This window comes from Apodemus sylvaticus, chromosome 6 (genome assembly GCF_947179515.1).
Source record: "Apodemus sylvaticus chromosome 6, mApoSyl1.1, whole genome shotgun sequence".
NCBI classification, from domain to species: domain Eukaryota; kingdom Metazoa; phylum Chordata; class Mammalia; order Rodentia; family Muridae; genus Apodemus; species Apodemus sylvaticus.
The window spans coordinates 87,442,202-87,565,863 of NC_067477.1; the positions used below are offsets into that span (position 1 = coordinate 87,442,202).

The 123,662-nt window shown below is 40.4% G+C and overlaps 2 protein-coding genes across 2 annotated transcripts; one reads left to right on the plus strand and one right to left on the minus strand.

The window, feature by feature from the left end:
• Positions 1 to 6,808: 6,808 nt before the first annotated feature.
• On the minus strand, positions 6,809 to 10,262 carry Sostdc1 (sclerostin domain containing 1). The gene is made up of 2 exons (XM_052184732.1): positions 10,002 to 10,262; positions 6,809 to 7,504 (listed from the first exon to the last, which is right to left on the minus strand). The coding sequence occupies exons 1-2, from the start codon at positions 10,207 to 10,209 to the stop codon at positions 7,089 to 7,091; spliced, it is 624 nt and encodes a 207-aa protein (XP_052040692.1). The 5' UTR covers positions 10,210 to 10,262; the 3' UTR covers positions 6,809 to 7,088.
• Positions 10,263 to 68,018: 57,756 nt separating this feature from the next.
• On the plus strand, positions 68,019 to 121,629 carry Lrrc72 (leucine rich repeat containing 72). The gene is made up of 9 exons (XM_052185930.1): positions 68,019 to 68,108; positions 73,876 to 73,949; positions 77,832 to 77,901; positions 106,861 to 106,942; positions 108,057 to 108,167; positions 115,285 to 115,374; positions 117,245 to 117,397; positions 120,421 to 120,448; positions 121,398 to 121,629. Exons 1-9 carry the CDS (start codon positions 68,019 to 68,021, stop codon positions 121,558 to 121,560), a joined length of 861 nt encoding a protein of 286 aa, XP_052041890.1. The 3' UTR covers positions 121,561 to 121,629.
• The last annotated feature ends 2,033 nt before the right edge of the window (positions 121,630 to 123,662 follow it).

A 123,662-nucleotide genomic window follows, 5' to 3' on the forward strand; every position in this document is an offset into this window, starting at 1 on the left:
TTCTTCAACTGATATCACCTTTTCCCCAAATGACTCCAGCTTGTGTCAAGTTGACCGAACACAAAATAACACGGTTTAATGTGGGCTTACCGTTCCAGGGAGTACAGTCCTTCAAGGCAGAGAATGTATGAGTGACAGCAGGAGGAAGCTGGCTACAAGAAGCCCATAGTCAGGAAGCAGAGAGATGAAAGCCAGGTCTAAGGTGGGTCTTCCCATCCCAGTTAAGACAGTCTCGATAATTTCTCACAGAAGTGCCAGAGATTTGTGTCTATGGTCATTCTAAACCTTCAAATTAACAATCAAGACCAATAATTGCACCTTCACCACCCTCTCCTGTCCCTTCCTCATGTATGAAAGAACATGTAAAGTATATGTCCGAGTCTTACTTATTTTATTTCATTGGTCCAGTTCAAACCAATGCCCTAAAAGTGCAGAAGACAATTTGCAGGGTTAGTTTCTTCCACATTCTGGGTTTTAGAGATTTGACTGAAGCTGTCAGACTTGGTGATAAGCACCCTTTCCTGTACTTAGTCATCTCACAGGAATAAATATTCAGATTTTCTGATTTGTTCAAGTATCTGTTGGTGGCCACCTATGTGAGTTTCATTTCTTACTAAGACTGTCTCATGAGGAAAGCTCACAAGTGCTGAGCTTAGGGTATGGGATGAATTATTATTGTTATTGGGTTTCTTTTTTGTTTTGTTTTTAGAAACAGGGTTTCTCTGTGCAGCCCTGGCTGTCCTGGGACTCACTCTGTAGACCAGGTATCTGTCTGCCTCTGTCTCCTAAGTACTGGGCTTAAAGTCATGTGCTACCATCAACTGGCATAAATTTTTACTTTAAGAATAACAAGCACTGTTTAGATTTAAATATAATCCAGATGGTGCTCTAATTCCAAATAAAATAAGGAGGATTTTAAGACCTAGAGATTCCTAATAATAGTAAAAACAAAATCAAATATAAAAAAGGAAGCTACCAAACACTTTGAAATTTTGACATCAGGTAATTTTTATTGTTCTGATGCTAGATATTATTTTCTTCACTTACAAGTTCTTGTAAACATTAGTGTCCAATAAAAACATTGTTTGTGTCATTTGATATTACATAATAAAAATATTGTTGTAATTTACACATTTAAAAAAGAGCAGGAATGGACTAAATTTTATTTTGGTTGTTTGGTTGAGGTTTTTTGTTTGTTTGGTTTTTGTTTTTATTAGGAGATACGGTCTCCCAGATTAACATTCAACTCACTAAGTAGCCAATGATGACCTTGAATTTACCATCTTCTTGCCTTTATCATTTAAACACTGAGATTACAGGCATGCATCTCCATGTCCACTGTTTCTGTAGTGTTGGCAACTGTCAGGGTTTCTATCCCTGCACAAAATATCATGACCAAGAAGCAAGTTGGGGAGAAAAGGCTTTATTCAGCTTATACTTCCACACAGCTGTTCATCACCAAAGAAACTCAGGACTGTAACTCAAGCAGGTCAGGAAGCAGGAGCTGATGCAGAGGCCATGGGGGGATGTTACTACTGGCTTGCTTCCCCAGGCTTGCTCAGCTTGCTTTCTTATAGAACCCAAGACTACCAGCCCAGGGATGGCACCACCAACAAGGGGCCCTCCCTCCTTGATCACTAATTGAAAAAATGCCCCACAGCTGGATCTCATGGAGGCATTTCCTCAACTGAAGCTCCTTTCTCTGTGATAACTCCAGCCTGTGTCAAGTTGACACACAAAACCAGACAGTATAGCAACTGAACCCAGGGCTCTGTGTACAATAGACTAGCACTTCACTAACTGAGCTACATCTCCATCAGAGATACTTCTGTTTAAATAAAATATGCTTATACATTAAACTTGATGGATTTTTTTTAATGCAGTAAAATAAAAAAGATTAGGAAAGTGTTCCAATTATTATCTTTTATTGTTCATTGTTGTTTTGAGTGAGTTGGGCAATGATCTTCCCATGTAATCTTGAACTGCTGATACTCTTCCATTTTCAGTGCAAACTGGTTAAGTTACAATTAGTATAGTTAATGAATAATTGTGACTAGCAACTAAAATATTACTTACAAGTAGATTTAAATTTACTTATTTATTATTTAATGGGGGGGGTGGCTATGCAGACAAGCCTCTGTAGAAGTCACAGGACTAGTGTGGGAATGAGTTCTCCCTCCTACCTACCCTGTAGGCCCTGGGGATTGACACTTGTCAGTCTTGGTAATGGGCACCATTGTCACTGGCCCTGCAAACAGACAAGGGTTCATATCCATGCTTGGTTTAAGTGCAGCACACTATATATGTTATCCATTTGCATGTGTAGTAGTGATTATTCTTCCCTATCCTAGTTGGTATACATGTATGTATAGCTGTTCAATATAGTTATAAGTATCAATAGATCCACCTACATATCTACCAAATTACTTAAAATGTCATTTTACCCACAGTAACCAAAATAAATTTACTGAGTCAATGTTTTTGTGGGTAGACATTTTGAGAGTAAACCAGAGGACATTTTGTGTTAAAATTACTATAGTCTATCCTTTTGAAATGATAGTTACTAAGGTGATAGTAAAGTTGTGTACAGCTTATCAAATTGGAACCTGAGTTAACTGTTTAAAAAAGTGCCCAAAGTATAAACAGCAATTCAGACACAGCACTTTTTTTTTTGGGGGGGGGGGGGGGGGTCGAGACAGGGTTTCTCTGTGTAGCCCTGGCTGTCCTGGAACTCACTCTGTAGACCAGGCTGGTCTCGAACTAAGAAATCCACCTGCCTCTACCTTCCAAGTGCTGGGATTAAGGGCGTGCACCACCACACCCGGCTCAGCACTTTTTTTTTTTTAAATAAAAGATAATAACTAAAATCTGCTTTTTCTGTTGATTTTTAGTTTTTACTTCTCTGAAAGAGATTGTACTCCAGGCCCTTCCAACTGACTGCTGACCTTTCCTTTTCATTTAGTGTTACACACTGCACAGTGAGTGAGCGCATTGCCAGTGTAACACGGATGGGTATGGACTGGCAAATTGAATGTGAGTGTCTTAGTCAGGGTTTCAATTCCTGCACAAACATCATGACCAAGAAGCAAGTTGGGGAGGAAAGGGTTTATTGAGCTTACATTTCCATGTTGCAGTTCACCACTAAAGGAAGTCAGGACTGGAACTCAAGCAGGTTAGGAAGCAGGAGCTGATGGAGAGGCCATGGAGAGATGTTTCTTACTGGCTTGCTTCCCCTGGCTTGCTCAGCCTGCTCTCTTATAGAACCCAAGAGCACCAGCCCAAAGGTGGTACCATTCACAAGGGGCCCTCCCCACTTGATCACTAATTGAGAAAATGCCCCACAGATGGATCTCATGGAGGCACTTCCCCAACTGAAGCTCCTTTCTCTGTAATAACTCTAGCCTGTGTCAAGTTGACACTCAAACCAGCCAGTACAATTGACCACTTGTCAACTTGACACACAAACACATCACTATTAAGCCTCAACCCTTACTTTCTTATTCATCCCCAAGATCTAAATTACTTTAAAAGTCCCACAGTCTTTGCATATTAAAAGTTCAATCACTTTAAAATGTCCAATAGCTTTAAAATTCAAAGTCTTTTAAAAATTCAAAGTTCCTAACTGTGGGCTCCACTAAAATACTTTCTTCTTTCAAGAGGGAAACATATCAGGGCACAGTCACAACCAAAAGCAAAACCCAAAACTCCAATGATTCAATGTCTGGGATCCAACTCACCATCTTCCGGGCTCCTCCAAGGGCTTGAGTCACTTCTCCAGCTCTGCCCTTTGTAGCACACAGCTTGTCTTCTAAGCTCCAGCTGCCTGTACTCCACTGCTGCTGCTGTTCTTGGTGGTCATCCCATGGTACTGGCATCTCCAAAACGCTGCTATCTTCACTGTAATCAGGCTTCACCAATAGCCTCTCATAGGCTCTCTTCATGGTGACAAGCCTCTGCTCCTATGCATGACCCCTTCAAGTCCTGGGCCATCAATTGCAACTGAGGCTGCACCTTCACCAATGGCCTTCGGTGGCCACTCACTGTGCCAAGAGCCTCAGCTGCTCTTCATGACCCCTTCATGCCTTCAAAACCAGTACCATCTGGGTGACTCTTACACAGTACCAAGTCCAGACACAGCACAAAATACAACTGTGGCTATCTCTGCAACACATTCTGTGCTCTCAGAAAACACTTCCAAGAAGATTTCATCTTAGTGTTGCTGGTCTCTTCTTAATCACCACTAATTTCTTAGCTCCAGCTAACCAGCATCAATAGTCCCAGTAACACAAAGGTTTGCTTTAGTGGTATCTTGTTACTCACAGCTGATTCTTCAGCCCCAGCTAACCAAAACCACAGAATCTTCACAATCAAAACATGGCCACTGTAAGAGTCTTTTAATCTTCCCTCTGAAATTTCACAAGCCAGGCCTCCCTCCATCTTTTGCACTGTTCTTAACATCGTCTTCCAAGCTCCTACAGAACTTTCCACCGAGCTCTTAATATTCTAATGGCTTTTCTAGCTCAAAGTTCCAAAGTCCTTCCACAGTCCTCCCCAAAACATGGTCAGGTTGTCATAGGAATACCCCACTCCTGGTACCAATTTGTCTTAGTCAGGGTTTCTATTCCTGCACAAACATCATGACCAAGAAGCAAGTTGGGGAGGAAAGGGTTTATTGAGCTTACATTTCCATGTTGCAGTTCATCACTAAAGGGAGTCAGGACTGGAACGCAAGCAGGTTAGGAAGCAGGAGCTGATGCAGAGGCCATGGAGAGATGTTCTTTACTGGCTTGCTCAGCCTGCTCTCTTATAGAACCCAAGAGCACCAGCCCAAAGGTGGTACCATTCACAAGGGGCCCTCCCCACTTGATCACTAATTGAGAGAATGCCCCACAGATGGATCTCATGGAGGCACTTCCCCAACTGAAGCTCCTTTCTCTGTGATAACTCCAGCCTGTGTCAAGTTGACACTCAAACCAGCCAGTACAGTGAGCATGAAAATTAGGGGCACTCATTGGTTCAGGGGAGACTGTTGGAAGTCTTGCTTGTGGGCTCACTTTATTCCACACCCTGTGCCCTACTTAATCAGAATTTGCTCTTGTTTTTTCTTCACTGAGATGTTTATTCAGCTTTTGGTTAGCAAAGGACAGAGTCTTCTTGGGTTTGAAACCATTGTCAGGACAAGTTTCTGTGACCAAGCAAATAAAACCTGGGTATGAAATCACACATTTTGGTTTAGTGACATAATTGTGAATGTCCCATGCATTGATATGATAGAATGTAAAACAGTTTAAGAATGGAGGATAAATCAATAGTAAAATAGCATTTGCTTATCGCTAATACAACAGTTGGCATGGTTTTGTAGCCTGGAGCTCTTTCCTTGCTCCTGTATTCCTTCTCTGACAGTATTCTGTACATACATGTGATGCCCAGACTTCATGTGTTCCTGCGACACAGGAATGACTGAGCTCGTAGGAGGACTCCTTAGCCCTCCTTGTCCAACAGCTAAGGGGAAAAGCAGCCTCTCTGACTGTTCTCTTGTAGAGAACTCAATCACCGGCTTGATTAGTCATCTAACAAGCTGGCCCTGCTCTCAGCTACCTTAGTCTAACAGCATGCCAACCTGAGAAAACTATAATATAAGCTGGGAACTTTCCTTTTTGTGACCTGGGGGGCTTGTAAGAGTGTTGAAAGTTCCCTAAGGTCAGATCCTCTCCCCATTGCTGTTCCTTTCCTCTCCTAGCTAGGATTACATTAAAAACTGAGTTCCAGCCCCAGAACTTCTGATGGAAGCCCCTCCCACCCAGAGGTTACAGACAGATGTACTCTTTACACCTTATCTTTAGACCACCCATCCTTCCAGTCTACCTCAATTTCTGAAGATGTGGCACCCCATGCCTTCCCCCTACCCAAGACAATTGTCTTAGCAAAGTTGAATGTGACTTGTGGTGGTGGGAGGGGGGGGGACATTTTCTGGGGCTGGGGCTTAGCTCAGGGGTGGAATCCAAACTTAGCACTTCCTGGGACCTATGCTTGATCCCCAGCAACAATAGAAAGCAGCAATTACACTTATAATTTTATTTTACAATGTCTGCAAGCATGTACCTTTTTATACATGTTAGAGGCAAGGACAACAGCATTTCAAAGTGTTAATGTTTATTAAAAGAAACCAATGGTATTGAAGGCCAAGCTGCCTTCTGAGTTCATGGACTAAATAATAAAGTATTACATATTTCAGCTTTACAGAGAACCATGCTAAAAACAAAGTGTATGATGAACAATGTAATATATAAGGAGACTACAATATTTATTTTACATATCTACAACATGTATTTTCATATTTCTAGATCAACCACAAATCATATTGGGAAATATTTAGGTACATGAAAAAGCTTCAAAACATAAAAAAAATTAACATTTTTGAAAAAAATCACATGCGAGAGCTCATTAAATAACAACATTGACAAATAAATAACCGGCTTTACTTATTAGCTGCTGCCGCGCATTGTTGGCATTCCACTCCAAGAGAGGTCAACATGCTGGGATAATTTCACACTGAGACTGGAAAATGCCACCGGGCTTAGTTTTGAAGTGAAATGTCACAAGGTTTGCCTCTCTTTCAAAGGAAGCTAACCCTCTGGCTGTCAAACTATTCCCATAAAAACCACTGGAAAAGCCCCTTACAGAAATGTTCTGTGAAGATACATTTTTTCCACGAACTTCTCCGGTTCGGAGGGATTTGGTTTGGGAAGGGTTAAGGGTGGGCTAGGGAGTGGAAGGAGCATTTTTTTTTAAAAAAAACTGTAACAGGATGCAGCATCAGGTGCTTTTTAAAGAAATGACCGGGGGAGGGGGGAGGGGAATGGAAACTACAGGATGCCTGGCTTTCACTGCAAACTACTCATTACATCTTGAGACACTTGCAAAGGAAAAGCTAGTCCCAGAGAAGGTCCCCGAGAAGGACAGCCTGCTGGACCTGATCAAAGCGGAAAGCATATACTTTCAAGTGCGAAAAGAGCAATGGCAGACTGGAGGGAGAGTCTTCCAAGCAATCAAATCTGGGTAGCAGATGCTTTCTAGTCTGTCCAGCTCTAGCTCAGACTGTGCTTGCTGGATTTGCTGGCTCTCTTCCGCTCTCTGTGGTGCTGGGCGGGCTTCGCTGGCGACACGCTTTCAAAGTTGTGGCTGGACTCGTTGTGCTGCCGGGTGTACCTCTTGCACTTGCACGCCGTGACCACGGTGATTTTGTAGGTGCGTGTGCTGCCGTCCTGACACTGCAGCTGGATTCTCTGGGTGCGCGTCTTGTCATTGACACACCGCCACTCCTGGGAGCTCCTCCGGCTCCAGTACTTTGTTCCATAGCCTCCTCCGATCCAGTTGGGAAGCACTGGCAGGGGCAAGCACTCGCCTGCGCACACCAGCTCCTTCAGAGGGCTGATGCTGGTGCACTGGCCATCTGAAATGTATTTGGTAGAGCGCAGTTCCCTGCAGCCCACTTGAACTCGACCTGCAGGAAACAGGACAGAACTGCATCAGAGACAGAAAGCAACGAAGGTGTTTGGGTTTTGTTCTTGTTTTAAGTAATTTGCAGTGACTATGTATACAGTTCTAATTTATTTTCACAATGCAAGTCTGCGGGAGGGTTGGAAGACACTTTCATCATAATGACCAGGCTGCATAAAGGCTGTAATTTTGGGGTAGGAGGGTGAGAGAGATAGAAAGAGAGACAGCAAGGGAGAGACTCATTTCTTTTTCATGGTTTTCAATATCGGATTGTTTATTAAAGTATTAAAAAGTCACATTCTCTTAGTCTCGTTCCTAGTAATGGTTCCCCTTCTGTAAATATTCACTCTTCAAAGAGCACATTTTTAATGTGCCCGTTCTAGAGGATCATATTGGTTAATGTCTGCAACTGCTCTTAATTAAGTTTTTTTTAAAAATCTCTTGAGAAAATGTGGAAAGTATTTAAATATTGTGTACACTGCATATGCATGTTGTAATATTTTGTTTCAATTATAGATTTAGCTGCATGATCACACAGGCATATGGATACAGCCAATGACATTTTGCATATCAAACTTAATAACTATATTCTAAACATAAATTCACAAGCTGTGTTTTAAAAATATAGGCAGCAAAATGTTTGAAATGCAAAATGCTACCACAATTCAATATTTAAAGAATACAAAAGCCCCTAAATTAGGAACGTATGGTTGCCATAACAACCTGGCTGCATTTCCGTGAATTTTATAGCAGAAAAATACCTAACATGTCTGATTTACAAGTGCACAAGGAACCACGGTGCTCATTTCCTGAATATCAGGCATGGAAAACTTTTCGTTTTAGTTATTTGGATTTGATAAGAATGTTCTCTAATTGGCTGTTTCTGGTCACGTGCCTCATGCAATTAAAACAAAATTAATCTTAAAATACTTCAAGCTTTCTTTCTCGTTACTTTGATATCCAAGTCCTTTGTTATCTAAACCAGAATTGTTTATGACCAACTTGAAAAGAAATCAAGGCTTATTAACCAGGAAAGACGGGGAAAGGCTTGACAACATAGTCAGATGAAGTGTCCAAGCCAAAACTAATAAAACCTGTTGAAATTGTTCTTCTGACTCCTGAGAACTATCTCAAAGTAGACAGTGAGTCAGAAGTTTCATTCCAACTCTGTACCCTGAACATCTGCTTTAAGGCTCCTAGCCTAAGGGAAATGTGTGGCATACACATGCATACCTCTGTACACACAGAACTCAAGCTAGAGACTGAAATGAAAGGGTTAACGGTTTGGCTGCACAGTGTGCTGGATTTGCCTGCTTTCCATTCCCGTTCACCCTCCTGCAGCTGCCTTAGGAATGCACCTGGAAACAGCCAGCAATGATTTTGACTCTCCTGGCTTCTTGTTCCAGCGTGTATAAGATTGGGCATTTCTGTGGTGACGTTTCTTTCACTGACAATGAATACCCACCACACCGTTCAGTAACCCAGTACTGACCAGACACTTCCTATGCTGGAAGTGAAATCACCTACATGCAAGTAAAACACTTGGGTTTTCTTAATGAGATATTACCAGTCATATGGTATAACTTTTCAAAGGTCAAAAACTCTTTTTCGTAGTTGGATGGAGTTTAAGGTGGAGGGGAGGAGATTTGTGTAAGGTTTCCTGTACACTGTTTCTCTGTCTTTCTTCATGTTGGTTGCTAACAGGAAATCTTTTAAAGGAAGAGAATAAAGCAAAAGTTAGAGGAAGAAATTTGAACCCCTCTACTTAGTAGTCACCTGGTACATATGTCAATTAAGCAAACTAAAAAAGGTAAAACTTTCTGTGACAAACATTAGCATACTATTATTTAAAATCTCCTGTTACAAATATATGCTCAGTCTTATATAGAAACATACAATTACCTCCATTTGACCTGTTGAATAAAGAACAATTTAGAAAGCCATGATGCTCCAACACTTTGTAGCATAGACCTGTTTAACAGAGAACATCAAGTCTGTACACCTCTCCAAATTAGACATATTTTAGACATCTGTGTGAGCAATTCCATATTTCCTGAAAGGTTCCTTTCATCCTTTGTCATTCCCTGTACACCGTTCTGGCTAGTTACCTTTAGACCCTTCACCAAATTTGTGAATGATCTGAAATTAACCAAGTGTAAGACGACATGAACTTCAACTGCACAGAACGACACTTTAAAGAAATCTCCTTTTGCAGAGTTTTTAAAAAGCAGCCGCTCAATACCTAGAAACATTTTTCTGTGCGCATTGGATAAACCATGTCTGTGCTTGTATTATCAAGTCACTGGTTTAATTATACTAACTCTAAGATCACTGCCCAGGAAAGAGTGTCAGCCTATACATCCGTGCACCAGATTGCTCCCAGATTGTTTTTGTGGAAACATAGATGGTTCATGTTAGTGTGCAGCCAAAGCATTCTACAGGAGTGGGAGCTGATGCTCCCCAAAAGGACAAAAAGATCTATAGAAGGAAAAGCCACTTACTGTTTCGATCCAGCCCAGTGCTACTGAAGTGCCTGCCTCCGTTCCTGGCTTGATTCAAGGTGCTGCTGTTGCTGCTGGGGTGTGCTGGAACAGGTTTAACCACATGTGAATAAAGGATTTCTGTGGCATCATTTTTAAAAGCCAAACAGTTTTTCATCAGGATGCAGAGAAGGGGAATGAGAGAGAGATGAATGGTAGGAGGACGCATGATGAGTGGAGGATTTGCTTGGCTGAGGAGCCGCTTAATTCTTTCCCACTGCTCCTGCCCTATTGACTGTGGAATCCCTCCCCAAGGTTCCCTTTATATAGCCAAGAGGCTTGGCGTTCATTCAGGTGTAAAGTTGTGTAGGGCTCCGGGAGTGAAAACACAGAGAAGGGGTGGGATCCCTACTTGACCCTGCAAAAGAATTTTACCAATGGAGAAGACCGGCTGCAAAAGAGGAGGGGCTTGCTACACAAACTGCCTGCGATTTCAGAGTTGGGCTTTACCAGTCTGCAGGCAGAAGCAGGCAAGGCACAGACTGCTACCCTCCTCAGCCAGGTCCTCCCGGGAGCCTAGGCTCCTGGTCAAGTTTAATGGAAGGAAAAGTAGGTTGCTGTTCCCATAAAGAGACTCAGATTATTTTATTTTTTTGTACTTTTGTTCTCTATTCCCCTCAGATTAAAGAAAATTTGGGGCCTGAAGGGGCTCCTTCCCCAATAGTTAGAAGAAGCCAGATGAGTTTTCAGTCCTGTCAGACTTGAGTAAAGGATCTATTTAGTTAAATAGGTTTTTGTCTCTCAAGGAGAAACCCTTTTCCCTCCCTGTTCCCATAAAGAGAAGACACAGAGCTAAAACCTGCCCTCTGGACACACTTAAATAATGCTGCTTTGATCTGCGTGAACAACTGTCCTGCTAGGTAAATTACTGCCAGCGGTCCTGGGGTGGGGTCAGGGGTTTAATGAGCAGAACTCTGTCTGAATTAAATCAACTCATATCAGTTTTCATCTTAAAATATGCCAATAAGGTTTAGCATTCGGCATGTCTCTTACCCAAAAGAAAACCGGTTTCTACATCGTATCCTTTACCGATTCAGAATACTTTAAGATTGTTCATATACTGCAGATCCTGGGCTATATTTGTACTTGTCAAACATTGGTTTTTGTAACGTCCTTTGAGTCTGCTGCCTAAGCAATAAGTAGGTGCTGTAGCCCGTCTGGACTGCTTTTTTTTCCATCTGACACAACTATTCCATGATTAGGTTGCTGATCTTTAACTCTGAAAACATAAGGGTCTAACAGTATGACTCAGCACGGAAGGGCACCTTCAGCCAAACTCGACAATCCTGAATTCAGTCTCGGAACCCACAGAGCAGAAGGGAGTGGCCTCTGGGCATTTGTCCTCTAGCCTTCACGTGTGTGCTCTGACGCTAGTATAGAAGCATAAGATAAAGAAATGATTTAAAAAGAAAAGCAAGTTTCATAGGATCTATTAAACATTTTGATTGGGTTACCTTTCAAATGGCCAGTTTAATTATAAATCCATTTTTAATGGTTAGTGTGCCTGTTAGAAAAATGTCTTGGTATTTTGTACCTCTCTTATTTATAAGTTCTTGTCTATTATAACTACTATTTACCACCACCTTCTTTCTTCCTTAACTGTACATATGAACAGTGGCACCTACTGACAATTTGAAACGAGCAATTATTTATTATATGGGCACTGCCGTCCATCTTTGCTACGATCCTTGGCTTCTACCCAGTAGCCGTCTGTTGTAAGGAAAAGGAATTCTGCTACTGCCAAATTTCTCCTGGCATGTCAAAACTTCCCCTGATTAAGAACTAATAATGTTCTATCCACTTATCATTATAAAAAGAAAGTAAACTTAATAATAGAAGACTAAGCATTCAATAACAAGGGAATGGTGTTCTCTTCCCCCTCCCCCCAGGGGAATCCTGTACTTTGATTTTATTTTTGAAATAAATAAAATCTTTATCCTTTGAAGATATAAAATATCCATGGGTTAAAACAAGGTGGAGTCTGGAATAGGTGTCAAGATAATACAGTGGAGAGTAGTTAGGATTGTGATGTTGGTTAACTCATATATGGGTTGAGGGTTGGGGAACTGTGATCTATCCTGATTATTCTTACATATCTTAAAAATTCTACAAAATAAAAAATTGAAAATCAGAGCCAATCAACATACTGTGTGACCAGTAGTTGGATTTCTTATTGTTATGTATGATAATTTATTATTTTAAAATCCTTTCTGGGACATGATAAATTATTTTGTAGGTTATATGCCAAGCATCCTTCTGAAATGGCATGAAGAATTCTTGTTCTGCATTAAGGGACTTCATGTTAATTATACAGTGTTCATAATGACAGTTAATCCAATGCCTACAGGAAGCAGGAGTCAAAATAATCAACTCCTTCTCCAGCGCATTCTTTCTGTGCATGAGAAGCAGGAAATATTTTAGTTTGAATTTAATTATTAATTTGGGCTACATATTGAACAAATTAATATAGATCACTAAATCTGTGTAGCCTTTTGAGTTCTGTGTTCCAATTAGGAAGCAGGCAAACGAGAAGGGGAAGGAGTGTGGCTGCATATACCTACAAAGAAGGGTTCATCTAGGAAACTACTCTAGTGAAATAGAAACAATCACAAACCAACATTTAATGGGTATTTAATGATCAGAGTAATACACATTAGTAAGAATCACTACAGTCTACTGTTACATTGGCGGGATTACAGACATAGGCTTTAAACATCACCCTTGGCTCTTCCTCCTGCTCAGGTCTTCCCACCATCCATCTGTTCTCCTCTTCTGTGGCATACTTACTCCCTCTTATTCTTTGATCAACATCTATTTCCCTTCAAGTCCACATTGGATAGTTCTAGGACTCACTCCCTTGCCCTCTGCCCTTCATATCTGGGTCCAGCCCTCTCACATCTGTCGCTCCATAGCAACAGGTTGGCAAGCCTTATGAGTGAGAAATCATTGTGCTTATTTTATGAACATTATATTGTAAGAAATTAAAGATTTCAACTATAGGAAAACCCTCGAACATGTGAAAAGATTGGTCAATGTTGGTAGTAGCCAATCTGGAACAGGATACATTTTCTCCATGGTATTCACACCTTTGTATCAGCCTTCTTTTCCTGACTGTGGGATGAACCTAACGGCTACTTTTCAATGAAGGTGATATGGATGCTGACATAATGGGATAAAACTGCGAAGCTTGGGCTTTCACAGACGGTGACTTCTGGCTTACTTTGGCTTTCTCGCCAAAAGTTAGTAGAAGCCAGCTATTATGTGAGATGCTAGACTGCAGCTCAGGGACTGAGACTCTCAGACAAATAGTCCAGAATTCTCAGTCACCATATGGGTGCATCTGGAAACAACTCTTCACAGTCATTCCTTTAGATGAAATTGCAGCCCTGGATCATTCCCCAAATGCAGCCTAGTAAATGATTCTGAACCAACAAGTTCCTCAGAGCTAAGACATACTTGTTATTTTAACTAATTGGGGGTGGGGAAATCTGTATAATATTTAGTATAGAAATAATGGTGTGGTCAATAAGTCACGTTCATACCAGGGCCATGCCACTGTCACATATTGAACCATGACACTTGGTGAGCACAATCAGTAGGTAGGTTTTGAGGCCTGCCTTCTACCTCAAAGCTCAGTCATCAATATTGCTCAGCTGGTCATAATGAAATGATGGCATTAGAATTTCTGCTATTGATCTAACAGGCAAAAGGTGTCGAAGTAATTTTCATGTTCTAATGTAAGTGTCCACCATGTGACTCCTGGAGCTGCAATCAGAGAATTTGAATGTGAATGTGTCTTTTGGAGATCACAGGTACAGTCATGTTCAATTATAGAGTTAGGTAATACTTCATTCCATAAGGTAGACTATTTTCCTGCACCCGAGTCTTAGTTCTTCCATTTGCAGTGTTCATGAACTTAGACATGCTATCTTTCCTAAAAGTCTCTGTCAATGTCGCCATCTACTTAACCCAGAAAGAAACGGATTAGATCCCCAATATAAAATGCAACACAAAATCAATTAAACACAGGAAAAAAATATGGGAAAACTATCCCATGACTATGATTTTAAGAGCAATATTTCTATTACAGCCTTCAAATTATAAACATGACTTAAAAACTGGAGAAGCCCTGAGTAAGGCCAGGTTTACCCAATGTAAGGTACAAACAGAAGGCTATGAAGGTGGAGGTAATAGGTACCTGAAAATAGGTAAATGGAGTTTGACCAGTTGTTTTTCTCAACTTTGACAAGGCAAGAATTGAGATAAATACATACAGAAATATTCACTGTAGTCAAGTATACATCTGTGATTTCACGGTCTTAATTGTTTTCATATGGTTCCAGTGAATACAAAGAACTTGTTCATCAAAAAAGCGAATAACCATTATAAGTTTAGGGGGGAAAGTGGACAAATACAGCATTTACATTCATTTAAGAAGAGAAGAGACTTTCTGCTGGCCCTGTCTTGAACAATCAGATAAGAGTCCTGTCCCTGCTCCCTTACCCACCCCACCCCATCCCAAGAGCGTGCATGATGGCTTTTACTCGTTGTTTCATCAGCATGCTTTGTTGTCGGTTTGGTTTGGTCTTGCAGTCCGAACTGTGGACATCCTTCTTCAACTTTCACAGCTACTACACCCAGATCTGGCACTCTGTGTCAAAAACAGTGCCGGCATGGCACGCCTGGCTCGGTATCAACTGACCAATTTCACTAAAATGCCTTTAACGTAATCTTCATGTGCAGTTATCTCTCTGCCTGCCATTAAAGGGAACTCCTTGATGGGAAATTCAGCAGCACACAGAGATAAAAGGAAACACTCATGAGTTCTACCAAAAACCTCTCTTCTGCTAAGCTCCCTTAGCAGTGACGTCACCTCACCACCTCTATTGGTTGCCTATTTTTGTTTTAATTTCTTTAGATTTGGGGGAGTTTGTTTTGGAGAATGGATTTTTTTTTCTACTTTTAATGTCTCCAATGGGATTGTCTATACATAATAAATGACCTGTGTAACCCCATGGAAAACCCCAAGTGCAATTTGCAAATCCAACATACATATTGCCAGCCAGAGCTTTGCGAATTCTGCATCATTGGCATTGGGGCTGATGAGCTCTTTCCTAGTATACATGAGGAGCTGTCTGTGTATCATAGAACATCTAATAGTCTCCCCTAGTTCTACCATCTAGATATTGATGTCAACTACCTACCAGAAGCCTCATATCTAGGCTATAGAATGGAGATTAGGTAAGTAGCGGTAGGGCTTTCATTTAACTGCACAGAATTTTTGCTGCTGTTTACTACCTTATAGAATAGAAATTAGTGTCCTCCAAAAACCAAAACAAAACAAGAAAGAGAAAGAGATTCCTAGTGTTCTCATCTAGGGCACCCAGACTATACCATTTAAAATGACATTTTACCACAGCTGACAGAGTATTAAATATCCTAACCTAAGTGATTACTGAAAAAGGAGGAATAGTTTTGTTTCTAACAGCAATCCTAAAACAGTATGTCACCTGAAAGCTTGTTAGAAATGCAGAACCTAGAGCTGACCAGAATACCATAAATAAGATACCAGGAACCTGGGTTTTAATGAGCTTCCCAAAAATCCTAGAAAAAAATAGGTTCCCTAGTGATTGATTAATGTTCCACTCCACAGAAGTGGGTATTCAGAACTCTGACAATTGCTACCCACAGTGTTATAATTCCTCACTAGTAATTTTGGCATCAACATCAGATTTGCTAAGAAATCAAAGTTTACCCAGGTACAGACCAAACACTTTGATCGTTAGGTTCTGGTTATTGTCCACAAGCCCTAAGGACATCCAAACTGGGCTCCCAACCCTGGCATGACCCAGCATTGTCCCATGAGTACCAGCAAGTTTCCCAGCAAAGCTAAGTTAAATTACATCGCCAGTACAGACTTATCCTTAGAGCCAACACAATTCTAAGTTCTCTAAAATACAAGAAAACTGAAAAACAGAATTTTGTAGAGGATTTGATACAATAATACCACTTTCTTTTCAGAAAACAATTTTATGTAAGAAATTTAAAATTTTTAATCTGATATTTTTCAACGAAATTCTTTCTCCTGAGAGAGAGTGAGAGAGAGAGAAAGAGAGAGAGAAAGAGAGAGAGAGAGAGAGAGAGAGAGAGAGAGAGAGAGAGAGAGAGCCCATGATGTAGGGTATCCCACACCTAGAAAGCAGTTCTGCAAAGGGGATCTAATAGGGAAGACAGCATTTGACTAGCCTGACTGGAATGGTAGACTGGGTCAGAGCTTGACTAATCTAGTCTTGTAGGTTTGAACATTTGGAAAATACCTGCTCAGTTCCAGGAGTCACTGACAGAAACCTTAAGTATTCATTTTTATAATTAGAAAATCAAGTAACTTCTACCCAAGACAAATACTAGAAATGTTCCAGTATTTCAAATTCCTGATGCCCTTCCCAGCAACTGCTTACTTTCTTGTTACTAACAGGAGCCACACCAGAATTCTGACAGCAGTTGTTAGTTTTGTTTTTTGTTTTTTGTTTTTTGTTTTTAAGCTAAGAAGAAGAAGAAGAAGAAGAAGAAGAAGAAGAAGAAGAAGAAGAAGAAGAAGAAGAAGAAGAAGAAGAAGAAGAAGAAGAAGAAGAAGAAGAAGAAGAAGAAGAAGAATTAATTTGACTTTTCCATTGTTGTGCAGTATGGCATTACATAACCTTACTTGAAGTGTTTTGTTTTGTTTTGTCCTGACTACCACAATTGGCTGAACAAAGCATGCTATTTTGAAGAACATTTTAAAATACCCTTGCCTCTTAAAGCATATGGAAATACAGTTTGTAATTTATCTATCTGGCTGTGAAATGGTTGAGATATAGGAGGTTCAGTTTTAGTACATAATACCAGAGTTTTCCACGGGGCCTTTAGAAGCTGAAATTTCTGTCAGTCTTCATAGATCTGAAACAGGGACATGGTCAACATGATGCTTTGGGACACCAAATGTAGTCACACTGTGTGAGATGTTTTAGGTGTGTGCACACTAGAACAAAAGGAGGAGAGATGTTATGGAAAACCCTGGGAGAAAAAGAACCCAACCCCACAGTTAAAGGAGGAAGAAGGCTAGGGCCTAGGCACAGATCCCATGGGCTTAGTTTGGCATTAGATTAGAGAAGATGACAGAGGTGAAAGTAGATTTTAGCCCCAGCGCCTGAGAGAATGACACAGGGAGAGAAACCGACAGCATAGGAAAGGAGAAAGAATAGTGTAGGTTCAGTCAGGAAGAGGCTAAAGAGCAGGTGGGCATCCAAGACAAGTCAAGGGGGAAACTGGAAAAAGCTGGAGAAGTCTTTCTAGACATGAGCAATAGCTTCACTGGGGAGATATCCTATACATTGCGATAGATCTTGGTTTAAAAACCAATTGTCAAATGGTAACAATATAAGACTTCCATTGATATTTTAAAGGTACCTAATCATGTCCATAGAGTGCTTGGACTCCCTGCTGTCAGCCACTCCAGGAAGGTGACCAATCACCCTGATAAGCTTGTTCAGGCTTATGTTTGTGTTTTCTGTGAAGCCATAAACAGCATGATGCTCTCAGGTCTTTATATATATATATATATATATATATATATATATATATATATATATATATATATATATATATCACAGATGGAGCTATTGGTTTCGCTCATTTTTTAATGATAACTCACTGAACCTTTGTCATAATCTCCTAACTCACCTCTTGACTCCCTCTCCAATCATGCTAAACTGCTCTCTCCAAAATGAACATTTAAAATGCACACCTGAACATCTTTCCAAGAAATCAATTGCTCCTTTTACTTGCATTAAAAATAAACGTCCCTTTAGCTAGTGACCCCCCCCCACTCGACTCTTGTCAGTCTCTTACTGTGTCTTATCCTCAATGGGAATTCTTAAGCTTACACTCTATTCAATGCTTCTTTCCATGTCTTTGCAGACATTGTTTCTCATGTCCAGAACACCTTTCCTGCCTGGGAATCATCATTTTAGAATAATATATATATAAAATAAGTCTGTCTCCTGATCCTTCATGGTATATATAGATGTCATCAAACAATGAGAAAGGTAAGGATAATGGGAGCAAAGGCAAGCTTTTCAAAACATGGGATATTGGGGATTCTTAAGTATTTTCTCCTATAACAATATAAAGATACTTTAATGTTAATAAAGTTGAGTGATTTGCATATCCACTCTTATGCATAATAAACCACATTTATGATAAATAAAATAATTAAACCATTATAAATTAAGCATTAAAGTAAAACAAATGAATTCAGATAGCAAGACTAATGACTTAATTTATGAGTCTTAAAAATGTCAAAATATTCAAATTTCTTAAACAGGTGTCATTCTTACTACCTCCTCAACAATAACAGGAAAATCAGCATGATCACTTAATATTGAAGTTTACTTAAAAATTATTGAAGAAACACAAAGAATGGAAAAGACCCACATAGATCCTTCTTTTCAAACTCTCAAGTTATGAGTCTAGAAGGATAATGCCGGGGTTGGGGGCACTTGTTGCTCTCGCAGAGGACCTGGGTTCAGTTCTCAGAACCTACATAGCTGCTCACCACCAACTGTACCTTGGGTTGGTTCCAGGGAACCAGAAATCCTCTTCTGACTTCCTTAGGCATCAGGCATGCACGTGATACATGCTTGTAGGCCAAGCATTCATGCATATTGAATAGAATAATAAACCTTTATATTAAAAAATCTGGTTACAAAATTTATTTTAAAAAGTACATGTATATTCAAAAAATGTAAAATGGTTCACTAACTGGAAGGATAAAAGGTACCTTTGCACCTCCTCCAATCCATTCTTCAAAGATAAACACAGTTATGAGTTCATTATGCTGATTGCCAACAATTTCTGCATTTAGCAGCATGTAAATTTAATTTTTTTCTTTTCATACAGATCATATCATGTTTTTTGTTTCTCAAATTACACCTTGCATTTAAGAAACTACACTGAACCTTCTCTCGTATCAGAACATTTACATTTGCCTCATCTTATAACCATTTATGACAAGGATGTGACCCAATTTATTGATCTAGTTCTTACTTGTTTGATATTTAGAGCATTTCCAAGTTTTCTCATTCATAAATCTAAAAGAATGTTTACCTTAACCCACTGTTTTGATTCCTTTGGTTTTTATATTTTCACGTTCTCATAACTCGGTAGAGGAAGGGAATATAAAGGAAGGGTAAGGAGAACAGGGGTCAACCCCTGGCCCTGACATTGCTGCGGACAGGAGGTACAGTGAATTGAATTTGGAAAGTCCCACACAGGCTCACATTTTGAACATTAGGCAGTGAGCTTTTAGGAAGTGATGTCTCTCTGTCAGAAGTAGGTCAGTAGGGCAAGCCTTTGAATGTTGTTCCTGCCACTGATTGCAGTTTGTGCTCTGCTTCCTGATCTGCAAGATGGAAGGCTGTGGCCCGCGCTGCTCCTCCAGCCAGGAATTCTGTCAGGCCTCACTGGCAATAATGGAACCACAAGCCAAAATTGTTTGTTCTGGGCTTTTTGGTTTTGGTTTGGTTTTTTGTCACAGCATCACAATGTGACTAATACAGGAGGAGAGGCCTCCCGGGGAATGGATGGCACACTCACCAAACATTCCAAGACCGTGGGAGGCTCCAGTGCCTGTGGCCCTTGTGAGCATGTGGAAAATGCACAAGTGGCCTGGGGACAACTGGTACCAGGACAGATTCCAGGAGTAAACTTGGCAAATTCTTTGATGAGGAACCAGAGAAGAAGGAAAAAGAAAATAAAAGTAGGCTCAAGGCCCCCAGCTGAGCTCTTTGCGCAGGTTTCTTGAGAGCAAAACATCTCATGGCTTAGCTTGATTCCTGCCTTCTGGCCAGTGTGGTAGAGACTTCCCAGGTGCCTGACCTATGGCTATAATTGTTTTTTCCTGTTTCCTTCCCTGGCCTCTAGTATATATATTGCTGGTCCTTCAGTAAAGCTTTGGCATTCTCCTTACAGACTGACCCGCGTCTGTGTTTTCTGTCAATCCCCTATGCCCAATACTCAGTACTGTGGTGGCTCAGGTGTCATCACTAAATTAAATTGGCTTTAAAATATAACATAAAGCAATTTTATCTTTTTTTTGAACAGTTATGCTTTTAGACTGGAATTCATACAAGCTTCACGAGTATTTGAATTCTTAAGAATAAATTCTTTTCTAATTTTTTAAATATTTATTCACTTATTTTGCATGTGTGAAAGCCAGAAGATAGCTTTCTGGAGTCAGATCTTCACGGCCATTATACATGCACAGAGCACAGGTCATCAGGTTGACTGAGCCGTTTGCCAACTCCCAACTTAGAGTCACACTTTCAGTGGACCCTTTAGATTCATAAGAGCATAAAATTTAGTTTACCTTGATTAAAGAGGAAATGTGTGTTTTCAATAATGCTCCTTGACCTTGACTGTTATTTACTGATGTCCATCCTTTCATTTTGTAATTTTGCAAAATCCTATAGAAATAAAGTATGGCTTTGCTAAGTCTCGAGGCATGACAACCTCTTGTAACACTTTGATATTGAACTGACTACGTATGCTCTGAAGTGCACATGAACAGATCCGGTTCAATAGTTTATTAGGAAGAAAAGATGTTCTAGGGAAGCAACGTCTGCATTGTGAACCCATTCTTTTTTAAAATTTTTATTTGTTTATTTTATTTGTTTATTTGGTCATGGCCTTTATCTTCAGTACTTTTGTAAGGTTTTTTAAGGCCTTACCCTCGTGTAAGGTTGGTGAAGATTAAATTAAATGAAAATCTCATAGACTCACTTTAGCAATTGCTCTCTGATTAAGAGGCATTGATTAAATGGATTTAAACAAGAAGAGACAAAGAATATCCTTAAAATGTCTTAACACTTGGGCTTTTTTATGTCTAGAAACAATCGATACTGTTTTGGGGGCATAGTTCTTTGTGTTTACAACGTAGCTGGGGTTGTCTCCTGCCTGTATTTGAGGAGGTCAGGCTTCCTGACAAACAGACTGCAGAGTCCACTCCTGCCAGGACATCACAAGCTGTTTAATGGCCAGCAAAATGTCCGGCTGGTTTTGCAGCCATACTAGATAGTCCCAGGAATCTGGCTAGCTTCAGAAGTCGAGCGAAACCAAATGCAACTGTGCAGAGCCACACCCTAGGGTGACTGTCTCCAAATACCTTACAAGTCCGAGGCTGAAGCACTTGAAAGGCTTGGATCCCTGCAGATCAAATCTTTGTAAGACTGAGCATTTAAAGACAAGCCCGAAGCACATCAACATTGTCATGTTCCCTTCCTGTGCTGTTTCGCCTCCCACTTATAAAGGTGGCCAGTGAACATGATAATTATGGTTCCTTCAAATGGATTCACTCTTGAGCAGATCAGCTCAGAAATGTTGGCACAGTTTCAGGGTTCTCAAACAACTGCTTGCCAAACCACTCTTTGATCCAGTCAAATCATCCTATGATTCAAAATAAGGCCTAGAGCCTTTCAAGAATTCACATCTTAAATCCTCATCTGCGTCGTCTAACCTCCCCACGTTCAACCTAAAAACCAATTTTCCTTATCAGTGAAAAGGGAATATGGTCCCCGCCCCCACCCCACCCCTGTAGGATCGATAAAATGTTTTTCTTTGCTTCCCTTCATTAATTCATCGCTTGAACAAACATAAATGAGGTACTTAAAAAGTATTAACACTGGGACTTGCCCTGCAGTTATTCGCAAGACAAAGCTACCTCCACCAATTCACAGAGCGAAGTGGAGACAGTCTGTTAAACAGATAATTACGATAGAAGGTTTTAAATTAGGGTGAGGTCATCACAGACAGAAGCAGGGCTCCAAGCCACCAGCAGGGGCCAAGAAGATTCCAGTGGAAGCGAACACTGAGTAGAGCATTAGGGACAAACAAGAGCAGGCAGATGATAAAAACAAGTGCGCGCGCCTTATATTGATGATGGTAGGAAGTGCGCATGCCCAGGCCTGGCACTGCGAGAACATGCTGACCGCGCGTCCCACGGTGAAATGCCTTCCGTGGAGTAGTTACAGAAGACTTGGGAGATTTCAATCACCATTGTTTGTCCTCTGCAAAGTTTGAGCTTTATTCTAAAGTCAGTGGGAGGGACCCTTGGAAGGATATTGAGCAAAGCAGGGATGTGACCAGTATGGAACCATAGATAACAGCTAAGGACTCCAGAAGAAAGGCCAGATCAAAATACTCACAGGCACTTGTAGCTGAGAGTCCTCACATCTCAGGTCAAACTCTGGAACACTGAGGAGAATCCCTGGACTAGAAACCCAGACAAGGAAAGAAACTAGGCACCTGAGCCCTCAGTGGTACAGATCAGAATTATGGCAGAGAGGCCTGAACTGGAGATGGGAGGTTACAGAACTGACTGGAAGCAACACACACTGCTTAACGCATAGGTCTCTACCTGGAGACAGGAATGGGGCATAGGATCTTCTTGTCAATATCCCATTTCCCCAAGAGTCACAATCTACATCCTAACACTGTTAGATCAGCTACCTTCTTTAAAGCAGTCCAAGCATACTTTGAGGATTTTTTTTCCCCAAAGCTCCCAGTCTTATGAGCTGAATTCCATACAGGATTGATTTAGTACAAAACACTCTTTGACAAATTTCTTTGTGGCACATGTTGCTGTTACTGATCTTATTGTTCTTTTCGAAGTACTGGGAATTGAACCCAGGACCTCATTTATGCTAAGTGAGCACTTTCCCACTCACTTAGCACAAAGTATTATTATTACTGCATGTATTGGATGTGTGATATACTGTGTGTGAATATAGGTGGAGTCACAACAGAGCGCACTGGTGGATGTCAGAGGACAACTTTTAGTGGCAATCAAGCACAGGTTGCATGACAAGCTCTTCTACCCAGCAGCCTTCTTCCCAGATGTCATTATTATATTTTTATACTTACAGATCATTCCCTCTTGAATCTGCTCATCCCAAGTGTCCTCCCGTCTTGCTAGTTTTCATCCTTTACCCTTCTTCTAACATCATGTCAGCCTCCTGCTCTCCAGTCTCGCTGTTATTACTCAGTCTCCCACTCTCCTCCCCGCTCTAGTTAGCACCTTTGCATTAGTCAGTCCCCACTTTGCTTTCATATCACATATATTACCCTGTTTCTTCCCACCCTTAATATTCCTTCCTCCTTCTAAGCATCCCTTTCTACTTTAGTGACCTTTCTACATACTCACACACACACACACACACACACACACACACACACACACACACACACACACACGTACACACACATTTATATGTACATATATATATAAATTTTAATATAAGTTCCACAAATGAGAGAAAACATGTCTGTCTGAGTCTGCCTTAGTTTACTTAGCTTAATTATATCTAATCGCATGTGTTTTTCTGCAAATGTTCTGTAACATGTAATATTAAAACACAATCCACGCTAGGCACCGGCTTGCAATCTTGGTCTGTTCCCAGTCTGGCACATGGAGTGAGACCGCATGTTTTCCCTTTTGCCAAAGCCTGTCCCACCAAAGTTGGCCTTGCCTCTTCAGAGCCCTGAAATAGCTCTCTCCTCCCCGAGGCTGGTGGCTGCCAAATCTGCTAGCACTCCCAAGTTTCCACAGCTAGCTGGGACGCACTCTGGAAAACTCATGCTCTGCTACAGATATCTTTCCTTGGAGCTCAGCTGAGTCACAGTGGAATGGAAAACACCAGACAATCTTAGTTGAGAATCAACAGATAACAACACAATCACTGGGTGCAGAACCTAGAACCCCAATTTCACCAACTATTCTAAGTTAGAAATCATCAGGTGGCAGATCCACCAGGATCCACCACCTGAACTAACAATCTCTGGCCTACATAGTGTTTCTTTACTCCTGCCTTCCCTCTTTCTCTCTCTTACCCAGAATTCTCACCATGGCTTCTTGTATCTATTACTTTAATCAATCAGGGGGAAATTCTGGTACAAATGTCATGAATGCTTTTCTTTTAAAATATGTATTCATTTATGTACTTTATGTGAATGTTCCATTTGTATGTAAGCTTGATTAACAGAAGAGGGCATCAGATCCCATTGTAGATGGTTGTAGGCCACCATGTAGTGACTGGGAATGGAACTCAGAATCTCTGGAAGAGTAGCCAATGCTCTTAACCACTGAGCTATCTTTCCAGCCCCAGGAGATGTTTTTTTTTTTTTATAGCTAAATAAAATATCATTGTGCATATGCATCACATTTTCTTTAACCATTCTGGAGTGGAAAGTTTTAGGCATTTTTTTGAGACTTAGTTGTGTCATGTGATGTTTTTCTAAAAAAAGAAAACCATCTTATGAGAGGATATGTTTTGTTGAAGCATACATATGGGAGAATGGTTTGCTGAGAACAGACATGTGATGTTTTTCTGGAAGCTGCCTGAAAAAAGGAAGGGCATGCAATGTTTTGCTAGAGTAGGCACTGGAGAGAACATGTGATGTTTGGAAATGGTATAAATATAATCCAACAGACAGTGGATGACGCTGTGTAGCATTGGTTCACCTTGCTACTCTTTGTAGGTCTTCATTGGGCTGTGCTGGTACTGGTCTTCACTAATGATCCTGTGTGGTATTCACCTTACCTGTTGGTATTCTGTCTGGACTCCACCCCCACAGTTACCTGGCAACAGCCAGGTAGGCCTGACCCATTATAAGTGGGACTGCTTGCCCCTCCTCTCTCTCTTGCTCTCTTGTTCTCTCTTCCCTTCCCCCTTCCCTTCCCCTCTCTCTCCACTTGGTCATGATCAGCCTCTACTTCTCTACTCTTTCCTTCTCTCTGCCTTTATCTGCCTCTACTACACTCTTAACTCCCCTCCCCATGCCCCAAATAAACTCTATTCTATGCTATACCAGTGTGTGGCTGGTCCCTCAGGGGGAAGGGATGCCTCAGCATGGACCCACCAAGACACCCCCTTCCCCACACCTCACCACACCCCCACAGAACATATTCTAATACCTATTTCTCTTTTTATGATCATAACATTACCACTCTTTGCTGATCATCATTTCTTGTGACGTTGTAAATAGAAACACGGGGGGAAAAACTTTCTGGGGTGGTCTGGTGGCTTCTTGCCTCTTCAGCAGGTGGGCCAATTGGCAGAGCCCCGAGGTTTCTTCTGAATCAAGCTGCAATTTCTGATTTGTGAATGATGTTTGCCTTAAGCTACCACTGCTGGTTCATGTGAACTGAACCACTGATATCCTGACAATACAGATTGGATTCACCCCAAAGAACTATTCCTGAATAGGTCCACAACCCCTGTTGTCCTATTATAGCACTTAAATATACATATTAAAATATTCCTTAAAAAATATAAGCCTACATTGTTCACCCACTGATGTACAACTAAGCCTTCTTCATCTCTTAGCTACTGTGAGCAATTTAGCAGTAAATGTCAATCAAAAAATATCTTTATGATTTGTTGGCTCAGAATCTTTTGAGTATATACCTAAGGGTGGTATAGCTGGGTCATATGATTTTTTTTTAGGTGAACCTCTATTCTGATTTTCACCGTGACTGCAGCAGTTTATATAAGCATCACCAGTCCTCTTTTTATATACCCATAGGATCCTCAGATATTTACTAGCATTGGTTTGCTTGGTAGCCATTCTGACTCAGGTGAAACAGGATAATAGCAAATTTTAATTTGCATTTCTGTAGTAGCCAAGAGTATGGAATACTTTTTCAGGCATTTATTAACACTGTGATTTTTCTTTGAGTTGTATCTATGCAATTTAGTATCCCTTGATTTGATTGATTTTCTAGTGTTTTACAGTTCTTTTGGAGACAGACAGACAGATAGATTAGAGACAGACATAGAGATAGGCGTAGGCATAAGTGTAGACATAGACAGATATAGACATAGACATTGGTATAGACATAGACATAGACATAGGCACAGGCATAGGCACAGGCACAGGCATAGGCATAGACATAGGTATAGACATAGACATAGGCACAGGCACAGGCACAGGCATAGGTATAGGCATAGACATAGATGGTATATATCTCCAAAAGACATATAGGAAATATAGTTTTTGAGATAGGGTCTCACTGCCCTATGTAAACCAGGATGACCTTGAACCCACAGGGATCCTACTTCCTTTGATTCCTGAGAGCTGGAACTTAAGGCATGCACCACTGTGCCCAGCTAAGTCCTTCATGTTTAGGTATTAATCTCCTACCTCAATTGGAAACAATGTTTTTCCTACATTATAGGCTGTCTCTTCACTCTGGTATTAGATCCCTTTGCTCTACAAACACTTCAAAATTTCATGCAATCTCATCTGCCAATTTTGGTGATCATTTCTTGCAATAGTATAGTTATTTTTGGAAAGACATTGTCAATGGCTACTTCATCAGCTATTTACCTATATAAATTTACCTATGTAAATTTTAATTACTTTTCTCTTCTGATTTCTTCCTTGGCAAACTCATTATTGTTATCTAGAACAGCTGTCAGATTTTAACCCCGTTTGCACTGCTAAAAATGCTTGGCAGTCCTAGAAGTTTTCTGGTAGATTCTCTAAGTATGGGATCTTTTAAGCATGGAATCATGTCATCTACAAATAGGGCTCCCTTGATTTAGTTTTTTTTTTTCCTGTATGTTTTCCTTTACTCATTTCCCTTATGTTTCTTGACAAAACTTGAAGAATTTTATATTGAAAGACTAGTAAGAGTGAGCATCTTTGTCTTGTTCCTAACTTTAAAGGAAACGTGTTCAGATTTTGCTCATTTAGTCTAGTGTTGGCTATAGCTTTGTCACATACAACCTTTGTTATGTTAAGAAATATTTCTTTGGTCATAGTTTCTTAGGACTTTTATCATGAAAAGAGTCAGTTGAAGTCTGTCATAGCCCTTTTCTGAATCTATTGAGATGACCATGAGATTTATGTCCTTAAGTGTATTTATGTTTTATATAATATTTATTCCCTTGTATAATTTTGGACCAATCTTGCATTACTGGGTTGAAACTAATTGGGACTTTAATTCAATTTGATAGTGTTTTATTGAGAATTTTTATGTCTGTGTTCCTCAAATTATTATATTTTATCTTATTCTGTGTCTTTTTCCAGTTTCTGTGTCAGAGTAATAGTGGCTTCATGGAGTGAGTTTGAGTGTTTCTTCCCTTGTTTATACATGAAACAGTCTGAGGAGTATTGGTGCTACCTCTTCCTTAAAGATTCATGAGAACTTAAGAGAAGATTTATGTGATTTTGGGATGCTCTTTGTTAGGAAATTTCCATAACTTTCATTATTAACATTTATTCTAGATGGCATGTTTTAAGATGAGAGAGGATTCTTAAGTCATGCAATACTGGTGTATCAGGACCTATGTGAACTTTAATGCCTATCAATGTGTGGCTACCTCTACATTTGATAGGTCACTTGTATTTCCTATGCAAATTAACTATTTCTTTATTATCCAGGCCATTTGTTGTGATTATGACATCTTTCATTTTTATCAATATGTCAATATTAGCTTTTTATTACTTTTTTGAGATTATAATATCACAGCATTTCCCTCTTCCATCTGCCTCCTTTGCTCTCTTTCAATTTCAGGGCTTCTTTTTTCATTAATTTCATATGGGTATACATTTATATACATATATTCTGAAATATAACCTGCTCAGTTCATTTAATGTTACTTTGCATATGTTTTCATGGCTGACCACTTAGCATCAGATAGCCAATTGGTGTGCTCCTGCTAAGAGAAGAATATTTCTCTTACCCCAGCACTCTTCGGTTATCTGTTGCTCTCTGTGTAGGGCTGAGACCTGACAGACTTTCCCCATTCACTTTGGCATGCCCATTGGTGTCATCCTGGTACAACCCAGTTGGGTAGTCTTGTGTGTGAGACTTTATGGGTGTAGCTTCTGCTGTTACTAGGAGACACAATGTCACAGCACACTCTCTGATCTTCTGACTCCTATAATCTTTCTGTCCTCTCTTCTAATGTTCCTGGGCTTTAGATGCAGGAATATTTTGTATACAATGGAACTAGGCTCCATAACTCCGTATTTTGATTGGTTGTCATTTTCTGTGGTGTTCTCCAACTATTATACAAAGAAGTTTCCTTGACTTCGGGTGAAGATTACACTTTTGTGTGGATATCAGGACAAAATCTCAGATTATTAAGGATTATGCTGATAAAGTGCAGTTTAAATATTTTTTAAGTCCATAGAAGAGAGCACCTCTGTGAATGTGGCAAATGCTATCTTTTTACAGCATTTGCAAATAATGCCAAGTTGCTCCTCATAAAAATACCGTAGTGAATAATCTTTAGACGTATGAGAAAGCAGCCATTTTCTGCCCACACCACAACTGAGAATAATAATTTTAATCGAATTGTCAGTTTAATAGCTAATTGAATTATTATCTGTAAAACTGTGAATTAATGAGGTCATTTTTCATGTTTATCATGGGTTTTTCTTCCTTTATTTGCCTATTCATCTTAAAATTGCATTCACTTTGTTCTTTCTGTGTATTTTAAAGTGGTCTTCCCCTTTTGTGCTATAACTGCTTTATTATAAACAGAAAATATTTTTATTTTGCCATTTAATCATGCTTTGTTTTGTTTGCCATAACTCTCACGACAGTCTTGCCATCCTCCCGCCTCCTGTCTGCTCGGCGACTCTTACAGTGTCCAGTCCTGGGAAACTTTCCCCTGCTTTGCAGCAATGCCACCTGAATGCTTTTGCATGCATTCGCTTCTGTTCTACTCTTTGTGCTTTCTTGCTCCTGGGTGCCAGTGAGCCCTCTGTGTGAGTTCCCAGGATTTCACGTGTGTTCCAGGGCAGGGCACACTGAAAATCTATAGAAATCATCACCTCTTAGCTGTTGCCACTTGTAGTTATTGTGATCTTACAGCGGACATTCCAAGTCTTCCCAGAACATTCTTAGGAACAGCAAAACCTGACACACAATGGGTAGCCATCTAGATAATGTATCTTGTTATTAACTTTCTCTGCTAGGATATTTTCTCCTTACTCCTACTGGCTGGCATTATATTCATAAATAAACTTACCCACACAAAAATCTTTGTCTTGACTGTGCTTCGAGGCTAAATTGTGTAGGTATTTCACATATGAAATATATTTTTAAACTTTCCCATTTCTACAACAGAATAGTTAATAAGAAGCAACAAATGGAAGAAAGACTCCTTTTGGTTTACAGTTTGACATGACAGTATCACTATGGGGGAGGCATGTTGGCAGGAGTATGTGACAGATGGTCATTTTGTGTCCATTGTCACAAAGTAGAGAGAAGAGTGCCTTGATTGACAGAGTAACCCCTGCTCAGGGCTCTCCTGTCTAACTATTTTTTCTCCTGATTTTCCCAGATTCATGTAAAAAATCATCTTGTTTAAATCTGCTCAAAATGTGATGAGACCTGGAGTTATACATATCATGAGGTACCTCTTGATATGTAACCCTGGTGAGTTGTACATTCCAAATGTAGGCTGAGTTGTTTTCCAAGTCATGGTAATCCTCCTGCCTCAGCCTCTCTACCTCTGGGATTATAGGAATGCACAGGACATCAGCTGTCTATCAACTCAATACTCAGCTATTTCATTTAGGAACATGAAGTCACCATAAATTTATTGAAGTGTTCTTACATGTTTTATAGTAAAGTTGTATTCCTATTGGACTTATGGATTAAGTTTTGTATACAGTCTTACATTAGCTCTTACTGACTTCTATGCTATGGATAGAACTCTTTCAGTAGATCTTGATTATGATCCAAATAATTATGTAATAAAAATGTTTTAATAGTAACTTTAGTGAATTCCCTTACAAGTACACTAAAATACTGTTTACATTTTCCTATCAAGCTTCCTTTCCCCCTCCATCTAACATTTATCATTGTATATCAGAAAGATTTTATTTCTGCTTTCTACTCTTTGAGAACAACCTCGGAGTAATAGCCAGCTGCTGAGTGTATCTTCTGTACCATGGAATAGTACAGTCACACTCTCGTATCTGGTAATATTATCTAAAACCTTTGGAAACACCCTACAAAGTAACAGCATATCCTATATTTTTCAATGCATGTGTGTAACTTACATGTATCAACAGCTGGCGATGTATTCAGTCAGGGGGGAACCTAGGAATAGTTGACTCCAAAGTTAAAAGAACACAAATAGCTAAAGGTCATTCTCACAGACAAGATAACCAGACTGAGCCTTCCTGAATACTTCATATTCATACACTTATCATATAGCTGCACATAGACACACAGACACACATGAAGGTAGGGAGAGAGACCACACAGAGAGAAAGACACATATAGAGAGAAGAGAGAGAGAGAGAGAGAGAGAGAGAGAGAGAGAGAGAGAGAGAGAGAGGAGGGAGGGAGGGAGGGAGAGAGAGAGAAAGAATTCTAAATGTGTTTTCTTTGTCTATGTGGATAAAACTGTAAATTCTGACTTTCAACAAAGTCCCAAATACTTTTTTTCATTAGAGATAAATATGATGAATACTTTTTATGGACAAGCTAAAGAAAATCAACTTCATTCTTTTTAAAGCTCTATCTTGGTCCATGCTGTATTTTTAAATGCATTTATACTAGAATTTACTTTATCAGTATTCTTATGAGTATTTGGATTGCAGTAGCTTTCATAATAATGAAATGTAACTTTTCTTTGTTGATCATTTTAATTATGAGTAAATACTGACATGTGGTCCTAAACTCCAGAGCTGAGCTAGTCAAAGGCAAAATATTTCATAACATAGATCTCTAAATAGTATAATTAATACATATGAACACACATGGATGAGTATGTGTATCTATACATATGTATTTGTATGTGCATGAATAAAAATCTAATATTCACATCATTGATTAATTTATTAGTGGGCTCTTGCAACATTTCTGTTTGCAAAGTCATGCTGTCTTGGGTGTTGCATTATCTAGAATGAGGATTTGTCTGTATGTAGCCTAAGCCAGATTCATAGAGAGTTAGGTAAATGACTTTCTTTCTTCTTATGAGCAATCCGAGCAATGCTCAAACTATCTCCTGTGTTTATTCACATCTCACCAGTCTGGGAAATGTAGTCTTTAGTCTTCGATGAATCCAGTTAAGTAGTCTCCTGCTGAGGATTATGGGAAAAATTAGTCAACCATGTCCAGGCTGTACTCAAGTTAGACAAGGTCCCTGTAACTACTTGGGGAAACATGGTTTCTGTTTTGCTGTTATTACTGTTGTTTTTCTTTAAACACTGATCAAATCTTGTTTTTTTTTTCATTTTATAAAACTTTTAGAAAATTATTAAAGATGTTAGTAATCCCAAATAGAAAATTGGAGTTCAGGAAACTTCTTTTTCTAAGGTTGTTAGCTCTTCTGAACTAGGCTACATTTTCAGTGAATTGCCATAATAATCTATTCAAAAGCATTTTCAAACCAGCATTCACTAAACAATGTCAGCAACAGCAGTTCTGACAAATACGCAAGAAGAAAAGTATCTAACAGGGAAGAGAGGCTTCATCTACAACACATAATTTCAACTCCTGACTTCGTAAACATTTGAGACATAGAAGTTAGTTTACTGACATTATTTTTAACATTTTAAAAAATGTGTATCTCTAGCTCTAATTCATTGTTCTGGGATTCAAGATGAAAGACTTTCATAACAATGAAATGAAATAGCAAAGCCAATTAACATAAAAATAATTTATAGCTTATATAAATTTTTTCACAGAAGTTAAATAATGTGTATGGTAGAATGAAATATGCTACATACCAAAGTTAATCTGACTTTGAAGTTACAAAGCAAATTTTGTTTGAAAGATTAAGGTATGGCTAAAATAATATGGAAAAATGAATGTCAAAAATGCAGTCTTGTGTCCACTAGAAAGAATTTACACATTCAGCCTTAATTATTTGAGGGGAAGTATTTGATTGACATTTCTTTGACTCATCTATGTATGTTGAAGGAGTGTTTTGATAGTAGTTTGTAAATACATGAGCACAGGACCTGAGTGACAAGGTGTGGCTCTTTCTAGTTGATGTGATAGTGTAACAGGCGAGAACATTGCCAAGAGGCAGTTTTCAGCTCAGGATCATCATTTTTGCAATATGCCATATCAGGTGACTTTTGTTCTTGGGCTCTTTATGCCTAACAGGACAATGATGGATTTGTCCATGCTTCTCCTTCTTAGTCTTAGGCAGCCTGTATGCGTGTTTCTTTAAATGAAATAAATAGACACATTTCGTAGCATCCCTATTTTCCTGCTTGGAAAAGCTTAGTTAGAGCCAGTGAAATATCCTTCTGGGTGAGCTTGAATCTTCCTAGGTGCACTTCCTAGGTCAGATTATTGGAAGTGTGATGCCTTGCACAATATGCATGTGTTCCTTACTGTTTACTTCAGATACCACCCACACTCCCAGCATTTCCACAGACAGAAGGCGTGATACGAGTCCAGCAAGGCTCAAAGCTAGTGCAAGACCGTCTTGTTCATATCCAAACCTGAGCAAGTTCAAAGAGTCACTGGCCATCTTCGAGGACATAGGTTCTGTTTGAAACAGAGCTCGATTCTGACCCAGAAAAGCACCCTGCCCTTCTGAGAAATTCTAAGACTCACTTTTCTTCCTCTTATGTCTTCTCTGCCTGCAATGCCTGGCTGCTCACCCACAAAATGAAGGCAGAGGAACAAAGAAAAATGAGGGAGCCATAGTGACTTCGTTTCCTGTCCTCGTTCTTCATGGGTGTGTCAGAGTGGGGACTGTTAGAACACACACACACACACACACACACAGCCAAGCTACAGTTTACACACTGTGAGACTTTCCAATTCTTACACGTGATTGAATGCTCATCCATTTGCATTCAAAACTGACATTAAAAAAAGGACAGAAAATCCATACTCAAGTTTCTAGTTTTATATCGTTTTCAGTTTTCATTTTCTTTATTTAGAACATATATATAGCACATTTGAAAAACCCCTAATAAGTTGTGAAAGAAACTGAAGAAAGGGGGTAAGCGGGTTGTGTCCTGGTACTCTGAGTAGAAGGCTTCCTACTGTTGGAACAAGTGCCCACTGGCACATGCTCACACCGCACTAGGCAGGCTTCCTGTAGGCAGCGCTTGTGTGAGCTTCACAGTCTTCTGCGGCTACCTTTAGGGTGTGATGTGGTATTGTCCCTTTCCCATCCCTGCTCTGCCAGGTTCTGATGAGCTGTTCCCCTTGCCCCACAATCCCTCCCCTTTACAAAAGATCCCCTTTCTGTTAATCTGACTGCGGAGTGCTCTGCTCTTCCAAGCTGAGCAACAAGGTGTGATAACAAAATAAAAACACTAGCTAAAGGTGCAGATTCTTTACTTTGAGCTCACGCAGTATCTCCTAACAGTGAAGGAGAAATGCCGGGAGAAATGTGTAGGGTTAAAAATCAAAATTGTCTGCGTTCATTAGCTAATGCCAGAGCCAAGATTCCAACTCGAGGAATCTGATTCCAACCCTGTGTGGCTGTGTGGAGCCACTGAGCACTGCCAATCCCTATGGCAAGAATTTTTACTAAGTTCTGAACGGGCAGAGTGCCATGCAAACAAACAGGCATTGTTAGAACAGTACGAGGTCATCAATGCTGGAAACAAGGTTGTTGCTGAAATCCTAAGTCTTAGTGAGGAAAGACCCAATAAACTGTCTTAGTGAGAACCACACTGTCGATGAGATGATCGGGGATGGCCACGGCCTGTCTCTGAGTTTGTTGTCTCTGAGTTTTATTTCACAGGCGTTTCTGGGTATTCTGGGATTTTTTTAACAGTATAGAATCACTGTGAATTAGAGAGGCAGACTCAAAGTCTGGATGAAAGATGGTTTCAGATGGAAATATTTACCTTTTCCCTGTTCGTTAGAAGGTCTAAATTAATTTTTCTGGATGCTTTTGGTGAGTTCTATGAGGGGTGAAATGGGAGATGGGAAATGGTGGGAAATGTAGTGAGAGATACTCTTATTTAAGCTCTTACAGGTAACCTCACACTTTCAAAAATCTGCAATTATAATAGGCTCTTCAGAGATTTCCACAAATAAAGAAGCAATAGCAGAGGGGAACAGAATTTTGGAGCTCACCTGTGTAGTTCGTACCGGTGCTATACCATGTACAGTGAGGCCCATCATAGCGTGAAACTCTGTGTGTGAAATCATACCATTGTCACTTAGGGTCATGTTCCACTTGTTTCTAAATTATGCTGCTAAAAGGTCATGGACAGATAGCACTTTTTAAAACTATGCCACTTATGTCTTGGGAAGAAATACACATACACACACAAACAAGTGTGTGTGTGTGTGTGTGTGTGTGTGTGTGTGTGTGTGTGTGTGTGTGTCTAAGCTACACAAGTCAAAACATTATAAAGCCATAAAGGTGAGGACAAATCTTTCTTTGCCAGTGACTGAGTGGGATGATGCCTTCATGATTTATTTTAAAATAACAAAACAATCTGGAACAATGGGGCGCTTCTCCTGCCTCATGAATATCTATGACTCCAGTTCATGACAGAACAAGTCATTAGCTGTCTCTGCCAAAGCGCCCAGAGGAGATGCCTGATGCATGCAGAGCCCGGCAGTCTCCAGGTACTGGAAGCCCAAGCTCATGAAACACAAAACACAAAGAGGACTCTGCATCTAAAATAGTGGCACAGTATTTATCCTGGTGACCAGAAGCCCTTGAGGAGTAGCAATCACAAGCGACCTAAGGAAACATCCTAACTATGAACAGTGGACATAGACTCATCAGTGAGCTGTGGTTACTCAGTCCGTGCATGCTGACAGGGTAACAGCTAGATAACAGATAGATGTAGGTAGATAGATAGCTGAATCCAGATAGATTTCCCTTTGGCTATAGAAAAATATCAGTAAGGTGCTTGTTTTTTATTTTTAATTGCCAAACAAGAAAGATACCATTTTTCCAAAATTAAATTTTAAAAACTCCACTTATTACCCAAAATTTTACAGTCATGCAATCGGCTAGGTATTTGTTTCTTAATTGTTAAACTTATTCCTACAAACTTACATTTCAAATCTCTGAATACTTAAAACTATTTGGAAGGAGAGGGGGTAATTTTGACATCTTTTTTGATATTTGCCTCCATGCACAAATATGTTCTCATTTTGTTCTGGGTTGCTCAAATGTAGATCCCAAGATGTGGAAGAAAGCTTATTTGAAGGGACTTCATAGGGAATAGGCATGAGCAGGCAAGGAGACTGTGAAGGGAGAAGGCAGAGCCAGCACTGGCATGCATAACTGACATGGTGGATGTGCCAACAGGCCAGTGCTGCCAGGGCCTCGGAGCAACAGTGTGCCCACACTCTCTGTCAAAGGACAGGTGGGGCTTGTCTATTCCCTAGCCGCTCTCCGCCATTCACAGAGGGTTGTCTCGGGACAACTCCTTTGACCTGCTATGCCCTGGATGTCTGGCCTAAGGAAGTGCTTATGGCTTCAGAGGAAGCTCCAGTACCAAAAGTGAGACCCTCCTGGCCTGGCCTGCCACATAAACACAAGTTATCCAGTGGGGGAAAGATTTCAGAGGAAAAAAAAAGAGCCAGACATTTAAAATGATAAGAACAGGATGGAAGAGATGGTTCAGTGCTTCCTGGTCTTAAAAATGCTAGCTGATCTACCAAATGACCCAAGTGATTTCTGGCACACACACTGGGATGCTCGCAACCACCTGTAGTTTCAACGCCAAGAGGTACAATCTCCCCTTCTGACCTACATAAGCATCTGCACTCGTGTGCACAGAGCATATCCCTACCTCACCTCACCTCTATCTATCTATCTATCTATCTATCTATCTATCTATCTATCTATCTATCTATCCATCTATCTATCTATCTTTCTATCTCTATCACACACACATAATTAAAATAAAATAAATCCTTAGATTATAGATATATATGTCACACCATAATTAATTCATTATTTATCCAAAATTCTAATGTAACTGGGAATCTGCCCTTTTTAATTTTTCTTTCTTTTTTTCTTTCTTCTATACATCTGGAAACTATCTCCCTGATATACTTGAAGTGGGATCCTGTTGGCATGAGACTTGGACTGGTCAGCACTGCTGTAGTTAAAACAAGATCAGTTAAAAAGAGAAGAAAGACAAATGTTTTGCATCATTGGGTAATCCTTTTGTTATTATTTGTGTGTCAATGTATTTTTACTAAAGGAAGGCTGTGAAATATCACCATGGAGTGTGCACCTTGCTAGGAATGTCCATCTAGTCTTCTGGGTAGGTTCTGGGAAGTTTTTCTTTCAGCTGCCAGCAGCACCCTCTCCACACACCAGAACACTGGCTCTTTCTGGAATATTCACTTCACCTTGAAGGCTCTTGTGCCTCTGAAACCTTTGTTCATTCCTGGAGTGACTGTTCTTATTCTACTTTTTCTTCTTCTTCTTCTTCTTCTTCTTCTTCTTCTTCTTCTTCTTCTTCTTCTTCTTCTTCTTCTTCTTCTTCTTCTTCTTCTCCTTTTTCTCCTTCTTTTTCTCCTTCTCCTTCTCCCTCTCTTTTCTCCTTCCTTCTCCTTCTCCTTCTCCTCCTTCTCCTTCTCCTTCTCCTTCTCCTTCTCCTTCTCCTTCTCCTTCTCCTTCTCCTTCTCCTCCTTCTCCTTCTCCTTCTCCTTCTCCTTCTCCTTCTCCTTCTCCTTCTTCTTCTTTTCTTCTTCTTCTTCTTCTTCTTCTTCTTCTTCTTCTTCTTCTTCTTCTTCTTCTTCTTCTTCTTCTTCTTCTTCTTCTTTTTCTTCTTCTTCTTTTTCTTTTTCTTCTTTCTTTTTCTTCTTCTTCTTCTTCTTCTCCTCTTCCTCCTCCTCCTCCTCCTTCTTCTCCTTGCACCACCAACCTGTTTTCAAAATCACTACCAAATACCTCCACCCTGGGAAAAGACTTTTTTGTGGTCTAGAGAGGGACAAGTGGGTCTTCCCTCTCTGTCTGTGTTTTCTTTGATTTTTATTCTACTTCCAGCCCTTGAGCTGTTTTATTCATTTCTTTCTCTTTTTGTTAGCTTTTTCATAGATTTAAGAGATTCATTCATTTCTTCTTTCCATATCTCTATCATATTAATAAAGATTGTTTTAAGAGATGTTCATGAACATACAAGATGCCTACAGAACGCCAAACAGACTGGACCAGAACAGAAATTCCTACAGTCACATAATAATTAAAATACCAAATGCACTAAACAAAGAAAGAATATTAAAAGCAGTAAGGGAAAAAAAAAGTCAAGTAACATATAAAGGAAGACCTATCAGAATTACACCAGACTTCTCACCAGAAACTATGAAGGCTAGAAGATCCTGGGCAGATGTCATACAAAACATAAAGGAATACAAATGTCAGCCCAGACTACTATGACCAGCAAAACTCTCAATTACCATAGATGGAAAAAACAAGACATTCCATGACAAAAGCAAATTTGCACAATATCTTTCCACAAATCCAGTTCTGCAAAGGATAATGGGTGGAAAATACCAACAAAAGGCAGGAAAACACACCCTAGAAAAAGCAGTAAAGTCTTTCAACAAACCCAAAAGAAGATAGACACACAAACAGAACTTCACCTTTAACAAAGAAGATAATAATAAGCAACAATCACTTCTCCTTAATATCTCTTAATATCAATGGTCTCAATTCCCCCAATGAAAAGACATAGACTAACAGACTGGATATGTAAACAGGACCCAACATTTTGTTACATACAAGAAATCTACCTCAGTAACAAAGGCAGCCATTACTTCAGAGTCAAAGGTTGGAAAACAATTTTCCAAGCAAATGGTCCCAAGAAACAAGCTGGAGTGGCCATTCTTGTAACAAATAAAATTGATTTTCAACCAAAAGTTGTCAAAAAAGATAAGGAGGGACACTTCATACTGGTAAAAGGAAAAGTCTACCAAGATGAACTCTCAGTTCTGAACATCTATGCTCTGAATGCAAGGGCACCCACATTCATAAAAGAAACTCAATTCTTACATTGCACCCCACACAATAATATTGGGAGACTCTCAGCAATAGACAGATCATGAAAACAGAAACTAAACAGAGACACAGTGAAACTAACTGAAGTTATGGATCTAACAGATATTTATACAACATTCCACCCTAAAGCAAAAGAATAAACCTTCTTCTCAGCACCTCATGGTACCTTCTTCAAAATTGACCATATAATTGGTCACAAAACAGTCCTCAACAGATACAGAAATATTGAAATTATTCCATGCACCTTATCAGATCACCACGGCCTAAGGCTGGTCTTAAGTTCAAACAAAAACAGTGGAAACACACATACCCATGGACTTTGAACAATGCTCTTCTCAATGACATCTGGGTTCTTTCCAGCTTCTGGCTACTACAAATAGGGCTGCTATGAACATAGTGGAGCATGTGTCCTTATTGCATGCGGAAGAATCCTCTGGATATATGCCCAGGAGTGGTATAACAGGGTCCTCAGAAAGTGTCATGCCCAGTTTTCTGAGGAACCTCCAGACTGCTTTCCAAAGTGGTTGCACCATCTTGTAATCCCACCAGCAGTGGAGGAATGTTCCTCTTTCTCCACATCCTCACCAACACCTGCTGTCTCCTGAGTTTTTGACCATTCTGACTCGTGTGAGGTAAAATCTCAGGGTTGTTTTGATGTGCATTTCCCTAATGATTAATGATGTTGAACATTTCTTAAGGTGTTTCTCAGCCCTCCAAAGTTCTTCATGTGAAAATTCTTTGTTTAGCTCCAGACCCCACTTTTTAATGGGGTTATTTGGTTCTCTCGGTTCTACCTTCTTGAGTTCTTTGTATATATTAGATATTAGCCCTCTCTCGGATTTAGGGTTGGTGAAGATCCGTTCCCAATCTGTTGGTTGACGTTTTGTCCTTTTGACAGTGTCCTTTGCCTTACAAAAACTTTGTAGTTTTATGAGGTCCCATTTGTCAATTCTTGATCTTAGAGCGTAAGCTATTAGTGTTCTATTCAGGAACTTTTCCCCTGTGCCCATGTCATCAAGGGTCTTCCCCAGTTTCTTTTCTATTAGTGTCAGTGTGTCAGGTTTTATGTGGAGGTCCTTGATCCATTTGGAGTTGATCTTAGTGCAAGGAGATAAGAATGGATCAATTTGAATTCTTCTGCATGCTGACCTCCAATTGAACCAGCAGCATTTGTTGAAAAGACTATCTTTTTTCCACTGGATGCTTTCAGCTCCTTTGTCGAAGATCAAGTGACCATAGGTGTGTGTGTTCATTTCTGGGTCTTCAATCCTATTCCATTGATCCGCATACCTGATATTGTACCAATACCATGCAGTTTTTATCACTATTGCTCTGTAGTAAAGTTTAAAGTCTGGGATACTGAATCCCCCTGAAGTTCTTTTACTGTTGAGAATAGTTTTAGCTATCCTGGGTTTTTTTGTTATTCCAGATGAATTTAAGAATTGCTCCTTCTAGCTCTATGAAGAACTGGGTTGGGATTTTTATGGGGATAGCATTGAATCTGTAGATTGCCTTTGGCAAGATGGCCATTTTAACTATATTAATTCTGCCAATCCACAAGCATGGAAGATTTTTCCATTTTCTGAGATCTTCTTTGATTTCCTTCTTCAGAGATCTGAAGTTCTTTTCATATAGTTCTTTCACTTGTTTGGTTAGAGTCATCCGAAGATACTTTATGCTGTTTGTAGCTATTGTGAAGGGAGTCATTTCCCTAATTTCTTTCTCAGTCTGTTTATCCTTTGAATATATAAAGGCTACTGATTTGCTTGCATTGATTTTGTAGCCAGCCACTTTGCTGAAGTTCTTCTCTAGTAGAGTTTTTAGGGTCACTTAAGTATACTATCATATCATCTGCAAATAGTGATAGTTTGACTTCTTCCTTTCCAATTTGTATCCCATTGACTTCCTTATGTTGTCTAATTGCTCTAGTTAGGACATTAAGAACTATATTGAAAAGGTATGGAGAGAGGGGGCAGTCCCTGATTTTAGTGGGATTGCTTCAAGTTTCTCTCCATTTAGTTTGATGTTGGCTACTGGTTTGCTGTATACTGCTTTTACTATGTTTAGATATGGGCCTTGAATTCCTGTCCTTTCCAAGACTTTTAGCATGAAAGGATGCTGAATTTTGTCAAATGCTTTTTCAGCATCTAATGAAATGATCATGTGTTTTTTTTCTTTGAATTTGTTTGTGTAATGGATAGCATTGATGGATTTCCTTATATTGAACCATCCCTGCATCCCTGGGATGAAGCCTACTTGATCATGGTGGAAGATTGTTTTGATGTGTTCTTGGATTTGGTGGGCAAGAATTTTATTTAGTATTTTTGCATCGATATTCATAAGGGAAATTGGCCTGAAATTCTCTTTCTTAGTTGGATCTTTGTGTGGTTTTGGTATCAGCGTAATAGTGGCTTCGAAGAAGGAGTTGCGTAGTGTTCCTTCTATTTCTATTTGGTGGAAAGGTTTGAAGAGTATTGGTGTTAAGTCTTCTTTGAAGGTCTGTTAGAATTCTCCACTGAAACCATCTGGTCCTGTGCTTTTTTTGGTTGGAAGCCTATCTATGACCCCTTCTATTTCTTTAGGGGTTATGGGTCTGTTTAGATGGTCTATTTGATCCTGGTTTAATTTTGGTAATTGGTATCTGTCTAAGAAAATGTCCATTTTCTCCAGATTCTCCAGTTGTGTTGAGTACAGGCTATCGTAGTAGGATCTGATGATTTTTTGAATTTCCTTGGTTTCTGTTGTAATATCTCCGTTTTCATTTCTAATTTTGTTAATTTGGATACTTTCTCTGTGCCCTTTGGTTAGTCTGGCTAAGGGTTTATCTATCTTGTTGATTTTTTCAAAGAATCAGCTTTTGGTTTTGTTGATTCTTTGTATGGTTCTCTTGGTTTCTACTTGATTGATTTCAGCCCTGAGTTTGATCATTTCCTGTCTTCTTCTCCTCCTGGGTGAATTAGCTTCTTCTTGTTCTGGGGCTTTCAGTTGTTCCATTAATCTTTTGGAGGCACTCAAAGCTATGAGTTTTCCTCTTAGCACTGCTTTCATTGTGTCCCATAGATTTGTGTATGTTGTGCCTTCATTTTCATTAAATTCTAAGAAATCTTTGATTTCTTTCTTTATTTCTTCCTTGACCCAGGTATCATTGAGTAGAGTATTGTTCGGTTTCCATGTGTATGTGGACTTTCTGTTGTTTTTACTGTTATTAAAGACCACTTTTACTCCATAATGATCTGATAGGGGGCATGGGATTATTCCAATCTTCTTATATTTGTTGAGGTCTGTCTTGTGACCAACTATATGATCTGTTTTGGAGAAGGTACCATGAGGTGCTGAGAAAAAGGTATTTTCTTTTGCGTTGGGATGAAAAGTTCTATATATATATCTGTTAACTCCAATTGGTTCAAAGCTTCAATTAGTTTCATTGTCTCCCTGTTTAGTTTCTGTTTTCCTGATCGGTCCATTGGTGAAAGTGGAGTGTTGAAGTCACCCACAATTATTGTGTTAGGTGCAATGTGTACTTTGAGCTTTAGTAAAGTTTCTTTTATGAAAGAGGGCGCCCTTGTATTTGGGGCATAGATGTTCAGGATTGAGAGTTCTTCTTGTTGGATTTTTCCTTTGACCAGCAAGTAGTGACCTTCCATGTCTCTTTGATGACATTAGGTTGAAAGTCAATTTTATTTGAAATTAGAATGGCAACTCCAGCTTGTTTCCTGGAACCATTTGCTTGTAGAATTGTCTTCCAGCCTTTTACTCTAAGGTAGTTTTTGTCTTTGACACTGAGGTGTGTTTCCTGTATGCAGCAAAATGTAGGGTCCTGTTTATGTAACCAGTCTGTTAATCTATGTCTTTTTATTAGGGAATTGAGTCCATTGATGTTAAGAGATATTAAGCAGTAGTGGTTATTGATTCCTATCATTTTTGATTTTAATTTTATATGTGTGTGGTTATCTTCTTTGGGTTTGATGAAAGAAGCTTAATATCCTGCTTTTTCCAGGGTATAGTTTCCCTCATTGTAATGGTGTTTTCCCCCTATTATCCTTTGTAGGGCTGGGTTTGTAGAAAGATATTGTGTAAATTTGGTTTTGTCACGGAATATCTTGGTTTCTCCATCTATAGTAATTGAGAGTTTTGCTAGGTGTAGTAGTCTTGGCTGGCATTTGTATTCTCTTAGAGTCTCCATGAGCTCTGCCCAGGATCTTCTAGCTTTCATGGTCTCTGGTGAGAAATCTGGTGTAATTCTGATAGGTCTTCCTTTATATTTTACTTGCCCTTTTTCTCTTACTGCCCTAAGTATTCTTTCTTTGTTTAGTACATTTGGGGTTTTGATTATTATGTGACAGGAGGTATTTCTGTTCTGGTCCAGTCTGTTTGTAGTTCTGTAAACTTCTTGTATATTCATGGGCATCTCTCTCTTTAGGTTAGGGAAGTTTCCTTCCATAATTTTGTTGAAGATATTTGCTGGCCCTTTAAGTTGTAAATCTTCACTCTCATGAATGCCTATAATCCTTAGATTTGGCATTCTCATTGTGTCCTGGATTTCCTGGATGTTTGGGGTTACAAGCTTTTTGCATTTTGCATTTTCTTTAACTGTTGAGTCCATGGTTTCTATGGTATCTTCGGCATCTGAGATTCTTTCTTCTATCTCTTGTATTCTGTTGCTGATATTTGCGTCTATAGTCCCCGCTTTCTTCCCACGGTTTTCTATCTCCAAAGTTGTCTCCCTTTGTGCCTTCTTAGTTGTTTCTTCTTCTGTTTTTAGATCCTGGAAGTTTTTGCTCAGTTCCGTCATTTGCTTGTTTGTGTTTTCCTCTAATTCTTTAAGAGATTTTTGTGTTTCCTCCTTCATGACTTCTGCCTGTTGATCAAAGTTCTCCTGTGTTTCTTTAAGTGATTTTTGCATTTCCTCCTTATTGGCTTTTGTATTTTCCTGAATTTCTTTCAGTGTTTTTTGTGTTTCCCTTGTAAGGGCTTCTAATTTTTTATCTATTTTCTCCTGAATTTCTTTAAGTATGTCCTTCATGTGTTCCTGTACCAGCATCACGACCAGTGATTTTAAATCCAAATCTTGTTTTTCTGGTGTGTTGGGGTATCCAAGACTTGCTATTGTTGGAGAATTGTTTTCAGATGCTGCCATAATACTTTGGTTTCTGTTAGTAACGTTCCTACGTTTGCCTTTAGCCATCTAGTTCTCCCAGGTGTTAGATGGTCTTATTGTCTCTGGGTGGTGCTTCAACCTACTGTGGATCTTTAAGGTTATGTCTACAACACTGGATGACTGGGTTTCCTCTGGCATATATTACTGATATGCTGCTTTCCTCTTTTGTGCCTTTGGAGCCTTGCTCAGTCTTGCCTCAAACAATGTTATACTTAGGTTGTCAAGGTCTACCAGATGTTCTCCGTCTGCTCTATTATGGAGCAAAGATGGTGTGGTGGGGGTCACTCCCTCTGTTGATTCTCACCTAGGACACAGGTCCTGCGATTGACTGGCTTGCAGATGAAGCACCTATGTGCTCAGTTCCTGAGTGCAGGCAGACCCCTGGCGGTTTGCACCACCAGAAATCTAAGGCTCAGGGTGTTACAGTACCTAGTGACCCTTTTCTGTCCTGGCAGGCAGGAGTATGGCTGTGGGGATTCTCTCCTTCCACAGCTCTCTGGGCAGGACACAGGCCCTGCACCCGGCAGGCTGGCAGACAAACCGTCTATGTGCTCAGTTCCTGAGTGCAGGCAGACCCCTGGCGGTTTGCACCACCAGAGATCTAAAGCTCAGGGTGATATAGTACCTAGCGATCCTTTTCTGTCCCAGCAGGCAGCAAATATGGCCCACAGAATGCATTTTCAACAAAACCATAGACGAAATTATCTCTAACCTAAAGGAGATGATTATCAAGCCACAAGAAGCATTCAGAAGACCAGATAGACTGGACGAGAAAAGAAAGTCACTGCCGTGCATAATAATCAAGACACTAAATATTCAGAACAAAGAAAGAATATTAAAAACTATAAGGAAAATGACTTAATAAATTTAAAAAGACAAACCCGTTATAATAGCACCAGACTTCTCTATGGAGACTTTAAAGGTAAGAAGGACCTAGACAGAGGGCATACAGACTCTAAGAGACCACAGATGCCAGTCAGATGACTATATTCAATAAAACTTTCAAGCAGATAAATGGAGGAAATGAGAAAAAAAAAGAATCATCCTGATTGAGATAACCAAAACACAGAAAGACAAAAATGGTATGTGTTTTCTTCTATGTTCATATTAGTTGTTAAGTCAGTTGATAATCAAATTACAATTCAAAGAACAGCAGAGGTTAGGTCTAGAGTAAAGGAATAGGGAGCACAAATAGATCTCCTTAGGAAAGAAATAGACGTGTTTATGGATGGATGGGGAAGAAGGGCTGAAATGGGAGGATCCGGTCAGGAGAGAGATGAAAGCGGCATGTGGGAGGAAATTCGGGGAGAGTCCCTTAAAATAAGGGCTATTTGAGGGATGGTATAGAAACCTAATATAGTATAATCTTCCTAAAATATATACATTTATGAAGGAGATCTAAATGAATCACTAAATAATGTAGGAGACAGAGCCTTATCTGGGAGTTTCTTGTCACCAAATAAAGGTTCTACTATTGGGAATGGGTTACATGCAATTGAATTGTTGGCTGTCCAATCCAGAGGAAATTCCAGTTCTCCAGACTCCAGAGGCAGAGATCCTAGGGACAAAACCATCAACCACATAGTACACATGGTGTTACCCATGGCTCCAGATGCATAGGCAGCAGAAGATGGCCTTGCTGGACATCAAAGGGAGAAGAGACCCTTGGTCCTGGGACGGCTTGATGCCGCAATGTAGGGGAATACCAGGACGGGGAAGTGGGAGAAGGATGATTGGGACACAGGGGGAGGGGAGGTGGTTTATGGGACTTTCAGGGAGGGGGGAACCAAGAAATCATTTGAAATATAAATGAAGAATATATCTAATAAAAAAACCAGAAAAGAACTCGACCTGGACTGTAGGAGGATTTCTGGCAGTTAGATAAAAGCTATCATTCCTCGGGAACTTGTGAAACTGGTTCTCATCAACCAAAAGACGTCATTTCCCTTATCTCTGGCAGAGGGGACGGATGACTGCCTGTGGCCCCTAACAGCATGTGAAGGCTCACGCTGGCCTCCCTGCTCCCTCAGTATCACAAGTGCCTGTTGCACATTTAGAAGTCCATGATGCCCTTCTCACCTCTTCCCCTCTCTAAGCTCCGCCCTGCTCACAGGCTTCCTCCCTTGCTGGTCTACCCTTCTCTCCGCTCTGCTGCTGCTTCTCTATTCTCCGCTCTCGTGCAGACAGTGCATTTTGCTGGGCATATTCAGTTTACTCCTTTCTCTTGTTGCTCTGGACTCTTCTAGAAGCAAAGCGATCCTAGAAACCTGAATGGATGACAGAAAGCAAGCTCAATAGCATCTCCGGAGGTTCTTTGTCTGATAATGTCATTTTGGGGCTTTACTTTTTAATTTTTATTTTCTTTTTATTTTATTTGTGTATTTCTTTATTTTTCTCATCTATTTTTTAATGCTCCAGGTCCTTTGCAAAGACATTGAAATTTTTGGTTTGTGTTATCGTAAGATTTCTGAGTTATGTGAAGAAGTGGGTATCTATGTCTATGTTGGTTTCTTGTGCCTTTCTTGGGCTCTTTTCCTTCTGTTTGTTTTTTACTATTCCAATTGTTACTTTTTGTTTGTTGTATACTATATTATGCTATTATATTATGTTATTATAATCCCTTGGATGCATGTTTGCTTCCTAATGAGAAGCAGAAAGGGTGGAACAGATAGGAGAAGAGGTGGGAAGAACTGGAAGGAGAAGAGGGAGGGGAAACTGTAATCAGGATATATTATATGAGAAAAACCTATTTTCAATAAAATGAAAAAAGTATTTTCCTCTTCCTTCCGCTTCCTAGAATGTCTGCCTGGTCAATGGAATGTGCTAGAAGGCCTTGGAAGCCTCTTGCTCTCCATGCGCTCCTTCCTCATGTTATTAGTGTTTTAAATGAAGACAAATTCAACTTCTCTGTCAGTCAGATCACCAGACTCACAACCAGGCAGCACTGTTTTGTAGTTAGTATTCCTGTTACTGTTGATAGCAGTGTCCCATTGCCTCATAGTCCTTTTCCTTTGACTCTGTACAGCACGACTCTACTTTATCAAGTTATATAACAGTCTATTTACATCTTCTGAGGCTTCTCCAACAGCTTGCCTACATCTTCTAAGGCCCCTCGGGCTCCCTAGCCTTCGCTTTTCTGTTTCTGTGTCGCAATACCTTTCTGGTTGTTTCCCACATGTTGGTTCAGACACTGAGAAGCAGAAGCCAAATCACAGCTGGCCTGTGTGTGAGACCTATCAGGAGCAACGACATTTGTAACAAACATTGAGGGAGGAACAGGGAAAGAGCCTAAAAAGACCACTGATGGGCGAGGCAAGCAAAAAAGATGGCAGTAAGGTGACCATTTGTGGATTTGTCTTAAAATAGCAAATGTGCGGTTCAAGGTGCACAATCTAAAGATTTGGCCTATGTGTATACTGTATAATTAATACCAGAGCCAGTTAATTACTTTGTCTATTATCACCTACATAGAGATTATGAGGATGATGAATCTTAGATTAGCTCTCATCTAATTCCACTTTGAGGCTTCAAAAGCCCAAACCAGGCCCAATGTCTCCTCTTCTCGCTGCTGTGGATAAGGATGTAAAGCTCTCAGCTACTGCTCCAGTGCTATGCCTGTCTACTTCCCACCATGATAAATGATTAAGCTTCTGAAAGTGTAAGCAAGCTTCCAATGAAGTGCTTTCTTTTATACAAGTTGACTTGGTCATGATGTCTCTTCATAGCAATACAGCATTGACTAAGACTGACATTGATTTTGAAAATGCTTGAGGCTGTGATTCATGAAATTAAAGTAAATGTGAGAACTCTTCATGAAATTTAAGTAAATGTGAGAATATTCATGAAATTTAAGTATATGTGAGAACTCAAGTTTGATGAGACATTTTAGACAGAAATTTTGCACCTCTCCCTCCTCCCCCCCCCCCACACACACAAATCACTGTGTAAACTCAAGTTCCAGTGGTAGGGGCTGCAGTTCTGCAATTGAGTTAAAAATTCCACAAGTCTAACTGGATGACATTACAACTTCCTAACTGTGGAGAATTGTAATATTGCTGTTCCAGAGCCAAATTAACTTGGACTATCATTACCTCCCTTAATAGCCACTTATTGCTCTTGTCTATGCTCTTATAAATGTGTGAGACACTTTAAGATGAATTGACAGGCTACAACCTAAAAGCCAGGAATGTAATGAAATAACATCTAAAACCCATAGAAGAAATTTCCTAGCTTTGCCTGGCTGATGCTCCCACTGATGTATTTGAAAAGTGATTTTATTTATTTATTTATTTATTTATTTATTTATTTATGTCATTTCTTTGTGTCTTGGTCACTGTTCTATTTGTGAAGAGATCCCATAACCAAAGCAACTCTTTTTTTTAAAAAAAAAAATGTATTTATTTCTTGACCTTATAACCCAATATCAGCTCTTCTTCTCTTCTCAGTACCCCCTCACTCAAGTCCTCCCACCTGGGTGTAACCCCAACCCATCAAGTCACTGCAGGACTAGGCACATCCTCTTCTACTGTGTTGAGCACTTGCATGAATACCAAGCTGCTCATCTGCTACATTTGTTCTGGGGACCTAGGTCCATCCTGTGCTGGCACTTTGGTTGCTGATTCAGTCTCTAGGAACCCCCAAGGGTCCAGGTTAGTTGGAGTTCTGACATTCTGCGGTTCCCTCAACCCGTCTCCCAATTCTTCCCATATATCCAAAAGATGCCCCGCTATCCCACAAGGACACTTGCTTCACTAAGTTCATAAGCAGTGGAAAACAACATAGATGTTTTTTAACTGAAGAATGGGTACAGAAAATGTGAAATCTCTACACAATGGAATACACTCAGACCTTAAAAGCAAGAATGGCATGAATTTTATAGGCTAATGGATGGAACTAGAAAATATCATCCTGAATGGGATAACCTAGACCCAAAAAGGCATGCATGGTATATACTCACTGATAAGTGGATATTAACTATAAAGTACAGCATAACAATGTTATAACAGACCTGAAGAAACCAAATAACAAAGAAGTCGCAAGAGAGGGTGGTTGAATTTTTCTCAGAAAAGGAAACAAAATAGATATCAGAGGTCAGTGGAAAGAGGGAACTTGGTGACTGAGGAATTGGGAAGGGGAGAGAGGGGAGATTGTTTGTAGGCTGAGCAAGGGAGAGAGAAGGGAGACTAGATTTGGGAGAGCAATCTCTAGAATGTGTCAGAAACCTGAAATGGGGAGAGGCCCCAGAGGATCTTTGGGGGTGATTGTAGCTGAGACTTCTTTCAGTGGGAGATAGGGATACTGAATTGTCCACTTCCTATAGCCAGGTAGGACTCCCACTGGAGGGATAAGGACAGCATCCCACCCATAAAAACTTTGACCCAAAATGGGTCCTCTTTACAGTACTTGCAGGGACAAAGATACAGTAGAGACTGAGGAAATGGCCAACCAATGACTGCCCCAAATTAAGACCCTTCCCATGGGCGAGAACCAATCCCTAACACTATTAATGATACTCTGTTATGCTTACAGACAGGAAACTAATGTAACTGTCTTCTGTGAGGCTCTACCCAGCAGCTAATGGAAGAGATGCAGAGACTCACACCCAAATATTAGATGGAGCTCGTGGAGTCTAACACAAGAGTTGAGCCAAAGCAAACTTTTATGAAATAAAGTTAATTAGTTTAATTAGGGGCTTGTTTACAGTTTCAGAGATTTAGCCCATTATCATCGTGGCTGGGAGCATGGCAGCTTGCAGGCAGATATGACGCTAGAGAAGGAGCTGAGAGTTGGACATCAAGATCCTCAGACAGCAGAGATTGACACTGGGCCCTGCTTTAAAGCTCACCTCCAGCAAGGCCACACCTACTCCAACAATGCCACACCTCCTAACAATTCTCAAGTAGTATTACTCCCTAATATTTAAGCATTCAACTCTATGAGCCTGTGAGGCGCGTTCTTATTCAAGGCACCACACTCTAACTACAGAAACTATCATGAACCTGTTACCATGTTGGAGCATGATATTCTGGGTAAGCAGAATCCATGTTCTAAGATCCTAGTCTCTCACTTTTGGTTCCAGAATAAAGTTTTATTCCTATTTAGATGAGTTTATTTCAAGAGCTCCTTATAGTTTACATGTAAAAAAACAAAACAAAAAAGAGGACTTGATGTATATTCATGTAAAAATCACCTGCTTTCTAATAATTCTCCCTGTCCACTTTCCTTTCCCACTGCCAAGACACCTGAAAGAAGCAGATGACCAGGACTGAAAAGTTTGCTCATCGTAGGTAGCTGCCTGCAGCTGTGGGTGCCTAGCTAGCTGGAAGGCTGCCAAATCTGTTCCTGTGTTGCTGCCGAACTGTTTGCTCCTGAAATATGGCAGATTAAAACGATGATAAACGCATTCTAAATCAAATTCCTCTTGGCTGGGAACAGCGGAAGGGCCTGTTCTCACCTGGAGCCCCTGGAGTTCCTGGAGTCACGTCACCTGCTCTTTATTATCATGTGGAATCTTGACTGCATGTGCGGAGACTCCACCATGAGGTGGCTGTCTTACTGGACTGGCAAATGACTGTGCTAGCTCTTGGTTGAAGGCTCCAGATCTGCTGCCAAGCTACCAGAGGACTTTCGGAGCATGGTGCTCCTGTGGAGCAAGTGGTTTAAAGACAAAGTTTCAGTGCTGTATATGGCCTAGCGTCAGAAGGCATGCTAAAGTATTGCTGGCTGAATGAGAGAATACAGGCAAGAACACCTTTTGTAAAAGCTGGATTAAACCTATGTTTTTCCTTTGGACTCAAAAGTAGGCAAATTCTATTTTCCTGCCAAGATGCTTGCTTTGAAAAGAAAAGCAAAGCCATGGTGCAGGGGAGTGGCTCTCTCTCAAGCAGGATTCTATCCAAGTCATGTTAGCATACCCTAATCAGCCAGCGCAGTTAGTAACACAGATGCCTTCAGAGGAGCAGGCATCCCTGTGCCATCACATCCCAGCCTTTTTTTTTTCTTTTATTAACATATCTTAATTTTTCTCTATTTTCCTATAGTCTCAAATCCTACAAATTGTATAGTATCTAACTGTTCCCTAAAGTTGCTCTCAGTGCCCCACCCCCCCTTAAAGAGGTGAACTCAGGGATGGGGTGAAGGGTGGGCATAGAGACAGTTCTGGAAGTGAACTCACTGTGCTGACCTTCCCTGGCACGATTAGAAAAAAAACAAAGCTGTTGGCAGAATCAGGAAGGATTTAACCAGCAGAAGAGTGAAGTTTGTTAAATACTAACTCGGGGGAAATGGAAAATCCTTCTCAGGAGGTCCTCCGAAACACGATAGATTCTAATCTGTCTGGAAGAATTTAGGTGTGGTTTTTCTCGGGGGCAAGTGAATTGGTTTATATAACTTCACAGAGTTTCCTGTATGCTTTTTTGACACCCTTCCATGACTATTTAAAAACCTACCCCTTGCTGCTCACCACCCCGACAAAGGCCCTTAGGTACAGAATATTTGGTGACCATATCTCAAAGCTCAGCGATCCCCCCTTCTGGGAAGTGGGAGACCACCCACGAAGAGCAACGATAGGCTGCCACCTCACATCTACATATGTGCCCTGCTGTGAATTGTCTGTCATCTTCATTGTTCCCTTTGTAGAATTATTTGCAAAGCCTGGTCATTAGTACTTTTTAAAAAAGAGTTTCTATTACTTTGGATTTTTTTTTTTTTACAAAAGCATTCCCCATGAAAAATGTCCTAATTAACTTTTAGTGTATGCAATAATATACGTATGTTTTTAAACTTCAACACTCTTAAGGAAAAAAAAGGAAGAAAGTCTGTAACTGATGCTTGCTCCAAGCCTTGTCATTGACGATGTGTGTGTTCTCTATGTGAAGAAACCCAATGCTTCTAACATAGCCTGTGAATGTTATGTTTTCTTTTCTAAACAAACAATGAGATGATCAATTTCAATCTCATGCCCTGGCCTCTATACAAGTGTGTTTCCCATTAAAGTTCATCATAATGTTTCCAAATGTGTTTCTCAAACAAATCAAGACCGTTTTATCCTTACATAGTTAAATTGGCTTGATTTCTTTTGAGAAAAATGCCAGAGGTCAAGAGAAAATGTAGCTGAGTGAGCCATTTTGAAGCTGTTATGATCCTAATGGAAAGATTTGATCAATTTTACCTTTAGATATGGAATCTAAACAAGCTTTGCTTCCCTTTGAGGTACTGCGGTTTCAAACTGTTGACTCAGTGAGTTTCAATTTTTAGAACCAAGTGTCCATTCCCCCCTGTCTTTTCATGATGGGCTGACGATGAATGCCCATTACACACTACCTTGACTGTAATGTGCCCTTGTGATTGCACCACACAAGGCCTGTTTTGATCACAATAAAACTGCTAGCCCTTATCCCCACAGCCTCACACAAGAGCTGTCTTGAGAATTGCTACCAAGTAGTTTTGTATTCCCAAAAGACAGAAAAATTTGAAAAAGTTTTATATTTTGCTTTACAGTATAATAGTAGATAAAAATAATGATGACAAATATGGTCTGAATAATATATCAAACAAATAAGAATCTATAAATTCTAATAGAGTTAAACAATTGCCATTGGGGTGCACTCAGTTGCCATTGGGGTGCATAGTTCCAACTCGTCTTTCTTTTAGTTTACATTTTGTTTTTATTGTTTGTGCATGTGCATGTAAGGGGATGGTTTGATGCTAATGTCCTGTTCCCCAACTGGTTCATGATTTGTCAGCAAAGAAGGCCAGGGGCCAATTGCTGGGGGAAGGTATAGGTGGGACTTATGGTTGATAGGAGGAAAAAAAAATGGAGACACAAGGGAGGAGAGAAGAAGCTTTTCTGCCATGCTTTGGAGGAAGAAGAACGTATCAACCATGTGAAGTCTTGGGGGGAGCTGGGGCCTGTGGCCCTCCATACAAACAGGTGGCCAAGGATGTTTGGCAGGGGTTAGGTGGGACTAGTCACTGAAGTTTAGGGCAAGTAGAGAGATGGAGATAATAAATTGGTAAGGGCACACTTTTCCAGGCAGAAGATAGTAATGCCCAGCAATTGTGCCTAGAAGACAATTTGTAAAGTAACAAACTGTGTGTGTGTGTGTGTGTGTGTTTTATCAACAGATACAGATTCAGGGAAGCTGGGAGAGGACTGGTAGCTCGGTCACCTCCCAGAGCTAAAGGCAGATAGAACAAAAGGGAGGCCAGTAGAGGCTGGTGGTGGGACAGATCCCAAAGCAAAGGTGATAGCAGTAAAACTTAGACTAGTACTGTGCAAGTGGTGGTGGTGGTGGTGGTGGTGTGCCCATGGAAGTCAGAGAACAACAGTGGGAATTGGTTTTATTTTCCATCATGCAAGTTCTAAGCATCAAACTCTCATTGCCAGACTCGGCAGTAGCACTTGCATCTACTTAGCCATCATGCCAGACGCCAACTCAACCTTCTTAAGAAGAACTGACAGGACCCCCACCTACCAGCAGATGGTGTGGGCAAGACAGAGCACACACCCAGACTACCCAGGTGCCACAAGATGAACAAGGTAGAGGTGGAGCTATAGGAGAGAAAGAGAAGTAGAATTGTGGGTGGTAAGCAACACCTGATGTGTCTGCAGTGTCTCCTAAGGCCATGGTGAGGTACTTGGATCCTGCTGCCAATGAGGGCCATTTCTGAGTTTCTGGCCCTGCATCAGCAGAGGTCTGTGTTGATGTCTGTGGCCCATGTGACCACCAAAGGCCTTTTGGACATCCCTGGTTTGGGCTGCTGCTTGGGGCCATGTTAATGGCCTAGGGCTATACAGAACTGACTCTGTCCCTCACTGGCTGAAACACTCAGGAGACTTGGCTCCATGCCCGCTGCCACTCCCAATGGGACAGGATGGGAGATCCGGCCTTGCCACTCACATGCTGTAGCACTCTGGAGAGCAGAAACACATTTCACCTTGGCAGCACAGTAGAGCTGTTCCTGGTGATGGATGATAGAGAGCTGGATCTGAAGACAAGAGATCTGAAAAGCTGGCCCTGCCCCTCACTAGGCAGTCCAGGAAAGCAGGCTGAAATGGAATGAGCACCAGAAAACTGGTGGGCTGACCAAGTTGGCTACCATCCAGGCCCAGATCCAGAGCTTTGAGTTGGCTCACCCCAACATCTAACCCATCTATGAACTACTAGAGCTTATGAAGGGGCTGTAGAACCTGTAGAATCAAAGTTGTAGGATCTCCATGGAACAGGACAACAACAGGCTATCTAAAGGAAGTCCGGGTAAGGATCCAGTATTAACAGTGCAGCAGAAGTCAGAGGCCTCAAATCAGACCAATGGTTCACGGTAATAAACATTGGCAAGGAAAGCTGTTTAGGAAAAGCGGTATACCATGATACACTACAGCTTCCATGTTGAGGGTTTTTTTTTAATTTTATTTATTTTATTTTATTTTTTCTTTTCTTTTAGGAGGTTGCAAAGGTGAAGGGTAGATATGAAGGAATGAGGTGAGAAGTGGGATTAGGGTGCATGTGTGAAATTCCCAAAGAATCAATTAAAAGTTAAGAAAAAGGAAGATGAAGAAGAAGATGACGAAGAAGAAGATGACGACAGAGGAGGAGGAGGAGGAGGAGGAGGAGGAGGAGGAGGAGGAGGAGGAAGAGGAGGAGGAGGAGGAAGAAGAAGAAGAAGAAGAAGAAGAAGAAGAAGAAGAAGAAGAAGAAGAAGAAGAAGAAGAAGAAGAAGAAGAAGAAGAAGAAGAAGTGACAGAGGGAAAAAATAAAGCTGGCTCCATTTCCTACTGAAGCTGTTCATTAGGGTAGCTAAGCCACTGACAAGAAAAAGTAGCATACAAAAGGATATCAGTTAGTAAATGCACAGAAAATACAGAAAGAAATTCACCACTCCCTCACACACCTCTGTTTTACAATCACTAATAAAATAAAGTAGACGAGCATCAAAGATTGCTTAAGGGTCTAGGAGAAATTTCCATGAAGAATATGGTGATGGGAAATCAGGTTGATGTCCCTGGAAATGACAGGTCAATTTCAGCACCACCAAAAGAGCAAGAGAAGAGTTGGTGGGCCTCCTGAATGACAGCTCAGTGAGGACAGATGCCGTCTGCAAAGCATTTTTCTAGGCAGGATGTAAATCAATCCCTTTATGCTGGCTGGTTTTATGTCAACTAGACATAAGCTACAGTTTTCAAAGAGAAAGGAGCTTCAGTTGAAGAACTGGCTCCATGAGATTCAGTTGTAAGGCATTGTCTCAATTAGTGATCAATGTAAGGCAGGGGGACAGCCCATTGTGGGTGGTACCATCTCTGGGCAGGTGGTTCTGGGTTCTATAAGAAAGCAAGCTGAGCAAGCCATGTGAAGCAAGCCAGTAAGCAGCGCCACTCCATGGCCTCTGCCTCAGCTCCAGCCTCCAGGTTCCTGTCCTGTTTGAGTTCCTGTCCTGACTTCCTTCAGTGATAACAGCAGTGATGAGGCACAAGCTGGATAAACCCTTTTCTCTTCAACTTGCTACTAGTGCATGGTATTTTGTTGCAGCAAATAGAAACCCGAACATCTCTCAAGTTTACCTGACAGTATACAGAAAATACAGATGCAATTAGGTTCGCATGTGTTTATATCTGTTTTAATCTGTTTTCATTCACTGTTCTTCTTTATGGGGGAAATGATATAGTATTTGCAATGTTTTTTTTTTTTCAAGACAGGGTTTCTCTGTGTAGCCCTGGCTGTCCTGGAACTCACTTTGTAGACCAGGCTGGCCTCAAACTCACATATCTTCCTGCCTCTGCCTCCCAAGTGCTGGGATTAAAGGTGTGCACCACCTCCGCCTGGCCAGAATTTATTTTTAAGATCCTCAGAAAAAATGGAGAGAATATATACAAGATTAATGAAATATCATTCCCTGTATATTTATGCATATATGAAATTTGTTTTAAAAGAAAAATGAGGGTGTGCCATGAGGCATCATGCTGATTAGAAAAGTACCTGGCAAGGAAGAATCCAGCCAACACTTCCTTAACCTCAACAAACTGTGGGAGTGCTTGGAAAGTCTGCATTAACCATAGAATAGGGGCTGTCCTTAAATAAGAGTACACAGGGGAAATGTCAGAAAATTGTATTGGACTTGTACTGTGTTTACCCGGCTGATAAGGATTCAATTGTTTATTTTGTAATAAATGTCACTCCAGAAAGGAAGTTTACATTAAGCAATAAGATAATCTTATTTTGGGAAAAATGGGTCACTTTAAAGATATTCACAATGAGCTATTCTGAAGCAACTGAAACATAACTTCTGCACTTGATTTTGACTATGATTTGGATTGAATTAAGAAATGCAAAGATTAAATGAAGGCATACCTTTGGGTCTAATATCCCAATAATTGGGGTTCAGACAGCTTGCTCCTTTTCTGCTTCCTGCTGCCCTTGCTTCTGTCTCCTCTGCGCAATGCTTTCCCCACCTGGCTTTTCTCCCCTTGGCGGACTGCAACCCTCGAACCAAGTCACAGTAAACTTATGCCTCCTCTAGTTGCTTCTTATCCTGTATTTGCTCATGAGAAAAGTAATATTCAAAAATTGTAAAGAAGGCGGCAGACTTTGCCTTATGTTAAAATATATTGTAGCTTAACATAGTGCCAACCATTTTCAAAGTATTTGCCACGGGCAGAGATCCAGAAGTTTTGTATTTTTTCTTTCTCACCCTGCCCTTAACATGAAAATGATCATCGCCATTTAACTGGGGAGTGGGGAGATTGGCAACCAAAGCAGAAGAGCCAAGGGTCTCGAGGCATCAAAGGACGAAAAATATAAACAAAACAAATGTGCGTGTCGCCATCAAACTCCAGTAGACACAGCCATGCTGGTTTCCCTCTGACAAGTGATAGACAATGAGGCGTCACCGATCTCATGCCCAGACAGATTCTCAGTTCAGTCTGTTGTCTACCCAAGCAGGTAGAACAAGGAGCCGGTCTAGGGCAGCCAAAGCAAGAATAGAAGGAGGGGAAATAATGAAACTTTCCACTGGAATGTGCAGACTTTGGGCTTAGGTAGCTTCCCCCACCCTTCCCGCCTCCTGAGACAAGTAGGAGCTTTCTCAAACCATGGAGGGCTCTGGTGACTCATTTCTTGGATTTACTAAACAAAAAGTCCCTGGGTAAGTCACCATAAGGAGTCCTGGAGAAATCTGGCCACAGCTACAGGTTTTTCAGGGCGTCTCATTAGAAGTAACAGAGAAATAATGTCACACTCCTGGAAGAGCTTCTGAATGTAGACAGAGCAGAGACAAAGATTCCTGAGTGGAGAAGAGGTTTAAGAGGAAAGAATGCATGCTACTGACAAGATGGGGCCTGAGAGGGAGTAGAGTAGCGCGGGGATGTGAGAGGGGAAGTAGTTGTGACAGTCATGGGACCCAGGGGGAAAGGCTCAAACAAGGGGACCAGATGGTGAGCAAACAGAAGGCAGGCATGGATTTGAAGAACATTAAGGGGAAGGGGAGAAAGAAAGGTAGCCCCAGTCTGCTGGGTGCCAGCTTCCATCTTTCATTTGGAATTCATCTACATTTTACATCTGACACACATGGGAGATTGAGAGCCAGGCAGAATGACAAGGTAAACTAAAGGAGTCTCCGCTCTAAGATGTGCCTCTTTTTTTATGAGCTAAGTGATGGTTTAGCTTTCCTTCTTGGAAATAAATGGAATATCCTAACTAATTTGTCATATATCAGTTTTCATTATTCAAAAAATACAGACGTGAATTTGTCCATCACAAAAAAAGTGTCTTATTTACTTATTTGAGAATGTATTTCTTTTCTAAAACTTGCCATTTGCCATTTCTTGTCTTTCTCCTGTTCCAACTCATCAAATCCTATGTAGATCACTGCCGGGAGAAAGAAACTGTCGAGGCAGAATGAAAAGATAAGAGAAAAACCATGCAGATGTTGGGGGAGAGAGGAGCCACTCACCATCTGAGAAGCAAAAATTCCATCTCAGTTAACAGCATTCACTGCAACAGTGTGTTGAGAAAGTTGGCAAAGGTATTTCTTTGATATTAAAGTAGCAATGAACCAGGCTTAAGTTGGGTGAGCTTGGGTTGGGTCTCACTCTTTTGGATATTTTCTGGGACTTTCAAAAACAAAACTGCCTTAGAGTTTCTATTGCAGTAACAAAGGACAACAACCGAAAGCTAATCTGTAGTTCATCATCCAGGAAAGTCAGAGCAGGAACTGAAACACTGAAACACGGGCCATGGAGCAATATTGCTTACTAGCTTGCTCGGCATGACTTGTCCAGCCTGGTTTTTTACAGAGCCCATGACCACCTGCCCAGGGATGGCACCACCCACAATGGCCTGGGCCCTCCCACATCAATCATTAATTAACAAAATAACTCAGAAGCTTGCCTAGAGGCCAGCTGTTTAGGGACAGCATCTCAGTTGAAGTTCTGCCTTCTGTTAAGACTCTAGCCTGTGGCAAGCTGACATAAAAACATGACATCACATAAACCATTGTTTCCAAGGAAGATACACTAACTTCCTCTATCCCTGTTATATAGACCTAAACCTTCTCAATTATAATCCTGTCTGGAGCTTCTGTAAAACCTTCCTGTGAAGGAATCATTTAAGATTCCTTCGAAGTGGGCTGGTGAGATGGAATGCCCTTCAGAAGACCACTAACTGCTCTTCTGAAGATCCTGAGTTCAAATCTCAGCAACCACATGGTAGCTCACAACCATCTGTGTGAGATCTGACACCCTCTTCTAGTAGGTCTAAAGACAGCTACATTGTACTTACATATAGTGATAAATGAATCTTTAAAAAGAAAAGATTCCTTCGAAGTGCTTTGGTGATCAGAACTTCAGAAACCACCACTTCTGAGTGTAACTCTTCTCTGAAAATCCCATGCTCTTGGGAGTATCTTATATGTTCTTCCCAATGTTTGTTACCTGTGTCATCTGTGTTTTTTAAAAATGCCTTTTAGGGCTGGAGATATGACTTAGTCATTCAAGGTTAGGCTCACAACCAAAAATATAAAATATGTGTTTTAATAAACACCATGTCTGCTTTATACTGTATTGTCACGAAATTCTTTTCTGTGACATGGCCGGGGATCTAGTGAGTGAAGGACCTTAAGTTAGGCCCCTCCCCCAGGCTCCATGAGTGAGTGTGTAGCTGTCCCTCACTGCCTCCATCACTGACATCTCTTACAATGGCACTTCAACCCTCCAGCCTATTCCATTATATGTGTGAGACTTCTTCTTCCTAACTCCTTTGCTCTAGTTCTGAACACCACACTAGAATCTTCCCAAACTCTGTGTCTTTCTTGCTGGTTTGTAGTGGGATTCTGTCTACCTGGCTTTGGCGCTCACATATTTTACTGTGCCCTAGTATGATGCCTTGCAGTAAACTTGTCAAAGGTTAGTTCTTGCAGCATGGTCCCACAAAGCTTCCTTCCTTACCCTCACTCTTTTCTCTGTTGACTACTGGTGTCTTGCCATCTGACAGCCTGTGCCACCTCAGAACTCTGACATCATTTAAAAGAAAAAAAGCCATCACCAGATGTAAACCCTGACACCAGAGCTCTAGAATCATGGTCAGAATAAACCTTGTATTCTTTTAAATGCATCCAACTTCAGGTGTTCTGTTATAATAATGCAAATGGGACTAATACGACACCCACGGTGGACATCTTGCAGATGATAAAGCAGGATAAAAGAAGTATTGCCATGCTGAGAGCCTTCTGATGGCAAGAACAGTGCAGTTCAGTCAGGTATTAGAAGTATCATTATATCAGCTTCTAAAAGGCACCCAGTCTATTTTCAATTTGTCTGACAAAAGAACGACCGATTCTTGTTTTTCATGTCTCTAATTTGTATCACTGCAGAGTTCTGAGCGTTTGTGTGCCAACTCACATTTTCTGTGAGTTAACTACTGGTGGGAAAAGATTATATTTTAGTATATGTGCTGCCAAAGTGAGCACAGGAAAAGATTATAATTACATGCATTTTTTTATTGGTAAAGACCCATTCACTTGATTCATTATGTATAACAGTGACCACATCTACATCAGGGGTTTATTCTGACAATGTCTGTTTTACTCATGAGCCTTTGGGAACCTTTTCCTTCTACTGGTTGCCTTGTTCAGCCTTGATGTGAGGCTATTGCCATATTTGCTTGATGTCCCTGGAAGCCCTGCTGTTTTCTGAAGGGAGGTAGAGAGGCAGTAGATCTGGGGGAAGGGAAAGTGGAGGGGAGATGATTAGGGGAGGTAGGGGAAACTGCAGTCAAAACTTAATATATAAAAGAAGAATAAAAAATTAGGGAAACGAATATAGAAAAAAGGAGTGCTGTATTTGCTCTGTGCCCTGTGAGGATGCAGCAGAAATTACATCCTCTGAAACCCAAAATGGGCCTTCACCAAAGTCTGAACAAACTGTTTTTGTTTTTTGTTTGTTTGGTTGGTTGGTTAGTTTGATTTTTTTATGAAGAATTCAAAGCTTGGAAGTTGTGTCTTTAGCTGGGAGAAATCCAGAACCAGATGTTAAATTTCCCTATAGTCCCTTGTATATAAAACTCCAGAAAAGATACCAGAGTTATTTCACCACTTAAAGGAAACTTCTTAGATGTTTGTAATATAAAGCACCAACTAGAGTTGCTACAACAGCTGTACAATTTAGGTGTGATCCCTATTTCGATAACAAAATGAAATTAATAGAGGAGTTTATTCAAATAATATCATGGGGCCAGAGGGATAGCTCAGTAGTTAAGCTTATTTGGCATCAGCCTGAGTTGGATTCCTAGGACCGAATGATAGAAAGAGAACAGCGACTCCTGTGACTTGCCTTTTCCCCCCATTGGCATGCCATTCTATGAGCATACCCATGCACAACACACACACCAGAAAATTACCCAAGAATTTAAAAAATAAAGAACAACAAAATATATGGGAAAATGAATCAAAAGAAAAGTAGCTGACAGATGAGGAAAAATAGCTATAAAGGCTAGAATGTCTTAGAAAAGAAACCGTGGAGTTGATTAATTCTGTATGATCTTGCTAAATTCTCTGGAAAAGGGATTCTAGAGCAGCTACCAGAATCCATGTTCCTCATGGGCCACACCAAGACAAACAGTCTTGGAAGAGCACACAGAATGCTGTGACTCATCCAGCTATAAATGACAAAGATCGGAAGTAAGGGATTTTCTTCACCCCAAAGACATCTCAGTAACTAAAGCCATGATACAAAATATAACCAAAGTCAACAAAAGGAAATGCAAAAGAATGTATGTAATTACAGCAAAGACAGGATGCATGGCGTCTTTGCCGCACAGTACCCAATAGGGGCAGATCAGCTAACTCCACACTCTGACTCGGAACACACAGAGAGGATTAGATCACATAATGTCCTGGAAAGGGCTTAGCTGACTTCCGTTGCTTGAATGGCACCTACACGTCAGTGACCGTATTTTCAAACTTCCTCAGTGAAAGTAAGAATGCACTGAAATAGTTTTCAGACCACCTACGTCTACCGTACCCTAGATTACACAACACATTCCTCTCCGAGAGTGTTCTCTTTATAGCAATCATTCCAGTGACTGAAAAACTGCGAGCAGGGTTATGACATTTAATTAATTCACAAAACGCAGCTGTACTTCAAGCTCTTGGCAGCTGGCCAGTGATTTTAATGTATTTTTTATTTTAAAGAGAAGATACAATAAGAAGTTCCAGCAGGAATATTTTTTTTAATTTTCTTATTAGTTCTTAATTAATAGCTGTGAGTGCTGGGAAAGAGTGACAGTGGAAGTCAGGATCAGTGTAGGTGGATGTGTACCTCAGAGATAACAAGGAAGTGTGAGAAGAGTGTAAGATGAGATATGCCTACAAGGAACGCTACCACATCACCAGATCCAAACATACTTGGGTATAAAGTTAAAAACAAAAACAAAAACAAAAACTAAAGTACACTAGATTAAACTAAAGGGAAACTACTTGGGTTTGCATAGCTCAAAAATAAAATATAAAGCTTGGCATTAGCTAGAACAGAGGGTTCCACTTACCCCCAGCCTTGTTCTCTTGTTCTGAGTGTCAATGTGATTTCCTCCAGTGTTGGTTCACTGTGTAGAAAGAAGCATGGCTGCTTGAAGCTTCAAGGTTCATATACTAATAGCACCATGGAAAGAGCCTAGGGAAAGGATTCTGATAGCTCCAGTTTGTAAGACTAGCCAAAATCTGTGGCTAAGGTTCAGGCAAATTTAGGTTCCCACTTTTGTGCCAAAGGCTATGGTTGTGAACATGCAAAGGTCATGTGGACCCTGTTGGTTTGGGTTGGACGGTTGGTTGACTTGGAAACCTGGTCTGCAGGGGGAAAGAGACAGGAACATGAAGCCAGGCCAGCAAAGGCTAAGTCAGTGCATATAATTTCAATCTGACTCTGCACATCATGGTCTCCTCACACTGAAGGGTCTTCTCCTATTGGGCAACCCTAGGGGTAATTCTTCTATCTAGGCTGAATGAGATCATATACCATCTAGATCTTCACATCAGGAGTGCGGAGTTATGTTTGTCAGCCTCACAGGACAGTGCTCCAGGGCGGCACACCATTCTCTCAAGCAAATGCTAAGTCAGGTCTTAGCCACACGATGCTCCCCCTTCCTTTACTTTTCCCTTAGCTCCAAACTGATTATTTTTCCTCTTCCTTCTTTTATATCTTCCTCCTGTCTATATCACACGGCTCTTATTTTTTTCTCCTTTCTCTTTCTTTCCCCTACAATTATTTGTTCACTTTCAATCAATTTCTCTTCTCCTACGTGTGTGTGTGTGTGTGTGTGTGTGTGTGTGTGTGTGTGTGTGAGGGTATGCATGTGGAAGCCAAAGGAAGTCTGGGGCTCATACAGCATGTGCTATTCATTGTTCTTAAGACAGGGTATTTTGTTGGCATGGAACTCACAAACTGAGTTGAATAAGCTGCCTGGCTTGTGACACCAGGGATCTTCCTGTTTCTGTTTCCATAATGCTGGAAACATTACCACACCTGGCTGCTGATTCTGGGATCACAGTCATATTCATATGCTTACAAGCCAAATATGTTACTAACTTGGCCACCTGCCCAGACACACACACACACACACATGCACACACACACTCATTTAATGGCCTATTCCTGCAAGGACCATTCATAGCTATTAATTGTAGAAATGGTATTTCTGATGGCCCTAAACCTGATTCCTACTTCTTGGATTTCCATATCAGCACACAAAATGCAAAGAACTGGGCAAAACCTAAATTAACAATTAGTCTAGTGTTCCTATCCATGTTTTGGGAAATGTGAAACTTTTTGGAAAACACATCCTTATTGTGAAAACAGTTCTTCTCACTTTATTATAACCACAAATGAATTCATGAGATGGAAATTATTTCCTAAAACTGTAGAAGTCTTAAACTTACAGTGTCAAAGCTTCTCAATGCCTTTTCAATCTTTATGAAGATCATTTTATTTGAACTGTTTTCCAAACTGTAGTGCCTCTAATTAAAATATTATTGAGTATTGAGTAATGAGCATTGAGCTTTTCTCTGCCACTTGCTTTACGTGGAAAGGTAGCAATAAAAGCATTGTGAGACAGAAGCTAGCCACTAGCCACGGAATGACCACGAAGAGTACACACAGTTGGTAAGACACTGGGATTACCCAAAATGCTTTTGGCTCTAAGCAAATAATAGCAAGATCCTTAAGAATCCATTTGATTGCCAGTCAACGCGGAGAACACCAAACACAACAGAAGTCCATTTAAAGGTAAGCAGCAGGCTATTTGTTTTCTAACGTCTTCTTTTGGAGAGTCTCTTATTCACATCCACTGGCCATAGTAGAGCCAGTGGCTTATGGTTTTACTTCCTGCCTGACCAAATGAATGAAAACAGTAAAGAATACCAGTGTCAGGCCACCTGTGGTCACAGCCTTCCCAAAGTCCTAATCTTCACGATGCTTCTTGCCATCTTAGGAAGATGATGAGAGACACAAACACTGTTACTAAGACTATCAGATGGTTGCTATCCTGGTCAGCCATGGAACTGTAAAGTTGTTTCTAAAATGAATCTTCATTATGAAAATTAGTTTAACATTGATAAAAGTATCCAAAAGAAAATCAGAGTACTCTCAGATGCTTCCGTTAAAATCTTAAAGAACACACACACACACACACAGTGAAATCCATATGCAAAGTGTGTTGATAAACAATGTCAGATTTGACAGAGAGACCATGCTTTACACTATTCTTTTGTCCTTTAATCAGTTCAGGACTTTCAGTCGGGCACCAGTAAAACTGTCCTTATGTCCCTGCTTACACCCCATGCCAGTACTTCCTGCAGGCCTACCACCTAACATTAATACGATTAGACAATAGAGAGCAGTCTTCTTTGCTACCCTGATTGCCATCATGGAATCATAGCATCTGGACTAGGAAGCTTATGACAAAAATCTATAAATCCAGACATATGAAGAGAAGGGATCATACAATGATGCAAAAACAAAGAGACAAGTATCACTGAGGGCATTGTAAAGGGTGCTTTCTATTTTGGTCTGTTCTTCCTTGCTGTAGTAAAATACCCGAGGCTAAATAGTGTATAAAGAAAAGAGATTTATTTGGCACATAGCTTGGGAAACTGGGTTCATAATATGAGGTAGTTATACTTTTTTAGATTTTGTTGGACATCTTGTGGTGATAGTATCATGATATAAGAGCCCACAACTGATTCAAGGGCCAGAGTCTATGTTTTACCACAAGTCACTCATGTAGCAAATTACCAAGTCCCAAGAGAACTATCTTAGTCCTCCTAGCATCAGTTTCCTCAGTGACCCAACAGTTTCCATCAGTCTTCTCCTCTTGAAGGTCCACTCCCTCACCACCAATAACCCTAGAACCATGGTCACCAAAATTACAACATGAAACATCAAACCACAACAATTAGCCTTCAGTCTGTTTCTGTGTGTGTGTGTTTGTCTATGTATACATTAGATAAATACAAATACATCTCTATACACACGTCTATATATTTACACAGAAGGGTCTGATTATTTCTCATTGTGACAAGATATAACATCCCTGCTACCATTAAAAAGACTTAGGGAAAACTTTGACAGCTCTCACCAACTCCAAAGAGAAAAATGAGGATGGTTGATTCCATTGACTTCACCAATTTAAATTGCATAGTTGAAGTTAATTTTTGTGTAGGGTGTGATTTTTCACCCTACACATTCTCCAACTTCAGTCAAGAATCCTTCACATGGCATCCTGACTAAGAAGACCTTGTTTTGGTCCTCTCATGTGACTCTCCCCCACTCCCATGGCATGTGTCTATGAACATACTAGAGTTCCCACCTTGTGTTGTTTTTACTCTTTACTTAGGGACCTGACATACTGCAGGTGTGCTCTAAAGGAACCCCACCCACCCCACCCCTGTACTGTGGAGTGTTCCCCTCTGGACCCTGTAAGCTGCACAGACCACACCCAAAACTCAATTTCCAAATACAAAACAAATGCAAAGAGATCCTTTTCTAAGCAAGGCAAAGAGAAAAGATGGATGAATCTGGCAGAAACCACAGCAAATAGCTTTGCAGTATTTTTCAAAGGGAAAAGGTGAGATCTGTGTTCAAATGAGCTAGGATGTGTTGGTAAGTTCTAATTGGGTATTTTAAATAGGTTGATCGATAATGAACTTTGCTTGCTGGACCTTGATATTTTGATAGTTGGACATTGGAGCTCAGCCTCGGGAATGGGTCAGTGGGGAAATAAGGGAGTAGACATTGATGGCTAGCTTTAGGGGTGAAATCTAAAGCTATAGAAAGGGGGAGAAGGGTAAAAAAGCAAAACCCATTGGTGCCATATCTGGGGCTGCTAGAGCCCCTTCTGCTCCCCTAGATCCAAACAGTGGGGATGAGTGCCTATAGAAGTATGGAGGGTGCCTGGACAGCAGCTAACAATTCCTAGCTGGAAGGCATGATGAATTAGGCATGAGTTTCCAGCTGAAAATATTTGATTGAGTTCCGATGTGAGCTTTTTTAGCTCTTCTGGACAACATAGAACTGTTTCTAAACTAAAATCACCTCATTTTTCTACATAAGACAGGCCTTAGGAATCAAATATGAACTCTGAGAGGAGAGAAAACAAGAGAGAAAGCAGTGGGAATGGCCACTTTGCCGAGAGAACCTGATGAGAGCTACATGCAGAATCTCCAGATTCTGATGGCATCTCTGGAATCTCCAGAGCCCTGATGGCAACGATTGGCTATGGCTGTGAAGGGACGCTGATGGTTCCCCTTGCAGTTCAGAACCAACCACCACCCAATACCGCAAAAAGTGCAACCATGGTGAAAGCCACGGACTGGTAACACCACAAGCAAGTGGCGTCATAATCAGGGGACCCCATAAACAGCAAACGGACACAAAATGTAACTGAGGTTTGTGTTATTCTTCGTTTTTAAGTATGTATAGTAGAAAGTTGGTATTAATGGTCATTTTAACTAATAAATACATTTTACTCACTTAAAAAAAGAGCATGCAAACTGATCATTGGAATTATTTAATGAGATGCTTTCTAATAAGAGGCCATCACACTAATAGTTTTCTTCACGTGCTTTCTACTGCAGAATTCTTCAAATATGAACATCTCTAAATGTAAACCATCTCCACAATAACTTTCATTGTAAATACTACACCAAATCTTTGTAGGATAATGTTATTAAATAATAAAAAATTTAACTGAAGTTTAATTTCAACGTCTTCATTTTGTTGTTTAAAAAATATGAGATCCAATGACATTAAATGACTTGAAACTGGTCAACAACTAGTTAATGTCAGAGCTGAGGCTCAGCCCCCACATGCCCCAACTTGGTGCACAGGGCCCTTTCTTCTTATCCAAACCCACAGGATTCAAGAGAGCTTTCAAACTGGGGTATGCACACAGCTCCAGGCAATGGCAGAATGTCAGGGAGGTGAAGCCACAGGATAAACACAGGGTGTCTTGCTTCAGTGTAAATATTACTCAAAGATTTGAGAGGAGTTAGGGGAACCACTTTATTTTTACTAAAACAAGATTGATTATAAAGGAGGCTGCACATTCTAAATGAATTTTTAAGATTTCAGGCTGTGTTCCTCTGGCTATCATCCTAGTATATGATGGTAAAAGAGTTTTTATGCTAAAGCACCTTCTTTTGCATCTGTTGCTGACATTCTGTAGTTAACTTTGCATTATTTTAGTGTAATGATCATTAAGTAGTAATACTTTTCAAAAGACCACAGTAATATATTACAGTGAGGGCTCAAGTAAGTGTGCTTGCCAAACTGAACAATGTGAGTGCCATTCCTGGGACCCACATGGTAAGAGAGAAAGCACACACACACACACACACACACACACACACACCACAAAGGATCTTGCAGTGATTTTGAAGTCTCATTTCTAAGAAAGATTTTGTGGCATTCTTTAATCTTTTCTTTTAATTTTACTTGATAAAAGTAAAATGTATAAGGTTAAAAGATAAACTTTTCAAATACAATTTTAGTAGAAGTTAAATGCAATATGTTTGTAGGTTTGTTAAAGTTTTTGCATATGGCTTTAAAACTGTGTAAAATGTACAAAATTTAACAAATACTGTGTTTTGCCATTTCTCCCTGCAACGTATTTATATCTGAAATGCTGTGATACATATTAGATGCAAAAATGGAAGACCAGCCAAAAAACCATTGTGTACATGTTTTAAGCACATCTTTAAAGGTCTAAAAATCTCTTAATTTATTTCTGGCATGCTAACCCTTTACACAACAGTTCTCAGAGGATTCCACCCTCTGTGTTAATTCCAGCCCCAAACTCTTGATTCCGTGAAGATGTGGAGACCATCTTCAATGCTCTATTTTAACACCATTTTCAAATGTTTAGCAGTCAGATTCATTTTAGAATGCTACATTTGATTTCTAAATATCGGATTCCAATTTATAGAGCAGACACCAGCTCATTCTGTTCAATCAATATTTTTTTAATGCAGTGTATAAAGTCCTGACAGAAAACAAGACACCACAAACTGGATCTTGGTTTTTAAGTTCCCCGACGTGCCCCCGCTGAGAAAGTACTGATTTACACTGATTTACACGAAAGAGTTTGCCCATGCAGTCAGGAGCAAGTTCCATTTCCTGTGTGTGTGGTTGGAATCTTCAGGAGAGCAACAACCTTACTCTCCATCCTAGGTAAGGGTGTATGGTGAGACCTTGGTGCGAATGTGTTAGGGGTACCCAAACCACAGCATTTGAAATAAAAATCTTAATTCTGATTTGCACCAAATCAGAATTGGTACAAAATAATAATCCATAATAAAAATCCTAGTTCTTGAGTAAAATGTCAAATTTTACGTAAGAATAAAGTCATAATGTTTTTCCATTTGTGTGGGGATCTCCTGAGACTCAGTAGAGGTCTCACTTCTCCGGTTACAACTGCTGGGAGCCAGCAAGGTTGCTTCATTTCCATAAACGGTGTTCATACCTCCACTCTGAAATGATTGCTGAGTGGCCGTTTGCTCCAGAGCAACCCACTCACTCCTGGTCTCTGACACATAGATGACCGCACTGTGAATCACAGCATGCACACCCCGCTGGAGAAGGAGAGGACACAGACGGTCTATGATGTACCAGCGTAAACGTCACAGAAGTCAGGGTTTGTCTTCAGTGCTTGTCTGATTTACACTGGCCTTTATTGGACCGAAAGGTGGAAAGAGAAGGAAGCGGCTTTGGCCAAGCCCAGTGAGCTCTTGGTACCCCTCACTGCCTTAATTTTCTTGATGTCCAGAAACCGGAAGTCCTCCTTGCCAGTCTTTCCATGTACTAAACTCCGGAAGGTGTCGGAAAATGCTCAGCCAAGCAGTCTCAAGGTAAGAGGCACCTATATCCCTTGCTAGATCAACAGCCTTGGACCCAAGATTCAGTTGGGGTAGGAAGAGGTATAACACAATGCTCTGCTCTCCTAGAGGATGCCCCTGGAGCCCTGGTAAGGGGGCGTTTGCAACGCTGATCCACACAGTCCCTCTAGCTAAGTGGCAGATCAACAGTCTCCATGGCAGTTTAAAGAACATTAGGGATCCACACTAAATCCTAATTTGGGCTGTGTTGCATGGGGTACAGGAATTGATCATCAAAGGTGTTTTGTTTGGTAGATTTTAATGCACTATTTCACCATTCTGCAATTTTAAAACATTATCTTCCTGTATCTAAATCCTGACACAATGAGTGGGAAAGAAAGCTGCCGATCTCTTCTCGTGGGGGAACCATGCCCATCGTGAGTCTGTGTTGGACTATGTTCATTTTCTTGATAAAGCCGGGCAGTGGTGGTGCACGCCTTTAATCCTAGCACTTGAGAAGCAGAGGCAGGAAGATTTCTGAGTTTGAGGCCAGCCTGGTCTACAGATTGAGTTCTAGGACAGCCAGGGCTACACAGAGAAACCCTGTCTCGAAAAACAAAAGAAAAAAAAAAGAAAGAAAGAAAAGGAAGGAAGGAAGGAAGGAAGGAAGGAAGGAAGGAAGGAAGGAAGGAAGGAAGGAAGGAAGGAAGGAAGAAAAGCAAACAAAAGGAAAGAAAAGAAAAGAAAAGAAAAGAAAAGAAAAGAAAAGAAAGGTTCCAATTAACTTGAAATCAGAGCACCCCACTCCCCTAGCAGACTGGTGAAATAGTTCCCAAATTCAACATCATTCCAGAGTAACAACAGCTCCCACTCAGTACCGTACTGCAGACCTTCAACTCTATGTTCTTAAAGTTCCTACTGGGCTCACACCATGGCAGTGTTTTCTCTACCTGTGTCCTCTCCCTCCTGTGTTCTCATGATCTTACACATTGCCATGACCTTACATGTATCTTTTTCTCTCCTTCGGGCTGGAGTGACACACCAGGCAATCCTGATGGGACCCACATTGATGCACACACAGATTTCTTCTGGATACCTTGACCTGTAGTGTATTTTTCATCAAGGCCAGCATGTGAAGCGTTTCACAGCTGGCTGTATCTTCCAGGTGTTCTCCTCATCAAGCAAGCAACCATGACGTCGTCATCAGCATCATGACATCATCGACACCGTTGCCCATGCCTTCCCATTGCCCTTATTATCTGGCATTTGCCTGGATCCTCTATCCACACACCAGTGATATTATCCACTGTTCAACTCTTTCCCCTGTCACCCCGTCCTTCCTCACTTCCCAGAAGTAGCTTTGCTTGCTGTCTCGAAGTTTTTCTGCACCCTCAACTATCACACACATTGATGCTAGAGGCATCTTCTAGAAGCTTGTTACATCCTTTCTCTAGTCCAAAGACTCAGTAAGATATTCATATTTCCCTGTGTTAAATCCAAAGTCACATTATCCAATAGTTAACTAAACCCATGTTGTAGATATCAACAAGGGCAGGGACACCAAGGGAGAAACTGAAACAAGCCTTGGGAATAACTTCACACAGATCATTGTTTTAAAACACTAATGTAGTTTTCATGTGAAAAAATAGATCTTCATTAGGTTTTTTTCTACTTGGACTTTACCAGGTAGTTAACTTGCATACATGTATCTGTATATTCGGACCATGTGATGTTAACTTATACTTCAAGTTACAGTTTACAGAAAATTAGTGGTTTTCAGTTATAGCTATTGAAGCCCATAAAAGTTTTATTTGGACACTAATTAAGTGCACACTTCCAAATCTACATCATAAAGTAAACACTCATGATGTGATTCCCAAACACCTTTATTAACTTATTTTCCCAATTGCTTTCCATGGTCCTTTCCTTTATGCTCAAGGCTGTGCAGTGCTGATCCCTTGCACTGATTTTATCCTTTGTGCCCTGACTACACAACCCTTCCTTCCATCAAAATCCTGGGTCTTTTGTTGTCTTTCTTTAATCCCAGACTCTTGGTCTTGCCTTGAAACCTCATCACCCAGAGGAACAGGAATTTCTTCTTCCTTTATCTTTGCTACAATATGTCTACCCTTTCTTATAGCATTTACCAGTTGTCACCTTCTTGTATCTCATTAGATGTCCCTTACTGTCTCCTACTTAAAGATCTGGTCGAGGAGTTAGAGAAAGGTCTGACAGAGCTAAAGGGATTTGCAGTCCCACAGAAGGAATAACAATATCAACCAACCAGACCCTCCCCCCCAGAGCTCCCAAGAACTAAACCATCAACCAAAGAGTACACATGGAGGGACCCATGGCTCCAGCTGCATATGCAGCAGAGGATGGCCTTGTTGGACATCAATGAGAGGAGAGGCCCTTGGTCCTGTGAAGACTCGATGCTCTAGTGTAGGGGAATGCCAGTAAGGGGAAGCAGGAGTGCATGGGAGGGTGAGGGAGCACCCTCATAGAAGCAGGGGAAAGGGCGATGAGATGGGGGGGTTGGGGGGCAAACCAGGAAAGGGGATAACATTTGAAAAGCAAATAAAATAGCTAATAAAATTTTTAAAGTACCCTAAATAAGTAAATAAATATCAATGTATAAACACACACACACACATACAGAGAGAGAGAGAGAGAGAGAGAGAGAGAGAGAGAGAGAGAGACAAAGGACTGGTCATAGATGGCAGACATCTTACCAAATTTACCCCTAGCTTTACCAGTAAACTTACAAGATAGTCACAACCTAAATTAAGCACTTACAGGAGTTTCAAGTGGTGGCTGGGTGACTGTATCTGGATCTACCATTTTTTAAAAAATATTCCTTTTAAAAAAGGCCTGTCATGTCTCTCCTGTCGTAGAAAATTACATAAAACTTTCTACAAAAAGTTATCTTCTGAATTACTGTATCATTTCTTCACCTTTACCTAAGCAAAGAGGAAGGCAGAGGCTTGTACAGATCTTTGTATGCTTAATGGTCACAGTTGCATTATTGGTCATAACTGAAAGGGCCGCTACCCACTTGTCTATCTTTATAAATACTAGATGCAATAGAATGTCACTGAACCTTACTAAGTGAGTGAAGTTCTGATCTATACTATTACATAAATCCTACCAACCTTCTGCTGACTAAAAGAGACCAATCACTCACCGCCAAGGGCTGCAGAGGTTTGTAGAAGATACTCTCAGAGAATCAAGAAGCAGAGGATACCTGCCTGCCGGGTGCTCAGGACACGGGGAGCATGTGGAGGGTGGAGCTTCAGTTATACACAGACAGAAGGTTCTGGAAGAAGCCAGTGCTGCTGATTATAAGGCAGTGTGGATGCAAATATAAAAATAGTGAAAATAGCAAAAGTGCTAAAGTGTGTGTGTGTGTGTGTGTGTGTGTGTCCATCAACAATGCAAAATCATCAGGGAAAGCTGCTGGAAGACCTCTTAAGTGAAGCGTTATATGCAGTTCTAGTGAAGCTCTGGAGGGACTGAAGTTCAGAACTGCCTGCCATGGCTCAATGAAACCTAAAACATCTTCGTGGCACACTTTGTGGCTCTTTGATATTGAAACTTTGTACCGAAGTCATACATAATTATTGGATGAGAAGGAACACGCCATAATCAAAGTTGTGTAAGCAATTAAGTGTGTCAGGGGTTTACAACTTAATGGTGATATTTGCAATCTTCCTATTCAACTCATACTTTTCTAAAAATTATTAAAATGTTAAATATTTCTTCTGTGGCTAAAATTTTGAAAATGCATAATACTTTCTGGCTGTCAAGTTAATGCATGTTTATTATAAAATGTTCAAGCACTGAAAAAATGTGTTACCTTGTTGGCTAATGCATTGCCAAGAGCACATGGCAACTACTCAGGTGAGGTGGAAGAATCACATCCACATCCACCCAGGGGTTCAAGACCAGCCTGTGTAAAATCACAAGACCCATCTCAATACACCACACACACACACACACACACACACGTGTACACACACGCACACACACATTATATATATGTGTATATATATGTATATGTATACTTACACTTATTTTACATGTAGCATATATACAGTCATATATAATATGTATTCTAGAAAGGAAAACTTTCTCATAATCACATGATGACTTTTGTTTTTAGTATGTAAATTTTGTATGTGTTTAATTTTTTAAAAGAAAACAGATATTATTGACTTACACAAATTACATTGGCATTAATGTTTTACTTAAAAATAAGTGTCTAGATGCCATGATCTCCAGGGAGAGAAAGCCAATAAAATGCATAAGCATAGGCAGAGGTTTACTAAGAGAGGTCGGTTCACCTGAGAAGGAAGGTCTGGGCCGCTCAGAGCCTGTCATCTGCAAGCTGCAAGTCTGAGGAAGGCCCTGGCCTCGGAGGAAGGCCCCGGCCTCGTTCCTGTCTAAGGCCAGTGGCTGATGACTGGGAGTGAGGTTGTGTGGAAAAAGCAGAATACACTTCTCTGTGAAGACTTCGCTGTATTTCCGAGTAGCAATGGCTAGATCAAGTTAAAAGCATGATTATAACTCCAGCAGGATACAAATTTAAGTCTACTTTGGCTCTAAGTCACTTTGCAGTGTTTTGATTGACTCTGTGTAGGCTGAGAGTTTAGGTGCTTATGACGAAATAGCCTGGTGAGAACATCCAAGCCTGGCTCAATGAGTTTTTCCAAGTCTTGGTTTGCGTAAGTGTAAAATATAACCCAGCTGTTGGAAGACTTGAGCCTGAGCCTGTAACTCCCCATACCCCTACTTCCGCTTCCCTTCAGAATCAAGGGCAGTGAGGAACATGAAGCCTGCAGTCATCCTCCGCTACCGTATGTACCCCTCTCGGTTCCGCCTGTGTCTGTTCATCTGCTCACCCTTCGAGCTCTCTACTTCACAGTCAATGCACTCTCAAGACCTTGTAAATCCTTTTTCTGACGCTGCAGTCTTACCACCCACCACAGATCCACACCCCAAATCTTTGATTGTTTTGACTCTGATAATTAGGATGTTTGTGGGCCCCAGACCTGCACGGGTGACCCCGTCACTTCTGTTGTGTCTTGTTCGCTCTACGCGGTCATGGCCAATTATAGACAGGCTATAATTATTCCATATTACTCTCAGTCAGGTGCCCTACAACTGTTTATTTGGTAATTATTAAAGAAAAAGCAAAGGGTGTTATAGCTGCTGCCGGGCCTGTACTTTTAAAAACAAAGCCTATGGCAAGAAAACGGACACTGTGTTGATTAATTTACTTAGAGAGAAATAACATTTAACCCCTTGTTTGATGGTCGCTGACAACTTACTGACGCTGAGCATGCTGAAGTGAGACACCATAAGAACCTCTCTGAAATACACATTATATTTTACCCCTTCTGCCTGTAACCTTGCTCCAGATGCTCTCTATAAATACAGAACCTCATCAAACCCTAATTCTTCATTTCTGAAGGGACATTTTAGAGTAACTGTTCAAGAGCCAAAATATTCTATCTCACAGAGAACTAACTTAATCATGGTGTTTATACATATTCATATTTTTCCCTTTCTGCTTAAAAGTTATTTACACATCTGCGCCTAAGGTAAAAAGTAATGAGATTCAACCACAAAGATGAGTAAATAATATATAATTGTAGTGTTGGAATTTATCAATTAGAGTGGTTGCCTCCATATTCGCCTTTCTTTTGATCTTCTTGTAGACATATTGTTATTGACTGCAAATGTCTCAGTATTTTTGCTCATTGGAATGTGCTTTGACAGATTAATTATATGTTATCAGGCAGTTGAAGATCAACTAAAGATATGTGGCCACAAGAGGGATCTTGATGTCTTGGAGCTGTTTCTTTCTAAAAAGTAAGTATATTTCATTAAAAAAAAAAATCAACACAGAAGAGAATCATTTTGCGATCTTTTATAGAGGCAAATGTTTTTCCATTACACCTTCTTTAAGGACTGACTGGGTAGGTAACCACAATTGAGTAACTACACCACATATGAGGGTCTGCCTCTTACACTGGAGAGGCAAGACATTGAAAAGGTTTAAAAGGCAGAGGTATTGAGCTAGGCTGTCTAGGGATGATCTTGGCATGTTATGTAACTTTCCTGCTAGGATTGTCACATTTAAAAACAAATAAAACACCAGGTAAATATGAATTTTAGAAAAACACTGAGTATAACTTTAGTATCATTATTTCCCAGACAACATGCACTACTTTTCAAAATCTGCAAATATCAACTAGATACCTTTTACTTCATTTAGTAACCCTACTCTTGTATAATAAGCCAGCCTCGTTACAGGATTGCTGTGACACTGAGCGTTGGAAACTAGAGACCTGGTACATGATAAGCGTTCAGTTATTATTATGAAGATTATGATGATGATATACCATAAAAACAACTCTTTTGCTATAACCCTTGTTAACCCTTGTTGATTGTATTAGCAAACAAGAAAACCTCTCCTTTACATTTATAAAATACAGTAGCCCCAGTGTCTGAGACAGACTCCGGGTCTTAACAGTAGAGATAATCCAAAAGTTGCAGCTAACCAAGATGCCCCTCACTGGCCATTGGCTCTTTAAGCATCAGAATAAATAAGTTATTATTTAGGATCACACTCCATAAAATCTTATCTCTGCCATTGTCAGGATCATAATCTGCTGAAAGAAATAGTGGAAAGGATATTATTCTTTCATTCTGACAGAATCTGAAAAAGAGACAAAGATTCATCTTGTGCCTCGTGCTTACCCGGAGCCTCATAAAATCTGCTCTTTATAAAGAATCCATCCTCAGGTAGCGGGTTATAGTGAAACAAAATGGACAAAGACTGGATTGCTATTCCTCTTCATTAACTTGTTATGTTTATTTTGTATTGGGAGCTGGGTAGAAAAAAAACTTCAGGGAATAAATGCTTCGTTTCTACCTTGTAGGACTCAGAGATCAAACTCAAACCATTAGCTCTGCCTACAAGTTCCTTTAACCCTGAGTTATTTTACTGGACCTGTGATTTTGATTTTTCCCCTTTTTGGGCCTCTGTGGCCATGGATAATTTGTGTGTTATTATATAATAGGCATGGCATATTTTTTTTAAATCTTTGAAATACAGCCTAACTTTAATGAAAGAGCCCAGTTTAACAATGAATTTAATCACTGTGTCTACAGTGATTTGAGAAATTATTCATTAACAAACATATTTCTTTGGCCATATTAAATATTTGCTTTTAACTTATTATTACAGAAAATGTGTAATTTTTTAGTGGTTCTGAATTGCTTGTTGGTAAGATAATAAAGAGATGCTCTATTTGAAATTTAAACCAATGCTTAGATATAAATCATTAGCAAAGCCCTTTACCCAGCATGGACATGAATTTGATCCTTAGCTTTAAACAAACAAACAAATAAATAAATGTTTTAGAATATAATGAATATAACAAAAACATTTTGAATATGTTCAAGGTCGTGGTTTGAGCCTTTCCAGAAATTAGTTAGACTTAAAACAATAATAAAACTGTATATGGTTGAAATGTTGCATCAATAAGCCTTTTGCAACTCCAGCAATGGAATACTGTGGATCACACGAGTGTGTAGATAAAAAAAGGATAGCTTTAAAACACTAGAAAAATTAGAAATATCAACCCCTGGTTGTTGGTGATTAGTGGTCTTCTTAAATGACAGAAAACAGAGTTGGGACAAAAAATATTTCACCGTCTATATGCATAAACTAGATGATCTTTGCTTAAATCCCTGTTGCTCTTGCAATGACAGTGTCTTCTCAGTGCCCCGTGGTAACTGCAAAGCATATAATCTGTAATATGCATTGACATGTAATTGTCAGCAGAAGTCATAGCATCATTAGTAGTAAATTTATATCTTCTCTGCTTGCTTGGCCCCATCTTAAAGCATAACATCACATTCTTGTTGTAGGACAGGCTTGTGTGCAAAAGAAATATTCCCAGCTTGAGAGCCCTTTTTAAAAAGTGAATCACTTTGTTATATTTATCTAATAACCACATTTTCAGCACCCATATTATTACTATAAAAAAATGATAAGGATGATTGGACCCATTGATAATGTTCTAAGGGATTAAAATGTATAGGAAATTGCCAAAGAGAGGCTCAAAACCATTACACTTCTAAGTAGAGGTCTTTTTGATCATATCAACAAAGAGTTGACATGCTCTCATCGCTGTCTAGTACCAGAGTACCAGACATGCACCATGTTCCCAGGAGTCCTTCCCAGAAACAGACTGTAGGCAAGGGAGGGGGGAATGATAGAGAGGGAGAATGATAGAGAGGGAGAAGGAGAGAGAGGGAGAGGGAGAATGTGTTAGTGCTGCTTTGGAGAAGCCTGGTATGTTATTGTATCCGAGCAATTGTGTGGGCAAGGGTATGTAAATCCGAAGAAGACAAAAGAGAAATAAACAAAAGAAAGAAAGGAGCAGACTAGTTCTTTGTAGAAAGAAAAGTTAATGTAAAAAGAATGAGGTCCCCCTCCCCTCCACACAAGAAAAGCCAGGGTGGCTCATGCCTTTAATCCCAGCACTTGGGAGGCAGAGGTAGGCGGATTTATGAGTTCGAGGCCAGTGTGGTCTACAGAGTGAGTTCCAGGACAGACAGGACTACACAGAGAAACCCTGTCTTGAAAAAAAAAAACAAAAAAACAAAAAAAAACAAAACAAAACAAAACAAATAAAACAAAACAAAAAGCCCAAAACCAAACAAAAGCAAAAACAAAAACAACAACAACAACAACAAAAAAGAATGCGATCCAATCCCAATCAGGTAGGGGTCATCAACTGAAGGCAGTTGTGGGGAGAATCATGACATGTGTGAACTACAGGTTAGCATTTTATTATAAAATTTGCACTTTTACAATACAGACCTGGTGGACCCTAAACAAATAACAGAACTTAGTTTTACCAGGAGTGAGACAAACTGACATTATTAACCTTCTGATGTAATACAGACTTTCCACCAATGTCATTAAGATGATATATCTGGAATGTAACTGTTACAAACCTGTAAGATGAATCAAGAGTATTTGGTGGTCCGCTGGCCAGTTGCCGAGGGCTTTTCAATATGTAAATGTGTTAATGGGGAAGACTTTGGCAAATGGAAACTTAACATGACTGGAGTTAGGTCAACTGTAATATATGAATATTGATAAAACATACGAACTATAAAGGAAATGTAGGTGAGTGGGGGTGTGTGAATAATTTGATGGTTTACTTTTTACTTTGCTGAATTAAACTCAGTCTCCTTAGGTAGGTGCTGCTTTGATCAGGAGAATAGTGAGCAACAAACTCCCTCCTCAGTGTCTGTCCTTAATTATCCTAGCAATATCATCTCCTAGATCTTGTGTGGCCTTGACAGGACCAATCACAGAGTGAGGACCTGCAGACAAGACTAAAGCAGCACCAAATTCAATTTTTCCCACTGAGTTGACAGTCCAGCGTCCATTTTTTTTCTTCCTCCCCATTACCCAGCAAAATGTTTTGAAATAAGATTGAAATAAACTCTGCAATAATAAGATATAAGTTTCAGCTAATGAACTTTACTGACATTAAAAGCTTAAATTTAATGATATTCTTTCTGAAATTAGAATATAAGTGTACCAACGATTCTGAAAGGAAAAAGAGGTCTTGCCTGATCCTCCAAACTATCCCAGCAGTATGGTCAGCCTTATCAATAAACAAGTGACTTGTTGCTCATATTCATGTTTTTTTTTCTCCTTTCCAGGGAACTGACAGAGGTTGTTGATCTTTCTAGATTTAAAAAATTAAGATATTTGTGGCTCCATCATAATAAGGTAATGTTATATTTTATCTTTAAGTTACTTAAGTGTCTTGATTTTATCCTCTAATGGAGCTAATATTTAGAATATTTGTAAAGCTTAACGTCAAATAAGAAACACACAAACCTGAAACCAGATATACCTATCAGATGTAGGTATATCTGGTATATTGAGTAAAGCAATGTGAGATTCTATCAGACCACAGATTTGTTTCTGCCTCCCAAGTTTTTTTTTGATATAATATTTTATTTACATTTCAAATGATTTCCCCTTTTCTAGCCCCCCACTCCCCGAAAGTCCCGTAAGCCCCCTTCTCTCCCCCTGTCCTCCCACCTACCCCTTCCCACTTCCCCATTCTGGTTTTGCCGAATACTGCTTCACTGAGTCTTTCCAGAACAAGGCGCCACCCTTCCTTTCTTCTTGTACCTCATTTGATGTGTGGATTATGTTTTGGGTATTCCAGTTTTCTAGGTTAATATCCACTTATTAGTGAGTGCATACCATGATTCACCTTTTGAGTCTGGGTTACCTCACTTAGTATGATGTTCTCTAGCTCCATCCATCTGCCTAAGAATTTCATGAATTCATTGTTTCTAATGGCTGAATAGTACTCCATTGTGTAGATATACCACATTTTTTTGCATCCACTCTTCTGTTGAGGGATACCTGGGTTCTTTCCAGCATCTGGCAATTGTAAATAGGGCTGCTATGAACATAGTAGAGCATGTATCCTTATTTCATGGTGGGGAATCCTCTGGGTATATGCCCAGGAGTGGTATAGCAGGATCTTCTGGAAGTGAGGTACCCAGTTTTCTGAGGAACCGCCAGACTGATTTCCAGAGTGGTTGTACCAATTTGCAACCCCACCAGCAGTGGAGGAGTGTTCCTCTTTCTCCACACCCTCTCCAACACCTGCTGTCTCCTGAATTTTTAATCTTAGCCATTCTGACTGGTGTAAGGTGAAATCTCAGGGTTGTTTTGATTTGCATTTCCCTAATGACTAATGAAGTTGAGCATTTTTTAAGATGCTTCTCAGCCATCCAAAGTTCTTCAGGTGAAAATTCTTTGTTTAACTCTGTACCCCATTTTTAATAGGGTTGTTTGGTTTTCTGGAGTCTAACTTCTTGAGTTCATTATATATATTGGATATTAGCCCTCTATCTGATGTAGGATTGATGAAGATCTTTTCCCAATTTGTTGGTTGCCGATTTGTCCTTTGGATGGTGTCCTTTGCCTTACAGAAACTTTGTAATTTTATGAGGTCCCATTTGTCAATTCTTGATCTTAGAGCATACGCTATTGGTGTTCTGTTCAGAAACTTTCTCCCTGTACCGATGTCCTCAAGGGTCTTCCCCAGTTTCTTTTCTATTAGCTTCAGAGTATCTGGCTTTATGTGGAGGTCCTTGATCCATTTGGATTTGAGCTTAGTACAAGGAGACAAGGATGGATCAATTCTCATTCTTCTGCATGCTGACCTCCAGTTGAACCAGCACCATTTGTTGAAAAGGCTATCTTTTTTCCATTGGATGTTTTCAGCCTCTTTGTCGAGGATCAAGTGGCCATAGGTGTGTGGGTTCATTTCTGGATCTTCAATCCTGTTCCATTGATCCTCCTGCCTGTCACTGTACCAATACCATGCAGTTTTTAACACTATTGCTCTGTAGTATTGCTTGAGGTCAGGGATACTGATTCCCCCAGACTTTCTTTTGTTGCTAAGAATAGTTTTAGCTATCCTGGGTTTTTTGTTATTCCAGATGAATTTGATAATTGCTCTTTCTAACTCTGTGAAGAATTGAGTTGGGATTTTGATGGGTAATGCATTGAATCTGTATATTGCTTTTGGCAAAATGGCCATTTTAACTATATTGATTCTACCGATACATGAGCATGGGAGGTTTTCCCATTTTTTGAGGTCTTCTTCCATTTCCTTCTTCAGAGTCTTGAAGTTCTTGTCATACAGATCTTTCACATGTTTGGTAAGAGTTACCCCAAGATACTTTATACTGTTTGTGACTATTGTAAAGGGGGTTATTTCCCTAATTTATTTCTCAGCCTGCTTATCCTTTTAGTATAGGAAGGCCACTGATTTCCTTGAGTTGATTTTATAACCTGCCACTTTGCTGAAGTTGTTTATCAGCTGTAGGAGCTCTCTAGTGGAGTTTTTTGGGTCACTTAGGTAGACTATCATGTCATCTGCAAATAATGATAGTTTGACTTCTTCCTTTCCAATTTGTATCCCTTTGACCTCCTTATGTTGTCGAATTGCCCGAACTAGTACCTCAAGTACAATATTGAAAAGATAAGGAGAAAGGGGGCAGCCCTGTCTAGTCCCTGATTTTAGTGGGATTGCTTCAAGTTTCTCTCCATTTAGTTTGATGCTGGCTACTGGTTTGCTGTATATTGCTTTTACTATGTTTAGGTATGGGCCTTGAATTCCTGCTCTTTCCAAGACTTTAAGCATGAAAGGATGCTGAATATTTTCAAATGCTTTCTCAGCATCCAATGAAATGACACCGACTTCTTCCCTTTGGCTGCCTGGAAGCCCCTCTTGCCTCTTGCAGGACCTGGAGATGTGGTGTTGCCGCCCAGGCTGATCTGGATCTGGAAGCGGAGAGATCTGAGTGCTCCCGCCAGAGGCCTCAGGACTGGAACCCCCTGCCTCCCAAGTTTTGTGAAGGAAAGCTTAGACAGTCACTCTTTTCCTACTAATATAATTCATTCAGTCAATTTCTTAGATCAAGTTCATAAATGAAAATATTTTTCACATATTATTCTTTCTTTACAAATGAAACACAGACAGGCACAGAAACACACACACATACCCTGCCTTGGTGAGATGAAATTTACATCTCATTGTTGAGGCATTTATCGCAATCTCATTTCAAAACATTTTCCTGGGAATGGCATGACTGTAGATGGCCAGCTGCTTTCTTTATTACCTAGGGAGATGTAGTCGTCCCTTTCCTTGCCTCCTCACCTCGACTCCAGTCTTCTCCTAGGATGGGATGTTGGCAATTGTCTTTACCTCTATCTTTCAGCCATGTTTGGTATGGACTGGGGTGGTGTGGAGGTTGATGACAGCAAAGGAGAAACAGTTCTTTGTTTTGTATCCACTAGCACTGTCCAGTTTGGCTCTTGACTCTATGGTTTATCTAGAAGCGTCCCTGCTAGGTCCCTTGTGATGTTTTCCATCTACCATGCTGTTCAAGGTCCCCTGTGGTAAGGGCCTGGTGACCAGCCTATAGTGCTAATAAAGGTGGTGGGAACATTAGGAGGTGGGGGGCCTAGGGGACACCTCATCACATCCTTGAGGGTCTATTGAAACCATGGCCTCTTCCTTGCTCTTAGCTTTCTGGCTATCTTGAGCACTCTCATCTGCCACACATTCCTCCTAAAATATTCTACCTCACTATCAGCCACAATTCAGCTAGACTAAAAACAGAAAAAAAGCTCTGAAAGCTCTAAAACCCAGGGCGAGAATAAAGTCTTGCCTCTAAGTTGATTTTCTTCAATATTTAGATATAGCAACCGAAAGCTAGCCACTCTCCAGTTCCAGTTCTTTCCACTCACTGCTCCTCGTCTTTATCCAAAGGCTACTTCTAACTGAAGTCTCTGGAACTTGACACTATATACTTTGGCCATCCATTGTAAAGTGTCTCAGATCTGTATTCTGTTATTAATATTGCATTTGTAAGCTTTTTACTAGTGTATGTTGATTACACAGAATTAGAGGTTTCAGATGTACATTGAACATACTCACTCACACACACCATTATCCTCTCCAAGTCTACCTCTCCTGGTTCCTCTCCTCATCTTAGATAGTTTTTCTTAAGCTTCCATGTCTTGCTTTTTAAGTTTGTAACCAACATATAAGAAAAATCATGTGCTATTTAGTCAAATGTCTGGCCTATTTCATTTGACATAAAGATGCTCTGTTCTCTCCAATGTTTTTCTGAAATAGTATGATTTTGTTCATCCTGTGATGACTTAATATACCTCTGAATGTACCACTGTACACACCCCCCCCCACACACACAAATGCACACATTTTACTTACCAATTAATACATTGTGTTATAAATTTTTATATTAATCACAAACTTATGTGGCTGACTGGCTCGCTTTATTTTAGCACTTACTGATCAGATTACTTGTTCTTTTGATGTTTTAATTTTTGTTTCAGTCTTTGTATTTTGCCTTGGTTCCTGTAGAATAGCTGGCAAGAGTTTTTGCCCACTCTAGTCTGTCTCTTGACTCTAATTGTTTCTCTTTTTTTGCAGAGGCTTTCTTATTTCGTGAAATCCTATTTGTAAATTCCTGCTAATATTTCTAGAGCTATTAGAGTCCTAGTCAGGAAATTGTTGCATATGCCTCTGTCTTTTTTTTTTAATTAAGGGAATTTATTTTTTTAATTATTATTTTCTAAATTCTTTGTTTATATTCCCAATGCTTTCCCTGTTCCCCTCCACATATGTCCCATAAGCCTTTTCTCCACACATTCTCCAATCATCTCCCTCCCTTTTTTCTGTCCTGGTACTCCCCTAAAATGCTGGATCAGGCCTTTCCCAGATCAGGGCCTTCTCCTTACTTCTTCATGGGAGTCATTTGGTATGCTACTTATGTCTTGGATATTCAGAGCGTCTGAGCTAATTAATATCCACTTATCAGTGATTCCATTCCCCTTGTATTCTTTTGTGATTGGGTTACCTCACTTAGGATGATATTTTCTAGTTCCAACCATTTGCCTAAAAATTTCATAAATTCATTGTTTTTAATTCCTGAGTAGCATTCCAATGTGTAAATATACCACATTTTCTGTATCCATAACTCCATTGAGCGACATCTCGGTTCATTCCAGCTTCTGGCTATTATGAATAAGACTGTTTTGAACATAGTGGACCATGTATCATTATTGCATGCTGGGGAATCCTCTGGGTATATACCCAGGAGTGGTATAGCCAGGTCTTCCAGAAGTGTCATGCCTAGTTTTCTGAGGAAAATCATTCTGCCAGACTGATTTCCAGAGTTGTTGTACCATCTTACAATCCCACAAGCAGTGGAGGAGTGTTTCTCTTTCTCTGCATCCTCCCCAAAACCTGCTGTCTCCTAAGTTTTTAACCTTAGCCAATCTAACTGATGTGAGGTGAAATATCAGGGTTGTTTTGATTTGCATTTCCCTAATGACTAATGATGTTGAGCATTTCTTAGGTTGCTTCTCGGCCATCCTAAGTTCTTCAGGTAAAAATTCTTTGTTTAGATCTGTACCCCATTTTTAATAGGGTTATTTGATCCCTGGGGTCTAACTTCTTGAGTTCTTTGTATATATTGGATATTAGCCCTCTATCGGATGTAGGATTGGTGAAGATCCTTTCCCAATTTGTTGGTGGCAGTTTTGTCTGCTTGATAGTGTCCTTTGCCTTACAGAAACTTTGTAATTTTATGAGGTCCCATTTGTCAATTCTTGATCTTAGAGCATAAGCTATTTGTGTTCTGTTCAGGAACTTTTCCCCTGTGCCCATGTCCTCAAGGGTTTTCCCCAGTTTCCTTTCTATTAGTTTCAGTGTGTCTGGTTTTACGTGGAGGTTCCTGATCCACTTGGAGTTGAGCTTAGTACAAGGAGGTAAGAATGGATCAATTCTCATTCTTCTGCATGCTGACATCCAGTTGAACCAGTACCATTTGTTGAAAAGGCTATCTTTTTTCCACTGGATGTTTTCGGCTCCTTTGTCGAAGATCAAGTGACCATAGGTGTGTGGATTCATTTCTAGGTCTTCAATTCTATTCCATTGGTCTACTTGCCTGTAGCTGTGCCAATACTATGCAGTTTTTAACTCTATTGCTTTGTAGTATTACTTGAGGTCTGGGATATTGATTCCCCAAGAAGTTCTTTTACTGTTGAGAATAGTTTTAGCTATCCTGGGTTTTTTTTTTTTTTGTTGTTGTTGTTTTGTTTTGTTATTCCAGATGAATTTGAGAATTGCTTTTTCTAACTCTGTGAAGAACTGAGTTGGGATTTTGAAGGGGATTTGGTTGAATTTGTATATTGCTTTTGGCAAGATGGCAATTTTAACTATATTAATCCTGCCAATCCACAAGCATGGAATATTTTTCCATTTTCTGAGGGCTTCTTCAATTTCCTTCTTCAGAGACCTGAGGTTCTTGAAGATCTTTCACTTGTTTGGTTAGAGTCACACCAAGATACGTTATATTGTTTGTGGCTATTGTGAAGGGTGTCATTTCCCTAACTTCTTTCTCAGCCTGCTTATCCTTTGAGTATAGGAAGGCAACTGATTTGCTTGAGTTGATTTTATAACCAGCCACTTTGCTGAAGTTGTTTATCAGCTGTAGGAGTTCTCTGGTGGAGGTTTTCGGGTCACTTAAGTAGACTATCATGTCATCTGCAAATAGTGATAATTTGACTTCTTCCTTTCCAATTTGTATTCCCTTGACCTCCTTATGTTGTCTAATTGCTCTAGCTAGAACTTCAAGTACTATATTGAAAAGATAAGGAGAGAGAGGACAATCTTGTCTAGTCCCTGATTTTAGTGGGATTGCTTCAAGTTTCTCTCCATTTAGTTTGATGCTGGTTACCAGTTTGCTGTATATTGCTGTATATTTACTATGTTTAGGTATGGGCCTTGAATTCCTGTTCTTTCCAAGACTTTTAGCATGAAAGGATGCTGAATTTTGTCAAATGCTTTTTTAGCATCTAATGAAATGATCATGTGGTTTTTTTTTTCTTTGTTTGTTTATGTAGTGGATTGTATTGATGGATTTCCTTATATTGAACCATCCCTGCATCCGTGGGATGAAGCCTGCTTGATGATGGTGGATGATCATTTTGATGTGTTCTTGGATTCAGTTGGCAAGAATTTTATTTAGTATTTTTGCATCGATATTCATAAGGGAAATTGGCCTGAAGTTCTCTTTCTTTGTTGGATCTTTGTGTAGTTTTGGTATCAGAGTAATTGTGGCTTCGTATAAGGAATTGGGTAGTGTTCTTTCTGTTTTTATTTTGTGGAATAGTTTGAAGAGTATTGGTGTTAGGTATTCTTTGAAGGTCTGATAGAATTATGCACTAAAACCATCTGGTTCCGTGCTTTTTTTTTTTTTTTTTTTTTTTTTTTTTTTTTTTTTTTTGGTTGGGAGACTTTCTATGACCCCTTTTATTTCTTTTGTGGTTACAGGACTGTTTAGATGATCTGTATGATCCTGATTTAATATTGGTGTTTGTTATCTGTCTAAGAAACTGTCCATTTCCTCCAGATTCTCCAGTTGCATTAAGTATATAGGCTTTTGTAGTAAGATCTGATGATTTTTTGAATTTCCTCAGTTTCTGTTCTTATATCCCCCTTTTTATTTCTAATTTTGTTAATCTGGATACTGTCTCTGTGTCCTTTGGTTAGTCTGGCTAAGGGTTTATCTATCTTGTTGATTTTCTCAAAGAACCAGATCCTGGTTTTGTTGGTTCTTTGTATGGTTCTCTTTGTTTCTACTTGATTGATTTCAGCCCTGAGTTTAATGATTTCCTGCCTTCTACTTCTCCTGGGTGAAATAGCTTCTTTTTGTTCCAGGGCTTTCAGGTGTGTCTTTAAGCTGTTAGTGTATGCTCTCTCCATTTTCTTTTTGGAGGTACTCAGGGCTATGAGTTTTCCTCTTAGCACTGTTTTCATTGTGTCCCAAAGATTTTGGTATGTTTTGTCTTCATTTTCATTAAATTCTAAAATGTCTTTGATTTCTTTCTGTATTTCATCCTTAACCAAGGTATCATTGACTATTGCTCAGTTTCCATGTCTATGTGGGCTTTCTGATGTTTTTTGTTGCTATTGAAGACCACTTTTACTCCATAGTGATCTGATAGGAGGCATAGGATTATTTCAATCTTCTTATATGTGTTGAGGTCTGAATTGTGACCAATCATATGATCAATTTTGGAGAAGGTAACATGAGGTGCTAAGAAAAAGGTATATTCTTTTGCTTTGGGATGAAAAGTTTTATATATATATGTATGTTAAATCAAATTGGTCCAAAGCTTCAATTAGTTTCACTGTCTCCCTGTTTAGTTTCTGTTTTCCTGATCGGTCCATTGAGGAAAGTGCAGTGTTGAAGTCATCCATAATTATTGTGTTAGGTGCAATGTGTGCTTTGAGCTTTACTAAAGTTTCTTTTATGAATGAGGGTGCCCTTGCATTTGCACATAGATGTTCAGGATTGAGAGTTTTTCTTGGTGTGTTTTTCCTTTGACCAGCAGGAAGTGTCCCTCAGTGTCTCTTTTGATGACTTTAGGTTGAAAGTCAATTTTATCTAATATTAGAATGCCTACTCCAGCTTTTTTCCTGAGACTATTTGCTTGTAAAATTGTCTTCCAGCCTTTTAATCTAAGGTAGTGTTTGTCTTTGACCCTGAGGTGTATTTCTTGTATGCAGCAAAATGTAGGGTCCTGTTTACGTATCCAGTCTGTTAGTCTATGTCTTTCTACTGGGGAATTGAGTCCATTGATGTTGAGATATTAAGGAATAGTGATTATTACTTCCTGTCATTTTTGATGTTATTTTTTATATTTGATTGGTTATCTTCTTTTGTATTTGATGAAAGAAGGTTACTATCTTGCTTGTTCCAGGGTGAAGTTTCCCTCCTTGTATTGGTGTTTTCCTCCTATTATCCTTTGTAGGGCTGGGTTTATGGGAAGATATTGGGTAAACTTGGTTTTCTCATGGAATATCTTAGTTTCTCCATCTATGGTGATTGAGAGTTTTGCTGGGTATAGTAGTTTTGGCTGGCATTTGTGTTCTCTTAGAGTCTGCATGAGATCTGCCCAGGATCTTCTAGCTTTCATAGTCTCCAGGGAGAAGTCTGGTGTGATTCTGATAGGAATTCCTTCATATGTTACTTGGCCTTTTTCTCTTACTGCCTTTAATATTCTTTCTTTGTTTGGTACATTTGGGGTTTTGATTATTACGTGACAGGAGGTATTTTTGTTCTGGTCCAGTCTGTTTGGAGTTCTGTAGGCTTCCTGTATATTCACGGGCATCTCTCTCTTTAAGTGAGGAAAGTTTTCTTCCATAATTTTATTGAAGATATTTGCTGGCCTTTAAGTTGTAAATCTTCACTCTCATCTATGCCTGTAATCCTTAGGTTTGGCCTTCTCATTTTGTCCTGGATTTCCTCGATGTTTTGGGTTACAAGCTTTTTGCATTTTGCATTTTTTTTTTGATAGTTGAGTCCATGGTTTCTATGGTATCTTCAGCATCTGAGATTCTTTCTTCTATGTCTTGTATTCTGTTGTTGATATTTGCATCTATGGCCCCTGATTTCTTCCCAAGGTTTTCTATCTCCAAAGTTGTCTCCCTTTGTGATTTCTTAGTTGTTTCTACCTCTGTTTTTCGATCCTGGATGGTTTTGCTCAACTCCTTCACTTGCTTATTTGTGTTTTCCTATAATTCTTTAAGAGATTTTTGTGTTTCCTCTTTCATGACCTCAGCCTGTTGACCAAAGTTCTCCTGGATTTCCTTAAGTAATTTTTTTCATTTCCTCCTTATTGGCTTCTATCTTTACACCCGTATTCTCCTGAATTTATTTTAATGATTTTTGTGTTTCCCTTGTAAGGGCTTCTAACTTTTGATCCATTTTCTTCTGAATTTCTCTTAGAGATTTATTTATGTCCTTCATGTGTTCCTGTAACAGCATCATGACTAGTGATTTTTAAATCCAAATCTTGTTTTTCTGGTGTATTGGTGTATCCAGGACTTGCTGTTAATTGGGCTGAAAATTGGGTTCAGATGCTGCCATATTGCCTTGATTTCTGTTAGTAACGTTCTTACATTTGCCTTTTGCCATCTAGTTCTCACTGGTGTTAGTTGGTCTTGTTGTCACTGGCTGGTGCTTCAACCTCCTTTGAGCCTATAAGGCTATTTCCACAACACTGGATGACTGGGTTTTCCCTGGCCCAAATTGCTGATGTGCTGCCCTCCTCTTGGGTACTGTTGAGAGCCCTGGTGTATCCTGCCCCAAGCAATGTTATACTTGGGTTGTCTCTGTGGACTGAACCTGGCGCTGCCTATCTGTTCTGTCAGGGAGCGAAGGTGGCAGCGTGGGTCCCTCAGGGCACCAGCCCCACACCTGACTGGCACACAGAGGAACCGCTGCTCTCCCAGGTCCTGGGCACAGGCGGCAGCCTGCAGCTCGGTGGTCTGCATCCCCAGAGGTCTTAAGACTCTGGATAACTCAGTACCCGGGGTCGCCTATCCCGTCCGGCTGGGGACAAAGGTGGTGGCTGCCAACCTCGCCACAGCAGAGTACCCGCGCCTGCCTCTGTCTTAAGATACATTCCCTATGTTTTCCTCTAGTCACCTCAGAGTGTTGGGTTTTAAATTAAGAACGTTGACCAGACCAGCTTTTTATGCTCTCTCACTGTCATACTCAAGACCCTGGATGCATAGATCTTTCTCCTTTAGTCAAAAGAAAAGGATGTCAGTAAGTCCCACTGTTAGTGACATGAATTTAGCTTTTTCAGGAAGCACCGGGCACCAAGCCATTATGTCTCAGAGGCGTGGTATGCAAAGCTTCCATTAGAGACTGTGATTTAGTAGTAAGAGCTCCCCACCCTACCCTTACAGTAATGGTTTCAGTGTAGGGCTCTCAGCTCTTCCAAAGCCAAAGAACAGAATCAACTGACACTCAAACCCAGGCAGTAAGTATAGTTAACTGGTTGGAAGATGGCTTTTAACATTTAATGTGGCTTGCAACAGCCTGGATTTTGCTTATTATACATTGATACATCAACCTGAGCATTTTGAATTCAGATTTCCAAACACCAGCAGTAAGAAAGATAATAATCTTTTTCCTGACAGTGCTGCCTTTGTGCAAGACTCTATATTCACAACACTGAATTTTTAAACAGCTATGTTTATGAAACCATTTCAATGTGTCATTGTATTTTCTTAACCAACTGGGTGAAAATGGAAAATGAAATTGCTTTCAGTATTAACTATAAGCATCAGACTGTCCCTTATCTTGAAGTATTTTCTAGAAGGGAAAAAAAATACAAATACCTTCAAGGCTCAGGCAACTAACAACCGGAATAGAAAGTACAGGTACCACAGATGGATATTAAAATTCAAAAGCCTTCTAGACACCCTGTCAGAAGTTATCCTGGGTCATAGGATGCAAAGTCTGAGTAAAACCAAGATGGCAATCATCCGGCATGGCAACAGTGACTCATTTTTGCTTTCAGAGTGGCTCCTTGTGGTGGTCACTTCTGAAAGGGAGAACATGTAAAAGTGCCATACCATGTCCAAGGCAAACATGATTAGGGAATTTGGGGAGTTTCCTGGCTGTCTGTGAATGAGTCTTGTCTGCCCCCCTGTCACCTGTTGACTTTTCATACAGTTTATCTACAGAGGCATTTTGCAGAAAGCAAGGGATTCCACATTTGTCAACACCATATTCTTTCTTTAGAAGATGGGGTGTGGGGTGTGGGGATGGGGTGGGAGGAGAGTCAGAATCCTTCACTTGTCTTTTTCTTATGTGCAAAGGACTCTATATTTTCTAAACTCCTCACCTGCTTCTTCTATATATAGTCTGTGTAACTATATATAAAAGGTGAACCCACCTGACACATTCTAAGTGCTCCTGAGATTAGTGAATGAAGCTAACATGAACTTTTCTACTGATTAATGATTGACTGGGTATCAGTAATTCAGAAATTTGGGAGATATCTCTTGGGTTTACTTGTAATATGTTTGAATATATGCATTTAGAAACACCTTACCTTTTTCTAGAAAATAATTAAGAGCTCCCGTACTGAATATAAAAGCCATTAATAAACAAAGTAAATGATATGACTCCCACATAATTTGTGCTCTTATGATGAATTTCTCTTACCTCAGGGCAACATTGACTGTATTACTTTGTCAACTTTGTTGAAAGGCTAATATTTGGCCAAATGTTTAAAACATTAAAAAAATTTCAAGCTGGCAGTAGTGGCACACGCCTGTAATCCCAGCACTTGGGAGGCAGAGGCAGGTGAATTTCTGAGTTTGAGGCCAGCCTGGTCTACAGAGTGAGCTCCAGGACAGCCAGGGCTACACAGAGAAACCCTGACTCAGAAAAAAAAAAATTCAGCAGAAATAATATGAAGCTCTCTGCAAGGCTGTGAAAGCCATGGATGTGAGCAGTATATATTCAGTCTTGACCGAATATGTGTGTGCACACACATGTTTATTCAATCTTCCTCCACTCTTAGAATAAAGCCCAGGAGTTTGGTCTGTTTTTTCTCGCTGCTGTGCCAACAAACTTCAGCAACTTGGCACTGCCTCTTTAATGGAAGGATGAGTAAATTAAAAGCCTAGAATTTTCTCATAAATGCAAAAATTCCAAGTTGTCAGTGAATTACAAGTGGCATGTACTTTGATCATCAATTATAAACTTGAGGAAAGTAAGTGTTTCCTCAGCATTTTGTTTCTGTGAAGTTGATGTGTTAGTTCCTATTCATTAGCCATCACAGTAGGAACTTTTCTTCACATAGTCATCAATTTAAGTAATAAAAAGGACAGGACAGAAGTATTCTCCTACTGATTTCAGGAGAAAACATGCTTATTGAAATGGTTTTGGGTAGATATTAGGAGATTTAAAAATAAAGTTAAAAAAATTCTCAGGATCAAATGCAAGCGTGGTAAAAATTAAAACCTGTATGGCAGAGTGAGTTTCCACAGAGAGCAGCAGAAGCCTGTGCTGGCCATGTTGGTGTCTGCATCACCAGCCGCTACACGAGGACTCTCAACACCTCCACCATCCCAGCTTTGGACAACCTTGTCTTATCTCTGCCACCATGAGAATTAGCGCTTGGTGCTTTGCCTTGCTGATTCCTGATTGAAGAACAGGGTGGGTACACTGTGATGGTTTAGTCTGGATACTTCCATGCCTACCTGCAGAAAGTCTGGGATAGCACATATCTTGTGTGATAGAAAGTAAGCTCTAATTTCTGCTAGGAATCACCGAGGAAGTCTTGAAATTGTGAAGAGGTTCAAATTCTGATCTCTCAAATTTTATTAGATAGTGTTTAGAGAGACACATGTGCAAAATAAAGGACCAGAAATTCAGGAAATGATGATTCCTGACAGAATACCATGGAATGAGCAACTATTTCATGAATGGATGTTGAGCCGAAGGCTCCGGGAGAGATACCTTTCTGTCCCTGTTGATTGAATCGCAACCTCTCCGGTGCTGCTCCTGCAATATGGTGTGCTCATTACTGCTTCAAAGTTCATCATGACAGAGCAATGTTCCTGGGTAGGTAAAACACTAATTAATGAAGCACTTGCACACGCAGTTGCAGAGTAAAAATGAAGATTTGGCCTTCTACCCCTTTAAAAATATAGTTTTAAAATTTCAATAGCACTATATGTACTCACGTGGTAAAAGTAAAAACTTAGGTAGTGCTACTACAACTTAGCAACAGGCCCAGGGGCTTACCCTGTCGGCCGTCCTTGGAAGAGCACCCTTCAGTTCTTCTCAGTGGAACTTTGTTTGCTTCCTGATTTGTCTCTTTTGCACAAGCTATTTTGTTTCCACTTAGGGACATGAGGGAGGGTTTAGTTCTTTCCCATACTTGTCCCCACTTGTACCACACACATACACACTTCCCACTTCCTGATCTCCTTATGTGGTTGTAGTGTAATTTTGGTTAAATCAATATTCACTCAATTACATTGTTAAGACAGAGTATGCTTTTCAGAACTAAACCTTGCTTTATACTCTGCTATTCCTTTGTTGTCCTTCTGATTCCCTGGAGTTCTTGATTGTTTGATTTTCCACCCTAAGGGCTGAATCATGTCTCCCTATATTCACATGTAGAAGATATGATCCCTGGAACTTGGAGATAGGGCCTTTAGAAGTAATTAAGTTAAAAGGGGTATTAAGGGTGGGCCCTAATCCAATATGGCTTGCAGTTTTATAAAAGAGAAGATTAGGGCTCACAACGAGTTGCTATTCATATGCACATGGGAAAGTTCAAGTGAGGAAAAAGGTGACCTCTAAGAGGCTGGAGAGGCCTCAGAACTACACCCAACTCCCACCAATGCCTTGGGCTAGTCTTCCAGCCTATACATGGTAAAGAATTTTCTATTTCGGGAAAACATTGCATGATCTGCTCTAGCAAGTTAATACACCTTTAAAATGTTCTTTCTTCTTACTCAACCCAAACTCTTGTCAACTGAGCAAACCTGAAGGCGTTCAGTTCCTTCCATGTCTTAGTTTGCTCTGCCCTTTAGACGTACATGCTCTGGACTGCCTGCTCCATTTCTGTGTGTAGCTCCTGCCCCCTTCACGCCAACCCCAGGGAAATCCTAAGACTTTCCCCTGTCTCCTGGAATGCTTGTCTTTCTTTTTCCTCCACTATATACCTGGATAAGGATTTGCAGGTCATCCATGTTTTCTTACTGTGAATGCCTATGATTGTGCGTGTTTGATCCTCATATATGTACTAAGAGATTGTCTCATTTCACCAATAGAATTTTGGGTTTGTGATAAGGTATCTTTCCACTATTTTCCAATGTATTGACTGCAAAGTGAGTCCTGGTATTGGGAGTGGGGGTTGGCGGGGGAGGTGGAGGTGACCACATGTATCCACACATGCACATGAGTGAAAAGACCTGGACATCCATACTCATCTTATCTTCCACTATTCTGACATGTTATGTGTCGATAAGTGTGATGGTTGGTTTTAATATTCCACGTGACTCAATCTAGAATCTCCTGAGAAGGTTGACCCGAGGCTACATTTGTGGAGGGTTGTATTCATTGTGTAAATTGTTGTGGGAAGACCCAGCCCACTGTAGTCAGCAGCAACCCGGTGAGGGGTGGGGGCGAATACTGCACTATATCCGAGTGGAGAAAGCAAGTAGAACAAGCATGCATTCACTTCTCTCTGCTCTCAACTGTGGAGATAACTTGACTAATTGTTGTAATATCCTGGTTCGTGGGCTCGCCTGCTACCACCATGGGCTAAAATTAACTTCTCCCTGTCAAGAAGCTTGCTCAGAGCAGCAGAAACAACACTGAACCCATTCTTACCTGTTGTGCTGGATTTGAGGATATTTCAATCCAAAAACCTCTTGTCTTTTGATTTGGGGAGATTTTTCTTAAGTATTTTCATTTTTTCCTCTTTAATGTACATTTTTCTCTTCCTGGAATATACACATATACTCAGAAGCACACATACACAGTCAAGTACAGGCACATAATCACATACACACAAACGCATATGAATATGTAAGATCCGAAGAATGAGGGTGCTCCAGCGCCCCATGCCTCGGAAGGCCACACCCATATCACTAGCGAGAAACAGCACAGTGCTCCATGCCACGTAAGGCGACACCCATATCACTCGTGAGAAATGGTCTCAATGCAATAGAAAGAGGATTTTTATTCCAGAGGCTCTGGGGTCCACAGTCATACACCGCGCAGGGGTAGAGGACTGTGGGACCCCGTGCAACTGAAAACAGGAGTATTTAAAGGGTGAGAAATCACAAAGCAAGGGATGGAGGACAAAAATCGCAAGGCAAGGGGTGGAGAACAAATCATGCACAGAATGGGGAAGTACAGAATGAGGAAGTCAGGCAATAGTTTATGCCTTAAGAGATTATTTGGAGCAAACGTTCTTGGGGCATTGTATAAAACATTGGACCAGTCATCAGATGTGTCAAGAATATGGTAAGCTAGTTCCTAGAACAGGGTGGGCTATCTTTCTCAAGCTGAAAGCAGAAAAACAAGTTACTCTGTGCTGGGCTAGTTGTTTAGGGGTCTAAAAACATTGAGTTGGTGTCTCTCAAATACACATAGAACACACATCCACACATGTAACTGCTGAACTGTAGAGAGCCTTCTAGCATTTTTCCTCTCATTTTCCTGTTTGTTTTTCACATGTTGCTCTTCTTCCTACCGCCCTTCAGCTTTCTCTGCCATGCCTTTGTCATGTTCTTAAAGGCTGCTTTCAAATTTTTAATTTTCAACTGCTCTTTTATCTAAATGTTTATTTTCTCATTCATATTTTTTTACTTTTCAAAATCAGAATCTCACATAACAGCTTCCCACCATTACTACCATTACTCAACTTTCTGAGGTGCTGGGTTCAAATTTAGTGTTTTCTGTGTGCAAGTCAAATACTCTATTCATTAAATTACATCCCTAGCCCCTAAATGTTTATTTTATATACACCTTTTGAAACATGTAATCCAGGGAAATTAAATATTCATATAAGGTTTTATGTAAAATATGTTTACCTTTTATGTTACCTTATGTGACTTTAATTTTATTTTTAAGATTAATTTTATATACATATATGTGTGCATATGCATACATGTGTGCAGGGGCTGGCTGAAGCCAGAAGAGATGGAGTTACAGGTGGTTTTAAGCAGTTAGATATGAGTATTCAGAACAATGCTCTGCAAGAGCAGTAATTTTAACTGTGTGCCATCTCTCCAGCTCAGATCGCTAACATTTTTATGAAGGTATAACTGATGCACAAATAACTTTATACATTTAAAATGTACAGCTAAGTGGTGGTGGCACATGACTTTGACGCCAGCACTTGGTATGTAGAGGAAGCCAGATTTCTGTGAGTTTGAGGCCAGCCTGTTCTGCAAAGTTCCAGGACAACCAGGGCTATACAGAGGAAGCCCCTGTCTTGAAAACAACAATAAAAAGTACATATGAAATGTACAACTGAGTAATTTTGAACAAATACATACACACCCATGAAACCATTGCCACAACCAAGATATACCTCTGCCTTGCAGAAACTTTGCAATTTTATGAGGTCCCATTTGTCAATTCTTGATCTTAGAGCATAGGCTATTGGTGTTCCGTTCAGAAAATTTTCTCCTGTGCCTATGTGTTCAAGGCTCTTTCCCAGTTTCTTTTCTATTAGTTTCAGTGTGTCTGTTTTTTGTGGATGTCCTTGATCCTCTTGGACTTGAGCTTAGTACAAGGAGATAAGAATGGATTGATTTGGGTTCTTCTGCATGCTGACCTCCAGTTGATCGAGCACCATTTGTTGAAAAGGCTTTTTTCCACTGGATGGTTATAGCGCCTTTGTCAAAGATCAAGTGACCATGGGTGTGTGGGTTCATTTCTGGGTCTTCAATTCCATTTCATTTATCTACCTGCCTGTTGCTGTACCAATACCATGCAGTTTTTAACACGATTGCTCTGTAGTACTGCTTGAGGTCAGGGATACTGATTCCCCCAGAAGAAAGATCTTTACCAACCCTATATCCGACAGAGGGCTAATATCCAAGATATACAAAGAACTCAAGAAGGTAGACTCCAGAGAACCAAATAACCCTATTAAAAATGGAGTACAGAGCTAAACAAAGAATATTCACCTGAGGAATATCGAATGGCAGAGAAGCACCTAAAGAAATGTTCAACATCCTTAGCCATCAGGGAAATGCAAATCAAAACAACCCTGAGATATCACCTCACACCAGTCAGAATGGCTAAGATCAAAAACTCAGGAGAAAACAGGTGCTGGTGAAGATGTGTAGAAAGAGGTCCCTTTCTCCTCCACTGCTGGTGAGAATGCAAGCTGGTACAATCACTCTGGAAATCAGTCTGGCATTTCCTCAGAAAACTGGGCATGATATTACTGGAGGACCCTGCTATACCACTCCTGGGCATATACCCAGAGGATTCCCCAGCATGTAATAAGGACACATGCTCCACTATGTTCATAGTGAAAGGATAGAAAATAATACAGCCTAATTCTAATGACCCCAAGAAATCAGGAGTTTAAAAAGCTATCTCTCTTTGTTAGAAACTAGGTAAAAGGTCACATTCCAGAGCCCGCCCTTTGTTTAGACCTAGCAGAAAGGCCTTGAATAGGTGATCCTGGCCCCATAGGGTAACTGGAAATGGGCTAAGCTTATCTTCTGTAAACTTACCCCATTACCCCTAAGCAGGAGTTCACGGTTTTTGGGGTCTTACAATAGCAGCCCTATTTATAATAGCCAGAATCTGGAAAGAACCCAGATGTCCCTCAACAGAGGAATGGATACAGAAAACGTAGTATATTTACATTATGGAATACTACTCAGCTATTAAAAACAATGAATTCATGAAATTCTTAGGCAAGTAGGTGGAACTGGATAATGTCATCCTGAGGTGACCCAGTCACAAAAGAACACACATGGTATGCACTCAATGATAAGTGGATATTAGCCCAGAAGCTCAGAATACCCAAGAAACAATTCATATATCAAATGATACCCAAGAAGAATGAAGGAGAGGCCCCTGGTCCTGAAAAGGCTCAGTGCAGGGGAATACCAGGAGAGGGAAGCATGAAGGGATGGATTGGGGAACAGGGGGGAGGGAAGAGGGCTTATGGGACTTTTAGGGAGGAGGGAACCAGGAAAGGGGAAATCATTTGAAATGTAAATAAAGAATATATTGAATAAAAGTATATATAAAAAAATGAAAAAAGAAAAGATATACCTCATTCAAAAAGAAGCCCAGAGCTTCTGTGGGTTGTGCTTGCTTGTTTGGGGAAAAGAATTCTTCAAAGAAATTTACCTCCTTGTCAAATATTTAAGTGGACACTGCCACATTGGCAACTACAAGTACCATATGTCACATTAGAGTTCTAGAATTTATTCATGTCTCATAACTTTTACACACTGATCAATGACTTCTATTTCCCCTGTCCTGGGCCACAGCAACCATTGCGCTCTACTTCCTGCGTCTAGGAGTTTGGCTATTTAGCTACCTCAAGAGTAAAATCTTACTGTTTTGGTCCTTTCAAGGCTGTCTTAGTTCATTTAGCATAGTGTCTTCCAAGCTCAGCCACGATACACTGTAGGATTTCTGTATATTTTAAGACTAATATTCTATTAATATTCCTTTGTATGTAAACTGCAGCTTTTCTTAAATCTCCTTCCCTTTCTGCAGAAGGTTGAGTTGTTTTTCACCCCTGGGCTGTTTTGAATAATACAGCAGTAGATGTGGGAGTACAGACAGGTTAACTCTTTGAGATCCAGATTCCGTTCTTCTAAATATACATTGGGAAGGAACATTGCTGACCAGGATGCAGGGATGCCCTCCATTAGCAATCACATATTTAACATTCCCAAGAGTGCAGCTGAGATCCAATTTTTCTGTATCCTTGATAACATTTTTTCTTTCTTTAAATAGTTCATCCTAAAAAATGTTTGAGGTAATTAAAATGTTTATTGCATTTTTATTGATTGGTGGGGGGCAAGAGGGTGCAGGCACACCTGTACCATGGTGTGTGTGGAGGTCAGAGGATAACTTACAGGAGTTAGTTCTCTCCTTCCACTATGTTGGCCCCAGGGATCAAACTCAGGATGCCCCACTTGGCAACAAGTGCCTTAATGCGCTGAGCATCACACACACACACACACACACACACACACACACACACTTATGTTTTCTTTGTTTTAAGGATAAAAATACCCTCTAATATCTTCAAGCATGGCAATAATAGGAGTTATTGCTGCTATTTTTAATATATATTCATATTATTTCTGTGTTTCTTTTAATTTCTATTTTATATCAGAATTTTGCCCTTAAATGGCTTTTATAAATTGGCTGTATTTAAGATAAAAGTTTGAAGGCTAGAGAGAGGGTTCATGCTTAAGAACACTCACTGCTCTGGCTGGACCTATTTCAAGCACCTACCTCAGATGGCTCGAAACTGCCAGTAATTCCAGTTACAAAGGTATTCATTGCCATCTTCTGGCTATGGACGTGGTACACATAAACACACACACACACACACACACACACTTTAAAAAGAAAATTTGCGTATAGTAAATAGTACATGCCTTTAATCCCACAGCCAGGAAGCAGAGGAAGGCAGATGAATCTCTCAGGGTTTAAGGTCTGCATAGCAAGTTCCAGGCCATCCAGGGCTATAGAATAAGAGATAAAGGATGGACATCTAAATGTTAGTTGGAAGTGTGTGTGTGGTTGGGCGTTGCCAATGCAAACTTGACTCTAGAGTGTCTGCAAGGCAGAATTTGAGGGAACCTGGGTGCATGGGCATCTCCTCCTGTGGTCAGAATCCTCAGGAAAGCCTTTTGGCAATCCTCTGCCCCAACAGAAAGACTGAATATCAGGGCTTTGAAATCCAAGCTGGAGAAAATGGTTTTCAACTTGTCAGGATTCTGGGAAATGTAATCCTCAAAGGCAGCATGCTCTACCTCTAGCTCTGCCTGGTGTCTTTTGGCTTTAACTGTGTAGGAACGCTTCTGTTCTTCTCTATTCCATTCTGTCCTGTCCTGTCCTGTCCTGCCCTGTCCTGCCCTGTCCTGTCCTGTCCTGACCTGTCCTGTCCTGTCCTGTTTTTTCTTCTCTTCTTCTTTCTCTTCATCTCTTTCTTCTCTTCTTTTCTCCTCTCTTCTTTCTTCTTCCTCCACACTCCTCCTTCTCTTTATCTCTTCTATGTGTCAGGAATGTTAGGTGCCTACTGGTAGACTGGAAACATTCTCTAGAAACAGAATATTTACTTAATTCTCTTTATAAGTTCACTACTAGCCCTGGAGTACTATGGGATGTTTCATATATGTATTCAATGCCATTAAGTCATGCTAATTCGATTTGGCATCATCTCAGTCCCCTGTCTGTTTAAAAAACGATTTGTTTATTTTATATGAGTATGCTATGGCTGAGTTCAGACATGCCAGTAGAGGACATTGGATCCCATTACAGATGGTTGTGAGCCACCATGTGGTTGCTGGGAATTAAACTCAGGAACTCTGAAAGAGCAGTCAGTGCTCTTAACCACTGAGCCATCTCTCCAGCCTGTCACCTGTCAGTTTTATTGATACAATTGAAACTATTATTCTGAAATATACAGTGCATTGTTGTTGACCCTTGACAGATTCAGTTCCATCTGAATCATAGCAGCCTTTCATTAAATAACTACTTGTTCCTTCCTTTCCCAGTCTCTAAGTAGACATCTCTCTTCCTTCCACTTTATAGATTCTACTTCGGCCACTTACCCACATATGAGCGTGATTACATAGTACTTGCCTTTCTGTGCCTGACTTGTTTTAATTAACTTGACTTCCAGGCTCTTCTGTGTTATCAAAATAACAGGTTTTCCTTCTTTTTGAAGACTGACTTGTATCCCATTCTTTAGCCACTTATCCACTGAGAGTTTAATTTTGTATTTTGGCTATTGTGAATAATAATACTCCATTAGCAGTATAGCCAACACGCTACACTACTAGCCAGTAGTTATCTTTCAAAATGTTCAACTCCATTGACTCTATCTTATGAAATGGGTGTGTCCTGACTGAATGAGTCTCAGACCCAGGACAATGGCAAGGCTTTCCCCTGGTCAGGCTTGAAGAAATGGAAAGGCCTTCTTTTAGTTGGATTTGGCATGTCAACAGTGTACAAAATGTAGCAACCACAGTTTGGAAATATGGTGACCACCTTGATGGACTCAAAGGCCTAGGCCCCGCCCATCACTGGCACTCCAGTACCCCTTGCTTTATTGTCTTGAAGGTGTGTTCAACCAGTAGTGGCTCTCATTCTCAGTCCCCACCCTTCCCAACCACACCCACATTCCTTCCTGGTCTTCTCAGAAAGTGACTTCAAGGGAGAAGAATTAGTGAGGAGCTTGGTGCCTCTTGGAGCACCTCTCTAGCCTCCTCTTCCCTCTGCCACTCTCTGCCCCTTTTCAATCCAGTCATTTGCCAAGGACTAGCCTCAGCTTAGAGAGGGGTTCTGAGGAAGGAGTGTCTGAGAACAGAGAAACAAATGACTCCAAGTCAAATCATGGGTCCAAGCTGGTGGCCTGTGTTCTGTTGGAGTCAGATTCCCAGCTGGCTTACATTCTGACCTGCTCTCTCTCTCTCTCTCTCTCTCTCTCTCTCTCTCTCTCTGACCTAGTTTCTTGCAAGATCTCCAGACAGCTCTTTTTATTCTGCTCTAGACCATTGTCCAAGCAGTTCTCTCTAGCTATTCTAAAAAAATTCTCTGGCTCTCCTGCAGATTGCAAGCCCAGCCTTATATTTTTACATATCAATTCAGTCATTTACTTCAGGTTTCCTTTTGATTGTCCTAAGAATCAGCATCCAGAGACTCCAGCCCCTTAATTCTTAGGAGGCCTTAAGCACACACAAGAGAATTCAGATATCTGCTGTTCTCTGTTAAACACAGACAATAAGATAGCTGGGTGGGACCCTGTTCTGAAATTACCATTTCTACCACACCTGGACCTAAATCAGCTCTGTTCTGCCCAGGGGAGGGGGACGTGGCTAACCTTGAATTCAGGAATCTAACAGCATTTGTATCTGCCTGCGTTTGTTGTATCCTTCTGACAACGTGAAGCCTCTCATAATTCATTATTTTTTGCATAGTTGAGAAATTATTATATTTTTGAACTCATACTTTTAGAGTTCTTTTCCATAGCCTTAAGGGCTGTCCCAAAGGTTCCAGCATTTACCATTTTGCTAAAACATTAGCCATACCTTCCTCCTCCCGACTCATGCTATCTCTGATTATCAATGAGTCATTAGTGTTTACAGGAAGAACATTCCTTAAAGGAGGAATGCAAAATATGTACATTACTATGCAAACAAGCCTTATGTCCATGACAGCCATCAACGCTCATGGAGGCGCACATCTACTGGCCCTGTCCTGTCCTTCTGTCCCCACCAAGGCCGTGTCAGACCCAAAAGTTGTGTACTTGTTTGTTGTTGTTGTCATTCACTCCTAATTCATTTTAACTATTAATCCTTCATCAGATACATGATTTTCAGATGTTCTTCCCCATCCCGTGGGATGTTTCTTCATGTCATTCATTATTTCTTTTGCCGAAGTAGAGCTTTTTAGTTTAATTTCCTGTCATTTGTATACTTTTCCCCTTGCTTACCTGTGCTTTTGTAAGACCCCCAAAAACCGAGGGTGCCTCAGCACCCCATGCCTCGGAAGGCGACACCCATATTACTTGTGAGAAATGGTCTCGATACAATAACATGAGGATTTCTTTATTCCAGAATTCTGGGTTCCACAGCCATACACCGGGCAGGGGTAGAGGACTGTGGACTCCGAGTTCGACAGCTTTTATACGTTTACAACAAAGCCCTCGATCATTTCTTAGCATGGAGAGTCCGCGAATACGAGCCAATCGATTTGTACCACTCTTTAAATTATTGGAGCCCCTGCTCAGTGGACCAATTAGTTTCCGATTTTCTTGGAGTCTATAGCTGTGTAAACTCCTGGAAAGGGGTAATGGCATAAGCAGTTTGCAGAAGCAAGATAAGCTTAGCTCATTTCCAGTAACCTTGTGGGGCCAGGAACACCTATTCAAGGCCTTTTTGCCTAGGTCTGAACAAAGGGTGGGCTCTGGAATGTGACCTTTTAGACCACGGGGGTCTAAGCCCAACGGGCGTTGGCCTGCACCCAGGCCCTGGGCTGTTGGGGGGGGCATTGGGGTGCCAACCCAGCCAGGAGGTTTTGTGCCCTAGTTTCTAACAAAGAGCACAAAGAGCAGGCTCTGGAATATGAAGTGTCTGAGGCTCCTTAGAAGGCTGTAGTTAGGCTGTAGTTTCTATTCTTTCACTTTGAGGTTTGTACACGAAAAATCCAATTCCAGATCAATGCATATGGCTTTCCCTGTGTTTTCTTTTAGTTGTTTTATCTTTACATCTTATATGTAAGTCTTCATTTTAGGATGATTTTTGTGTATGGTTTGAGATAAGGACCCAATCCCATTCTTCCACATGGAAACAGGTAGGTTTACCACATTTACTGACCGGACTACACATTGGCTATGTATATTCTTGGTACCAGCTCAAAAATCAAGTGAGAGGTTGGAGTGATGGTTCAGCAGTTAAGAGCACTGGCTTTCCTTCTAGAAGAGAGGAGTCAGATTCTCAACCCCCACATGGTGGCAAACAACCTCTCTAACATCAGTTCCAAGGACTCTGATGTTCTCTTTTTAGCCTCTGGGACACTGCATGTGGGTGGTGCCCAGGCACACCTGTAAAGCAAAACGTCCATACACATAAAATAAAATTTAATTTTAAAAGATCAATTGAGACAGAAGCCACTCCAGAACTCTGCCTCCCGCCAGTCATGAGAGACTCGCCTCCATCTTGATTCTCAGACTCCAGAGAGATCAGACAGACTGAGGTACACAAACAGAACCCGAGGCCAACATCGCGGGGGTCTAAGCCCGACAGGCGTTGGCCTGCACCCAGGCCCTGGGCTGTTCGGGGGGGCCATCGGGGTGCCAACCCAGTCAGGAGGTTTTTTGCCCGGGCCCAGAGCGTGCGCTGCCATTTTGCCTACAGGATGCCAGAGAGCTCTAGCAGGCAAAGCCAGCTAACAGGCATAGCCCGAGGCTAACATAGCTGGGGTCTAGGCCCCAACAGGCCCTGGACTGACCCCAAGAACTGGGCTGCTCAGTGAGCCATCTGTGTGTCAACCCGCCCAGGAGGTTGTTAGCTCAGCAGACTCTCCCGGCACTTTCAGGGAGCATGGCATCATGGCCACCTGACAGACCCAATTAATAGTCATAGCCCGAGGGGAACTTTGCTTGGACCTTGGCCTCCCAGGCTTTTGCCTAGACTCAGGGCCTGAGCAGCTAGGCTAGCCTTGTATACACCAACCCGGTTGGGAGATCAGCTGCCCAGCAGAGTGATCAGCATCTGAAAAGGTCCCCGCAGCATACAACCTTCAGCACTCCCTGAAGGAGCAAATGAGCACCATCTGATTCACAGATACAATCTGGGGCAAAGCACACTAGGGCTGCAAGGGCACCCAAGAGGAGGACAGCACATCAGCAATCTGCTACAGGGGAAACCCAGCCATCCAGTGTCACAGAAATAAACCTAGAGCCTCACAGGAGGCTCAAACACCAGACAGAGACAAGACCAACTAACGCCAGAGAACAAGATGGCAAAGGGCAAATACAGGAACACTACTAACAGAAATCTAAACAATATGGCAGCATCTGAACCAAATTCTCCAACATCAGCAAGTCCTGGTTATGCCAACACACCAGAGAAACAAGATTTGGATTTAAAATCACTGGTCATGATGCTGCTAGAAGAACACAAAAAGGACATAAATAAATCTCTTAAAGAAATACAGGGGAGCATGAATAAGCTAGAAACCCGTATAATGGAAACACAAAAATCACTTAAAGAAATGCAGGAGAATAAGGCTCAAGAGATAGAAGCCAATAAAGAAGAAACACACACACACACACACACACACACACAAAAAAAAAAAAAAAACTTAAAGAAATGCAGGAGAACTTGAGTCAAGAGGCAGAAGTCATGAAAGAGGAAACAAAAAAAAAAATCTCTTAAAGAATTAAAGGAAAACACAAACAAGCAAATGATGGAACTGAGCAAAACCATCCTGGATCTAAAAACAGAAGTAGAAACAACTAAGAAATCACAAAGGGAGACAACTTTGGAGATAGAAAACCTTGAGAAGAAGTCAGGGGCCATAGATGCAAATATAAACACCAGACTACAAGAGATGGAAGAAAGAATCTCAGATGCCGAAGATACCATAGAAACCATTGACTCAACATTCAAAGAAAATGCAAAATGCAAAAAGCTTGTATCCCAGAACATCCAGGAAATCCAGGACACAATGAGAAGACCAAACCTAAGGATTATAGGTATAGATGGTATAGATGAGAATGAAGATTTACAACTGAAAGGGCCAGCAAATATCTAACAAAATTATGGAAGAAAACTTTCCCAACTTAGCTATGTTTCCCACTCCATATTCTGCCTTTTTTTTTTAATCCTTGCCCCTGAATTATCAGTCCTCAAACTCTAAGCTGTTTATTCCCAAACTTGGCATCTTTAACATTGTTTAAAGGGTTTTTACGGTTACAGTTATAAAGTGGGTACTATTGTCATCTACCAGTTAAGGGATATGGATGCTATGTTATTGTGTGTACTTAGTGCCTGGGTTGTCCCATGCCATAAAACAGCCAAGAATTAATTATCTGAACCAAGTTATCAGCAATGGATGGAGCAACCTTGCTATAGAGCAGTAGTTATCAACCTGTGGATTTTGACACCTTTGGGGTCGAATGACCCTTTCACAGGGGTTGTCTAAGACCGTTAAAAACAGAGATATTTACATTATAATTCATAACAGTGAAATTACTCTTATAAAGTACCAATAGAAATAATTTTATGTTTGGTGGCCACCACAACTTGAGGAACAGTACTAAAGGGTTGCAGCATTAGGAAGGTTGACAACCCCTGCTCTAGAGTGTGTTTGCTTTATGTCAGATACATGCCGGTCATTTCCTTCAGGATCTTCCTAGAAGTAATTTAAAAACTAGAGTTTACATGAACCTAATAGCAGTGGTTAAATAAGAAAAGAAAATTACTCGCTAGAATGTAATACATATAATGCCAAGCTTTGAATTAAGATCTGTGATTTGTGAGTGTTGCACTAAAATATATTTTACTATCATACGATTCTCCTTTAGAGACAAAAGTGTAGATTTTAATGGGCAACAGTGCTAGCAGTTTATTTTAATAATGACTTGAGGATCATAATCTTCCCATTCTGTTTCTGGCTTTAACACCCTGTGAAGATTACATAGCATTTAAATTACATGAATTATTCCTTGGAACCACCTCATTTCTTCCATCCCCATTAGTTTACTCTGGGCTCCAATGTGTTTTCCTGAAGTAGAGTAACACCTTCTGGATTTATCTCCTTGCCATGCACTATTTACCTGGACATTTTCTTTTGACATCAAATTGGGTGATATGTTCCTCTGTTCCATGTCCTTGAATAGCTTTCCAGCATTGTCCTGATCTGGCCTTGCTTCTTTACTTTCCACATTATCACTCTTACCTCAACACACAGAAAAATCTTAATATCTCAATAATCCTGACCCATAAATGTTAATAAAAACCAGGGTTCTGCATCTTAGGTGAAGATGTCAGAATCAGTCACATTCTCTTTATATGAATTAGTAATGCAAGAGAAATGAGCCTCAACTCTTCATTGATGGTGGTAAAAATGTATTGGACACGTGACTGGAAAATATCACAGTTTCCACTCCTGTGTGTTCCCCATGCTGGCAGTTATTAGAGCAGGGCGTGGTGAGGGGAAAGGAAAGAGGGCGGTGGCTTCCAACTGGGATCCAGTAGGGAAAGCACGAAGAGATAGGAAGTCAAGTGGGACTTTTCCTTCCCTGCTCTTCCTACCTGGGAAACCTCGCTTCCCTCTGGCCTTTATGAAGCTGTGGCAGGGTTTAGTGCTTGTTGGCTGAGTGAGTGCTTGCATGATCTGGTAGAGGCAAGCCTGGGAAATGAGATGAATGGTATATGTGCCTTTTATGGTGTCATAAATTGTGAGAGCTGCCAATATAAGAAGTTGGAGGAAATGGGTCACAGAAAGCAGCCTCCATCCTTTGGATGCAACCTAAAATGGCTTTTCTGAACTAGAGTCTATATAACTGATTCTATTCATTACATGGTAAAACAGGTCCCTCTCACCAATAACAACAGTTTCTAGCTTTATACTTTTTTGTTTGTTTGTTTGGTTGGTTGGTTTGGTTTTTTTGAGATAGGGTCTCTCTGTGTAGCCCTGGCTGTCCTGGAACTCACTCTGTAGACAAGGCTGGCCTTGAACTCAGAAATCTGCCTGCCTCTGCCTCCCAAGTGCTGGGATTAAAGGTGTGTGCCACCACTGCCTGGTTTTCTAGCTTTCTACCTATGAGCAAGTTTTTCTATATTTATAAAGCATGGAAAAAAGCTTATATGCATGTACATATATACATATATATGATATATGACATATATCACTATATATGCAATATATACACCATAATCCTATATTGAATATATATGTATATATATGATATACATTGAGCAGTAAAGCAAATACTACTAAATTTAGTTATCTGCTACTCTTAAAATATATATCCATCTGCCTTGTGCTTTACTATGTCTTACCATAATTCAAAAAAAGAAGTCAATTTTTTTCAGGGTTATAGAGCCAGTGAGATGACTCTGGGGTAAAGGCACCTGCCACCAAGCCTGAAGATCTGAACTTAATTCCCAGGATCCACATAGTGGAAGGAGAAAAGGAAGTTGTCCTGTGACCACTATACATGTACCCATATACATGTGTAAAAATAAATTAAGGTGTAATAAAAAAATTAATGAGATTTTTAAGGTAACTGTTCTCTTTCCAGATGACACAAGACCTTCTGACATGCAGCTTAGTACTGAGTACCAATATCATTCATGCACACACACACACACACACACACACACACACACACACGGCACTTAACAGTACATCTGAGTTTTCAACAATATTTTTGCCTTTAAAAGTAATCCTTTAAAAAGATGCATGGTTGGGGTGATGGCCCAGGGATTTAGAGCCCTTGCTGCTTTTTCAGAGGATCTCAGTTCAATTCCCAGCACCGCCACAACCTGTCCAGATTCATGAGATCCAGCACATGCAAATAGCGCACATACACACATGCAGGAAGGTCAAAGAATGCTTTGTAGAAAATATTCTGTATCATGAAAATGCACTATGGCATGGTCTCATAGGAATTGATGGTCTAGATCAGAAATGGAATGTGCCAGGACGAAAGGATGTGGGGGCAAAGGGAAACAGCCACCCAGGCAGCTGCTGGAGTTTCTGTGCCTTACAAAGAGAGCCCTAGGCTCACAGTGACAGGTGAAAGGCTTGGTGTGGAAGCCCAACCACACCACATAGAGCACAACTGGGGAAAAACTGTTAGAAAGAAAACCTGGAGGCAGGAGTTTGGCTCAGCAGTGCTCAGAAAACTTTGTTGGGTTAGTTAAAAACACTATCACACAGCTATGAAAAAAATAGTTCAGGAGCAACTTGTAGTGCAGTTCAATAATAATGGTTGTTAAAGACCATACTTATGTTGTCTTATGATTAGAAATATATCATTCTTCACTTTCAGCTACATGGAATATCATTTTTAACTAGAAACTATTGTCTGACCGAGCTGTATCTGAACAACAATGCGATATTTGAGATAGAAGGTACGTCTCAAACTTTCTTTGCTGATTGAATGAATTTCCAATTAAATAATAACTCTCAACTGTAATGATTACCAACAACATACAAAAATCTCTTTCACCATGTCTACTAAAATATGTACTATTTTAAGTGACTGTATGTACATTTAATTTTTAAAAAAGTTACACCATGCTTCTAGTTCAATATTATGTGTCTTCCTCAAACTTTCAAAGGAGTGTTTTTATAGCTGTACCAATCTACTGTACAGTTGGGCACAAGCCAGCTACTGTAGAAACTAATCTTAACAATATTTAGGAGTAAGAATAAATACAGGAGATATACATTGTCTTAAAATTTTATATTGGATGTGATTTTATCAGTTGAGTTCCTGTTTCCACAGACTTGATTTTATAATAGTCTCTATACTGACAGTTTCAAGCTACGTATAAGTGTATTACATATAGGTCATGATCAGGAGACATGACAAATTGCTGGAGAAAGTGCTTGACTTTAAACTATCATGAAACCAAAATGCCATAGATTTTTAATACCCATGATAAGTTCTTATACCATGAAAGAAGAAAACAATCTAATTTAGCTATGATGTAATTATCATACAGATTCATCCTGTTTTTGTTTATGTAAAAAAAATGAACTAAAACGTGCAATTCAGGAGAGCAAAAAATGAAATAAATATATGGTTTCCCATTCGACAAATGGTTGAGCTATTTGAAAAGAAGGCATTGAATGGGCTAGACATGATTTTTTGATTTGCTTTATGATTCTAAGTAACATTGATTCACACGTGCAGGCACGCATGTCACAAAACTGAACAAAAACAAAGAACATAACTCAAACTGGACATTGAAATGAGCAAAATCACTGCCACAGAGAAATGACTAACAGGTAGCAAGAAATGACTCTTTAGCTCCACAGGACAGTCTGTTTTTATTGCTACATGCTTAATCACAACTCAGGATATCATTAATGGACATTTTTCACCAGCTATAATGCATTCTCTTGCTTAGTTACAATATCTAATCACTAAAAAAAAAAAGTAACTGCATTTGCCAATTTAAAAAGTAAATTTCATCCAAAAATGTTGAAAACCTTGCAAAAATATGTTTGTTGTTTTAGGTCTGCATAATTTGCCATCACTGAATATTCTCCTGCTGCACCATAATGAGCTGACAAACATCGATGCTGCTATGAAGGAGCTGAAGGGAATGCAGAATCTGAGGACCCTAAGTATGCACTGCGGCATTTCTATGCTATATATCCATAAGTTAAGACAGGGATAGAACAGCGCACTTGTTTTCCTTTCTGAAGTTCAAGCTTTGAGAGGCAGTCTATGCCACGGATGCCTAACCCATTGTCTAGAATGTGACTAGACTTCATCCTTTTTAAACACACACTTTTCAGAATAATTACTTGTAGAGTGATAGGCCATATAAGATAAAAATGACAAACAGTTACAAACAGGCATGCATATAACCAAATCTACTCTTTTGGCTTTAGCACAAGAGTAAGTTGTATCATTCATGGTATAGGGCTATCCCTCTACATCTGTAGAGGATGATGAGAGGCTCACCATTCTCGACTAGGATTGTATGCACTCAGGGCCAGGAGAAGAGGCAAGCCAGGTTGATGGGTGATATGGAAGGGGTATTGCATTTTTGGGAGGAGTGGTAAATGTTTTAAAATTGACTGTGGTAATAAGTGGCTCAAATCCTTGCATATAATGAATATTTTTTGACTTGTGAATCTTAAGTGGATAAATAAATATGGCATGAACTACATAGTAATAAAATAAGCTAGCACATGAGACTGTCCATGACTTCATATGTATGAAGACAGCCTTCATTCACACCCACTGACTGCTGAAATGAAAAGCAATATCTATTCAGGAATAGATTAAAAAATGGTGAGTGTGAAGTTCACCTCTCAATAGGCTCTAGCTTGAAGGGTTAATGAACATGCACACAACTCCAAGGCAGGCAGGGGAGTCCAGGTGTCACAGTTGGAAGGCCTTGCAGATCTCTGCTGAGAGACCTCTGCTGAGAGACCTCTGCTCATCAAGAGACAGGCAGTCTCTTTTTCATCTTTCAGAACTGCCTGAATCTATGTAAAGTAGTATTGACAGTAAAGACTCTGGTCAGATCAGCATGTAGAGGGGCGAAGGCTGCAGCTTCCCACTATTATGAGGAATATCTCATGTGCTTAAGGAGAAATGACTCCTGTAACTGAAAGTAGACTTAAAAATCCAAATAGTAAAAATCACAAAGTCCTTGGCAAGTCCATGATTACTTTAAAGATGTGCTAAGGCCACCTACCATTAGGAATATTCTGAATTCTAATATTCCATCTCTAGACAGACCTGGATAGGCCTGTCTATTTGTCTAATCCTCTCATGTCAATCAAATATTTCCACAACTAAAGGAGTCTGTTAGGCACAGACCTCTCTTTTATCTTTGTTTTTCTATAAAATGGGTTCATAGCTCCCACCTAGAATCTCTTCAAACACTGAGATATCTCTCCCAAGCAATTCTTAAGAAAAATCTCTTGTCACTGATGTGAGTTTGAAATAGGAAAACCAAATTGTTGTACATGTAGGATGTAAATAAAATAGAAGTTGCTTAGAGTCTAGAAACACTGCAAAGAGGTAAATAGACCTAATACAACTGATGCTTTAAATAATAACCACTAGATGTCTGATGCCTTTCTTGTTAAGATATTGTTCTCTTACATTGGTGAAGATACAAGGATCAATGATTTACAAAGTACTAGTGCTGAAACAAATCCATGCCTTGTTTATTGATCTGATCATTCATTGATTTATTCATTCATTCAATGTTTGTAACTTATTCATTTTTGTGCCTGAGGAATCACTGGTTCACCATCGGATTCTGTACTGATGCCAAAGTTGAAGAAGAGAAACCTGATCCTATTGGGAGAAACTCCTATTGGGTTTACAGTTTTATATCTTGAACCCTAATTACTTAGGTTCATGAAGGAGCTCGGTGCAATGCTACTTGTACCATTTGCTTTGTGTAAAACTCAATCACTTAAGCAAACTTCTGTTGTAAGACAACATATAGAGAACAGTATACAATGATGGTTCTTAATGAAACAGAGCTGTACATTGAATTAAGATGTCCGGTTTGGAACTGAAGGTACCTGAAATCCAGCCTGGTCCTGCTTGTCAGAGGTACATCTAAGCACACAAGTGCCCTGGCCGGTCAGGATTAGGGATGAAATGACCACACCCTTCAAAGGCAAGTCTGACAATAGACATCCATGTTTTACTTGTTGTGACAGTTAAAATCCCCTCTACTTAAAACTGTGATGACATCGTTCAAGTTACAGTAACATGTCCCACCTGAGAAGCTTGTCATGGCGTCATTTCCTTGAATTCAGTTCAAAAGAAAGCACTTTCTGGTAATGTGTGCTAGCATTTGATCATGTTGCCCAGTCTGGTTCTGGACATTCCAGGAGGAAACAATTTACACTCAGGCGATGCCTCACGTGTGGGCAGTGATGTCTGCATGCTAGGTTCTTAGGAGCTTCATTTGCCATCTGAGACTAGACCCAGGTCATTAAAATGAAGAAACTATGCACCATCAAAAGTTATAACTCTTCTCAAGTAGGAAAACCATGTAAAAACCTAAAGTGTTACTACTTGAGTCTCAAGTTCTTCTGAGGGTGAGAAAACAGCCCAGGGCTAAGGCACCAACCCATTTCAGCACTGCTCCCTCCTCTGGCATTTATGAGAAAAAATGCCAGCAATTGCCCATGAGACACAGGGCTGGAGCTTCAGGGAGGCCTGAAGCCAGCAGCAGAGTGTGAGGTCCTGGTGCCTGGAATTCCTGTCTTCCAGGCCAGGCAGGGCCCCGCCTCATCTCTCCAGGAGGTCTACCTTTTGCACCCTCTCTATGCAGGTTTGTCCTCCTCTCCCCTTCTGTCCTCCAAACTGTAAAAGGGAATCCTCGTGTCTCAGCCCACAGCACCAGAAATAAGTTCCTCTCCCCATCGGTCTGCCTGCCCCTTTACCAGCATGTCTTAGGATTTCTGTTACTTCAATGAAACACTACAACCAAAAGCAGATTGGAGAGGAACAGCTTTATTTGGCTTATACTTCCACATCATAGTTCATTACTGAATGAAGTCAGATTGGAACATAAAGAACACAGAAACCTGGAGGCAGGAGGGAATGCAGAAGAAGCCTTGTTCCTTCTCAGCCTGCTTTCTTTTAGAGCCCAGGACCACCAGCCCAGGGATGGCACCACACACAATGAGCTGGGCCTTCCCACTAATAAGGAAAATGCCCAGCAGGCTTGCCTTCAGCCAGACCTATGGAGACATTTTCTCAGTTGAGGTTCGTTCCTTTCCAGTAACTCTCATACGTATCCGGCTGCTATAATACTAACCCACACAACAGTACGTGAAGCCACCAACAAGGTCCTAACCCATTCTCTTGCCCCTACACTTCTCTCTCCAAGTTCTCCATTTCACTAAACACACTTAGCAACTTGTGTTTCATCACAAAGACCTCCCTAGTGGAGCCTCAGAGACAATCTCCAACATTCTCTCTTCTTGACATCACCAATGCGCTAGACAAAAGGCAAGGGGAAGGACTCTGGGAAGAGGGGAGGACCTCAAGGCCTCTTCTTCTGAGTCTATCTGTAGTGCCCCTGAGGGTGAGCTGCCTCTTCCAACAAGATGATCTACCAAGCAAAAGGCGCTCCTAGGCCTTTCCCAGATGCCTGTGTGAGATAGACAATGTTCTGCTCACTCCATTTTCGAGCTCTGCTCTAACCCAGATTTCCTATCAAAAGGATGATTGCCTTAGTGTGTTGTAGGGTGGCCCACACACATTTCGAAGCAGAGAAGGCTAGCTGGAGAGATGGTGATCCGGCTTTGTAGGACCTCAAAATCCACACGGCTGATTACTGATAAGCAACCTGAGCGTCCTTCCACAGGATGATGTTTTTAATCCCTTCCTCTTCATTTTCCCTATCTCTTAAGCCCGATTTGTTGATTATATCACTTTCCCCCACTTTGAGGCAGGGTCTCGCTTATAGCTGAGGCTGGCATCTAACTCCAGTTGTAGCCAAGGATGATCCTTAACTTTGATCCTCCCGCCTCTAACCTCCATTGTACTTTGATTACTACACCCTTTTTGTTTTTAATGTAATGCTGAAGACTGAACACAGGGCTTCATGCTGGGCAGGCAACTTAGCCACTGAGCTACAAGCCCAGCCCATATCAACTTTATTTTTTCTAAAGTGCTTTAAGAATATTTGGATCCTTGAGCTGGAGAGGTGGCTCAGCTATCAAAGGCCAAGGCTCACAACCAAAAAAGACAAGGCTATCTGGGTGTTTCCATGAGGACGTCTAAGTTCTGCTTTAAAAGTTTTTTATTTTTTGTTTTTTTTTTTTTTTAAATCAACGGGAGCCAATTATTTAGATGACTCTATCATTTTCTGTCTTCCTCTTGTCTTTCATTGAGAAAGCTCCACACGTGTGACTCATCTAACGCAAGTTGCTGCGGTACAGTGGCAGAGACATTGTGATATATGATTGGGTAAATGTAAATTGCTTAGACTCTGACTCCCAAATTAAGATAAGCAAGACAGCGCTGGCGCCACTGAGGTGTACTTCATAAGTAGCCTAGAGGGAAAGGCGGATTAAATAGTATTAACCTATTGAAAGCGAAAGTGTAAGCGACTTTGCTCCATAGCTGCTGTCGGAATGCGCCCATACATCACACACAGCTTTCAGAACCCTCAGACACAGGAAACTGATTTCACATCTCAGAAACTTAATTTATGGTAATTTAAGGACCAGCCATCCAAAATGCATAAATCCAAAATGTTTAATGCTTAACTTGCATAGATGGTATGGGGGAGATGGGGGGGGGTGAAGAACGAATTGAAAATAAGATTGCTTCCTTCTAAAATGCAAGAGCTAGAAAAGTGAAGGGTAAGTTTGAACTCCCTTCCCTATTATTTAGTTTTGATCTCTGCCACATAGTTTCTGTTTTAGGATGAGATGGACAATACACCACCATGATCATGGGCTTTGACTACCCAGCAACCTCGCTCACAGCAACGTGGCACTGTTCTGAGTGTGGTGCTTTATTTAGCTGAAGTCAAAGGTAGCTCAGAGAAGAGCTTGTCTTACCGACATAAGGGTCTGAGTCCTGCTTCTAGAACCTACCGAAAACTAGTCTGTGGTGGTGCACGCTTGTAATTTCAGCACCAGGGCAGTGAAGAAAGGAGGATCCTTGGCTCCCCAGACTAGGCTAACTGGTGAACTTCTGGTCAGTGGAGAGCCTGTCTCAAAGAGGGTGGACCACAGTATCTGAGAGTAGTACCCAAGGTTGTCCTCTAGCCTCTACACACATGTATACATTCTTGTGCTGGCACAGGGCTCATGTGCATGGACGCGATTGCACACACACACACATACACACACACACAAGCATAATGAATGTTTAAGAGAAATTATTTGAGTAGAGATTAGGAGAAAATTCCAGGAAAAGAAGTGAAATAGTAATGTTCTCAGAGGTAAAGAAGATGTGGACCAAGAGTAAACACCCATCCTTGAAAGATGCTAAGAGGTTTCCCATGAGCATCACATGCAGGCAGCTAGGCTGCCCAGTGGCTTCAATAATAACCATATAAATGGGGGGTGGGGATGAGGCGTCAGCTCTGACCACCCAGGAGAGTCACAGGGAAGCTGACCTCTGCTCTAAAATGCTGGTGACATCTTCCTCCTTCTGATTCCTCACTAAAACCAATCTTGTTTTGCTCTTATGTCCCCAAGGAGTGGCTGACGCTACAGGGTGTGATCTCTGTGGTCCTTATTTCTGGTTTGATGTGCATCTATGCGGTGTCCTCAGCTGCACTGAACAATCATTTGTTCCTGCTTTAAGTTCCTTTAAGAGTAAACGTTAGCCCTTTTGACCTTTTCCCTGTAGTTGTTACTGAAGTCTGGAGTCTTTTCTTGTCATTTTCCCCAGCACATGCCCATCTGCCTGGCTACTGCTCTACATCTCCATTTACCTCTCCTCATTCCTATAGCTAGTCATTGTTGTATAGCAGGTCTCTGCCATGGTTACTTCATCTCCCTTTAAAGCTCACCCAAGGATTCGAATAGCCAGAAAAGCTTGTGTTGATAAATCTCACATCTCAATGTCTTATTACTGACAGAGAATACATACAGGTATTGTTTTTCTTCAGCTTTTAATGAGTCTGTTGTTTTTCAAACATGCCTCTCAGATCTTCTTTATGTTGCAAACTATGCATTCTAATTGTTAATCTGTTTTTCTGGGCTCTGGTGCTTGATGTTATCATCCCTTTATTAAAAGCCTCTGTGTTTGATGAATAGCCTACAGAGCAGTACTCTTAAATTTAACCAACGAGTAAAGGAGCCACGTTTTTTGTCAGGAGACACAGCTGTGTGGCAGCTGGAGCCCTTCACTCTGCTGCCATCTAGTGGTTGCCTGCTTTATGTGGTTTTTTTCAGAAGTATTTCAGATGCCACACTGAAACACACACACACACACACACACACACACACACACACACACTTCATTTCTCATTTAAAGTTATCAGAGGATGAACAGATAAAATATGTCACTAGAAAATAAAACATTCAAAATTTCTAATTGAAGCATTGTATAAATGTCCCTCCATGCTGATTATGAAGTTTAGGACCTGTACTGCTCCCAAGCAGCCCTTCTGTTTTGCAAAGTTAGGCTCATTACCCATCTCTTAGCCACACAAGTCTTGCAGAGGGATGTGAAAGGAGGCATAGCATCCACATCGGTGTAGCCTCTGCTGAGATCTCCACGCGCTACTGGCATGGGCCTCCTCAAAGCATACGGACAGCGATGTTCAGGAAGAAACCTGTTAGAACAGTGTACTGCATCACTGCCTGTAGCCACTCAACCGCCCCTGCCCCCCAACCCCGTTACTCCTGAGACCAGGTTAACTCCAAGTGATCGTTTGTGAAAAGCAGCTTCAAGACTTTTTCAGAGCTATCATCTTGTTCTTCCCTGGCCAATGTACCCGGACATTTAACGATTTCTTCTTTTGTGCCAGATCTGGGTGAACCTAGTGCTGTTTCTAATGGGCAGTAGCAGCCAGTGAACTTTGGCTGACTGAATCCAACAGATGGTAAAATATGTGGTGCTCTAAATAGGGAAATGAATACTGAGACTGGCCAGACAACAGGCACAACTGCTCACCCCACAGTGGTTATCCTAGTACTGTCCATGGGTCTTCATCTTCTGTCTTCAGAGGTGGTAAAAGGAACTATTATGAAATCTGACATCTTATTTTGTATTATTCCTTTGCAGGTCTGTACCAAAACCCTTTAACCCAATATAACCTCTACCGTTTGTATATAATCTACCACCTTCCGGGACTGGAGCTGCTTGATCGGAAGCGTAAGGATGCTTTAGAAAAGAGAGAGAGAGAGAGAGAGAGAGAGAGAGAGAGAGAGAGAGAGAGAGAGAGAGAAGAGAAAGGAAGGGAGAAAGGGAGGGAGAGGGAGGGAGGGAAAGAAAGAGAAAAGAAAGAGGAAGAGAGAAAGAAAGAAAGAAAGAAAGAAAGAAAGAAAGAAAGAAAGAAAGGAAAGAAAGAAAGAAAAGAAAGAAAAGAAAAGAAAAAAGAAAAGGATAAAGAAAGGCAGGACACCTCGTGAAAGAATACTTCCAGCTAATTTGTTTTTGTGGATATATGTTTGCTTACATGCTTATACATGCTCTACAGACATACCTGCTACCCTCAGAGGCCAGAAGATGTTGGATTTCCTGCAAAGTCACAGATGGTTGTGAGCCACCCAGTGGGTGCTGTAAATGGAAGAGCAGCCAGTGCTTCTAACCACTGAGCCACCTCTCCTGCTCTTGATGTCAAATTGTTTACCTCCTGCTCCTGACACTTTGACTTTTCTTTCTTTCTTTCTTTCTTTCTTTCTTTCTTTCTTTCTTTCTTTCTTTCTTTCTTTCTCTCTCTCTCTCTCTCTCTCTCTCTCTCTCTCTCTCCCTCCCTCCCTCCCTCCCTCCTCCCTCCCTCCCTCCCTCCCTCCCTCCCTCCCTCCCTTCCTTCCTTCCTTCCTTCCTTCCTTCCTTCCTTCCTTCCTTCCTTCCTTCCTTCCTTCCTTTTCTCTCTCTCTTTCTACTAGCCCTGACTACAGACCAGGCTGGCTAGCCTTGAACTCACAGAGATTAGCTTGCCTCAACTTCCCAAGTGCTGGAATTAAAGGCATATATCTCCACTACTGGACTCAACACTTTAGTTTCTTAGCACAAAAATGATTTCTAGAAAAATCTCTTAAAATCTAAATCTTTTTGAAATTCTATACGTTCATATTATTAAGAGTGGCCCCTTGTTCTGGAAAGACACAGTGAAGCAGTATTCGGCAAAACCAGAACGGGAAAGTGGGAAGGGGTGGGTGGGAGGACAGGGGGAGAGAAGGGGGCTTACGGGACTTTCGGGGAGTGGGGGGGCTAGAAAAGGGGAAATCATTTGAAATGTAAATAAAAAATATATCGAATAAAAAAATGTAAAAACAAAAACAAAAAAACAAAAAAAAACAAAAAAATTGGCATACTCAACAGTGACCTCTCACACATGTCTATTCATGTGTATATATATATATATATATATATATATATATACACACACATACATACATATGCATGCATTCCATTGTGTACTTTTGAGGTCTAATTCACCCAAGTACAACATGATCCATCCCTTATCCCATTACATTGCTAGCTGTAAAGACTCTCCTTTATCCTTTAGGAGTGAAAGTCTGCCCATGAGGATATATCAAGGCTGACTATTTCCTTTCCAGCAGTGGTGAGGAAATGCAGGGTGTCTCCTGTTGTCATGTTAGTCATATGCTGACATGTCCTAGAAAGTCTCAGGAATATGCTTGACCACAGGGCTGAACTCCACTGTGACACGAGGACATCTACTGAGTGCCCGTGAGATTGGATTAATAACTGAAATCTCTTCACATAATGTTTCAACAAGATTTCCATACACAAGTTAAGCCTACTTCTGTGTGTATATGTATGCATATTTGTTGGAGCACACTTGTATGTTGATGCATGCGCACACATGTGTGCATGTATGTGATATCAGAGGTTGACACTGTCTTCTTTGATCTGTCTCCCGCTCATGTCTGGGGGCAGGGTCTCATCTACACCAGAGCTCACTGGTTTGGCTGGTCAGGCAAGGCAGATTGCTCAGATTTTTTTCTGTATGCTTTTGTTAATTCTAAATATTGTCTCTCTTTTCCATTATTAGAAATTACAGATAAAGAGAGGAGATCCATGATTACCATTTTTAATCATAAAAAAACTCATGTCATTCAGTCAATAGCATTTGGAAAAAGAGTGGATGCCTCATGGAATCCCAAGCTACCTATAAAGCAAAAACGAGTCAAAAAACTTCCCTCAGGTACAGTGTAAACATAAAAATGAGATTAAATCTCAGTACGCTTTAGGAACACTTGATTTTGATAATAACTGTAACCTTCCTGTATGGTGAAGCAGCATCTAAATAATTTCCAATGTTACATCTTAACTTCATATTTCCCCTGTTGATACAGTGAACAATGTAATTGTCACTTTCCTCGTACCTATGTTACATGCTACAGTAATGTGGGGGATGCCCTGAAGCCCTTGTCCAGGATCCAGTGAAGGAACAAACTATAAAAATAAAAGCATAAGCTATCATTGTTATAACCAGTGACACAAGACAGTTTTCTCAATGAAGGGTAGACTTTTATGATGTAGGGAAAATATTAAGAAGAAATAGATGATTTGCACTTTTACCTGCCAGAAATTAGCACTATAATATTTTAGTTACACTCATACCCAAGGTGTTACACAGAAATATTACAAGTAATTTCAGTTTTATTTCATTAGTTGGGACATATTTTATATAACATACATCCAAACAGATTTATTTTTCTCACATAGCAAGGGACACAGACACAAGGTACATGGAGTTAACATTGAGTTCTGTGATACTGCAAAGAATCTTGACAAATGTCTGGACATTAATGTAAAAGCTATGATGCCACATGGGGACAAAACTAAAACACAAATTGGAAAAAGCATTGCCACATGTAACAGGTGGCAGCTGATCCTCCCAATTCCTGGGAGGCTTCCAGAAGTCAATTTGTGTAATCCCAGTAGGAGAGCTAAGGACGATGCCAGGCACAGAGTGCTGGCCTAGCGTGTCCAAAGTCATCTCGATCTCCAGCACTATCAGAGAAACGTAAACAAACTCCTAGCAGGGTAGCACACAATGTGTTCCCCTATCCGGAGGTCTGATGCAGGATGACCATGTGTTCCAGGTCAGCCTGAGCTATAGAATAAGATCCTGTAAAACAAACAAAACCAACAAAACTCACCGTGGCCTAGGGAGACGGGCAGTGAGGAACTTGCTTGCTGGACAAACAGGAAGCCCTGAGTTGGGATTCCCAGGACCAACAAAAAGCTCAAAGTGACAGCATGTGCCCATAACTCCAGCACTGGGGGAAGAAAGGCAGTGTGGAGACAGCCGGCTCCCCGAAGCTCACTGGCAGTTGAGCTGAAAAAAAATGGGTTCAGTCCTATGAGAGATCTTGTCTCAAAGATAAAGTGGAGAGGGATGGAAGATGACCCCTAAGGTGGCTTCTGGCTTTGCCTATGTACAGACAAGGTGTGTGTAGCTACATACACACATAGGTTACCTCCATCTATGCACATTCATGTGAATACACCTACACATACACCACACACACACACACACACACACACACACACTTAAATCCAAATAAAACCTCAGTAGATAAAATGACAAATGACATTCTAATACTTTCTAAAAAGTAGGAAATAGATACAGTAAGTAGCTTCACTTATTGCCAGAAGTGCAACCGAAGGCAATAAGATAGTATTTTTACCCAACATGGAGGGAGAAAACTTTAAAGGATAAAAATGAGAAAATAAAAGCGTAGTGCGTGCTGTTTATGAAACCAGGAACTAGGTCAACTGCCTTGGAGACCAGACTGCAGCACCTTTCCACATATAAAATGTGCAAACTATTTGACATAAGAAAGCGATTTGAAATCTCTCCTGTGAGAATATATGCACAGATGGGTAAGAAAAACATGAGCCTGCTCTTCGTGATGCCTTTTTATAATAGTAAATGCAGAAGAGACAAATAATGGCTATTCATGGGAAAATACTGGACATTCATACAATACAAACTATCCCAGTATAGACTTATTCCTTGATATATTTGTAGTATTTAAAAACATAAACTTGCAATGTAGGATGATAATAAAGCAGTGTGTGTAGTGTATGTCATACATGCACATGACTGTAAAGGTATGCATACCTGTGAGCACACATGTAGACACCAGATCGGGACACTGGGTGTCTTCCTCTATGGAGCTATGATGTCACTGAACTGGACTGTCCTTATTAAAACGGTGGCTTTGCTGGTCAGTGGGAGAAAGGAGAAGCTCTGGGTCAAAGCAAAGTTCAAACTGTGCATGATGACCCAATTCTGGAGATCTAATGTAACACAACTATGGTTAACCATCTGCCAAATACGCATGCCCAAAATACAAAATGGTAGCCGTGTCAGATGCCAGACACGTGAACTATGAAACTATGTGTGTATATAATATGTAACTATGGCTGTTATTTCATAATGCGTGTGAGTGTCAAAACATCTAGTAGCATGTCATAAATATGCATAATTGCTACTTTTCAATTATATCTCAATAACACCATGGAGAGAGATGGGGTGGGGGGGAAGGCCTGGGAAGAGAAGAAAGAACTGGAGACTTGGGCGGCCACTTGTAAAAGGCATAGTGCCACGGGCTCTTGGCTCTACTCTCTTGTGGACTGGCAAGAATTCACGCTGAAGGCTTTAGTGGCCCAACAGGTGTGGATTAAGTTCTGTCTTTGGTGTGGTACCAGACATTCTGAAAAGGAATAAACAAAGCCACAGCAGACTGAGATACCCAGAGAAGTTCCAGGCTATGGGGTCTGGCCCTTCAGCACTAAAGCTCTGGAAGATGAAGTCTTGTGATCTGGGATTTGTTTATTCTTTCTTTGAAGTTCATGCCAAGAGTCCAAATGGCTGAGATGGCCTTAAAGACTTGTCCTGACTACTCATCAGAAGTTTCTTCCGCATATGAACCTTAGTTATAAAATGAATGATGGAGTCCACTTGGTGGGATTTCCTTGGCAGCCAAGCTGATTCAGCATACTGTTCTCAGGGCTTTGAGATTTGCTCTACATTAAACATAACCCCAAAGTCTAAAGCAAAATGCCTTACCTATTGGAAAATTTCAATTTTGTATGAGTTATAAAGGCTTTTATTTTTTTGCCAGTTTCCTTGCAAAGCCAACAGTAATCTCATTATTTTTTTAAGTGTCATCCAAATGTTTGAAAAATACTAATTTGGAATTTTATTTTTAGATTTTGCATTTGGAGATAATGTTGACAAGTAAGTGGTTTTTTGTTTGTTTTTACTTCTTTACTTTCATTGACAGACTGTTTTACAATTGTCTCATCTTTAAATTATCCCTCTCTTCTAAGATAGATTTTAATGAATTGAAAGCTCTTAGCCTTTCAATAGATAGAAAAATGGTTTTTTTTCTTTTACAAATGAGTTCCAGCTATGTATTCATATTTGGCATGTTCAGGCTTTTAATGTGATTATTACAACCTCAAGTAAGTGAGCAGGTGATTAGATTCATAAAATATTAAAACTTTTAAAGAACTATTAGTTATTCCAAATGAGAAAGTTCATTTGTTTTGCTTTGGCTCTAAATATGTTCAGTAAAGTCAATTATCATATAGATTAACATTTCACATCCACTAGAATTTACATTTCCCAAAGCAAACAGTTCATTAATTCTACAGAGAACATTTCAAATTCATGAATAATAATGAACTTTAAAACCTTACTTTTCGAAGTATGAATGTTTTCTTTAGATTCAATGCTAAAAATATTGTCATAATATACAAATTATGTACAAAAATAACTTCAAATAAAATGTTTACAATATTAATATGCATGATACCGAAAAAATATTTGCAGTTTGTCATTTAACAGTTTTCCACTAGGAATACATGAGCATGTGAGACTTTTATAATATACCCTGAAATATATTCAGATACTACACTTTAAAAATAAACCGTGCACACACAATAAAAGTTGTGTCCCATGGCCTGAAAGTCATGTCAGTTAAGTTCACAATTTTGGTGAGAACTTATGTGCTTTATTCATTTAAATAAAAACTTGAGGGCTTTAGGTGTCCTCCAGAGCTAAATAAAGTAATTCCCTAAGGAGCAGAAGGCCCTGGTCACCACACTCCACACACACACAGTCACGCAGGACGTCAGTCACGGTGCTCAGACGCTTGTTTTTTATATAATTGCTACCTTTGCAGGACAGTGTTTGACGACCCTGAAGATGCTGTGTTTGTAAGATCCACGAAGAGGTCTCTGATGGCCTTCACCTCCCTGAATTGGGACACTGTTCTAACACAAAGTGAAAAGTACGAGAGGAAGAAGGGCTTGACCGCCAAGATGCTCACGATTTCCCTGCGATAACAGCACTTCCGGAAATCCCGGTGCTCTTCGCTTAACGTGTTAAAGCACTCCCGAGATTCAGCTCCTTATACGTTTGTTGCTGCCTGAAGTTCTAAAATAGAAGAATCAGTGAAAACGTTTCTTACACCATAAGTTTCATAATGTAAAAGTTTTATATGAGTTACCCATGTGTAAAAAATAAAGCTATTTCCCCTCCCAGCCACTTATTTCCCAACAATAGCGACTCTGAGATTATTTGTTAATAAGTGCCTAGCCCATCTGCTTCAGCTTCTTCTCTGACTTTCTCTTATTATCCCTTTTATTCTAACCTACGTTCAAGTACATGGTCGGTTTCTTATCTTCTTACATATGTCTCTTCACAGTTCCTGGAGCAAATCTCCCTTTTTATTTTAACCTGAATTCGTTTTCCTGCTGGTCACATGTCTCCTCAGTGTTCTGAGGTGAATCTCTCATGCCACTGACTAATTCCCAGTATTCCCTCTATCCCCGATGGGATATCCTATTTCCTGCCTCAGTTCACTGGCCATAAACCTTTTTATTGACACTTGATACTTATAAGAGATTCTCTCTACACTGATGAATATAGGAATTATGTAAATTCTAAGTATAAACCTCAACACATTTCCCCGAAAATATACAAGGTTATGTAACTGGCACTATTGTTCAAGTAATAGAGCATTAGCAACTCTCTACAAGCCCCTTCTTCCTATTAGCAGGCACTGTCCACACTTCCATCCTAACCACTGTCCTGACTTCTAGAGAGCAAATTAATCATGTTTGATTGTGCAAGTCATACCAATGCAGTTACAGAGGATGAACATTTTGTGTGTGACTTCTTGCACTTGCTATCCCAAGACAGCTGTGTGTTGTTGCTATGGTGATGGCTCTGCCTTTCTCATTGCCATGCACAATTCAGCTGGCCGGTACACTGCTTTCACTTCTCTGGGACATTTGCCAGATCTGGGTCGAGACTATGATGGTGTATCAGCCTTGCCAGAAGTCCGGTGCTGGGGAATAAACAAAGTAGGCAGCCTTTACCAATTGCATAGTGCCGTGGGGAAAAGAAAAAACAAAACAAAACACTTTATCATTGCTGGTTTCTCTAACTTAAAAGCTCTGTCAGAAGCTCATGAATGGCAGGAGCATTTCCCCCTCTCCTGCATGCTCAGAGAATACAGGCACACTGGAATTGTGGACTGACATCACAGAGGGCACAACATGACAGCTGAAGTGCCCTACCAGCACCTGGTACCCTGTGCCTGGTCCGAGTAGGAACATTCAGGTGTGGGTCCTAAGTCAAAAGGTCAGATAGAATGAGGAAAAAAACGATTCGCTAATCTGTGTGAATGTGTTTGATATCGTGAGAGCATTCAGGCACTGCAACTTACACCCTGTCTTCTGAAGGGACTCGTATTTTGTGAGCCTCCAAGCGGAGGTTAAGAGTAGTTTCCACGGGTTCTGTAGCAAGATCACACAGGCATAGCAGAGATCCACTTGGTCTTCAAATAGTCCTCAATATTCTGCTGTACCTGTCCTCATACCGAACATCCTCACGTAGTAACTGAATCTACTCATAATGAGCTGAGTTCAACTGGAACCTCCAAGTAACAATACAGAGGGCAGAGGTGTGTGTGTGTGTGTGTGTGTGTGTGTGTGTGTAAGAATCCACTTTGATAAAAACAGTGAAGTCAGGATCAGGCTTAAGCAGGCCTGTACGTTGTATAAGTAGTATTTTTAAATTATTTTTAGTAAGAGCCAGGCAAGATATTGTAATCTCTAGATTAACCACAGAAAGATAGAATAAGATTTTAAAGAGAAAGGGCTATCTCAACGTTAGAATGTCTGTTGTAACCTTCTGTATCAACAGAATATGTGTTGTAACACTTTGTGACAAGAGTGCATGCTGTAGACCCCTATGTGACAAAAGAATGTAGTGTGGCGTTTTGTCTTTTATTTAACCTCACAGTGACTGAAAAGAATGGCAAACTCACTTTATTTATGAAAAGTGCTTAATATTGCTTTAACGTATTCTTCATATTAGATGACAAATTGAAATATGCCTCATTGGAATGAGAAAAAATTTTCCCATACGTGTATAGATT

What these genes read in the sequence shown, in the direction of transcription:
- Sostdc1 (XM_052184732.1), bottom strand. Translation starts at nt 10,209, where the DNA reads ATGCGTCCTCCTACCATTCATCTCTCTCTCATTCCCCTTCTCTGCATC. An exon ending in CACTGGGCTGGATCGAAACA is followed by an intron (nt 7,505 to 10,001) that starts GTAAGTGGCTTT and finishes TGTTTCCTGCAG; the next exon opens with GTCGAGTTCAAGTGGGCTGC.
- Lrrc72 (XM_052185930.1), top strand. Translation starts at nt 68,019, where the DNA reads ATGTCCAGAAACCGGAAGTCCTCCTTGCCAGTCTTTCCATGTACTAAA. An exon ending in CTCAGCCAAGCAGTCTCAAG is followed by an intron (nt 68,109 to 73,875) that starts GTAAGAGGCACC and finishes ATATGTTATCAG; the next exon opens with GCAGTTGAAGATCAACTAAA. An exon ending in GCAGAATCTGAGGACCCTAA is followed by an intron (nt 108,168 to 115,284) that starts GTATGCACTGCG and finishes ATTCCTTTGCAG; the next exon opens with GTCTGTACCAAAACCCTTTA.